Below are 144179 nucleotides of genomic sequence, written 5' to 3' on the forward strand. Positions count from 1 at the left end.
ATTCACTTCAGAAGCCTTAAGATCAACATGAACGCAGTAATAATTCTGGGGCCGATAGATGGCACGGAGCAGACGTTCAGCCATTTCTATATCTTCTGCAACCAAAATAGAATAAGCGATGGGGAATCCCCGTTCTCGGGGGGTAAGTGGGGATGTTACATAGCCTCGCTTCAAAAGAAATTCACTGCAATTCTCGCACAACCTTCTGTAACGAGCTGCGGTTAAATATGCCCCTTCCTGACGTAACTTCCGTGCTAACGCTTCAGCTTTTTTAATTTCCAGCATATCACCATTGATGATTGCCGAGCAGTCAACCCTGTGCTCCCGTCTGGACGGAATGTTTTTTTCTTGCCTCTCTGAACTGCTCAAGGCTGAATGGATGAGAGATGATTCCTTGAGACTCGGGTCATCATTCGGGACGAACATGTAGGAAATGACTTTAAATACGAGAGACGCCGTTAAAAACCCAAACACTATTTTCATTCGTCCTGAGAAGTGAAGCGAAAACCTGGCGAAATTCACGGGGATTAAATTCACGGAGATTAAATTCACGGGGATTAAATTCACGGGGATTAAATTCACGGAGATTAAATTCACGGGGATTAAATTCACGGGGATTAAATTCACCATCAAAATAAAATGTCAGCACACTTAATACTAACTCCGACATTATCTGGTCCCAAATCCAGAATTAGAAAGGAAGAGGGAAACGGCAACTAACTAAACACTACACTCATGTGTTTTCTATCATGACCCATCAGCATAAAACGGCAAAAAAAAATGAAGACAATGCAATATGACATTAAATTAGACTAAATTGGATGACTAATTAATTTTTTAATGAATTAATTAATATTTTCTAAAATTAGTAGGCAGTCTTGTTCTACTATTATACGCGCGTTATCATGTTCATTAGGTACGCAAAAGGTTTTAGTCACACAACTCTACTGTATGAAAAAATGCATAAAAAACGTTTTTAATAACAAGCTTCGGTGCAATAATCATTATTATAATGCACTTAAAAAGAGAAAAACAATGATTTTCTTTAAATATATAATAATACATTACTATTTAAATAACTGTAAAGAAGAGCACGGTCTCGCAATATTATCTATAGGTACCCGCTATATTATCTATAGATACCCGCAATATTATCTATAGGTACCCGCTATATTATCTATAGGTACCTTTACTGATATTTAGGAAGCTACCCACGCTTTTCTTTATAGTTATTAAAATAGTAATGTATATTTAGAAATCTATATAGATCTAGATCTATATATTATAATCATTTATTTTCCCCTTTTCAGTGCATCATTAAATAAAATCTATTTTTAGAAGAAAAAACACTGTTTTATCCGTCACGCTACATTTAGCTATAACCTTATAACTTTTTTCTTTCTAGTCAGCGACATGATTTGTCCAGTAATTAAATGATTTTGAAATCGAAGTTACACAACGCAAACTCCAACTAGATTAGTATTGGGAACAAAAAAGTAAACGTATCGGCGATTCCGGTTTCTGTAATTGTGTTGTATGGTGCAGAGAAGATCGAACTACTGACGGAGTTTTCCCACAAGGTGTGCTTACATACGTTTGTAAGGAACCAGAAATGTCCATAATTATTATATAATCAGAAGTGGTGGGAAGTGTTAGTATGCTCACAAATTAAACACAAATACAGGTACAATGATCTTCGTCAGCACACAACATTCAGATAGATTAATATGATTTCACAATCAGATGGATGAATTTAGTGTCACATTTTGACTGATGAATATAATACCACATAAGAAGAGATGTAAATGCATCTTGTTTTCAATAGTGTTTTTTGGTTTTTTTTTTACTTAGAGTATACAGGGAGCATTGTAATCATGCAAAAAAAAAAATACAAATAGATAATTTTTTAAATATATTGAGTTGGACCAGTTTTGTTTTGCAATTTTTTCTGTGTGTGTTTGCGTATGTAAACACGATAACTTTTGTACTATTTTAGTAGGTTGTCGAAATTTCATATATATCAAATCCAATTATTTCTTTTATCTTGATTTTTTAAGCTATTTCCGGTAACAGAAGGTTGCATTGACTCTCAAAAGACGAGAACTTGGGTACTGTAACTTTAATTACAAAAAAAAGTTAGGTGGCTGAAATTTCACATATAAATAGTACATTGTATTTTCAGACTCCTGAAACTTTTCAACTATTTCCGGTAATAGGAAAGGGTAATTTACTGTATTTCCTTGGGAATAAAATAACTTGTACTATTTCAATTAGGTAGAAAAAAACTACGTTATACATATTATATATTCTTTTAATTTCTGAGTGACCTCCAATATAAATATCAGAAGGTGGTACTTTTGCTCTTTTTCCTGTTTCTAAAATACTGTTAACTTGAGTACCGTATGAGGTTGACGAAATTTCTTATATTAACACTAGATTTCTAGCTCCTGTACGTAGATTTCCGGTATACGGAAGGGCAACTTATTTTCCGATTTTTCAAAAAACTGTCGGAAGAGATAATTTGTATCATATTCTCATAACTGATATTCTTATGACATTTCGCCTCCACGTGTTTTCTGTAAAAACAACCGTTTTATTTTTAAAAGGTTCTAGATCTAGATAGATCTATTTTATATAGATCTATAGCCCCATCGACCTAAAAGTGCCATCTCAAATTTTAATTTTCGTGCCTACGCCATACATAAGATAAAAAATTTACTAAGGGAGCTCACTCCCACGTTATTTTTCAGAAAATTAGATCTCGTCATTTAGTGCGACCATAGACTAGATTCTGGTATTTGATTTGAATAGTTAAATAAAATAAAAAAAGGACCATAAAAATGACAGTTACAATATTTCACAGTATTAATATAAACAAAAATAGAACCATGTTATTGTTAATGTCAATAAAATAGGCCTAATATTATTAATATTATTATTATTAGATCTCTAGAAAGCTAGAGGTCTCTTAGTCTTAGTAGTCTTAGTCTTTTAAACTTTTTCTTAAACTCTTAAATTTTAATCTCTAGCACTTTTAGCAGCTACCCTAAGTGACACTAGTCTAGTGAGTAGTGAGTGTAGCTAGATCTCTCTAGATCTTAGATTCTTAGTTAAGTACTACTACTGCTACTAGACTCGAGTACTCAAAGTACTGACAGTACTGTCTATTCTAGTAGTTAGTTAGGCCTAAAAAAAATTAACCAGACTAATGAGTTCAAAACAAGATCAAGATTACTTTGTGCCCTCTGAGGTTGCAAGACTAATATTAGGTAGGTATAACATAACAGTATAACATAACTAGTAGGTAGATCTAGATCTTTTTAAATCTAAGTAAGATCTGGACTAGTTTAGTATGTACGAGCCGGCCCGCGGCATAACATACGCCGCTATTTAGTTGTTTCTAATTTTCAATAATTCATAATTTGTGAATTCGACAGTACCAACGCTGACACTGAAAATATTTCTTTAAAACACTATAAGTAGCTCGTTAAGGACCATAACCCCCCCCCCCCTTCCTTCCCTCCCCCCTCCTCCCCCCCCCCCCCTACGTTTAAAATCGTTGGCTCTGCTTGTAAACATTTAGAGTGAACACAGCTCACTAAAACCATGTAGGGGTGGGGAGGTAGGGAGAGCGTTTGCAGCTTGTTTTCTAACGGCTCGAAGAAGAGAATTATATATATAGATAGTTAAGTAACTTGTAAACTTGTAAGCCATTTGATTAACTCAAAATTAACTTAGCCTGCCATTGGCATTAGGTAGCATAAGATGATTTTGGTTAAAATATGGATTCAACTATTCTGACTCGGGTCCCAATAGTCACAGCCGCTATTGGGACCCGGGTCCTTATAGTCATAGTGCCGGGGGCTATTCCGACCAGCCAATAAAAATAAAATTGTTAAGATTTAGTTAAACAATAATTCTTTTAAGATGCAGAATATATCTTTTCTTTTTGTTGCGATTTTTTTTCTTGTAATTCTAAATGATTTAGGCCTAGGCCTATTGAGATCTTGCTTTAATATTTCCCTTTTTTAAATTGTTAAATAGGGGTGCTCATAAGCTCCTTTACTTGTGTATTCCAGGCTACTTAAAAGAAAAGAATTTCTTTGATTACTTGTGTATTCCAGGCTACTAGCCTAATGTCCTAATAAAACTTATGTCTTTGATTACTTGTGTATTCCAGGCTACTAGCCTAATGTCCAACTAAAACTTATGTCTTTGATTACTTGTGTATTCCAGGCTGCTTAAAAGAAAAGAATTTCTTTGATTACTTGTGTATTCCAGGTTACTTAAAAGAAAAGAATTTCTTTGATTACTTGTGTATTCCAGGTTACTTAAAAGAAAAGAATTTCTTTGATTACTTGTGTATTCCAGGTTACTTAAAAGAAAAGAATTTCTTTGATTACTTGTGTATTGCAGGTTACTTAAAAGAAAAGAATTTCTTTGATTACTTGTGTATTGCAGGTTACTTAAAAGAAAAGAATTTCTTTGATTACTTGTTTATTGCAGGTTACTTAAAAGAAAAGAATTTCTTTGATTACTTGTGTATTCCAGGTTACTTAAAAGAAAAGAATTTCTTTGATTACTTGTGTATTCCAGGTTACTTAAAAGAAAAGAATTTGCACAAAACTCTCCAGACCTTCCTACTGGAGTGCCCAGATCTAGTGGAGTACTGGCAGCTGCTCAAGACGGGGAAAACTCCTGCCACCACTATCTTGGGATTTGGGCTCTCTCAAATTTTAAATGAATTTGCAAGACACAAGTTGGCTGCTATAAGTAAGTGCTATTTTTTAAAAATTGAGTCAAATATTTTCCTGCTGCAAATAGTCTGAGCAATCTTACTAAAGCAGAGGGGGGTGGGGTGAGGGCTACTCTTCTTGTCTGATTCTTGAACACCTTTATCAAGGTCATTTGACTTTTCAGCCTCAGGTTCCATAGACTGGCAGCCAAGCCGTGAAGAAGAGAGCTGGGTGAATAGAAGAACTCAACTTGATATAACTGACGTTCACCATTGCATTCAGGCTGAAAAACAACAGCTCAACAAAAAGGACAGACAAAAAAGTAACACTGATATAAATGTAGTAGATTCTGGTTCATTGCTTCATTACTGGCTCTATCATTTTGGTCTTAACAAAGACAATACTCTAGTTCATGGGTTCCCAAACTGGTCTTAACAAAGACAATACTCTAGTTCATGGGTTCTCAAACTGGTCTTAACAAAGACAATACTCTAGTTCATGGGTTCCCAAACTGGTCTTAACAAAGACAATACTCTAGTTCATGGGTTCTCAAACTGGTCTTAACTGTAACAAAGACAAAACTCTAGTTCATGGGTTCTCAAACTGGTCTTAACAAAGACAATACTCTAGTTCATGGGTTACCAAACTGGTCTTAACAAAGACAATACTCTAGTTCATGGGTTCCCAAACTGGTCTTAACAAAGACAATACTCTAGTTCATGGGTTACCAAACTGGTCTTAACAAAGACAATACTCTAGTTCATGGGTTCCCAAACTGGTCTTAACAAAGACAATACTCTAGTTCATGGGTTCCCAAACTGGCACTTTCTGGAGGGTCCCCAACTGGTATACTAAACAAAAGTAATGAAAAAACAACAAAAATATTTAGAAGAATATCTGAATTTGGGTTTTACTAACATTACTGGAAATTAAATAAAGAAGAAGCAAAGTGCAAAGTTGTTCTCAGTCATGAATCTATAAAACCTTCAAAACTAAAACGTCATTTTGAGACACGTCATTCAAAACACACGAAAAAGATTGGGAGTTCTTTCTTGGGCATGAAGTTAGTTGCTAAAGTCAGAGACTTGATCGAAAATGAAGTATTCACCAAGGAAACATAGCGTTAGTGCAAGCATCATAAGAAGTCGCATTAGAAATTGCCAAGCTAAGAAATAGGAAAATGTTGAAGATGCTGATATTAATGATTCAGAATTGCAGCACAGTAAAGATGCAAAAAATATCTAAGTCTAATCAGCGGCGTATAGCAGACATGTCCGTAGATGTTAAAGAACACATTTAGAGTGAAATCAAGCTTTCACCATTGTTTGCTTTTCAAATTGATGAATCAACGTACGTAAGTTGGTGTTGTCAGTTGCTTGTCTTTGTTAAAAATATTAATTCAGATGATAGAAAAAAAAGTTTCTATTTTGTGAAGATATCATGGAGAAAATAAATACGTTCTTTTGAAACCGAATGATCAAAATAGAAAAATAGCTGTGGGGTTTCTACGGATGTTATTTACCTGAGCTTAAAGTAGAAGAAACTGCATTGACACGTTACCCTTTCTCTGTTTTAAGCATTGCAGATGAATTACAAGATTTGCCTTTCGAGTTTTAGTTCCTTTTTGTCAACATATCTTTGCGAGAATAGTTTCAACACTTCTCCAATTGAAAACAAAAAGCAAAAAAATTAATTAAATGTTGAGAATAACATGAGGTAGGCGTTTACAAAAACTCAACTGCGAATGTTGAGGCTAGTTAATAACATGTAATTTCACTCATCGTATTAAAACAGTTATCAAGAATAATTAACATTGAAAGTCTACTAGTACATCTGTTTTAGTGCGTATTCATTTCCTTACTAATTTCGACTTTTTAATTATATAGGGGTCACGGGTCACTTACTTTTTATAAAAGGGGGTCGCCATCCGAATAAGTTTGGGAACCACTGCTCTAGTTGCTCTCAACACAATTCAGTCAATTTGTTTATTTCCTTCAGTCAATTTGTTTATTTACCTTCAGTCAATGTGTTTGTTTCCCTTCAGTCAATTTGTTTGTTTCCCTTCAGTCAATTTGTTTCCCTTCAGTCAATTTGTTTGTTTCCCTTCAGTCAATTTGTTTCCCTTCAGTCAATTTGTTTCCCTTCAGTCAATTTGTTTCCCTTCAGTCAATTTGTTTCCCTTCAGTCAATTTGTTTCCCTTCAGTCAATTTGTTTCCCTTCAGTCAATTTGTTTCCCTTCAGTCAATTTGTTTGTTTCCCTTCAGTCAATTTGTTTCCCTTCAGTCAGTTTGTTTCCCTTCAGTCAATTTGTTTGTTACCCTTCAGTCAATTTGTTTCCCTTCAGTCAATTTGTTTGTTACCCTTCAGTCAATTTGTTTGTTTCCCTTCAGTCAATTTGTTTGTTTGTTTCCCTTCAGTCAATTTGTTTTTTTTCCCTTCAGTCAATTTGTTTGTTTGTTACCCTTCAGTCAATTTGTTTGTTACCCTTCAGTCAATTTGTTTGTTTCCCTTCAGTCAATTTGTTTGTTTCCCTTCAGTCAATTTGTTTGTTTCCCTTCAGTCAATTTGTTTGTTTGTTTCCCTTCAGTCAATTTGTTTTTTACCCTTTAGTCAATTTGTTTGTTTGTTTCCCTTCAGTCAATGTGTTTGTTTCCCTTCAGTCAATTTGTTTGTTTCCCTTCAGTCAATTTGTTTGTTTGTTTCCCTTCAGTCAATTTGTTTGTTTCCCTTCAGTCAATTTGTTTGTTTGTTTCACTTCAGTCAATTTGTTTGTTTGTTTCACTTCAGTCAATTTGTTTGTTACCCTTCAGTCAATTTGCTTGTTTGTTTCCCTTCAGTCAATGTGTTTGTTTCCCTTCAGTCAATTTGTTTGTTACCCTTCAGTCAATTTGTTTGTTTGTTTCCCTTCAGTCAATTTGTTTCCCTTCAGTCAATTTGTTTGTTTGTTTCCCTTCAGTCAATTTGTTTGTTTCCCTTAGTTCAATTTGTTACCCTTTGGTCAATTTGTTTCCCTTCAGTCAATTTGTTTGTTTCCCTTCAGTCAATTTGTTTCCCTTCAGTCAATTTGTTTCCCTTCAGTCAATTTGTTTGTTTCCCTTCAGTCAATTTGTTTCCCTTCAGTCAATTTGTTTCCCTTCAGTCAATTTGTTTGTTTCCCTTCAGTCAATTTGTTTCCCTTCAGTCAATTTGTTTCCCTTCAGTCAATTTGTTTGTTACCCTTCAGTCAATTTGTTTTCCTTCAGTCAATTTGTTTGTTACCCTTCAGTCAATTTGTTTGTTTCCCTTCAGTCAATGTGTTTGTTTCCCTTCAGTCAATTTGTTTGTTTGTTTCCCTTCAGTCAATGTGTTTGTTTGTTTCCCTTCAGTCAATTTGTTTCCCTTCAGTCAATTTGTTTGTTTGTTTCCCTTCAGTCAATTTGTTTGTTTCCCTTCAGTCAATTTGTTTGTTTGTTTCACTTCAGTCAATTTGTTTGTTTGTTTCCCTTCAGTCAATTTGTTTCCCTTCAGTCAATTTGTTTGTTTGTTTCCCTTCAGTCAATTTGTTTCCCTTCAGTCAATTTGTTTCCTTTCAGTCAATTTGTTTCCCTTCAGTCAATTTGTTTCCCTTCAGTCAATTTGTTTGTTTGTTTCACTTCAGTCAATTTGTTTGTTTGTTTCCCTTCAGTCAATTTGTTTGTTTCCCTTTGATTGCAGCAGCTGACAAGAGGAGATACAGTAGCAAGAGAAGGTGAGTCCATTGAACTAGGCCACTGTGTCTTCTTGGCCATTGGCCACAGTGGGTAGATGACAGGCCAGAGTGTCTTCTTGGCCATTGGTGGATGGATGACAGGCCACAGTGGGTGGATGACAGGCCATGGATGACAGGCCACAGTGGGTGGATGACAGGCCACAGTGGGTGGATGACAGGCCACAGTGGGTGGATGACAGGCCACAGTGGGTGGATGACAGGCCATGGATGACAGGCCACAGTGGGTGGATGACAGGCCACAGTGGGTGGATGACAGGCCACAGTGGGTGGATGACAGGCCCCAGTGGGTGGATGACAGGCCATGGATGACAGGCCACAGTGGGTGGATGACAGGCCACAGTGGGTGGATGACAGGCTACAGTGGGTGGATGACAGGCTACAGTAGGTGGATGACAGGCCATGGATGACAGGCCACAGTGGGTGGATGACAGGCAACAGTGGGTGGATGTCAGGCCATGGATGACAGGCCACAGTGGGTGGATGACAGGCCATGGATGACAGGCCACAGTGGGTGGATGACAGGCCACAGTGGGTGGATGACAGGCCACAGTGGGTGGATGACAGGCCACAGTGGGTGGATGACAGGCCACAGTGGGTGGATGACAGGCCACAGTGGGTGGATGACAGGCCACAGTGGGTGGATGACAGGCCACAGTGGGTGGATGACAGGCCATGGATGACAGGCCACAGTGGGTGGATGACAGGCCACAGTGGGTGGATGACAGGCCACAGCGGGTGGATGACAGGCCACAGTGGGTGGATGACAGGCCATGGATGACAGGCCACAGTGGGTGGATGACAGGCCACAGTGGGTGGATGACAGGCCACAGTGGGTGGATGACAGGCCACAGTGGGTGGATGACAGGCCATGGATGACAGGCCACAGTGGGTGGATGACAGGCCATGGATGACAGGCCACAGTGGGTGGATGACAGGCCACAGTGGGTGGATGACAGGCCACAGTGGGTGGATGACAGGCCACAGTGGGTGGATGACAGGCCATGGATGACAGGCCACAGTGGGTGGATGACAGGCCACAGTGGGTGGATGACAGGCCACAGTGGGTGGATGACAGGCCACAGTGGGTGGATGACAGGCCACAGTGGGTGGATGACAGGCCACAGTGGGTGGATGACAGGCCACAGTGGGTGGATGACAGGCCACAGTGGGTGGATGACAGGCCACAGTGGGTGGATGACAGGCCACAGTGGGTGGATGACAGGCCACAGTGGGTGGATGACAGGCCTCAGTGGGTGGATGACAGGCCATGGATGACAGGCCACAGTGGGTGGATGACAGGCCACAGTGGGGAGATGACAGGCCACAGTGGGTGGATGACAGGCCACAGTAGGTGGATGACAGGCCACAGTGGGTTGATGACAGGCCACAGTGGGTGGATGACAGGCCATGGATGACAGGCCACAGTGGGTGGATGACAGGCCACAGTGGGTGGATGGCAGGCTACAGTGGGTGGATGACAGGCCACAGTGGGTGGATGACAGGCCACAGTGGGTGGATGACAGGCCATGGATCACAGGCCACAGTGGGTGGATGACAGGCCACAGTGGGTGGATGACAGGCCACAGTGGGTGGATGACAGGCCACAGTGGGTGGATGACAGGCCATGGATGACAGGCCACAGTGGGTGGATGACAGGCCACAGTGGGTGGATGACAGGCCACAGTGGGTGGATGACAGGCCACAGTGGGTGGATGACAGGCCATGGATGACAGGCCATGGATGACAGGCCACAGTGGGTGGATGACAGGCCACAGTGGGTGGATGACAGGCCATGGATGACAGGCCACAGTGGGTGGATGACAGGCCATGGATGACAGGCCACAGTGGGTGGATGACAGGCAACAGTGGGTGGATGTCAGGCCATGGATGACAGGCCACAGTGGGTGGATGACAGGCCACAGTGGGTGGATGACAGGCCACAGTGGGTGGATGACAGGCCATGGATGACAGGCCACAGTGGGTGGATGACAGGCCACAGTGGGTGGATGACAGGCCATGGATCACAGGCCACAGTGGGTGGATGACAGGCCACAGTGGGTGGATGACAGGCCACAGTGGGTGGATGACAGGCCACAGTGGGTGGATGACAGGCCATGGATGACAGGCCACAGTGGGTGGATGACAGGCCACAGTGGGTGGATGACAGGCCACAGTGGGTGGATGACAGGCCACAGTGGGTGGATGACAGGCCATGGATGACAGGCCACAGTGGGTGGATGACAGGCCATGGATGACAGGCCATGGATGACAGGCCACAGTGGGTGGATGACAGGCCACAGTGGGTGGATGACAGGCCATGGATGACAGGCCACAGTGGGTGGATGACAGGCCATGGATGACAGGCCACAGTGGGTGGATGACAGGCTACAGTGGGTGGATGACAGGCCACAGTGGGTGGATGACAGGCCATGGATGACAGGCCACAGTGGGTGGATGACAGGCCACAGTAGGTGGATGACAGGCCACAGTGGGTGGATGACAGGCTACAGTGGGTGGATGACAGGCCACAGTGGGTGGATGACAGGCCACAGTGGGTGGATGACAGGCCATGGATGACAGGCTACAGTGGGTGGATGACAGGCCACAGTGGGTGGATGACAGGCCACAGTGGGTGGATGACAGGCCATGGATGACAGGCTACAGTGGGTGGATGACAGGCCACAGTGGGTGGATGACAGGCCACAGTGGGTGGATGACAGGCCATGGATGACAGGCTACAGTGGGTGGATGACAGGCTACAGTGGGTGGATGACAGGCCACAGTGGGTGGATGACAGGCCATGGATGACAGGCCACAGTGGGTGGATGACAGGCCACAGTGGGTGGATGACAGGCCATGGATGACAGGCCACAGTGGGTGGATGACAGGCCACAGTAGGTGGATGACAGGCCATGGATGACAGGCCACAGTGGGTGGATGACAGGCCATGGATGACAGGCCACAGTGGGTGGATGACAGGCTACAGTGGGTGGATGACAGGCCACAGTGGGTGGATGACAGGCCACAGTGGGTGGATGACAAGCCACAGTGGCTGGATGACAGGCCACAGTGGGTGGATGACAGGCCACAGTGGCTGGATGACAGGCCATGGATGACAGGCCACAGTGGGTGGATGACAGGCCACAGTGGGTGGATGACAGGCCACAGTGGGTGGATGACAGGCCACAGTGGGTGGATGACAGGCCACAGTGGGTGGATGACAGGCCACAGTGGGTGGATGACAGGCCATGGATGACAGGCCACAGTGGGTGGATGACAGGCCACAGTGGGTGGATGACAGGCCACAGTGGGTGGATGACAGGCCACAGTGGGTGGATGACAGGCCACAGTGGGTGGATGACAGGCCACAGTGGGTGGATGACAGGCTACAGTGGGTGGATGACAGGCCACAGTGGGTGGATGACAGGCCACAGTGGGTGGATGACAGGCCACAGTGGGTGGATGACAGGCCACAGTGGGTGGATGACAGGCCACATTAAGTGGTGAGGATTGCATTTTGAAAGTTATTTTCTTCATTTTACATTCATTGTGAAATATCTAGTAACTTGATAGAGTGTGATTTAGAGTAGAATGCTCACTACCAAGTTTGATACTGCATTTCTTTCATTCTAGGAACCAGCCTGAAAAAGTTTCAATTGAAAACAGCAAAATATTTTCTTCAGTAAAACCATTAATTACTGACACATCAGCAATAGAACCACTAATTACTGACACATCAGCAGTAGAACCACTAATTACTGACACATCACCAATAGAACCACTAATTACTGACACATCCGCAACAGTCCCCTGTAATGATAAATGTGGTGTATCATGGAGAAATCTTGACCACTCCAAACCAATCTGCCAAAACAAAGGGACCAACAGTGTCCAGGATTCTGGTGAGGTCAGTCAATATATCATGTGTCTTTCAGTTTTTTCAAAGGGTCTGGTCATGTGTCTTTCAGTTTTTTCAAAGGGTCTGGTCATGTGTCTTCCAGTTTTTTCAAAGGGTCTGGTCATGTGTCTTTCAGTTTTTTCAAAGGGTCTGGTCATGTGTCTTTCAGTTTTTTCAAAGGGTCTGGTCATGTGTCTTTCAGTTTTTTCAAAGGGTCTGGTCATGTGTCTTCCAGTTTTTTCAAAGGGTCTGGTCATGTGTCTTTCAGTTTTTTCAAAGGGTCTGGTCATGTGTCTTCCAGTTTTTTCAAAGGGTCTGGTCATGTGTCTTCCAGTTTTTTCAAAGGGTCTGGTCATGTGTCTTTCAGTTTTTTCAAAGGGTCTGGTCATGTTGGAAAAAAATTCTTTCATTTCTTTCAATTAGTCTGTTTAGGCAAGTTTGGTGTTTGGTTTGAAAAGTTTGGTGTTTGGTTTGAAAAGTTTGGTGTTTTGTTTGAAAAGTTGGGTGTTTTGTTTGAAAAATTGGGTGTTTGGTTTGAAAAGTTGGGTGTTTTGTTTGAAAAGTTTGGTGTTTGGTTTGAAAAGTTGGGTGTTTCGTTTGAAAAGTTTGGTGTTTGGTTTGAAAAGTTTGGTGTTTCGTTTGAAAAGTTTGGTGTTTGGTTTGAAAAGTTTGGTGTTTGGTTTGAAAAGTTTGGTGTTTGGTTTAAAAACTTTGTTGTTATTCAGAATGGCCTTCTATTGTTTAAAACTTTTGATACAAATGTGTTTAAATTTATATCTAAAAAGACACTTAAAATTTAAAAAAAAATTCCAATGCCTAGTATATAACTGTAATTTGAAAATTGAATTGAAAAATAAACCGGGAGTGATCTCCCCTAAACTTTCTCGAAAATTCTTATATAAAATAACAGGGGATGGGAACTCGGGCTATAGACAAGATTTTTAATCCATTTTAAATACTTAAAGTTTTAAAAATAGAATAAAATCTCGTAGACAAATTAATTGCACACCAAGTGAACATCAAATTAAAAAAAGCGCATAATAGTGCGCAATATTATTAGTACTTTTAAAATTTACATTAGTTTTTTGAGAAATCGGAAGTAGCGTAAATTACTACTTCCGGTCAACGGAAATTACTCAAAATTTAACAGAAGGTAGAGAATTAGATCTTTTACTTACATGTGAAATTTCATTTATCTATCTGAAATAGTATTCAATTTATAGGCTTTTGAAAAATTCAAAGTAGGAAAAGTACCACTTCCGGTTATCGGAAATCGCTCAAAAGTTTATACGGATCTACGATTTTGATAAAATACTTATATATGAAATTTCATCAACCTAGCTGTAACGGTACTCAAGTAATCGTGTTTACACACGGACACACACACAGACAGACAGACCGACACACAGACATATGGACAAGATTGCAAAATTATGTTTTTCCGTATCAAGATTTTCCGATTACAAGACTTTCTCTATATTTCGTATATACGAGAAAGTAAAAATGAATGATGTAATAATTTTGAATGGGTTTTCTTTTTTTTTTTTTTGCAGTTTGAATTTTTAGAAAAACTTTTAGAGGAAACACACCTTCATGAAAAACTGGCAGAAAATATCAATCAAGTGTTGTTGAAGAAACCATTGACCATAGGAAATCAAGTGCTGCCTCCTTCACAAAAGGTATGGGATAGGGCAAGGGATAGGGCAAGGGCTCATTAATTCTTGTCTAAACCTAAATTTATAGATATACTGTATGGAATTCTCCTGAATTAAAAAAGTCTCATGAACTACGATAATTTGACCAAAATTTATTGTCTTTGTTTTTTTTTATCTGCAAGATATACTTAGAACTAGATCTACAGGATTTTCAAGGGGAAGCAATTTTATGTGTTTGAAGTACAATTTTATGTGTTTGAAGTACAATTTTATGTGCTTGAAGTACAATTTTTCTGACCCCATTAATTAACAAAGAATCATTTTTTTTCCAATCATACACACTTTCTACAAAAAGTTTAATATCTTTCCTTATATTGTATTTGGCATCATTGGAAAGCTAGATTTCTCTGGTATTTGTTGATAGTATTTTTCATCCTCTCAGAAACACCCAAAGCTTTCAACTGGCTTTACAAATGACACAGAAATGGTATTTTCATGACTTCCTTTATGCTGTCACTTTATGCTGTTTTTTCTCATTTTGCAGTTCTTTAACATTTAAAGGCTTACTCATTTTTTTTATTTATAATTCCCACCATATTTTATTAGTATAACAATTCCCACCATATTTTATTAATAAAACAATCCCACCATATTTTCAGTATTGTTCATCCTGTAATTGCCATCAAACATTGAGCACCTCTCCTAAAAGAAAAAGATTTCATTTTTTTTTTTTAAATTAAGTCACATCCCTGTTAGGTGCAGTCAGCAAGAATTTGGCCATCTAATATTTTGATAGTTTGGCCATCTAATTCTTTGATAGTCTGGCCATCTAATACTTTGATAGTCTGGCCATCTAATACTTTGATAGTCTGGCCATCTAATACTTTGATAGTCTGGCCATCTAATTCTTTGATAGTCTGGCCATCTAGTCCTTTGATAGTCTGGCCATCTAATACTTTGATAGTCTGGCCATTTAATACTTTGATAGTCTGGCCATCTAATACTTTGATAGTCTGGCCATTTAATACTTTGATAGTCTGGCCATCTAATTCTTTGATAGTCTGGCCATCTAGTCCTTTGATAGTCTGGCCATCTAATACTTTGATAGTCTGGCCATTTAATACTTTGATAGTCTGGCCATCTAATACTTTGATAGTCTGGCCATCTAATACTTTGATAGTCTGGCCATCTAATACTTTGATAGTCTGGCCATCTAATACTTTGATTGTCTGGCTGTCTTATTCTTTGTTAGTCTGAGGTCTTATTCTTTGATAGTCCTATTCAAATATAGCTCAACTCCTCAGGCTTGGTTGTTAGTTGGATTTTTTTCTGTCCAAATTTATTCAAGAGATCAGTTGGTCATTTTTTTAAATGAATAAAATGGGTTTCACCTCAGAAAATATGAGGTTTTGATCATTGGTTTGATTTTAAATGAATTAAAGAGGGTTACTGCATTTGTTACTGCCCAGTGTTTTCTGTGTTGAAAGTGCGGGGGGGGGGGGGGGGGTACACTAAATTTAAAACACAAAATAAGTGGCCTCCCACCCATTTAGTATGAAGCATAATCAAGTTTAAATTATTTTAAGGCCATGGGCATGTGATGAACCCCAAATTACCAAAATGCTTATTTATAAACTTTATGCTATCATATCTAGCATATAGTTATAACTCAAAGAGATAATTTCCCTTTGTTGCCATGGTGATGGCGCTGTCTTGAATTTATTTTACAATTTTTACATTGAAATAACTTTCTTATTATTATTAAAATTGATCAAAATGTTCTCTGGTTATTCTGTATACAAAACTGATAAAACACATTTTAAATAAACCGGGAGTGATCTCCCCTAAACTTTCTCGAATATTCTTATATAAAACAACAGGGGATGGGAACTCGGGATATAGTTATGATTTTTAATCCATTTTAAATACATAAACTTTTTAAAATAAAATAGAATCTCATAGAAAAAAGTATTGCACACCAAGCGAACGCCGAATAAAGATGTTCATAATGGTGCGCAATATTATTAGTACTTTATAAATTTAGATGCGTTTTTGAGAAATCGGAAATAGCGTAAATTAGTACTTCCCGTCAACGGAAATTACTCAAAATTTAACAGAAGGTAGAGAATTAGATCTTTTACTTACATGTGAAATTTCATTTATCTATCTGAAATAGTACTCAAGTTATAGACTTTTGAAAATTTCAAAGTAGAAAAAGTACCACTTCAGGTTATCGGAAATCGTTCAAAAGTTTATACGGATCTACGATTTTGATAAAATACTTATATATGAAATTTCATCAACTTAGCTGTAACCGTACTCAAGTTATCGTGTTTACACACAGACAGACAGACAGACAGACACACAGACAGACACACAGACATACGGACAAGATTGCAAAATTATGTTTTTCCGTATCAGTGAGATGTAAAACGTCGAGATTTGTAAAAATCTCGATTTTTTTTTTTTTTTTTTGCACTATTACAATACTTTCTCTATACTTCGTATATACGAGAAAGTAAAATGTGTATAGTTTTTCTGTTACAGTTAAAATGGTGTATCTGTTGCTCAAATTTTGATTCTTTTTAAAAAGTTATTTTCTGAAGAAAAAATTGTAAAAACAAAAGCATTTTAAAATTTGAAAATGTAATCTATCATGATTGTTAGCAATTTCTATAATTCTGCAAGTTTTTATCGAATTCCCATAAGCCATTTTTGAGTTATTTCAATGTTAACATGGTAAATAAAATCCTAGATGGCCATTTTTAAAATTTTTAGACTTAACTCTTAAGTCATAAGTATATGCTAAATATTATAGCATAAGGTTTAAAAATAAGCATTTTGGTTATTTTGGTTTTCATCACTCACCCATGCCCTTAATCGTGTCAATATCTGATAAAACTTATGATTTGCAGTCAAGTGTAAATATCTCTGGAAAATACGATTATGTATAATCAAAAGATATCTAAAAACTTATGAATATACAAAACATATTTTAATTATTTGTTTTGTAACCAAGTGTATCTCTAAAAAAACTTTCAGCCTGTAACTGCTACAGACATGGATTCTATAATTGAAAAGACAGAATCTGACCCTGCTTTTCAGAATTTTCTCAAACTTTTTCAACATGGTATGTAGCTAATAAACCATTTGAACATGTTATGTAGCTAATAAACCATTTGAACATGTTATGTAGCTAATAAACCACTTGAACATGTTATGTAGCTAATAAACCACTTGAACATGTTATGTAGCTAATAAACCACTTGAACATGTAATGTAGCTAATAAACCACTTGAACATGTTATGTAGCTAATAAACCACTTGAACATGTTATGTAGCTAATAAACCACTTGAACATGTTATGTAGCTAATAAACCACTTGAACATGTTATGTAGCTAATAAACCACTTGAACATGTTATGTAGCTAATAAACCACTTGAACATGTAATGTAGCTAATAAACCACTTGAACATGTTATGTAGCTAATAAACCACTTGAACATGTTATGTAGCTAATAAACCACTTGAACATGTTATGTAGCTAATAAACCACTTGAACATGTTATGTAGCTAATAAACCACTTGAACATGTTATGTAGCTAATAAACCACTTGAACATGTTATGTAGCTAATAAACCACGTGAACATGTTATGTAACTAGCAAACCACTTCAGTATGGTATTATAGATTTGGTACGCAGTCTGGAAAAAATCTGGAATTAAAAGTCTGTTGCCCTGTGGTTTGCCACAGGTCTTGATTGGAAATTTTGTCTGGCCATCATATCTTAAGGATAGAGTTGTCTGGCCATTATATCTTAAGGATAGTGTTGTCTGGCCATTATATCTTAAGGATAGAGTTGTCTGGCCACCATATCTTAAGGATAGAGTTGTCTGGCCATTATATCTTAAGGATAGTGTTGTCTGGCCATTATATCTTAAGGATAGAGTTGTCTGGCCACCATATCTTAAGGATAGAGTTGTCTGGCCACTATATCTTAAGGATAGTGTTGTCTGGCCATTATATCTTAAGGATAGAGTTGTCTGACCATCATATCTAGAGTTGTCTGGCTATTATATCTTAAGTATAGAGTTGTCTGGCCATTATATCTTAAGGATAGTGTTGTCTGGCCATTATATCTTAAGGATAGAGTTGTCTGGCCATTATATCTTAAGGATAGAGTTGTCTGGCCATCATATCTTAAGGATAGAGTTGTCTGGCCATTATATCTTAAGGATAGAGTTGTCTGGCCATCATATCTTAAGGATAGAGTTGTCTGGCCATTATATCTTAAGGATAGTGTTGTCTGGCCAACATATCTTAAGGATAGAGTTGTCTGGCCATTATATCTTAAGGATAGAGTTGTCTGGCCATTATATCTTAAGGATAGAGTTGTCTGGCCATTATATCTTAAGGATAGAGTTGTCTGGCCATTATATCTTAAGGATAGAGTTGTCTGGCCATTATATCTTAAGGATAGAGTTGTCTGGCCATTATATCTTAAGGATAGAGTTGTCTGGCCATTATATCTTAAGGATAGTGTTGTCTGGCCTATATATCTTAAGGATAGAGTTGTCTGGCCATCATATCTTAAGGATAGAGTTGTCTGGCCATTATATCTTAAGGATAGAGTTGTCTGGCCATCATATCTAGAGTTGTCTGGCCATTATATCTTAAGGATAGAGTTGTCTGGCCATTATATCTTAAGGATAGAGTTGTCTGGCCATTATATCTTAAGGATAGAGTTGTCTGGCCATTATATCTTAAGGATAGAGTTGTCTGGCCATTATATCTTAAGGATAGAGTTGTCTGGCCATTATATCTTAAGGATAGAGTTGTCTGGCCATTATATCTTAAGGATAGTGTTGTCTGGCCTATATATCTTAAGGATAGAGTTGTCTGGCCATCATATCTTAAGGATAGAGTTGTCTGGCCATTATATCTTAAGGATAGAGTTGTCTGGCCATCATATCTAGAGTTGTCTGGCCATTATATCTTAAGGATAGAGTTGTCTGGCCATTATATCTTAAGGATAGAGTTGTCTGGCCATTATATCTTAAGGATAGAGTTGTCTGGCCATTATATCTTAAGGATAGAGTTGTCTGGCCATTATATCTAGAGTTGTCTGGCCATTATATCTTAAGGATAGAGTTGTCTGGCCATTATATCTTAAGGATAGAGTTGTCTGGCCATCATATCTTAAGGATAGAGTTGTCTGACCATCATATCTTAAGGATAGTTGTCTGGCCACCATATCTAGAGTTGTCTGGCCATTATATCTTAAGGATAGAGTTGTCTGGCCATCATATCTTAAGGATAGAGTTGTCTGACCATCATATCTTAAGGATAGTTGTCTGGCCACCATATCTAGAGTTGTCTGGCCATTATATCTAGAGTTGTCTGGCCATTAGATCTTAAGGATATAGTTGTCTGGCCATCATATCTAGAGTTGTCTGGCCATCATATCTAGAGTTGTCTGGCCATTAGATCTTAAGGATATAGTTGTCTGGCCATCATATCTAGAGTTGTCTGGCCATCATATCTAGAGTTGTCTGGCCATTAGATCTTAAGGATATAGTTGTCTGGCCATCATATCTAGAGTTGTCTGGCCATTATATCTTAAGGATAGAGTTGTCTGGCCATTATATCTTAAGGATAGAGTTGTCTGGCCATTATATCTTAAGGATAGAGTTGTCTGGCCATTATATCTAGAATTGTCTGGCCATTATATCTTAAGGATAGAGTTGTCTGGCCATTATATCTTAAGGATAGAGTTGTCTGGCCATCATATCTAGAGTTGTCTGGCCATTATATCTTAAGGATAGAGTTGTCTGGCCACCATATCTAGAGTTGTCTGGCCATTATATCTTAAGGATAGAGTTGTCTGGCCATTATATCTTAAGGATAGAGTTGTCTGGCCATTATATCTTAAGGATAGAGTTGTCTGGCCATTATATCTTAAGGATAGAGTTGTCTGGCCATTATATCTAGAGTTGTCTGGCCATCATATCTTAAGGGTAGAGTTGTCTGGCCATTATATCTTAAGGATAGAGTTGTCTGGCCATCATATCTTAAGGATAGAGTTGTCTGGCCATTATATCTTAAGGATAGAGTTGTCTGGCCATTATATCTAGAGTTGTCTGGCCATTATATCTTAAGGATAGAGTTGTCTGGCCATTAGATCTTAAGGATAGAGTTGTCTGGCCATCATATCTTAAGGATAGAGTTGTCTGGCCACCATATCTAGAGTTGTCTGGCCATTATATCTTAAGGATAGAGTTGTCTGGCCATTATATCTTAAGGATAGAGTTGTCTGGCCATTATATCTAGAGTTGTCTGGCCATTATATCTTAAGGATAGAGTTGTCTGGCCATTATATCTAAGAGTTGTCTGGCCATTATATCTTAAGGATAGAGTTGTCTGGCCAACATATCTTAAGGATAGAGTTGTCTGGCCATTATATCTTAAGGATAGAGTTGTCTGGCCATTATATCTTAAGGATAGAGTTGTCTGGCCATCATATCTTAAGGATAGAGTTGTCTGGCCATTATATCTTAAGGATAGAGTTGTCTGGCCATTATATCTAGAGTTGTCTGGCCATTATATCTAGAGTTGTCTGGCCATTATATCTAGAGTTGTCTGGCCATCATATCTTAAGGATAGAGTTGTCTGGCCACCATATCTAGAGTTGTCTGGCCATTATATCTAGAGTTGTCTGGCCATTATATCTAGAGTTGTCTGGCCATCATATCTTAAGGATAGAGTTGTCTGGCCACCATATCTAGAGTTGTCTGGCCATTATATCTTAAGGATTGAGTTGTCTGGCCATTATATCTTAAGGATAGAGTTGTCTGGCCATTATATCTTAAGGATAGAGTTGTCTGGCCATCATATCTTAAGGATTGAGTTGTCTGGCCATTATATCTTAAGGATAGAGTTGTCTGGCCATTATATCTAGAGTTGTCTGGCCATTATATCTAGAGTTGTCTGGCCATTATATCTTAAGGATAGAGTTGTCTGGCCATTATATCTAGAGTTGTCTGGCCATCATATCTTAAGGATAGAGTTGTCTGGCCATTATATCTTAAGGATAGAGTTGTCTGGCCATCATATCTTAAGGATAGAGTTGTCTGGCCACCATATCTTAAGGATAGAGTTGTCTGGCCATTATATCTTAAGGATAGAGTTGTCTGGCCATTATATCTTAAGGATAGAGTTGTCTGGCCATTATATCTTAAGGATAGAGTTGTCTGACCATCATATCTTAAGGATAGTTGTCTGGCCACCATATCTAGAGTTGTCTGGCCATTATATCTTAAGGATAGAGTTGTCTGGCCATTATATCTTAAGGATAGAGTTGTCTGGCCACCATATCTAGAGTTGTCTGGCCATTATATCTAGAGTTGTCTGGCCATTATATCTTAAGGATAGAGTTGTCTGGCCATTATATCTTAAGGATAGAGTTGTCTGGCCATTATATCTAGAGTTGTCTGGCCATCATATCTTAAGGATAGAGTTGTCTGGCCATTATATCTTAAGGATAGAGTTGTCTGGCCATTATATCTTAAGGATAGAGTTGTCTGGCCATTATATCTTAAGGATAGAGTTGTCTGGCCATCATATCTTAAGGATAGAGTTGTCTGGCCATTATATCTTAAGGATAGAGTTGTCTGACCATCATATCTTAAGGATAGAGTTGTCTGGCCATTATATCTTAAGGATAGAGTTGTCTGGCCACCATATCTTAAGGATAGAGTTGTCTGGCCATTATATCTTAAGGATAGAGTTGTCTGGCCATTATATCTAGAGTTGTCTGGCCATTATATCTTAAGGATAGAGTTGTCTGGCCATTATATCTAGAGTTGTCTGGCCATTATATCTTAAGGATAGAGTTGTCTGGCCATTATATCTTAAGGATAGAGTTGTCTGGCCATTATATCTTAAGGATAGAGTTGTCTGGCCATTATATCTTAAGGATAGAGTTGTCTGGCCATTATATCTTAAGGATAGAGTTGTCTGGCCATTATATCTTAAGGATAGAGTTGTCTGGCCATTATATCTTAAGGATAGAGTTGTCTGGCCATTATATCTTAAGGATAGAGTTGTCTGGCCATTATATCTTAAGGATAGAGTTGTCTGGCCATCATATCTTAAGGATAGAGTTGTCTGGCCATTATATCTAGAGTTGTCTGGCCATTATATCTTAAGGATAGAGTTGTCTGGCCATTATATCTAGAGTTGTCTGGCCATTATATCTTAAGGATAGAGTTGTCTGGCCATTATATCTTAAGGATAGAGTTGTCTGGCCATTATATCTTAAGGATAGAGTTGTCTGGCCATTATATCTTAAGGATAGAGTTGTCTGGCCATTATATCTTAAGGATAGAGTTGTCTGGCCATTATATCTTAAGGATAGAGTTGTCTGGCCATTATATCTTAAGGATAGTGTTGTCTGGCCATTATATCTTAAGGATAGAGTTGTCTGGCCATTATATCTAGAGTTGTCTGGCCATTATATCTTAAGGATAGAGTTGTCTGGCCATTATATCTTAAGGATAGAGTTGCCTGGCCATCATATCTTAAGGATAGAGTTGTCTGGCCATTATATCTAGAGTTGTCTGGCCATTATATCTTAAGGATAGAGTTGTCTGGCCATTATATCTAGAGTTGTCTGGCCATTATATCTTAAGGATAGAGTTGTCTGGCCATTATATCTTAAGGATAGAGTTGTCTGGCCATTATATCTTAAGGATAGAGTTGTCTGGCCATTATATCTTAAGGATAGAGTTGTCTGGCCATTATATCTTAAGGATAGAGTTGTCTGGCCATTATATCTTAAGGATAGAGTTGTCTGGCCATTATATCTTAAGGATAGAGTTGTCTGGCCATTATATCTTAAGGATAGAGTTGTCTGGCCATTATATCTAGAGTTGTCTGGCCATCATATCTTAAGGATAGAGTTGTCTGTCCATTATATCTTAAGGATAGTGTTGTCTGGCCAACATATCTTAAGGATAGAGTTGTCTGGCCATTATATCTAGAGTTGTCTGGCCATCATATCTAGAGTTGTCTGGCCATTAGATCTTAAGGATATAGTTGTCTGGCCATCATATCTAGAGTTGTCTGGCCATTATATCTTAAGGATAGAGTTGTCTGGCCATTATATCTTAAGGATAGAGTTGTCTGGCCATTATATCTTAAGGATAGAGTTGTCCATAAACAGATTGTTGTTCAATACTGTATCAAATAGATCCAGTATGTCAAATTTAACTTTTTTATTTCCCTATATCGTTATCTCTATTAAATTTGGAGTTTGTCAAAAAAAAAAGTCTGGAATTTCAGAAATTGTAGGGACCCTGTATGCGGCTTATAAATCACTTGAATGCTCATTTTGCTACATGCAGACTGCTAAGACATAAGATCTTATATTTGTAACAATGTCTGCATTCACTGAGCTCCAATGTACTATATTTGTAACAATGTCTGCATTCACTGAGCTCCAATGTACTATATTTGTAACAATGTCTGCATTCATTGAGCTCCAATGTACTATATTTGTAATAATGTCTGCATTCACTGAGCTCCAATGTACTATATTTCAGCTTCTGCCATCCCTCTCTCCCATTTGGATGTCCCAGTTGTTGATCTCCCCTCTGACCAAATGGGCCACCCTCAGCTCAGTCTAACCAGTCTAACCAGGCTAGGAGAAGACAGTTGTCCAGTCAATAACCACCAGCACAAATGTCAAAGCTTTAATGCAACAGAAACCATAGCAACAGTTAACACTGGTCTATCTCAGACAAATGATTTGGCTCTAACTTTTGATGGTCCTCACTTTGATGGTCCTCACCTAACTCCTACAGGACCAGGTCCTACAGCTCTTACTTCTACAGGACCAGGTCCTACAGCCCTTACTTCTACAGGACCAGGTCCTACAGAACCAGGTCCTACAGGACCAGCACCTACAGGACCAGCAGCTACAGAACTATGTCCTACAGGACCAGCAGCTACAGGACCAGGTCCTACAGGACCAGCACCTACAGGACCAGCACCTACAGAACTATGTCCTACAGGACCAGCAGCTACAGGACCAGCACCTACAGAACTATGTCCTACAGGACCAGCAGCTACAGGACCAGGTCCTACAGGACCAGCACCTACAGGACCAGCACCTACAGAACTATGTCCTACAGGACCAGCAGCTACAGGACCAGGTCCTACAGCCCTTACTTCTACAGGACCAGGTCCTACAGGACCAGCACCTACAGGACCAGGTCCTACAGGACCAGCACCTACAGGACCAGCAGCTACAGGACCAGGTCCTACAGGACCAGCACCTACAGGACCAGCAGCTACAGGACCAGCACCTACAGGACCAGCAGCTACAGGACCAGCACCTACAGGACCAGGTCGTACAGGACCAGGTCCTACAGGACCAGCACCTACAGGACCAGCACCTACAGGACCAGCACCTACAGGACCAGCAGCTACAGGACCAGCACCTACAGGACCAGCACCTACAGGACCAGGTCCTACAGGACCAGGTCCTACAGGACCAGCAGCTACAGGACCAGGTCCTACAGGACCAGCACCTACAGGACCAGGTCCTACAGGACCAGCACCTACAGGACCAGCACCTACAGGACCAGGTCCTACAGGACCAGGTCCTACAGGACCAGCAGCTACAGGACCAGCACCTACAGGACCAGGTCCTACAGGACCAGCACCTACAGGACCAGGTCCTACAGCCCTTACTTCTACAGAACCAGCACCTACAGGACCAGCAGCTACAGGACCAGCACCTACAGGACCAGGTCGTACAGGACCAGGTCCTACGGGACCAGCACCTACAGGACCAGCACCTACAGGACCAGCAGCTACAGGACCAGGTCCTACAGGACCAGCACCTACAGGACCAGGTCCTACAGGACCAGGTCCTACAGGACCAGCAGCTACAGGACCAGGTCCTACAGGACCAGCACCTACAGGACCAGCACCTACAGGACCAGCACCTACAGGACCAGGTCCTACAGGACCAGGTCCTACAGGACCAGCAGCTACAGGACCAGCACCTACAGGACCAGCACCTACAGGACCAGCACCTACAGGACCAGCACCTACAGGACCAGGTCCTACAGGACCAGCACCTACAGGACCAGCACCTACAGGACCAGCACCTACAGGACCAGGTCCTACAGGACCAGGTCCTACAGGACCAGCAGCTACAGGACCAGCACCTACAGGACCAGGTCCTACAGGACCAGGTCCTACAGGACCAGGTCCTACAACCCACCCATCTTCAAACCTAGCCACATTGAGTCAACACAGACCAAATATAAAACAGGAGATTCTGGAAGCCTCACAAACATGTTCTCAGCTCTTGGAGACCCAAGTAGAAAATCTCCAGATCAGCTTGGTTGATGGGAGTGGAATTTCCCATCCAAATACAGTAAGCTTCTTAGAATCTCAAACTTGGAAAAATCTGGCCACCATAGACAAATGTTTAACAGACTGTTTATCAAAGTTAGGATCTCAGCAAACAAAGCCGCCATTTCAAATGTTTGAACCAAGAGAAAAGCAACATAATACTGGGAAAAATTTGGACCTAGCCAGTCCTGAATTAAAGGAGAGTCAGAAATTGAATAAGCAAAAAGAAAAAGATGATGATTGTTATCTTGTAGTGGATGAACTTTCTCAAGAGAGCTTTATTTCTGCTGCAGAAAGATTAGCTCAGTTCAATGGTCCAAATGTTGATGTCAGTAGTGTCAATGGTCCAAATGTTGATGTCAGTAGTGTCAATGGTCCAAATGTTGATGTCAGTAGTGTCAATGGTCCAAATGTTGATGTCAGTAGTGTCAATGGTCCAAATGTTGATGTCAGTAGTGTCAATGGTCCAAATGTTGATGTCAGTAGTGTCAATGGTCCAAATGTTGATGTCAGTAGTGTCAATGGTCCAAATGTTGATGTCAATAGTAAATCAGGTGTCAATCAGAAAAGACTGATGCCTTCCTCATGGAATCCCAACAGCACAAAATACAAGACAAGCAATTTTCCAGATGGCCCCACATCTCTGCTTGACACAGCTAGCAGTTTACCTGCACAAGTTTGCAATTTATCTGAAGAGACCAGCAATTTCCCTAAACAAGACAGCAATTTCCCTAAACAAGACAGCAATTTGCCTAAACAAGACAGCAATTTGCCTAAACAAGACAGCAATTTGCCTAAAGAAGCCAGGAATTTGCCTAAAAAAGCCAGGAATTTGCCTAAAGAAGACAACATTGTGCTTAAAAAAGCCAGCAATTACTCTGAAGAAGCTTTTCCAAGTGCACTAACTGAGTGTCTCTCATTATTGACACCAACAAGCATTGTGAGTCCTGATGAAAATTCCCCCAGGAAGTTGAGCAGATTTGTGCAGCCAAGCAGCCACAGTTTACCTGGCACTTTACCCAGCTCACAGTTTGAGGAGCTGAGCACATTTGGAAGGAATCAAGTTTATTGTAGCGCACAGTGTAGAATGAGTTTTAAAAGATTTGGAAAGAATGAAAACGATGGTACAACACAGTGTAAAAAGAAGGTCATTGCGGTAGATAGCTCTTTACCACCATTTCTACCTGCACATTGTAGGCAAACTGCAAGCAGAAGGATTGTTCCAGTGGTAGTGACACACTCTACACCTTCTCCGCTCCAAGATACCCCATCTAGTCCAATGAATCTCAGGCAGACGACAGCCTCTCTGTGGAGAAATGACTCCCCATCTGTTTGCACCACTGGCCGTGGGGAGGCTTGGAGCTCTCAGTTTGAAAATCTGGGCATTGCTCTTCCTCCAAGTCCATCCAAACGAAGACCTAAAAGAGTTCAGCCAATCCAGTTGTCCTCCCTGGGAACCAAAGGTAAATTCCATCCTATCCTCTAGTTACACTATGGTTTGCTTCAATCCAATGAAATAAAAACCTGACTATTTGATTCTGTTTTTAACACTTTGAGACAATGGCCAGTCATTTGGCCATGCATCTATGGGCATAAGTCTGAATAAGAAAAGCATCAGCAGATTTTGGGTGTTCAAGTCAGTAGACCGTCCCTGAGTCCACCCAACTCTGATGGGTACCTAACTCACGTTAGGGAAAGTAAATGCGGCTGGGCATAGTGCTGACCACACTATCTCTTCATATGCAGAGGTCACAGAAACAAGTGAACTCTACTTCACATTGTATCTAGTTGAAGTTGTTGTTCGTATCTTGAGTACAACACATTACAAATTTTAAAGTACTGAAAAAAATGCATAAAACCATTTTTAATAACAAGCTTTTATGTAATAATTCACTAAAAGGGAGAAAATAAATGATTTTCTTTAAATATATTATAAAACACCATTTAAATAACTATATAGAAAAGCGTGGATCTCTATAATATGTATTGAATACTTATACTAGAATTTAAGAAGCGACCAATGCTTTTCTTTCCAGATATTTAAATAGTGGTGTATTATTATATATTTTTTAAAAAAATCATTTAATTTCTCCTTTTTAGTGCACTATTACACAAAAGCTTGTTTTTAAAACATTTTTATACATATTTTGTCCAGTCCTTTAAATTTTTTTATACATTACAGTTGCATGACTAAAAACTATTTATAAAAGATTGTTATTGTAATGGTTGTTATGCTTTTTTTTCTTAACTTTTGACTCATTGTTTTCTTTCTTGAATAATATTTGGACTAGAAATAATCATGCTATTTATTCCATTCAAATTGTTTGTTGTGCTTTGTTTAGCAGGGCGAGGAAGTTGGATGAAATCTCCTTTAAGAGGTGAAAGAAATGCTCCAATTGCTGAGGAGGTTAGTTCTTCACAATCTGAAGTGGAAGCATTTAGAGAACTCTCTGCCCTAACATCTTCTTATACCAAACCACAGCCCAAACAGGACATGACACCTGTACACCAGACACCTGTACACCAGCCACCTGTACACCAGACACCTGTACACCAGACACCTGTACACCAGCCACCTGTACACCAGACACCTGTACACCAGCCACCTGTACATCAGACACCTGTACACCAGACACCTGTACACCAGACACCTGTACACCAGACACCTGTACATCAGACACCTGTACACCAGCTACCTGTACACCAGACACCTGTACATCAGACACCTGTACATCAGACACCCCAGACACCTGTACACCAGCCACCTGTACACCAGACACCCCAGACACCTGTACACCAGCCACCTGTACACCAGACACCTGTACACCAGACACCTGTACACCAGACACCTGTACACCAGTCACCTGTACACCAGACACCTGTACACCAGTCACCTGTACACCAGACACCCCAGCCACCTGTACACCAGACACCTGTACACCAGACACCTGTACACCAGTCACCTGTACACCAGACACCTGTACACCAGACACCCCAGCCACCTGTACACCAGACACCTGTACACCAGACACCTGTACACCAGACACCTGTACACCAGACACCTGTACACCAGCCACCTGTACACCAGACACCTGTACACCAGACACCTGTACACCAGACACCTGTACACCAGACACCTGTACACCAGACACCTGTACACCAGACACCTGTACACCAGACACCTGTACACCAGACACACCAGACACCTGTACACCAGACACCTGTACACCAGACACCTGTACACCAGACACCTGTACACATGACACCTGTACACCAGACACCTGTACACCAGACACCCCAGACACCTGTACACCAGACACCCCAGCCACCTGTACACCAGACACCCCAGACACCTGTACACCAGACACCTGTACACCAGACACCTGTACACCAGACACCTGTACACCAGACACCTGTACACCAGACACCTGTACACCAGACACCTGTACACCAGACACCTGTACACCAGACACCCCAGACACCTGTACACCAGACACCCCAGCCACCTGTACACCAGACACCCCAGACACCTGTACACCAGACACCTGTACACCAGACACCTGTTGGACTTGTTAAATTTGATTCTGTTCAAGAAGTCAGTTCAAAAACTGTCACTTGTGATGAAACTGGCCAGAACTGTCAAGGGCAACTTGGCCAAAAAGGTCATTACTGTGTAGACTTACAATTAACTTCCCAAAATGTGGAGGAAGGATTATGGGGGGAGAAAAATTCTGGGCAAAACTTACATAGAAAGAAAAATGCGAAGGATGGTTTACAAAGAAAGAAAAATAGAAATAAATTAGCTTTGGAATTGGATGGCAGAATTGTGGCATATAGAAGACAGAGCAGGATAGATACATCTCTTTCTAAAAGAGAAAAGGGCAAGAAGAAACTGGCTAGCCTTTTGCCCAACTTAAACCCATCAGTTTACAGTGCTAACATCTTCTCTAACACTCTCCCAGCACGTCAACTTCCTCAGATGCAGCCCAAACTTGCAGCTGTACAGCTGTATGAGACAGCTGTACAGCCGTATGAGACAGCTGTACAGCCGTATGCCATTCTCCAGACTGACAGCACCATCAGACAAATTATGCCAGCAGTCACTCTGCATGTCACAGATTCTCATCAAGTTATGGTCAATTATGACCATCGACATGTCACAGATACATGTCATTATGACCATTTGACATCAGATCATCCAGTTAGTCGCCAGCCTGTTTGGCATCAACCTATTGCTGTCTCTAAATGCAGAGAAGAAAATGCTTTGTCCACTTTACTTGAAGGAAAAAACTCCCTAATAAAACCAAGTAGTAAAAGAAAAAGAGAAACTGGAAAATGCAGTCGTAACAGAAATAATAAAAAATCTAAGCTTGTCACCCCAGCTTTGGCCAAACTTGACACCCCAGCTGTGGCCAAACTTGACACCCCAGCTGTGGCCAAACTTGACACCCCAGCTGTGGCCAAACTTGACACCCCAGCTGTGGCCAAACTTGACACCCCAGCTGTGGCCAAACTTGACACCCCAGCTGTGGCCAAACTTGACACCCCAGCTGTGGCAAAACTTGCCACCCCAGCTGTGGCCAAACTTGACACTCCAAATGTAGCCAAACTTGACACTCCAAATGTAGCCAAACTTGACACCCCAGCTGTGGCCAAACTTGACACCCCAGCTGTGGCCAAACTTGACACCCCAGCTGTGGCCAAACTTGACACCCCAGCTGTGGCCAAACTTGACACCCCAGCTTTGGCCAAACTTGACACTCCAAATGTGGCCAAACTTGACATCCCAGCTTTGGCCAAACTTGACACCCCAGCTGTGGCCAAACTTGACACCCCAGCTGTGGCCAAACTTGACACTCCAGATGTGGCCGAACTTGACACCCCAGCTGTGGCCAAACTTGACACTCCAGATGTGGCCAAACTTGACACCCCAGCTGTGGCCAAACTTGCCACTCCCAGTACTGAGACTGATGTATCTTTCATCAAAGTGCAGAGTTGTGCTAGATCTAGTCACTCCAATAATTTGACTCTTAGATCCTGGAGCAAAGTGGAGCTAGCAAAGAAACTGTCCAACAAAATCAAGAAGACAACCCAAACATTGGAATTATTTCAAACTCGGCCCCCCAATGCTGGCTTGTATTCCTCCAAGAGTTCTGAGAGTGAAAAATTGAATATCTGTGAAGATTTCCAAGCTGAAACCTGTGAGTCTGTTAGTGCTACACAACAAAAGGTTTGGAGTTCAACACATGTCTCATCTGTATCCTGTAAAAGACATTTACCCCCCAAAAAACGACTTTCGTTGGATGTAAATACAACACCAGGAAGCCAATCAGCAAATGGTTTACAGTTACATCCAGGAGCCATTACTCTCCCAATGAAAAGCTCCAAGACACACAAGAACAGTGGCAGTGATATGAAGGTAAGTTTAATCAAGAAATCATCTGTCAAACCATTCTAATGTAGCCTGATAGATAGCACTGACGTCCTAATGTAGCCTGATAGATTGTATCCCCCCCCCCCTGTCAATTACCCCCTCCCCCGGACATTGCCCCTCCCCCCGACATTACCCCCGGACTAATTACCCCCCCCCTGTCAATTACCCCCCTCCCCGTAGGACATTACCCCCCGGTTAGGGTTAGGGTTGTGTCTAGCGTTGGTTTTGGTTTTGTGTGAAGTTTTAGGCTAAGGTGGATGCTTAGGTTTTGGTCTTTTTCTTAAGGTTTGGATTAAAGTAGTATATAGGTATAGAATTCTAGTTAGAGTTAGGATTCTAACTTGAGAGGGGGGGGGTAATTGACAGGGGGGTAATTGCTCCTGGGGGTAAATACGGGGGGGGAATGTTCGGGGGGTAATGTCCTGTAGCCGATAGATTGCGCTGACGTCTAATGTAGTCTACCAACCACGTGTAACACATGTTTACTCTGGCTGGTGGTCAATTTAGTTACAATACAATTTTAAAATACAATTTTTATACAATTCTAAATACAATTTTAAAATACAATTTTTATACAATTCTAAATACAATTTTAAAATACAATTTTTATACAATTCTAAATACAATTTTTAAATACAATTTTTATACAATTCTAAATACAATTTTTAAATACAATTTTTATACAATTCTAAATACAATTTTTAAATACAATTTTTATACAATTCTAAATACAATTTTTAAATACAATTTTTATACAATTCTAAATACAATTTTAAAATACAATTTTTATACAATTCTAAATACAATTTTTAAATACAATTTTTATACAATTCTAAATACAATTTTTAAATACAATTTTTATACAATTCTAAATACAATTTTAAAATACAATTTTTATACAATTCTAAATACAATTTTTAAATACAATTTTTATACAATTCTAAATACTATTTTTAAATACAATTTTTATACAATTCTAAATACAATTTTTAAATACAATTTTTATACAATTCTAAATACAATTTTAAAATACAATTTTTATACAATTCTAAATACAATTTTTAAATACAATTTTTATACAATTCTAAATACAATTTTTAAATACAATTTTATACAATTCTAAATACAATTTTAAAATACAATTTTTATACAATTCTAAATACAATTTTTAAATACAATTTTTATACAATTCTAAATACAATTTTTAAATACAATTTTTATACAATTCTAAATACAATTTTAAAATACAATTTTTATACTATTCTAAAAACAATTTTTAAATACAATTTTTATACAATTCTAAATACAATTTTTAAATACAATTTTTATACAATTCTAAATACAATTTTAAAATACAATTTTTATACAATTCTAAATACAATTTTAAAATACAATTTTTATACAATTCTAAATACAATTTTTAAATACAATTTTTATACAATTCTAAATACAATTTTTAAATACAATTTTTATACAATTCTAAATACAATTTTAAAATACAATTTTTATACAATTCTAAATACAATTTTTAAATACAATTTTTATACAATTCTAAATACAATTTTTAAATACAATTTTTATACAATTCTAAATACAATTTTAAAATACAATTTTTATACAATTTTAAATACAATTTTTAAATACAATTTTTATACAATTCTAAATACAATTTTTAAATACAATTTTTATACAATTCTAAATACAATTTTAAAATACAATTTTTATACAATTCTAAATACAATTTTTAAATACAATTTTTATACAATTCTAAATACAATTTTAAAATACAATTTTTATACAATTCTAAATACAATTTTTAAATACAATTTTTATACAATTCTAAATACAATTTTTAAATACAATTTTTATACAATTCTAAATACAATTTTAAAATACAATTTTTATACAATTTTAAATACAATTTTTAAATACAATTTTTATACAATTCTAAATACAATTTTTAAATACAATTTTTATACAATTCTAAATACAATTTTAAAATACAATTTTTATACAATTCTAAATACAATTTTTAAATACAATTTTTATACAATTCTAAATACAATTTTAAAATACAATTTTTATACAATTCTAAATACTATTTTTAAATACAATTTTTATACAATTCTAAATACAATTTTTAAATACAATTTTTATACAATTCTAAATACAATTTTAAAATACAATTTTTATACAATTCTAAATACAATTTTTAAATACAATTTTTATACAATTCTAAATACAATTTTTAAATACAATTTTTATACAATTCTAAATACAATTTTTAAATACAATTTTTATACAATTCTAAATACAATTTTTAAATACAATTTTTATACAATTCTAAATACAATTTTAAAATACAATTTTTATACTATTCTAAATACAATTTTTAAATACAATTTTTATACAATTCTAAATACAATTTTTAAATACAATTTTTATACAATTCTAAATACAATTTTAAAATACAATTTTTATACAATTCTAAATACAATTTTTAAATACAATTTTTATACAATTCTAAATACAATTTTTAAATACAATTTTTATACAATTCTAAATACAATTTTAAAATACAATTTTTATACAATTCTAAATACAATTTTTAAATACAATTTTTATACAATTCTAAATACAATTTTTAAATACAATTTTTATACAATTCTAAATACAATTTTAAAATACAATTTTTATACAATTTTAAATACAATTTTTAAATACAATTTTTATACAATTCTAAATACAATTTTTAAATACAATTTTTATACAATTCTAAATACAATTTTAAAATACAATTTTTATACAATTCTAAATACAATTTTTAAATACAATTTTTATACAATTCTAAATACAATTTTAAAATACAATTTTTATACAATTCTAAATACAATTTTTAAATACAATTTTTATACAATTCTAAATACAATTTTTAAATACAATTTTTATACAATTCTAAATACAATTTTAAAATACAATTTTTATACAATTCTAAATACAATTTTTAAATACAATTTTTATACAATTCTAAATACAATTTTTAAATACAATTTTACTTTTTTTAAACCACATGCCATGTTTATGTACATTTTCAGTGACAAAAAGGAAATAACCAAATTTTTTTTTAATATTTAAAACTTCATTTAGTATAGTCTACTAAAAACATCAAATCGAGCCTAGTCTATAGGCCTATACAGTTTCTTTTAGTTAAGTTTGATAAAAACCAAACAGTCAAGTTTTATAACCATATTTATTCTAATAACGTCGCACATTATTTTCAAAACTATGTAATGGGTCTTTTGACGGCTTTTGAGAGTCTACTCGTTGCTGTTCGAAATTGTGTTTCACTGCTCACTTCTGGGAAAAAATGCGCAAACAAAAAGTGCACACACAGAGAAATGCGCCCACAGAAAAATGCGCAATTAAGAAAATTACACACACAGAAAATGACACGCAGATCTTTCATCAATTATGAGTGTGATTATGTGTGTATATGTGTGTATTTTTATGCTTGCATGTTCAAGTTGGTCTGTGTATATTCTCAATCATGTATATTTTAAACTTAAAAATTGAATGCCACCGCTTTTTCTAAAATTCATAGAATCATAAATTGCTGATATTTTCCGATCATACACACATAGATGCTGTTGACCGAAGGTGTTTCGACCATAGATGATTGGCCCACACGTTATTTGACAACAGCGAAGGGTTGTCCACTGGCAATTTGTCAACCAGGGTTGTGTAATCAAAGGGTTGTCCACTGGCAGTTTGTCAACCAGGGCTGTGTAATCAAAGGGTTGTCCACTGGCAGTTTGTCAACCAGGGCTGTGTAATCAAAGGGTTGTCCACTGGCAGTTTGTCAACCAGGGTTGTGTAATCAAAGGGTTGTCCACTGGCAGTTTGTAAACCCTGGCTGTGTAATCAAAGGGTTGTTCACTGGCAATTTGTAAACCAGGGTTGTGTAATCAAAGGGTTGTCCACTGGCAGTTTGTCAACCAGGGTTGTGTAATCAAAGGGTTGTCCACTGGCAGTTTGTCAACCAGGGTTGTGTAATCAAAGGGTTGTCCACTGGCAGTTTGTCAACCAGGGTTGTGTAATCAGATGATAGGACCAAACGTGGTTTGTGAGACAACGCCTCCCACCACCCACGTCAACCGACTGACCCACCCACGTCGACCGACTGACCCACCCACGTCGACCGACTGACCCACCCACGTCGACCGACTGACCCACCTACGTCGACCGACTGACCCACCTACGTCGACCGACTGACCCACCTACGTCGACCGATTGACCCACCCACGTCAACCGACTGACCCACCCACGTCGACCGACTGACCCACCTACGTCGACCGACTGACCCACCTACGTCGACCGACTGACCCACCTACGTCGACCGATTGACCCACCCACGTCAACCGACTGACCCACCCACGTCAACCGACTGACCCACCTACGTCAACCGACTGACCCACCTACGTCAACCGACTGACCCACCTACGTCAACCGACTGACCCACCCACGTCGACCGACTGACCCACCCACCTGTCTGTCAGTCCAACCATATCTCTCTCTCTCCAGTTGTAAAAATGTGGGGGGGGGGGGAGGCTAAGAAAAAAAGAACACTAAGAAATTGCATCATAGACTGGGGTCACTAGTACACTGAAGTCACCCATTAGTGACGTTCCCTGAAAGTTATTACATCAGCTAACCATCCTGCTTACTTTTAGACATTTTCAAATAGAGCTACTTATATTTTTGTGTGCACATCTCTCGTTTAGTTAACCGAAAAACTGTTTTTCAAAGACAATAGAAAGTGCATGATATTTATATATATGGACAGACAAGTGGGGGGGGGGGCTCATTCGTTCCGGTGGTAGGTGTTGGTGCACGTGTAAGTGTAGCTGTAAATGTATGTTTATATGGAAGTGTAGGTTTAGGTGTAGGTTTATTTGTAGGTGTAGGCTTATGTGTAGGTGTAGGCTTAGTTATGCAAATCAGCACTGGTCAACACCCGCGGTGAACAAACTGCCTGTGGTCAACCCTTGGCTGTGGACAACCCTTGGCTGTGGACAACCCTTGGCTGTAGTCAAACAAGATTAGGGCTTATCACCTTTGGTCAAAAAGTATCTGTAATCGGAACATCTTAGCAATTTATGATTCTATTTATTTTAGAAAATGTGGCATTTATTATTATTTTAAAATATACATTTTTCCTGTGCACGCAATTTTCTGTATGCGCACATGTAATCTGAATGTGACTAAACAACTGTAGGAAAAAAGTCACAAATGTTTATTTTCATGGAATTTGTCCATAGTTTTAATAGTTTTATTTATTACGTTCTCAGAAAATGCAAATCAACATATAGTACTAAAAAAAAACGAGAGTGATCTCCCCTAAACTTTTTCGAGTATTCTTAAATATCACTACGGTGGATGGCAATGCGGGATATAGACATGATTTTTAATCAAATTTTAATTACTTAACTTTTTAAAATAGAATAGAATCTCGTAGAAAAATTAATTGCGCACCAAGTGAATGATAAACAATATGGGTATAATAGTGCAGAATATTATTAGTACTTATTATTATAAATAATAAATTCATTTTCGTTTTTTGAGAAATCGGAAATAGCGTAAATTACTACTTCCGGTCAACGGAAATTACACAAAGTTTGACAGAAGGCAGAAAATTTGATCTTTTACTTATATGTGAAATTGTGGACCACACTATCCCTTCATATGCCGAGGTCACAGAAACAAGTGAACTCTACTTCACTTGCCCCATAGACCATCATGTTTGAAAGGGAACTTTACTACTACTACTTCCGATCAACAGAAATTACTCAAAATTTGACAGAATGTAAAGGATTAGATATTTTATTGATATGTGAAATATTGTCTATCTATCTGAAACAGTACTGAAATTACTGAAAAGCCAAAAGTAGGAACCGGAAATCTCTGAAAAGTTTATAAAGAACTAAGAATTTGATATAATACTAATAATACTTATAATTATAAATGAAATTTCATCAACCTAGCTGCAACGGTACTCAAGTTATCGTGTTCACACACACACACACACACACAGACATCCGGACGAAATTGCAAAACTTAATGTTTTTCCGGTTCATGGAGATATAAAATGTCAAGATTTGTGGAATTCTTGATTTCGATTTGTTGCTCGATTACCATACTTCCTCTAAAAAAACAGGGTAAAAAACACCATGCTTATTTAAAAACATCCAAAACTATACAACTTTCAACAAGTAAATCAAATTATTTCTTAATAAACATTTGAGACTTTTTTCTGTGATTTTATTTCTGTGACTTTCTCCAATCAAATGTTTGCGAAACTCTGGGATCGGCGCCGTCTTCTAAGAAAGACAATGTATGAAGAAAACAGCTAGTCTGGATTACATTCTTATTAGATCTCAACCTCATTTTTTATGTTCATTGTTTCGTGTTAAGTATATTTCACAGTGTATATTTTTTTTGTTCATTGTTTCGTGTTAAGTATATTTCACAGTGTATATTTTTTTTGTTCATTGTTTCGTGTTAAGTATATTTCACAGTGTATATTTTTTATGTTCATTGTTTCGTGTTAAGTATATTTCACAGTGTATATTTTTTTTGTTCATTGTTTCGTGTTAAGTATATTTCACAGTGTATATTTTTTTTGTTCATTGTTTCGTGTTAAGTATATTTCACAGTGTATATTTTTTTTGTTCATTGTTTCGTGTTAAGTATATTTCACAGTGTATATTTTTTTTTGTTCATTGTTTCGTGTTAAGTATATTTCACAGTGTATATTTTTTTTGTTCATTGTTTCGTGTTAATTATATTTCACAGTGTATATTTTTTTTTGTTCATTGTTTCGTGTTAATTATATTTCACAGTGTATATTTTTTTTTGTTCATTGTTTCGTGTTAAGTATATTTCACAGTGTATATTTTTTTTGTTCATTGTTTCGTGTTAATTATATTTCACAGTGTATATTTTTTTTTCTAGAATTCTCCCCAGGCCAGACGAATGGAAAAACTACTTGAAAAACTTCACCATACAAAGACATCCCTGCTTTAAATACAGCGGTCAGGGAGACGGCATGAGGCAGTTTCAGAGTCAGCAAGACACCTAAATATTGTTTATAATATTTATATTTTATTAAAACATAAAAAGGAAAAAAAAACTGCAGTTTTGTTTTCACATTTATTACTAATTTATGTGTTTTTCTTTGTTGTTTAATAGCACTATGACTATGAATGATTGAATCAATAGTCTGTGTTGTCATATGCGACATTCAAAGTTTGTAACCACAAGTGCTTTGAATGGACACCAGCGAGTTGACGAGAATCCTTTCATAATGTTGTTGACATGGAATAAAAACGTGCTTTTTTTAGACTTGGGACCGTAAAAATAATAAAAAAAATAAAAACTTAAGCCTAAAATTAATTCAGAAATTTAATATTTTTAGAATCAATGTTATAAATTTGCAGATCCAGAGACCTTGAAAATAATTTGTTGAGTTTAAGGCTACATTTCTATTTATTTTCATCAAGCCAGAGTTATAAACCGATGTTTCACTTTCGTAAGACAAACATTGATTGGCTGTACAGGAACTATGTGATCGATTTCTGACAGCCCCACTTTATAGTTTTTTGATTTGTTTACAAAACTTTGCAGATTAAGTTTTTAAATAACAATGCAAATTTAAACCCCTTGACCTAGTTTTTCTTTTTTTAGCTTACAATGTGTACAATAAAATTTATGTCGCCATTACACGTGAAAATCAAAAACATCAAATACATCCAATCTTTAGTAAAATCTGAAAAAAACCAGACAGACAGGATTTTATAACCATATTAATTGTAACTACGCCGTGCATGATTTTAAAATTAATTTATGGACCTCTCAAATACCTTAGAGACTTTTCTCGCTGGCGTCCATTAAAGTATAGACTAAAGACACGCTTTATGAAACTTTTTAGCAGAAAAGCTTTTAGGCCTAATCATCAAAAGAATTCCTACCATTGAGGTCCTGCTATATAGCCAAAGTTGGAGAAGTTTTGTAACCGTGAAAATTTTTTTTTTTAACAAATCTTAAACTAAGTTCCACATTTATATCTGTGTGTGCACAATAACTCGAATAACAGTAGTAACACTTCATTTCGATGGGGGAAATTGCATACATAAGCAATACTATTCGAAAGTTTCTATGAAAACAATTTTGGAGAAAAAAAAAAACCTCTGCAGTTTTAAAAACGTCAAGGCTTTATACTTTCTCGTATATAGTAAAGGCCTACTCAGTATAGAGAAAGTATTGTAATGGTGCAAAAAAAAATCGAGATTTTTGAAAATCTCGACGTTTTACACCTCCCTGAGTCAGAAAAACATAATTTTGCAATCTTGTCCGAATGTCTGTGTATGTGTGTCTGTAAACACGATAACTTGAGTACCGTTACAGCTAGGGTGATGAAATTTAATATAGTCATATATAAGTATATCAAATTTATTGATCCGTTTCAACTTTTCAGCGATTTCCGATAACAGGAAGTGGAACTTTTTCTACTTTCAATATTTCAAAATCCAATAACTTTAGTACTATTTCAGATAGATAAATGAAATTTCACATACAAGTAAAAGATATAATTCTCTGCCTTCTATCAAATTTTGAGTAATTTCCGTGACCGGAAGTAGTAATTTTCGCTATTTCATATTTCTCAAAAAAAAAAAAAAAACGCATGTGAATTTATCAAGTTTCTCTCCATTGCGCATACGTATCTTTTTTCCGGCTAGAATCGGCCGAAAGTAAAAATTCATTTTTAGACCTATCCACTCCATTAGGCAGATTTAGTTGTGTTCTTGTTTCTTGACCTCGGCATATGTAGGAATAATGTGGGCAGCACTATGCCCTGCCGCTTTTACAACAGTACACATCAGAGATGGAAGGACTCAGAGCAGTGTTTCTTCCAGACTTTTTTTCTCCGGGGGGGGGGGCACTTGAAATTTACGGGGGGGGGGGGGGGGGGGGGGGGCAGCAAACTTTCTTCGGGGGGGGGGGGGCGGACACTGTTAAAAGTATATATTTTCTATATAAATTATATAAATTTCATTTCGTTCGGGGGGGGGGGGGGGCGGTAAAAAAATTTCGATGCCTGGAAGAAACTCTGACTCAGAGACGTTCCACTGACTTAAAACCCGGATTCGAACTCGAGGGGAGTAATCATTAATGTCAAAAATCAAACATGTTTTAATTTTAACCACTCATAGTTACCTTAATATGGCATTTCTGAGAATCTGGTAGCTTTCCAGGTGCCAATGGCATTAGAGCGATCTCCTTAACAAAGTTCAAGTATGTGTCGCATCTGCAAGAGGTCGATCTAATTCAAGAACTTAATAAATGCTTAGTTTTAATAAGGCAGTCTGTCTTGGTCAGTTTTCTTGATTGAATTTTAGTTGCCCACTTTGTTAAGAAAATTTCCTCGGAAACGGGCCTGCCAATACCTGATCTAATTCCGCTGTGAAGAACAGACATTCCCTAATTTGCTTTTATATAATACAGATCTAGATCTGCGAAACAGTTTACAGTATCATTTTCAGAAAAACAACTGACAAAAGCAGGACTATTTTTAAGAAACTGCCAAGAAAATTGACAGGGACCGGCAAAAGTGGAAAAAGTTTTCTTTGGCCACCCCGTGTGTCTTCGGCACAAAAAGGAAAAGATGATGTCATCAACTTCAACGATGCGGAGTCGCGGTTTATTTTGCTAGAATTTTTTTTTTTTTTTTTTTTTTGTACTTCCTTTGTTATAAAATTTAATAACTGCTCCCTTGACAAAGTTGAAATGGTTTTGCGCATGCGCCAAATGCATTTTATTAAACTTGGCGAATCCAAGAAAGCGCCTATGGAGACCAACACTTCCTTTATTGATTAATGTTCGTCTCTATTAACTTTTGCCATTTGGTTTTTTTTTTTAAAAAAAGGATGTAGATCTAGATAAGATCTAGCCAAAGGATTAAAATAACCGACTGCTACATAGTACTACATATAAATAATATAATAATATAATACTTGTCTTGGTATGATTAGTTACTCAGTAGTAAAGTAGTAAAAGTAGTCACTGGACTTGCTAAGCAGCTAAGTATATAAATAAAGAAAGGCAACAAATTGAACAAGGGCTTAGGCAATTTTTTAGGCTTAGTTCTACTCTTAGCTTAGACCTTAGACTTAATAATTTTTAGTAGGCGTACCTCCTCTATTGTAACTGTAGTACTACCTAGTGATCCTAGTCATAATTTAATAAATTTAAAATTAGGCCTACCCTATAGTATTATTTATTTAAAATTTAATGAATGGACACCACCAAGTTGACCAGAATCCTTCCATCTATCTTATTGATTGTTGACTAGGATTAATAACGTGGTTTTTGTTTAGATTTTGCAATTAAAACAACTGTAAAAATAATTAAAAACTTAGGCCATTCAATAGAAAGCTTCAGGGTTTGTTTGTTTTGAAGACATCACACTGCCCATGTTCTAGAAGTGCATTACTAAAATGGTGACCATTTTTGCTTTCACTATGTGGTAGAGAAATAAAACTAATGATTATGAAGCCGTCGTCAATGTAAGAAATTGGAACTACCCGTTTCTATTTAAGTCTGTTATTTAAGAATTGTCAGGCCAGATGTACTTTTGACCTATGTATTCTTGTTTTTCAAATCAAATAACTCAAAAATACTGCAATACCGCTAATGCCATTTTATTAATATGATCTTTTTTGGTGCACAGGAAACAGTTTTCAGTGCAAGAATTCATTCATTTGGCTAGCTTTATGACTATTTTTTAATGTCATAACTTAAAATAAAATATTTACGCTTTCTTCATTGATGATCGTTTATATTATTTTTTAAATTCAAACTATATTAATTATTAGTTAGATTGCAGGTTTTGTAACTTGGTATACTTACCCTTTATCAATTTAAAAAGCATAAGATGCTGATTGTGTACAAATATAGTCTTAAAACACAGAAATATAAAGTTATAATTACAATGTGCCACACCCGGGCCACACCCCCTCAAGAAAACACGTGTTTACTAAGCTGTTTATCTCACTTTACAACAGTAAATAAAGTTAACTTTCAAATATCTATTACTTATTTGGGTAAGATTAAGCACATTTTTACTTACAGCCCAACATATCAGTTATTTGTTACACAACTTTGCCAATAAAGGTTTTAAATAAAATGATGTAATTTTAAACCACATGACTTAGTTTAGCCATTTTTGTTTACATTTTGTATGATAAAAAAAACATTCAGGATTTTATAACCATATTCATTATTAAAATATTAACTTTACTTAAACTTTTAATAAACTTTTTAAAATTTTACTTATTTTCAAAATATTTAATAGGCCCCTCAAGTAACTTCGAGGCTATCCTCTGTAAGGTCCATTAACCCACTTACTACTACAGTAATTGAGTAATTAATCAGTAAACAATGTAACATATAAATAATTATATAATAAATAATTAGGGCTTAAATAAGCCTATAATCAGAGGCATATCTAGGTTTTCAGTGTAGGGCGAGTGCAAAAGAGAGAAAAAGGCACACAAATTTTAACACATGATCTATATAAGTATTTATATATATATATATATATATATATATATATATATATATATATATATATATATATATATATATATATATATATATGTTACGATCAAAGCCTGAAGTCGGCCAAAGAGCTTATTGGCCGATATCGCCTCCCATTGACTGGTCAAAGTCCAAAAGTTTACTTGAATTTGGCCCTTTGGCAGGCCAATCCACCTACTGACCACGGTGGACCGGCCAAAGTCTGAAATGGCTCTTGATTTTGGCCTTTGGCCGGCCAATCCACAGACTGGCCATGTGGGCCAGCCAAGTCCAAATTAGAAGATCATCTGGCTAGGGACGACCAGCCAAAGTGTAAATTAGAAGATCATCTGGCTAGGGACGACCAGCCAAAGTGTAAATTAGAAGATCATCTGGCTAGGGACGACCAGCCAAAGTGTAAATTAGAAGATCATCTGGCTAGGGACGACCAGCCAAAGTGTAAATTAGAAGATCATCTGGCTAGGGACGACCAGCCAAAGTGTAAATTAGAAGATTATCTGGCTAGGGACGACCAGCCAAAGTGTAAATTAGAAGATTATCTGGCTAGGGACGACCAGCCAAAGTGTAAATTAGAAGATCATCTGGCTAGGGACGACCAGCCAAAGTGTAAATTAGGAGATTATGAGCAGACTTTGGTTTTTTCAGTGAACTAGTTAAATTTCAGGCCACATTTCCTTTAATTCAGAAATATTTTGGCAGCCATCTGGTATGTCTGTCTCTTGGTCTTACGGCTCTTTTGGTCCATGTCGCATTGCATATATCATATAGAACGCTATACAAACAAGAGCCAAACAATACGTTACTCACAATGAAACCGCACCCAGAATAATGAAAATGCGATCACAACTTAGTCTAGATAGGACATTGGCCAGGACATCCCAGCCAGTGCACGTATTGGCCGGCCAATGTACAAAATACGTTTTCAAGTTTAAGCGCTTCAGACTTCGGCCAGTACGTCCTGGCCAATGCGCACTTTTGCCGCACTCCGGGCTTTGACCGATATTGTTTTTGCTTACTCAGTTTTCCAAATGATCTTAATTTTAAATTAAATTGAAAAAAATCCATTAATTACTATGTCCTATTTAAACACATTTGATAACAATTTTGTTCTACATTATTAGCACTGTAGTGTGTAAAGAGTGTATGTTGAGCTATTTCCCTAAGTTGTTTTTGTAGGCCTGATGATTCACCAGACATGGTGTTTGCTCCATCGTAGGACTGACCACAGCACATGGTCATTGACAGCCCTAAATCTGTTAATGCTCTAAAAGCTGTTTGAAAAAAAAAAAAAACTCTGCGCTAGCTTCAGAAGGCTCACAAAATTGAATACATTTTTCGATGGTGTCTCCGTGTTCTGTAACATATGTGACAGTGAAAGAAAATTGATCTTTTCTGCTAATGTTGATAGTTGAATCTACAATCACAGCGAAATACCTAACTATTTTAATTTCACCTATGCTGCATTTCTGTCTCCAAAAATTATATGTTGTTTTAGCAAATCATCCTTCTTAGTTAGGAGCTTAATAAGTTCCAAAAAGTCGCCTTCATTTAATGTAGCTCCTCCTAAACCTTGCGATTCACAAGGGCCCCTAAATAGAGAACTGCATCGATAATACTTTCAAGTATTATCCTGTTTTTTTCTATTTCCTTCTTTTCTGCTGTTAAAATGCCACATACTACGTTTCTGTCTTGAAAAAATCGAAATTTCTTAAGAAAAAGTTCTTTCTCTGCAATCTTGTTTTTTTTTTAGTTTCCGTGTTTCTCAATTTTGCCTGGACCTTTTGCAAAGTTTCCACAACCCAGTTTTGGATCACCCCAGGTGTATGACTTGTGTTTAAAAGACAACTAGCAAAACAAATCATATTATTTGCCTTGGGCGAATATACCTGCGAGTGTCGTATTTTTTCCCGCCCACATATCATATTGGTTTTTTCCTTGTACCAACTGGCACTTAAAGTGCCAACAAGTTACATTTTTGGAAACATCTTGATAGATATCTTTGAGGCCTGGTTGACCAAATTCAAGTAATTCATGCACTAGATCCGGTATCAGAGGTTCATCACTAAACAAATAAGGATCTGTAGGATATTCCGGATTTGTATCAATTATAGCATTAAGTTTGACTTACATTGTTCTGTCAATATCGTCTTCTAAATCGGATGTCAGCTAAAATATCTTAGGACAATAACTTTTTGTCTTGAGTCTCAACGCCCTGATTCTGCTTATGAGATGATGTGGTTGCTTGCATATTTTGTACTTGGGTATCTTCAGACACATCAACCTCTGGTTGTATTGTTGTCGACGTTAAAGGCGTGCAGCTTGAAAAATATGTATCCGGTTTGACATATTTGGATGATGTTTGTTGGCAATCTGAAATGTGGTGGTTTGATACATTTGGATGATGTTTGTTGGCAATCTGAAATGTGGTGGTTTGATACATTTGGATGATGTTTGTTGGCAATCTGAAATGTGGTGGTTTGATACATTTGGATGATGTTTGTTGGCAATCTGAAATGTGGTGGTTTGACATATTTGGATGATGTTTGTTGGCAATCTGACATGTGGTGGTTTGACATATTTGGATGATGTTTGTTGGCAATCTGAAATGTGGTGGTTTGACACATTTGGATGATGTTTGTTGGCAATCTGAAATGTGGTGGTTTGATACATTTGGATGATGTTTGTTGGCAATCTGAAATGTGGTGGTTTGACACATTTGGATGATGTTTGTTGGCAATCTGAAATGTGGTGGTTTGACACATTTGGATGATGTTTGTTGGCAATCTGAAATGTCCTTCACAAAGTTTGTGACTGTGATATGTGCTACTATTTAAAACTGTTATTTATTGAAAGCGTGATCACACAGATAAAATTTTGAAGGACTATTTTATGTATGAAAAAACGTGCTGCTTTCCACAATTACTTGTACTCAATTCTATGGACACTTTTAGCCATGCTTGTCTCCATGTCATCTTCAACTTTTCCTTTTTGTGCCTGAGACGCACTCCCTCCACTTTTGTCGGTCACCGGCAATTTTCCTGGCAGTCCCCCATGACAGTCCTGCCTCTGTGTCAGTAGGTCACTTGGTGCCAAAGTTTAAAGATTGGCTGTCATACAGTAGGTCACTTGGTGCCAAAGTTTAAAGATTGGCTGTCATACAGTAGGTCACTTGGTGCCAAAGTTTAAAGATTGGCTGTCATACAGTAGGTCACTTGGTGCCAAAGTTTAAAGATTGGCTACCATACAGTAGGTCACTTGGTGCCAAAGTTAAAAGATTGGCTGCCATACAGTAGGTCACTTGGTGCCAAAGTTTAAAGATTGGCTGTCATACAGTAGGTCACTTGGTGCCAAAGTTTAAAGATTGGCTGCCATACAGTAGGTCACTTGGTGCCAAAGTTTAAAGATTGGCTGCCATACAGTAGGTCACTTGGTGCCAAAGTTTAAAGATTGGCTGTCATACAGTAGGTCACTTGGTGCCAAATGTAACACGAAGACTTGTCTATTTACCAGAAACAATGTGACAGCTTGTGTGGCCATGTCAGATAAGGAAGACAAATCTCTTGATGCCTCTCGACTGTTGGCTACAAGCCCTATGATGAACAGCAGTAGCAGTACTAGCAACAAGAGTTTGACACTTGCCACTGCCCAGCGAAACTCTCGCAAGAACAGTGCAGAGCGCACCATACTCCATACCCGCATGGAAGACGAAGATGTGCACAAAGAGTACGTGTTTGGAGAGATCTTGGGAGAAGGCTCCTTTGGTAAAGTGTATAGAGCTCATCACATCAAGACAGGAGAAACTGTGGCCATTAAGGAGATTGTCAAAGAAAAAGTAAGTTGTAGGGTTAGCAGCGAATGGAAATACATCAGAACTATATACAATTGCCTATTTATCTCTGACTCTCTCTCTCTCTTTCTCTTTCTCTCTTTATATATATATATATATATATATATATATATATATATATATATATATATATATATATATATATATATATATATATATATATATATATATATATATATATATATATATATGGTCTCTATGATCTCTAATCATATAAGCATATAGATGGTTCTCGGTTGCAAACCGTATAAATCCAAAAATGTAAATTTTACAGGAGAGACAAACAACTGATTATTTCTTTGTTGATCGCTCTAATACAATTTTTTTTTTTAATGATAAGTGCGAAGAAACTCTCTACCGACTATACTGTAGCATTTTAAAATGAGTTTTGTTAATATTTACAAAATTTTAGCAGGTTTAAAAGATAGTCGGTTTTGTTTGGTCTAAAACTCTCGCTGCCAAACCGTCTATCTCTGTGCGCGCAGACTTAGCTGTTTTGAACCGAGAATTTCGGTCTCAGCCGCGTTCGTTCGTTTTGTCCAATGAACGTGATTTAGTTATGTTTATGTTTTTAAGTTATAATTAACACTTCATAATATTTAGATTAGTTTTGGGCTCATATTTAAATTATTTGAGTTTATTCTACATTATGGGGTCAGTTTAATTTTTAGTAGAGATGTTTTAGTACGGCTTTATGGCTTTCGACTGTTTATTCATTATGTCTGTATTTAGCACTAGACATGTTAACTGTTGAAGGTTATGCTTTATTTATTACATCTTTCTATTCACACCATTTATTTTACTAAGTCTGGTGGGTGCTGGGTTTGTAGAATGATAATAGTAAAAATATAAACTTTATTGTCAGATATATTATGAATGAGACATCACACATTAATCACATTAATAATGACTTAATGTTTACTTATTTTACAAAATGTAACAAAAAATGTGTTTATTTTTAAAATTTATTCTTTAAATAAACGTCACATGAAGAAACATTAAAATGGCAACATATTTTTAAAATCAGGCAAATCATCATAAAAATGTGTATTTATGACTTGCTTTTAGGCTTTTATCTTTTTCTGCTCTTGTACTACTTGTCAGGGGCTACAGATGAGATCATAATCCTACGAGCCTAGTTTAGCAATTGCCAGCTATCTGCTAATTCACTTTGAAGTAGATAGAAGCATCATGGTTGTACTGTAGTGCATGAATATTTGTCACATTGAATTCTTGATAGGTCTGACTGGTCTTTTGAGAGTGGCTGGTCTCTTGTATGGTAAGGCTGGTCTTTTTGAGAGAGGTTGGTGTCTATTGTCTGTTATGTGAGGCTGGTCTATTGTATGGTGAGACTGGTGTGTTGAGAGAGGCTTCTCTATTGTATGATCAGACTAATCTTTTGAAAGAGCCTGGTTTCTTGTATGGTAAGACTGGTCTGTTGAGAGAGGCTGGTCTGTTGAGAGAGGCTGGAGAGAGGCTGGTCTGTTGAGAGAGGCTGGAGAGAGGCTGGTCTGTTGAGAGAGGCTGGTCTGTTGAGAGAGGCTGGTCTGTTGAGAGAGGCTGGTGTCTTGGAGGGTAAGATTGGTCTGTTGAGAATTGCTGGTGTCTTAGAGGGTTAGACTAGTTTGTTGAGATATTCTGGTGTCCTGTATGGTAAGATTGGTCATTTTAGACAGTTTGGTCTTTTGTATGTTATGACTGGTCTGTTGTGAAAGGCTGGTCTGTTGAGAGAAGCAGGTGTCTTGTATGGTAAGACTGGTCTGTTGAGAGAGGCTGGTTTGTTGTGAGAGGCTGGTGTGTTGAGTGAGGCTTGTCTGTTGAAAAATTAATCATAAAAGCATTTACTAAAGACAACTAACCATGTCGTTAAACATTTAATTTACGCCAAACATTTTGTAAAAACATAAAAAACATTTCTTAACACGTAGATAAAACCTCAATCTAAAGCTAGTAGTGAATAAAAAATAATTAAATTTATTGCACAATCTTGTGGAAATATAATTAGAATAATATTGTTTTGATTAATATTTAGATTCTAGAATAAAGATTTAGTTTCAAAGCATTGTGTTACCCTAAAAAATTGTAAACAAATCAGTTTGGTCATTGAAAATCTGAAAATAGGCTAGATCTATATTAAACAAATTTTATTTGTTTATTATTCTTTAAAATGATAAAATGTTATAGAATGGCTGAACATAATTAATCAAACATCCTTTCCTATAAGTACTGTAACTGCTGTGGTGTAAAACTGTGTGCTTGCAGCGTGCGACTGCGTTTCTGATCAAAAGTGTACTTACAAATATAGCTATATTCGTTTTGCGCCGAGATTTTTAGCGCTTTGAAATAATAGACGGTTTGTTTAAACATTTATATCTTGATAATCATTCTACAGATTTCTATAATATTTTCAGGCGTTATGGGGAATGATACTGGCTTTTGATTTATGTAAAAAAAAAAGAAAGTTGAATTTTTTTATATAGATGGTTTGCGACCGAGACCTCGATATATACTATTAGTTTAATTGTGATTCAACAATTCTATTTGATTACAGGCAGGGAGCTCTGGAATTCGACAACTTGAAAAGGAAGTTTCAATTTTTAAAAAAGTTGATCATAGAAACATTATTCATCTTAAGGAGGTTGTTGAGTCTCCTAAGGTAAGAAAGGTCCATAGTTCAATCATTCCATAGTAGAAAGGTCCATAGCTCAATCATCCGATCTTAGAAAGGTCCATAGTTCAATCATTCAATATTAGAAAGGTCCATAGTTCAATCATTCTATCTAAGAAAGGTCCATAGTTCAATCATTCAATCTTAGAAAGGTCCATAGTTCAATCATTCAATCTTAGAAAGGTCCATAGTTCAATCATTCAATCTTAGAAAGGTCCACAGTTCAATCATTCTATCTAAGAAAGGTCCATAGTTCAACCATTCTATCTAAGAAAGGTCCACAGTTCAACCATTCTATCTAAGAAAGGTCCATAGTTCAATCATTCTATCTAAGAAAGGTCCATAGTTCAATCATTCAATCTAGAAAGGTCCATAGTTCAATCATTCTATCTAAGAAAGGTCCATAGTTCAATCATTCAATCTCAGTAAGGTCCATAGTTCAATCATTCTATCTAAGAAAGGTCCATAGTTCAATCATTCTATCTAAGAAAGGTCCATAGTTCAATCATTCTATCTAAGAAAGGTCCACAGTTCAACCATTCTATCTAAGAAAGGTCCACAGTTCAACCATTCTATCTAAGAAAGGTCCACAGTTCAACCATTCTATCTAAGAAAGGTCCATAGTTCAACCATTCTATCTAAGAAAGGTCCATAGTTCAACCATTCTATCTAAGAAAGGTCCATAGTTCAACCATTCTATCTAAGAAAGGTCCATAGTTCAACCATTCTATCTAAGAAAGGTCCATAGTTCAACCATTCTATCTAAGAAATGTCCATAGTTCAACCATTCTATCTAAGAAAGGTCCACAGTTCAATCATTCTATCTAAGAAAGGTCCATAGTTCAATCATTCAATCTAGAAAGGTCCATAGTTCAATCATTCTATCTAAGAAAGGTCCATAGTTCAATCATTCAATCTAGAAAGGTCCATAGTTCAATCATTCTATCTAAGAAAGGTCCATAGTTCAATCATTCAATCTCAGTAAGGTCCATAGTTCAATCATTCTATCTAAGAAAGGTCCATAGTTCAATCATTCTATCTAAGAAAGGTCCATAGTTCAATCATTCTATCTAAGAAAGGTCCATAGTTCAATCATTCAATCTCAGTAAGGTCCATAGTTCAATCATTCTATCTAAGAAAGGTCCATAGTTCAACCATTCTATCTAAGAAAGGTCCACAGTTCAACCATTCTATCTAAGAAAGGTCCACAGTTCAACCATTCTATCTAAGAAAGGTCCATAGTTCAACCATTCTATCTAAGAAAGGTCCACAGTTCAACCATTCTATCTAAGAAAGGTCCATAGTTCAACCATTCTATCTAAGAAAGGTCCATAGTTCAACCATTCTATCTAAGAAAGGTCCACAGTTCAACCATTCTATCTAAGAAAGGTCCACAGTTCAACCATTCTATCTAAGAAAGGTCCATAGTTCAACCATTCTATCTAAGAAAGGTCCATAGTTCAATCATTCTATCTAAGAAAGGTCCATAGTTCAATCATTCTATCTAAGAAAGGTCCATAGTTCAACCATTCTATCTAAGAAAGGTCCATAGTTCAACCATTCTATCTAAGAAATGTCCATAGTTCAACCATTCTATCTAAGAAAGGTCCACAGTTCAATCATTCTATCTAAGAAAGGTCCATAGTTCAATCATTCAATCTAGAAAGGTCCATAGTTCAATCATTCAATCTTAGAAAGGTCCATAGTTCAATCATTCTATCTAAGAAAGGTCCATAGTTCAATCATTCTATCTAAGAAAGGTCCATAGTTCAACCATTCTATCTAAGAAAGGTCCATAGTTCAACCATTCTATCTAAGAAATGTCCATAGTTCAACCATTCTATCTAAGAAAGGTCCACAGTTCAATCATTCTATCTAAGAAAGGTCCATAGTTCAATCATTCAATCTAGAAAGGTCCATAGTTCAATCATTCAATCTTAGAAAGGTCCATAGTTCAATCATTCTATCTAAGAAAGGTCCATAGTTCAATCATTCTATCTAAGAAAGGTCCATAGTTCAATCATTCAATCTAGAAAGGTCCATAGTTCAATCATTCTATCTAAGAAAGGTCCATAGTTCAATCATTCAATCTCAGTAAGGTCCATAGTTCAATCATTCTATCTAAGAAAGGTCCATAGTTCAATCATTCTATCTAAGAAAGGTCCATAGTTCAATCATTCTATCTAAGAAAGGTCCATAGTTCAATCATTCAATCTCAGTAAGGTCCATAGTTCAATCATTCTATCTAAGAAAGGTCCATAGTTCAATCATTCTATCTAAGAAAGCTCCATAGTTCAATCATTCTAAGAAAGGTCCATAGTTCAATCATTCTATCTAAGAAAGGTCCATAGTTCAATCATTCAATCTCAGTAAGGTCCATAGTTCAATCATTCTATCTAAGAAAGGTCCACAGTTCAACCATTCTATCTAAGAAAGGTCCACAGTTCAACCATTCTATCTAAGAAAGGTCCATAGTTCAACCATTCTATCTAAGAAAGGTCCATAGTTCAACCATTCTATCTAAGAAAGGTCCATAGTTCAACCATTCTATCTAAGAAAGGTCCATAGTTCAACCATTCTATCTAAGAAAGGTCCACAGTTCAACCATTCTATCTAAGAAAGGTCCACAGTTCAACCATTCTATCTAAGAAAGGTCCATAGTTCAACCATTCTATCTAAGAAAGGTCCACAGTTCAACCATTCTATCTAAGAAAGGTCCATAGTTCAACCATTCTATCTAAGAAAGGTCCATAGTTCAATCATTCAATCTCAGTAAGGTCCATAGTTCAATCATTCTATCTAAGAAAGGTCCATAGTTCAATCATTCTATCTAAGAAAGGTCCACAGTTCAACCATTCTATCTAAGAAAGGTCCACAGTTCAACCATTCTATCTAAGAAAGGTCAGTTGTTGAATTGAATTCCCTATTTCTGGTCTCCATAAAGTTTTGACCTCTGCAGAAAATGTACCTATTTGACCTCTGCAGAAAATGTACCTATTTGACCTCTGCAGAAAATGTACCTATTTGACCTCTGCAGAAAATGTACATATTTGACCTCTGCAGAAAATGTACCTATTTGACCTCTGCAGAAAATGTACCTATTTGACCTCTGCAGAAAATGTACCTAATGATGGAGTTGTGTGAAGGGGGGGATCTGGCCAAACTCTTAAAAGGTCGAGGTCATTTGACAGAATCTGACACCAAAGTTGTGATGTCAAGTCTTGCTGAAGCAATCAAGTACTTACATCAACAAGGTAATGGACACATCTACTTAGTAGCATTCATCTGCTTAACCTAGTTAGCCTGAACTTAACCTAGTTAGCCTGAACTTAACCTAGTTAGCCTGAACTTAACCTAGTTAGCCTGAACTTAACCTAGTTAGCCTGAACTTAACCTAGTTAGCCTGAACTTAACCTAGTTAGCCTGAACTTAACCTAGTTAGCCTGAACTTACCCTAGTTAGCCTGAACTTAACCTAGTTAGCCTGAACTTAACCTAGTTAGCCTGAAATTAACCTAGTTAGCCTGAACTTAACCTAGTTAGCCTGAAATTAACCTAGTTAGCCTGAACTTAACCTAGTTAGCCTGACATTAACCTGCTTAGCCTGACATTCCACAAAAAAGTTTTCAAATTTACCAAGCTGTGATGATTTAATTAAAAACATTCACTTGGTTGACTCCCTTAGTCCCTTGTAGGTTATTATATTAAAAACTGCTAAATGGGCAGATATTTCCAGTTGTAAATGCCAGGAGCTAGATATTTCCAGTTGTAAATGCCAGGAACTAGATATTTCCAGTTGTAAATGCCAGGAACTAGATATTTCCAGTTGTAAATGCCAGGAACTAGATATGTCCAGTTGTAAATGCCAGGAACTAGATATTTCCAGTTGTAAATGCCAGGAACTAGATATTTCCAGTTGTAAATGCCAGGAACTAGATATTTCCAGTTGTAAATGCCAGGAACTAGATATGTCCAGTTGTAAATGCCAGGAGCTAGATATTTCCAGTTGTAAATGCCAGGAGCTAGATATTTCCAGTTGTAAATGCCAGGAACTAGATATTTCCAGTTGTAAATGCCAGGAGCTAGATATTTCCAGTTGTAAATGCCAGGAACTAGATATTTCCAGTTGTAAATGCCAGGAACTAGATATTTCCAGTTGTAAATGCCAGGAACTAGATATGTCCAGTTGTAAATGCCAGGAACTAGATATGTCCAGTTGTAAATGCCAGGAGCTAGATATTTCCAGTTGTAAATGCCAGGAGCTAGATATTTCCAGTTGTAAATGCCAGGAGCTAGATATTTCCAGTTGTAAATGCCAGGAACTAGATATGTCCAGTTGTAAATGCCAGGAGCTAGATATTTCCAGTTGTAAATGCCAGGAACTAGATATTTCCAGTTGTAAATGCCAGGAACTAGATATTTCCAGTTGTAAATGCCAGGAGCTAGATATTTCCAGTTGTAAATGCCAGGAACTAGATATTTCCAGTTGTAAATGCCAGGAACTAGATATGTCCAGTTGTAAATGCCAGGAGCTAGATATTTCCAGTTGTAAATGCCAGGAACTAGATATGTCCAGTTGTAAATGCCAGGAACTAGATATTTCCAGTTGTAAATGCCAGGAACTAGATATTTCCAGTTGTAAATGCCAGGAGCTAGATATTTCCAGTTGTAAATGCCAGGAACTAGATATTTCCAGTTGTAAATGCCAGGAGCTAGATATTTCCAGTTGTAAATGCCAGGAACTAGATATGTCCAGTTGTAAATTCCAGGAACTAGATATTTCCAGTTGTAAATGCCAGGAACTAGATATTTCCAGTTGTAAATGACAGGAGCTAGATATGTCCAGTTGTAAATGCCAGGAACTAGATATTTCCAGTTGTAAATGCCAGGAACTAGATATGTCCAGTTGTAAATGCCAGGAACTAGATATGTCCAGTTGTAAATGCCAGGAGCTAGATATTTCCAGTTGTAAATGCCAGGAACTAGATATTTCCAGTTGTAAATGCCAGGAACTAGATATTTCCAGTTGTAAATGCCAGGAGCTAGATATTTCCAGTTGTAAATGCCAGGAACTAGATATTTCCAGTTGTAAATGCCAGGAGCTAGATATTTCCAGTTGTAAATGCCAGGAACTAGATATGTCCAGTTGTAAATTCCAGGAACTAGATATTTCCAGTTGTAAATGCCAGGAACTAGATATTTCCAGTTGTAAATGCCAGGAACTAGATATGTCCAGTTGTAAATGCCAGGAACTAGATATGTCCAGTTGTAAATGCCAGGAGCTAGATATTTCCAGTTGTAAATGCCAGGAACTAGATATGTCCAGTTGTAAATGCCATGAACTAGATATTTCCAGTTGTAAATGCCAGGAGCTAGATATTTCCAGTTGTAAATGCCAGGAACTAGATATGTCCAGTTGTAAATTCCAGGAACTAGATATTTCCAGTTGTAAATGCCAGGAACTAGATATTTCCAGTTGTAAATGCCAGGAACTAGATATGTCCAGTTGTAAATGCCAGGAACTAGATATGTCCAGTTGTAAATGCCAGGAGCTAGATATTTCCAGTTGTAAATGCCAGGAACTAGATATGTCCAGTTGTAAATGCCAGGAACTAGATATGTCCAGTTTTAAATGCCAGGAGCTAGATATTTCCAGTTGTAAATGCCAGGAACTAGATATTTCCAGTTGTAAATGCCAGGAACTAGATATGTCCAGTTGTAAATGCCAGGAACTAGATATTTCCAGTTGTAAATGCCAGGAACTAGATATTTCCAGTTGTAAATGCCAGGAGCTAGATATATAGGGGTTGGGGGCCGTAGTGTGGGGTTGGGGGCCGTAGTGTGGGGTTGGGGGCCGTAGTGTGGGGTTGGGGGCCGTAGTGTGGGGTTGGGGGCCGTAGTGTAGGGTTGGGGGCCATAGTGTGGGGTTGGGGGCCGTAGTGTGGGGTTGGGGGCCGTAGTGTGGGGTTGGGGGCCGTAGTGTGGGGTTGGGGGCCGTAGTGTGGGGTTGGGGGCCGTAGTGTGGGGTTGGGGGCCGTAGTGTGGGGTTGGGGGCCGTAGTGTGGGGTTGGGGGCCGTAGTGTGGGGTTGGGGGCCGTAGTGTGGGGTTGGGGGCCGTAGTGTGGGGTTGGGGGCCGTAGTGTGGGGTTGGGGGCCGTAGTGTGGGGTTGGGGGCCGTAGTGTGGGGTTGGGGGCCGTAGTGTGGGGTTGGGGGCCGTAGTGTGGGGTTGGGCACCCTGAGTTCCCCTGCTGATTGGGTGTCCTGCGCAGGGGGTCAGTGGTACAGTTTGAATCAATGGTGCCCATATAGTCATGTCATCTGGATGTCATGTCATCTGGATGTCATGTCATCTGGATGTCATGTCATCTGGAGCACCCTGTTCTCTCCTTGAGCGCCTACATTGATAGGGCGCCCTCCTACACTAGGGCTACTATAGCCAGTGACTACATTGAAACAAGGCAGCAAGCGATGCCCCTGAGGAAACAAGGCAGCAAGCGATGCCCCTGAGGAAACAAGGCAGCAAGTAATGCCCCTGAGGAAACAAGGCAGCAAGCGATGCCCCTGAGGAAACAAGGCAGCAAGTAATGCCCCTGAGGAAACAAGGCAGCAAGCGATGCCCCTGAGGAAACAAGGCAGCAAGTGATGCCCCTGAGGAAACAAGGCAGCAAGTAATGCCCCTGAGGAAACAAGGCAGCAAGTAATGCCCCTGAGGAAACAAGGCAGCAAGTGATGCCCCTGAGGAAACAAGGCAGCAAGTGATGCCCCTGAGGAAACAAGGCAGCAAGTGATGCCCCTGAGGAAACAAGGCAGCAAGTGATGCCCCTGAGGAAACAAGGCAGCAAGCGATGCCCCTGAGGAAACAAGGCAGCAAGTGATGCCCCTGAGGAAACAAGGCAGCAAGTGATGCCCCTGAGGAAACAAGGCAGCAAGTAATGCCCCTGAGGAAACAAGGCAGCAAGTGATGCCCCTGAGGAAACAAGGCAGCAAGTGATGCCCCTGAGGAAACAAGGCAGCAAGTGATGCCCCTGAGGAAACAAGGCAGCAAGTGATGCCCCTGAGGAAACAAGGCAGCAAGCGATGCCCCTGAGGAAACAAGGCAGCAAGCGATGCCCCTGAGGAAACAAGGCAGCAAGTGATGCCCCTGAGGAAACAAGGCAGCAAGCGATGCCCCTGAGGAAACAAGGCAGCAAGTGATGCCCCTGAGGAAACAAGGCAGCAAGCGATGCCCCTGAGGAAACAAGGCAGCAAGTGATGCCCCTGAGGAAACAAGGCAGCAAGTAATGCCCCTGAGGAAACAAGGCAGCAAGTAATGCCCCTGAGGAAACAAGGCAGCAAGTGATGCCCCTGAGGAAACAAGGCAGCAAGTGATGCCCCTGAGGAAACAAGGCAGCAAGTGATGCCCCTGAGGAAACAAGGCAGCAAGTGATGCCCCTGAGGAAACAAGGCAGCAAGCGATGCCCCTGAGGAAACAAGGCAGCAAGTGATGCCCCTGAGGAAACAAGGCAGCAAGTGATGCCCCTGAGGAAACAAGGCAGCAAGTAATGCCCCTGAGGAAACAAGGCAGCAAGTGATGCCCCTGAGGAAACAAGGCAGCAAGTGATGCCCCTGAGGAAACAAGGCAGCAAGTGATGCCCCTGAGGAAACAAGGCAGCAAGTGATGCCCCTGAGGAAACAAGGCAGCAAGCGATGCCCCTGAGGAAACAAGGCAGCAAGCGATGCCCCTGAGGAAACAAGGCAGCAAGTGATGCCCCTGAGGAAACAAGGCAGCAAGCGATGCCCCTGAGGAAACAAGGCAGCAAGCGATGCCCCTGAGGAAGCCTAAATGGTGACTCCCTTGAGCTCTCTGTGATGCCACTGACACCTCTGGGTTAGGGTTAGGATGAGGCCACTGACACATCAACCTGAAGTGTTCTACCTCACCATTGCAGAGGTTGATCAACATGGACAAAAGCTGTTTTTATTTTCTCATGCAATGCACAGTTGCATCAGAATTAGAAGCATGGGACTAATCTATAAATGGACCATTCGTTTCACTTAATTGTTAGAACAATTTCATTCGTCTGGAATTACAGCAATAACCCACAGACAAGATATTATATAACGATTCTTTAATCAACTTCATTTTCTTCTTTTTTTAATTTGTGTCAATATATACCACTCCTTAGTTTTACTTTCTCGTATACAGAGTATAGAGAAAGTATTGTAATCGAGCAAAAAAATCACTTGAAATTTTGACAGTTTTCACCATTTTACACCTCAGTCCTTCATCACATCTGGAGTTTAGAGAACTTATTTTAATTGGGCAAAAATTATCAATCCAGATCTATCAAAATTTTGGCATTTTATGTGTAATCCAGTCTGAAAAACTGGACTTTGCAATTCTGTCCGTATGTCTGTGTGTGTATGTGTGTCTGTAAACACGATAACTTGAGTACTGTTACAGCTAAGTTGATGAAATTTCATATATAAGTAATAAGTATTATATCTAATTTGTAAATCTGTATCAACTTTTCAGCAATTTCCGATAACTGGAAGTGGAACTTTTTCTACTTTCAATTTTTCAAAAGCCTATAACTTGAGTACTGTTTAGGATAGATAAATGAAATTTCACATGTAGGTAAAAGATCTAATTCTCTACCTTCTTTCAATTTTGAGTAATTTCCGTTGACCAGAAGAAGTAATTTCTGATTTCTCAAAAAAAACGCATGTGAATTTATAAAGTACTAATAATACTCTGCACTATTGTACACATATTGTTTGGCGTTTACTTGGTGCGCAAGTCTTTTTTCTATGAGATTCTGAGCTATTTTTAAAAGTTTAATTTATTAAAAATGGATTGAAAATCATGTCTATATCCCGAGTTCAGTAGTGTAGCGAGGGGGGGGGGGGGGGGCGGGGGCGACATATGTCCCCGGGCACCGACCTCAGGGGGCGCCAAAACGGGTTGGAAAAATAAATTGAAAGGTTGAGGGGGGGTGCAAAAGCGAAAGTTTGAGGGGGGGTGTGCAAATCGAAATCTCGAGGGGGGGGGGTGCAAATCGAAAAGTTTGTCCCCAGGCGCCGGGAAGGGTCGCTACGCCTCTGCCCTAGTTGCCATCCCCCATAGTGTTATATAAGAATATTCAAGAACGTTTAGGGGAGATCACTCCCGGTTTATTTAATTTGTGTCAATATTTACAGCTTAATATTGGAAAGAGTTGAATGTATTTTCTTCTTGTCTTTTCAGGAATCCTTCACAGAGATTTAAAGTTAGAAAACATTTTATTAGCAGATGACCCATCAGAGAGCAACAGAATTCATATTAAGGTGAAGGGATCCTTATACTAATTAGAATAGGTCATTGCTAGTTCTTAAGACAGATATTGCTATTGACTTAAGACAGGTCATTGCTATTGACTTAAGACAGGTCATTGATGCACCTTATGTGACTTGTCAGATTTTTAGCAGAAATCCAATTTTTTCGTTTCAGCTGCAATTTTCTTCAGCTAATTTCACTTTCTCAGAATTTTTCCGCTGATTTTTTAATTTTTGCAGATTTTTTACAAAGTTTTAAAATCACAGGAGAAAAATGGAAATAAACCTCTTTGGAAACAGCCAGCATGTTCACATATTCCTATTTAAATCCAGCGCAAATTTAGTCCAAATTTCACACAGATATTTTTTTTTACATATATATAACAATTGATGCCTATTCACAAAATATATAACAATTGATGCCTATTCACAAAATATATAACAATTGATGCCTTCATACAAATATAAAACATTTGATGCCAACATACAAATATACAACAATTGATGCCTACATACACAAAATGTAAAACAAAAGTGAAGCAACAATAACAGTTGTCAATACACAAAAAGGCCAAAAGGCAATGATGAATGTTTGTGACTTTTCATTTTATTCATCCTTCAATTTTAATCCAACTCAAGTGAAATACTGGTAGTTTATTTACATTAAAATAAGGTCACTTTTTATACACTAAAGATTATCTCATGATGAATGAAAGAGATGACATCATAACATCATATCCCACACAGATTTGAATGTCCCACATCCTACACAGATTTGAATGTCCCACATCCTACACAGATTTGAATGTCCCTTACAGATTTGAATGTCCCACACAAATTTGAATGTCCCACATCCTACACAGATTTGAATGTCCCACATCCCACACAGATTTGAATGTCCCACACAGATTTGAATGTCCCACATCCCACACAGATTTGAATGTCCCACACAGATTTGAATGTCCCACACAGATTTGAATGTCCCACATCCCACACAGATTTGAATGTCCCTCACAGATTTGAATGTCCCACATCCCACACAGATTTGAATGTCCCACATCCTACACAGATTTGAATGTCCCACACAGATTTGAATGTCCCACACAGATTTGAATGTCCCACAAAGATTTGAATGTCCCACATCCCACACAGATTTGAATGTCCCACACAGATTTGAATGTCCCACACAGATTTGAATGTCCCACATCCCACACAGATTTGAATGTCCCACACAGATTTGAATGTCCCACACAGATTTGAATGTCCCACATCCCACACAGATTTGAATGTCCCACACAGATTTGAATGTCCCACATCCCACACAGATTTGAATGTCCCACACAGATTTGAATGTCCCACACAGATTTGTATGTCCCACACAGATTTGAATGTCCCACATCCCACACAGATTTGAATGTCCCACATCCCACACAGATTTGAATGTCCCACACAGATTTGAATGTCCCACACAGATTTGAATGTCCCACACAGATTTGAATGTCCCACACACATTTGAATGTCCCACATCCCACACAGATTTGAATGTCCCACATCCCACACAGATTTGAATGTCCCACACAGATTTGAATGTCCCACACAGATTTGTATGTCCCACACAGATTTGAATGTCCCACACAGATTTGAATGTCCCACACAGATTGGAATGTCCCACATCCCACACAGATTTGAATGTCCCACACAGATTTGAATGTCCCACACAGATTTGTATGTCCCACACAGATTTGAATGTCCCACATCCCACACAGATTTGAATGTCCCACACAGATTTGAATGTCCCACACAGATTTGAATGTCCCACACAGATTTGAATGTCCCACGTCCCACACAGATTTGAATGTCCCACACAGATTTGAATGTCCCACATCCCACACAGATTTGAATGTCCCACACAGATTTGAATGTCCCACACAGATTTGTATGTCCCACACAGATTTGAATGTCCCACATCCCACACAGATTTGAATGTCCCACACAGATTTGAATGTCCCACACAGATTTGAATGTCCCACATCCCACACAGATTTGAATGTCCCACATCCCACACAGATTTGAATGTCCCACACAGATTTGAATGTCCCACATCCCACACAGATTTGAATGTCCCACACAGATTTGAATGTCCCACACAGATTTGAATGTCCCACACAGATTTGAATGTCCCACACAGATTTGAATGTCCCACACAGATTTGAATGTCCCACGTCCCACACAGATTTGAATGTCCCACATCCCACACAGATTTGAATGTCCCAGATCCTACACAGATTTGAATGTCCCACATCCCACACAGATTTGAATGTCCCAGATCCTACACAGATTTGAATGTCCCACATCCCACACAGATTTGAATGTCCCAGATCCCACACAGATTTGAATGTCCCACACAGATTTGAATGTCCCACACAGATTTGAATGTCCCACACAGATTTGAATGTCCCACATCCCACACAGATTTGAATGTCCCACACAGATTTGAATGTCCCACATCCCACACAGATTTGAATGTCCCACATCCCACACAGATTTGAATGTCCCACACAGATTTGAATGTCCCACATCCCACACAGATTTGAATGTCCCACATCCCACACAGATTTGAATGTCCCACATCCCACACAGATTTGAATGTCCCACACAGATTTGAATGTCCCACATCCCACACAGATTTGAATGTCCCACACAGATTTGAATGTCCCACACAGATTTGAATGTCCCACATCCCACACAGATTTGAATGTCCCACATCCCACACAGATTTGAATGTCCCACACAGATTTGAATGTCCCACATCCCACACAGATTTGAATGTCCCACACAGATTTGAATGTCCCACACAGATTTGAATGTCCCACATCCCACACAGATTTGAATGTCCCACATCCCACACAGATTTGAATGTTCCACACAGATTTGAATGTCCCACATCCCACACAGATTTGAATGTCCCACACAGATTTGAATGTCCCACACAGATTTGAATGTCCCACATCCCACACAGATTTGAATGTCCCACACAGATTTGAATGTCCCACACAGATTTGAATGTCCCTCACAGATTTGAATGTCCCACACAGATTTGAATGTCCAACACAGATTTGAATGTCCCACACAGATTTGAATGTCCCACACAGATTTGAATGTCCAACACAGATTTGAATGTCCTACACAGATTTGAATGCCCCACACAGATTTGAATGTCCCACACAGATTTGAATGTCCTACACAGATTTGAATGTCCTACATCCCACACAGATTTGAATGTCCCACATCCCACACAGATTTGAATGTCCCACACAGATTTGAATGTCCCACAAAGATTTGAATGTCCCACATCCTACACAGATTTGAATGTCCCTCACAGATTTGAATGTCCCACACAGATTTGAATGTCCCACATCCTAAAAAGATTTGAATGTCCCACACAGATTTGAATGTCCCACACAGATTTGAATGTCCCACAAAGATTTGAATGTCCCACATCCTACACAGATTTGAATGTCCCTCACAGATTTGAATGTCCCACACAGATTTGAATGTCCCACATCCTAAAAAGATTTGAATGTCCTACACAGATTTGAATGTCCCACATCCCACACAGATTTGAATGTCCCACATCCCACACAGATTTGAATGTCCCTCACAGATTTGAATGTCCCACATCCTAAAAAGATTTGAATGTCCCACACAGATTTGAATGTCCCACATCCCACACAGATTTGAATGTCCCACATCCCACAAAGATTTGAATGTCCCACACAGATTTGAATGTCCCACATCCCACACAGATTTGAATGTCCCACACAGATTTGAATGTCCCACATCCCACACAGATTTGAATGTCCCACACAGATTTGAATGTCCCACACAGATTTGAACGTCCCACACAGTTTTGAATGTTCCACACAGATTTGAATGTCCCACACAGATTTGAATGTCCCTCACAAATTTGAATGTCCCACACAGATTTGAATGTCCTACACAGATTTGAATGTCCCACATCCCACACAGATTTGAATGTCCCACACAGATTTGAATGTCCCACACAGATTTGAATGTCCCACATCCTAAAAAGATTTGAATGTCCCTCACAGATTTGAATGTCCCACACAGATTTGAATGTCCCACATCCTAAAAAGATTTGAATGTCCCTCACAGATTTGAATGTCCCACACAGATTTGAATGTCCCACATCCTAAAAAGATTTGAATGTCCCTCACAGATTTGAATGTCCCACACAGATTTGAATGTCCCACATCCTAAAAAGATTTGAATGTCCCTCACAGATTTGAATGTCCCACACAGATTTGAATGTCCCACATCCTAAAAAGATTTGAATGTCCCTCACAGATTTGAATGTCCCTCACAGATTTGAATGTCCCACACAGATTTGAATGTCCCACACAGATTTGAATGTCCCTCACAGATTTGAATGTCCCACACAGATTTGAATGTCCCACACAAATTTGAATGTCCCACATCCTAAAAAGATTTGAATGTCCCTCACAGATTTGAATGTCCCACATCCTAAAAAGATTTGAATGTCCCACACAGATTTGAATGTCCAACACAGATTTGAATGTCCCACACAGATTTGAATGTCTAACACAGATTTGAACGTCCCACACAGATTTGAATGTCCCACATCCTAAAAAGATTTGAATGTCCCACACAGATTTGAATGTCCAACACAGATTTGAATGTCCCACACAGATTTGAATGTCCCACATCCTAAAAAGATTTGAATGTCCCTCACAGATTTGAATGTCCCACATCCTAAAAAGATTTGAATGTCCCACACAGATTTGAATGTCCAACACAGATTTGAATGTCCCACACAGATTTGAATGTCCCACATCCCACACAGATTTGAATGTCCCACACAGATTTGAATGTCCCACATCCCACACAGATTTGAATGTCCCACATCCCACACAGATTTGAATGTCCCACATTCCACACAGATTTGAATGTCCCACATCCCACACAGATTTGAATGTCCCACATCCCACACAGATTTGAATGTCCCACACAGATTTGAATGTCCCACACAGATTTGAATGTCCCACACAGATTTGAATGTCCCACATCCCACACAGATTTGAATGTCCCACACAGATTTGAATGTCCCACATCCCACACAGATTTGAATGTCCCACACAGATTTGAATGTCCCACACAGATTTGTATGTCCCACATCCCACACAGATTTGAATGTCCCACACAGATTTGAATGTCCAACACAGATTTGAATGTCCTACACAGATTTGAATGCCCCACACAGATTTGAATGTCCCACACAGATTTGAATGTCCTACACAGATTTGAATGTCCTACATCCCACACAGATTTGAATGTCCCACATCCCACACAGATTTGAATGTCCCACACAGATTTGAATGTCCCACAAAGATTTGAATGTCCCACATCCTACACAGATTTGAATGTCCCTCACAGATTTTAATGTCCCACACAGATTTGAATGTCCCACATCCTAAAAAGATTTGAATGTCCCACACAGATTTGAATGTCCCACACAGATTTGAATGTCCCACAAAGATTTGAATGTCCCACATCCTACACAGATTTGAATGTCCCTCACAGATTTGAATGTCCCACACAGATTTGAATGTCCCACATCCTAAAAAGATTTGAATGTCCTACACAGATTTGAATGTCCCACATCCCACACAGATTTGAATGTCCCACATCCCACACAGATTTGAATGTCCCTCACAGATTTGAATGTCCCACACAGATTTGAATGTCACACATCCTAAAAAGATTTGAATGTCCCACACAGATTTGAATGTCCCACATCCCACACAGATTTGAATGTCCCACATCCCACAAAGATTTGAATGTCCCACACAGATTTGAATGTCCCACATCCCACACAGATTTGAATGTCCCACACAGATTTGAATGTCCCACATCCCACAAAGATTTGAATGTCCCACACAGATTTGAATGTCCCACACAGATTTGAATGTCCCACACAGATTTGAATGTCCCACACAGATTTGAATGTCCCACACAGATTTGAATGTCCCACACAGATTTGAATGTCCCTCACAGATTTGAATGTCCCACACAGATTTGAATGTCCTACACAGATTTGAATGTCCCACATCCCACACAGATTTGAATGTCCCACACAGATTTGAATGTCCCACACAGATTTGAATGTCCCACATCCTAAAAAGATTTGAATGTCCCTCACAGATTTGAATGTCCCACACAGATTTGAATGTCCCACACAGATTTGAATGTCCCACATCCTAAAAAGATTTGAATGTCCCTCACAGATTTGAATGTCCCACACAGATTTGAATGTCCCACATCCTAAAAAGATTTGAATGTCCCTCACAGATTTGAATGTCCCACACAGATTTGAATGTCCCACATCCTAAAAAGATTTGAATGTCCCTCACAGATTTGAATGTCCCACACAGATTTGAATGTCCCACATCCTAAAAAGATTTGAATGTCCCTCACAGATTTGAATGTCCCACACAGATTTGAATGTCGCACATCCTAAAAAGATTTGAATGTCCCACACAGATTTGAATGTCCCACATCCTAAAAAGATTTGAATGTCCCTCACAGATTTGAATGTCCCACACAGATTTGAATGTCCCACATCCTAAAAAGATTTGAATGTCCCTCACAGATTTGAATGTCCCTCACAGATTTGAATGTCCCACACAGATTTGAATGTCCCACACAGATTTGAATGTCCCACATCCTAAAAAGATTTGAATGTCCCTCACAGATTTGAATGTCCCACATCCTAAAAAGATTTGAATGTCCCTCACAGATTTGAATGTCCCTCACAGATTTGAATGTCCCACACAGATTTGAATGTCCCACACAGATTTGAATGTCCCACATCCTAAAAAGATTTGAATGTCCCACACAGATTTGAATGTCCAACACAGATTTGAATGTCCCACACAGATTTGAATGTCTAACACAGATTTGAACGTCCCACACAGATTTGAATGTCCCACATCCTAAAAAGATTTGAATGTCCCACACAGATTTGAATGTCCCTCACAGATTTGAATGTCCCACACAGATTTGAATGTCCCACGTCCTAAAAGATTTGAATGTCCCTCACAGATTTGAATGTCCCACATCCTAAAAAGATTTGAATGTCCCACACAGATTTGAATGTCCAACACAGATTTGAATGTCCCACACAGATTTGAATGTCCCACACAGATTTGAATGTCCAACACAGATTTGAATGTCCTACACAGATTTGAATGCCCCACACAGATTTGAATGTCCCACACAGATTTGAATGTCCTACACAGATTTGAATGTCCTACATCCCACACAGATTTGAATGTCCCACATCCCACACAGATTTGAATGTCCCACACAGATTTGAATGTCCCACAAAGATTTGAATGTCCCACATCCTACACAGATTTGAATGTCCCTCAAAGATTTGAATGTCCCACACAGATTTGAATGTCCCACATCCTAAAAAGATTTGAATGTCCCACACAGATTTGAATGTCCCACACAGATTTGAATGTCCCACAAAGATTTGAATGTCCCACATCCTACACAGATTTGAATGTCCCTCACAGATTTGAATGTCCCACACAGATTTGAATGTCCCACATCCTAAAAAGATTTGAATGTCCTACACAGATTTGAATGTCCCACATCCCACACAGATTTGAATGTCCCACATCCCACACAGATTTGAATGTCCCTCACAGATTTGAATGTCCCACATCCTAAAAAGTTTTGAATGTCCCACACAGATTTGAATGTCCCACATCCCACACAGATTTGAATGTCCCACATCCCACAAAGATTTGAATGTCCCACACAGATTTGAATGTCCCACATCCCACACAGATTTGAATGTCCCACACAGATTTGAATGTCCCACATCCCACACAGATTTGAATGTCCCACACAGATTTGAATGTCCCACACAGATTTGAACGTCCCACACAGATTTGAATGTTCCACACAGATTTGAATGTCCCACACAGATTTGAATGTCCCACACAGATTTGAATGTCCCACACAGATTTGAATGTCCTACACAGATTTGAATGTCCCACATCCCACACAGATTTGAATGTCCCACACAGATTTGAATGTCCCACATCCTAAAAAGATTTGAATGTCCCACACAGATTTGAATGTCCAACACAGATTTGAATGTCCCACACAGATTTGAATGTCCCACATCCTAAAAAGATTTGAATGTCCCTCACAGATTTGAATGTCCCACATCCTAAAAAGATTTGAATGTCCCACACAGATTTGAATGTCCAACACAGATTTGAACGTCCCACACAGATTTGAATGTCCCACATCCTAAAAAGATTTGAATGTCCCACACAGATTTGAATGTCCAACACAGATTTGAATGTCCCACACAGATTTGAATGTCCCACATCCTAAAAAGATTTGAATGTCCCTCACAGATTTGAATGTCCCACATCCTAAAAAGATTTGAATGTCCCACACAGATTTGAATGTCCAACACAGATTTGAATGTCCCACACAGATTTGAATGTCCCACATCCCACACAGATTTGAATGTCCCACACAGATTTGAATGTCCCATATCCCACACAGATTTGAATGTCCCACATCCCACACAGATTTGAATGTCCCACATTCCACACAGATTTGAATGTCCCACATCCCACACAGATTTGAATGTCCCACATCCCACACAGATTTGAATGTCCCACACAGATTTGAATGTCCCACACAGATTTGAATGTCCCACACAGATTTGAATGTCCCACATCCCACACAGATTTGAATGTCCCACACAGATTTGAATGTCCCACATCCCACACAGATTTGAATGTCCCACACAGATTTGAATGTCCCACACAGATTTGTATGTCCCACATCCCACACAGATTTGAATGTCCCACACAGATTTGAATGTCCAACACAGATTTGAATGTCCCACACAGATTTGAATGTCCCACATCCCACACAGATTTGAATGTCCCACATCCCACACAGATTTGAATGTCCCACATCCCACACAGATTTGAATGTCCCACACAGATTTGAATGTCCCACATCCTACACAGATTTGAATGTCCCTCACAGATTTGAATGTCCCACACAGATTTGAATGTCCCACACAGATTTGAATGTCCCACACAGATTTGAATGTCCCACATCCCACACAGATTTGAATGTCCCACACAGATTTGAATGTCCCACACAGATTTGAATGTCCCTCACAGATTTGAATGTCCCACACAGATTTGAATGTCCAACACAGATTTGAATGTCCCTCACAGATTTGAATGTCCCACACAGATTTGAATGTCCAACACAGATTTGAATGTCCAACACAGATTTGAATGTCCTACACAAATTTGAATGCCCCACACAGATTTGAATGTCCCACACAGATTTGAATGTCCTACACAGATTTGAATGTCCTACATCCCACACAGATTTGAATGTCCCACATCCCACACAGATTTGAATGTCCCACACAGATTTGAATGTCCCACAAAGATTTGAATGTCCCACATCCTACACAGATTTGAATGTCCCTCACAGATTTGAATGTCCCACACAGATTTGAATGTCCCACATCCTAAAAAGATTTGAATGTCCCACACAGATTTGAATGTCCCACACAGATTTGAATGTCCCACAAAGATTTGAATGTCCCACATCCCACACAGATTTGAATGTCCCTCACAGATTTGAATGTCCCACACAGATTTGAATGTCCCACATCCTAAAAAGATTTGAATGTCCTACACAGATTTGAATGTCCCACATCCCACACAGATTTGAATGTCCCACATCCCACACAGATTTGAATGTCCCACATCCCACAAAGATTTGAATGTCCCACACAGATTTGAATGTCCCACATCCCACACAGATTTGAATGTCCCACACAGATTTGAATGTCCCACATCCCACACAGATTTGAATGTCCCACACAGATTTGAATGTCCCACACAGATTTGAATGTCCCACACAGATTTGAATGTCCCTCACAGATTTGAATGTCCCACACAGATTTGAATGTCCTACACAGATTTGAATGTCCCACATCCCACACAGATTTGAATGTCCCACACAGATTTGAATGTCCCACACAGATTTGAATGTCCCACATCCTAAAAAGATTTGAATGTCCCTCACAGATTTGAATGTCCCACACAGATTTGAATGTCCCACATCCTAAAAAGATTTGAATGTCCCTCACAGATTTGAATGTCCCACACAGATTTGAATGTCCCACATCCTAAAAAGATTTGAATGTCCCTCACAGATTTGAATGTCCCACACAGATTTGAATGTCCCACATCCTAAAAAGATTTGAATGTCCCTCACAGATTTGAATGTCCCACACAGATTTGAATGTCCCACATCCTAAAAAGATTTGAATGTCCCTCACAGATTTGAATGTCCCTCACAGATTTGAATGTCCCACACAGATTTGAATGTCCCACACAGATTTGAATGTCCCACATCCTAAAAAGATTTGAATGTCCCACACAGATTTGAATGTCCAACACAGATTTGAATGTCCCACACAGATTTGAATGTCTAACACAGATTTAAACGTCCCACACAGATTTGAATGTCCCACATCCTAAAAAGATTTGAATGTCCCACACAGATTTGAATGTCCAACACAGATTTGAATGTCCCACACAGATTTGAATGTCCCACATCCTAAAAAGATTTGAATGTCCCTCACAGATTTGAATGTCCCACATCCTAAAAAGATTTGAATGTCCCACACAGATTTGAATGTCCAACACAGATTTGAATGTCCCACACAGATTTGAATGTCCCACATCCCACACAGATTTGAATGTCCCACACAGATTTGAATGTCCCACATCCCACACAGATTTGAATGTCCCACATCCCACACAGATTTGAATGTCCCACATTCCACACAGATTTGAATGTCCCACATCCCACACAGATTTGAATGTCCCACATCCCACACAGATTTGAATGTCCCACACAGATTTGAATGTCCCACACAGATTTGAATGTCCCACACAGATTTGAATGTCCCACATCCCACACAGATTTGAATGTCCCACACAGATTTGAATGTCCCACATCCCACACAGATTTGAATGTCCCACACAGATTTGAATGGCCCACACAGATTTGTATGTCCCACATCCCACACAGATTTGAATGTCCCACACAGATTTGAATGTCCAACACAGATTTGAATGTCCCACACAGATTTGAATGTCCCACATCCCACACAGATTTGAATGTCCCACATCCCACACAGATTTGAATGTCCCACATCCCACACAGATTTGAATGTCCCACACAGATTTGAATGTCCCACATCCTACACAGATTTGAATGTCCCTCACAGATTTGAATGTCCCACACAGATTTGAATGTCCCACACAGATTTGAATGTCCCACACAGATTTGAATGTCCCACATCCCACACAGATTTGAATGTCCAACACAGATTTGAATGTCCAACACAGATTTGAATGTCCCACACAGATTTGAATGTCCCACATCCCACACAGATTTGAATGTCCCACATCCCACACAGATTTGAATGTCCCACATCCCACACAGATTTGAATGTCCCACACAGATTTGAATGTCCCACATCCTACACAGATTTGAATGTCCCTCACAGATTTGAATGTCCCACACAGATTTGAATGTCCCACACAGATTTGAATGTCCCACATCCCACACAGATTTGAATGTCCCACACAGATTTGAATGTCCCACACAGATTTGAATGTCCCACATCCCACACAGATTTGAATGTCCCACATCCCACACAGATTTGAATGTCCCACACAGATTTGAATGTCCCACACAGATTTGAATGTCCCACATCCCACACAGATTTGAATGTCCCAGATCCCACACAGATTTGAATGTCCCACACAGATTTGAATGTCCCACACAGATTTGAATGTCCCACACAGATTTGAATGTCCCACACAGATTTGAATGTCCCACATCCCACACAGATTTGAATGTCCAACACAGATTTGAATGTCCCACACAGATTTGAATGTCCCACATCCCACACAGATTTGAATGTCCCACATCCCACACAGATTTGAATGTCCCACATCCCACACAGATTTGAATGTCCCACACAGATTTGAATGTCCCACACAGATTTGAATGTCCCACACAGATTTGAATGTCCCACATCCCACACAGATTTGAATGTCCCACATTCCACACAGATTTGAATGTCCCACATCCCACACAGATTTGAATGTCCCACACAGATTTGAATGTCCAACACAGATTTGAATGTCCAACACAGATTTGAATGTCCCACATCCTACACAGATTTGAATGTCCCACATCCCACACAGATTTGAATGTCCCACACAGATTTGAATGTCCCACACAGATTTGAATGTCCCACACAGATTTGAATGTCCAACACAGATTTGAATGTCCCACACAGATTTGAATGGCCCACACAGATTTGTATGTCCCACATCCCACACAGATTTGAATGTCCCACACAGATTTGAATGTCCAACACAGATTTGAATGTCCCACACAGATTTGAATGTCCCACACAGATTTGAATGTCCCACATCCCACACAGATTTGAATGTCCCACATCCCACACAGATTTGAATGTCCCTCACAGATTTGAATGTCCCACACAGATTTGAATGTCCCACATCCCACACAGATTTGAATGTCCCACATCCCACACAGATTTGAATGTCCCACATCCCACACAGATTTGAATGTCCAACACAGATTTGAATGTCCCACATCCTACACAGATTTGAATGTCCCACACAGATTTGAATGTCCCACAAAGATTTGAATGTCCCACACAGATTTGAATGTCCCACATCCCACACAGATTTGAATGTCCCACACAGATTTGAATGTCCCACATCCCACACAGATTTGAATGTCCCACACAGATTTGAATGTCCCACACAGATTTGAATGTCCCTGTGCAAATTCCCCACACAAATGCAAATGAAAATTACACACACAAATGCAAATGTAAATTACCCACACAAATGCAAATGTAATTTCCCCACACAAATGCAAATGTAATTTCCCCACACAAACGCAAATGTCCCACATAAAGTTGGTGTCACTGACAATGTCAGTATTGTTTAATTGCAGGTCTCTGACTTTGGATTATCTACTCAACAAACATCCAGTACTTTTGAAAACATGCAAGAGCAATACTGTGGTACTCCATCTTACATGGGTAAGTGTGGTAGACCATCTTACATGGGTAAGTGTGGTAGACCATCTTACATGGGTAAGTAAAGGTAGACCATCTTACATGGGTAAGTAAAGGTAGACCATCTTACATGGGTAAGTGTAGTAGACCATCTTACATGGGTAAGTAAAGGTAGACCATCTTACATGGGTAAGTAAAGGTAGACCATCTTACATGGGTAAGTGTGGTAGACCATCTTACATGGGTAAGTGTGGTAGACCATCTTACATGGGTAAGTGTGGTAGACCGTCTTACATGGGTAAGTAAAGGTAGACCATCTTACATGGGTAAGTGTGGTAGACCATCTTACATGGGTAAGTAAAGGTAGACCATCTTACATGGGTAAGTGTGGTAGACCATCTTACATGGGTAAGTGTGGTAGACCATCTTACATGGGTAAGTGTGGTAGACCATCTTACATGGGTAAGTGTGGTAGACCATCTTACATGGGTAAGTGTGGTAGACCATCTTACATGGGTAAGTGGGGTAGACCATCTTACATGGGTAAGTGGGGTAGACCATCTTACATGGGTAAGTGTGGTAGACCATCTTACATGGGTAAGTAAAGGTAGACCATCTTACATGGGTAAGTGTGGTAGACCGTCTTACATGGGTAAGTAAAGGTAGACCATCTTACATGGGTAAGTGTGGTAGACCATCTTACATGGGTAAGTGTGGTAGACCATCTTACATGGGTAAGTGTGGTAGACCATCTTACATGGGTAAGTGTGGTAGACCATCTTACATGGGTAAGTGTGGTAGACCATCTTACATGGGTAAGTGTGGTAGACCATCTTACATGGGTAAGTGTGGTAGACCATCTTACATGGGTAAGTGGGGTAGACCATCTTACATGGGTAAGTGGGGTAGACCATCTTACATGGGTAAGTGTAGTAGACCATCTTACATGGGTAAGTAAAGGTAGACCATCTTACATGGGTAAGTGTGGTAGACCGTCTTACATGGGTAAGTAAAGGTAGACCATCTTACATGGGTAAGTGTGGTAGACCATCTTACATGGGTAAGTGTGGTAGACCATCTTACATGGGTAAGTGTGGTAGACCATCTTACATGGGTAAGTGTGGTAGACCATCTTACATGGGTAAGTGTGGTAGACCATCTTACATGGGTAAGTGTGGTAGACCATCTTACATGGGTAAGTAAAGGTAGACCATCTTACATGGGTAAGTGTGGTAGACCGTCTTACATGGGTAGGTGTGGTAGACCATCTTACATGGGTAAGTGTGGTAGACCATCTTACATGGGTAAGTAAAGGTAGACCATCTTACATGGGTAAGTGTGGTAGACCATCTTACATGGGTAAGTGTGGTAGACCATCTTACATGGGTAAGTGTGGTAGACCATCTTACATGGGTAAGTGTGGTAGACCGTCTTACATGGGTAAGTAAAGGTAGACCATCTTACATGGGTAAGTGTGGTAGACCATCTTACATGGGTAAGTGTGGTAGACCATCTTACATGGGTAAGTGTGGTAGACCATCTTACATGGGTAAGTAAAGGTAGACCATCTTACATGGGTAAGTGTGGTAGACCATCTTACATGGGTAAGTAAAGGTAGACCATCTTACATGGGTAGGTGTGGTAGACCGTCTTACATGGGTAGGTGTGGTAGACCATCTTACATGGGTAAGTGTGGTAGACCATCTTACATGGGTAAGTAAAGGTAGACCATCTTACATGGGTAAGTAAAGGTAGACCATCTTACATGGGTAGGTAAAGGTAGACCATCTTACATGGGTAGGTGTGGTAGACCGTCTTACATGGGTAGGTGTGGTAGACCATCTTACATGGGTAAGTGTGGTAGACCATCTTACATGGGTAAGTGTGGTAGACCATCTTACATGGGTAAGTAAAGGTAGACCATCTTACATGGGTAAGTAAAGGTAGACCATCTTACATGGGTAGGTGTGGTAGACCATCTTACATGGGTAAGTGTGGTAGACCATCTTACATGGGTAAGTGTGGTAGACCATCTTACATGGGTAAGTGTGGTAGACCATCTTACATGGGTAAGTGTGGTAGACCATCTTACATGGGTAAGTGTAGTAGACCATCTTACATGGGTAAGTGTGGTAGACCATCTTACATGGGTAAGTGTGGTAGACCATCTTACATGGGTAAGTGTGGTAGACCATCTTACATGGGTAAGTGTGGTAGACCATCTTACATGGGTAAGTGTGGTAGACCATCTTACATGGGTAAGTGTGGTAGACCATCTTACATGGGTAAGTGTGGTAGACCATCTTACATGGGTAAGTAAAGGTAGACCATCTTACATGGGTAATTAAAGGTAGACCGTCTTACATGGGTAAGTAAAGGTAGACCATCTTACATGGGTAAGTAAAGGTAGACCATCTTACATGGGTAAGTAAAGGTAGACCATCTTACATGGGTAAGTGTAGTAGACCATCTTACATGGGTAAGTAAAGGTAGACCATCTTACATGGGTAAGTGTGGCTTAGATGTTGCCTTATGATGATTTTGATGTTGTCTTATGATGATGTTGATGTTGCCTTATAATGATGTTGATTGTGTCTTATGATGTTGTTGATTGTGTCTTATGATGTTGTTGATTGTGTCTTATGATGTTGTTGATGTTGCCTTATAATGTTGTTGATTGTGTCCTATGATGTTGATTGTGTCTTATGATGTTGTTGATTGTGTCTTATGATGATGTTGATGTTGCCTTATGATGTTGATGATTGTGTCTTATGATGTTGATGATTGTGTCTTATGATGATGTTGATTGTGTCTTATGATGATGTTGATTGTGTCTTATGATGATGTTGATTGTGTCTTATGATAATGTTGATGATTGTATACAGCTCCTGAAATGAATTCAACTTATTCCTACCCGGTGGATGTCTGGGCTATGGGAATCATTATGTATTATTTGTAAGTTGAACTTTAGCTATTATTTGTAAGTTGAACTTTAGCTATTATTTGTAAGTTGAACTTTAGCTATTATTTGTAAGTTGAAATGTACTTATTATTTGTAAGTTGATCTTTAGCTATTATTTTTAAGAGCTAGCATATGTCGCATGGAAGAGCTAGCTGATTGGCCTTTTTTCTTTACTTTCTCATATTTAAAGTATGGAGGAAGAATTGTTATCGTGCAAAAAATCGAAATAATCGAGATTTTCACAAATTTCATATATAAGAAATATATCAAATTTGTAGTTCTGTATCAACTTTTCAGAGTTTCCTAACAGGCAATTGAACTGATTCTACTTTTGGTTTTTCAAAAGTGTATAACTTGAGTACTGTTTCAGATAGATAAACAAAATTTTACATTAAGTAAATGATCTAATTTTCTGCCTGCTTTCAAATTTTCAGTAATTTCCATTTACCAGAAGTAGTACTTTATGCTTTTTGTGATTTTGCAAAAGACACATATAAAGCACTCATATTCTGCACTATTACACACACATTTTTTGCTGTTCACTTTGTGTGCAATTCTTTTTTCTACCTTACAAAGTTGAAGTTAAAACAAAATAGATTACAAATCATGATTATATCCAGAGAAAGGTTAGGGGAGATCACTCCCGCTTTATTTCTTTCACCAGGCTAACAGAGTACCCTAAGGACAATGAACTGAATGAATTGATATCCAAAGAGGGGCCAACATTTGAAGAGCCTCAATGGTCTGGGGTCAGCCATCAAGGTAATCATTTGCTCTCTTTAGGGTTAGGGTCAGCCATCAAGGTAATCATTTGCTCTCTTTAGGGTTAGGGTTAGGGTCAGCCATCAAGGTAATCATTTGCTCTCTTTAGGGTTAGGGTTAGGGTCAGCCATCAAGGTAATCATTTGCTCTCTTTAGGGTTAGGGTTAGGGTCAGCCATCAAGGTAATCATTTGCTCTCTTTAGGGTTAGGGTCAGCCATCAAGGTAATCATTTGCTCTCTTTAGGGTCAGCCATCAAGGTAATCATTTGCTCTCTTTAGGGTCAGCCATCAAGGTAATCATTTGCTCTCTTTAGGGTCAGCCATCAAGGTAATCATTTGCTCTCTTTAGGGTTAGGGTCAGCCATCAAGGTAATCATTTGCTCTCTTTAGGGTTAGGGTCAGCCATCAAGGTAATCATTTGCTCTCTTTAGGGTTAGGGTCAGCCATCAAGGTAATCATTTGCTCTCTTTAGGGTTAGGGTCAGCCATCAAGGTAATCATTTGCTCTCTTTAGGGTTAGGGTTAGGGTCAGCCATCAAGGTAATCTTTTGCTCTCTTTAGGGTTAGGGTCAGCCATCAAGGTAATCATTTGCTCTCTTTAGGGTTAGGGTTAGGGTCAGCCATCAAGGTAATCTTTTGCTCTCTTTAGGGTTAGGGTCAGCCATCAAGGTAATCATTTGCTCTCTTTAGGGTTAGGGTTAGGGTCAGCCATCAAGGTAATCTTTTGCTCTCTTTAGGGTTAGGGTCAGCCATCAAGGTAATCATTTGCTCTCTTTAGGGTTAGGGTTAGGGTCAGCCATCAAGGTAATCATTTGCTCTCTTTAGGGTTAGGGTCAGCCATCAAGGTAATCATTTGCTCTCTTTAGGGTTAGGGTTAGGGTCAGCCATCAAGGTAATCTTTTGCTCTCTTTAGGGTTAGGGTCAGCCATCAAGGTAATCATTTGCTCTCTTTAGGGTTAGGGTTAGGGTCAGCCATCAAGGTAATCATTTGCTCTCTTTAGGGTTAGGGTTAGGGTCAGCCATCAAGGTAATCATTTGCTCTCTTTAGGGTTAGGGTTAGCCATCAAGGTAATCATTTGCTCTCTTTAGGGTTAGGGTTAGGGTTAGGGTCAGCCATCAAGGTAATCATTTGCTCTCTTTAGGGTTAGGGTTAGGGTTAGGGTCAGCCATCAAGGTAATCATTTGCTCTCTTTAGGGTTAGGGTCAGCCATCAAGGTAATCATTTGCTCTCTTTAGGGTTAGGGTCAGCCATCAAGGTAATCATTTACTCTCTTTAGGGTTAGGGTCAGCCATCAAGGTAATCATTTGCTCTCTTTAGGGTCAGCCATCAAGGTAATCATTTGCTCTCTTTAGCGTTAGGGTTAGGGTCAGCCATCAAGGTAATCATTTGCTCTCTTTAGGGTTAGGGTCAGCCATCAAGGTAATCATTTGCTCTCTTTAGGGTTAGGGTCAGCCATCAAGGTAATCATTTGCTCTCTTTAGGGTTAGGGTTAGCCATCAAGGTAATCATTTGCTCTCTTTAGGGTTAGGGTTAGGGTTAGGGTCAGCCATCAAGGTAATCATTTGCTCTCTTTAGGGTTAGGGTCAGCCATCAAGGTAATCATTTGCTCTCTTTAGGGTTAGGGTCAGTCATCAAGGTAATCATTTGCTCTCTTTAGGGTTAGGGTTAGGGTCAGCCATCAAGGTAATCATTTGCTCTCTTTAGGGTTAGGGTCAGCCATCAAGGTAATCATTTGCTCTCTTTTGGGTTAGGGTTAGGGTCAGCCATCAAGGTAATCATTTGCTCTCTTTAGGGTTAGGGTTAGGGTTAGCCATCAAGGTAATCATTTGCTCTCTTTAGGGTTAGGGTCAGCCATCAAGGTAATCATTTGCTCTCTTTAGGGTTAGGGTTAGGGTCAGCCATCAAGGTAATCATTTGCTCTCTTTAGGGTTAGGGTTAGCCATCAAGGTAATCATTTGCTCTCTTTAGGGTTAGGGTCAGCCATCAAGGTAATCATTTGCTCTCTTTAGGGTTAGGGTCAGCCATCAAGGTAATTATTTGCTCTCTTTAGGGTTAGGGTTAGGGTCAGCCATCAAGGTAATCATTTGCTCTCTTTAGGGTTAGGGTTAGGGTCAGCCATCAAGGTAATCATTTGCTCTCTTTAGGGTTAGGGTTCGGGTCAGCCATCAAGGTAATTATTTGCTCTCTTTAGGGTTAGGGTCAGCCATCAAGGTAATCATTTGCTCTCTTTAGGGTTAGGGTCAGCCATCAAGGTAATCATTTACTCTCTTTAGGGTTAGGGTCAGCCATCAAGGTAATCATTTGCTCTCTTTAGGGTTAGGGTCAGCCATCAAGGTAATCATTTGCTCTCTTTAGGGTAAGGGTTAGGGTCAGCCATCAAGGTAATTATTTGCTCTCTTTAGGGTTAGGGTTAGCCATCAAGGTAATCATTTGCTCTCTTTAGGGTTAGGGTCAGCCATTAAGGTAATCATTTGCTCTCTTTAGGGTTAGGGTTAGGGTCAGCCATCAAGGTAATTATTTGCTCTCTTTAGGGTTAGGGTCAGCCATCAAGGTAATCATTTGCTCTCGTTAGGGTTAGGGTCAGCCATCAAGGAAATTATTTGCTCTCTTTAGGGTTAGGGTCAGCCATCAAGGTAATCATTTGCTCTCTTTAGGGTTAGGGTCAGCCATCAAGGTAATCATTTGCTCTCTTTAGGGTTAGGGTTAGCCATCAAGGTAATCATTTGCTCTCTTTAGGGTTAGGGTCAGCCATCAAGGTAATCATTTGCTCTCTTTAGGGTTAGGGTTAGCCATCAAGGTAATCTTTTGCTCTCTTTAGGGTTAGGGTCAGCCATCAAGGTAATCATTTGCTCTCTTTAGGGTTAGGGTTAGGGTCAGCCATCAAGGTAATCATTTGCTCTCTTTAGGGTTAGGGTTAGCCATCAAGGTAATCATTTGCTCTCTTTAGGGTTAGGGTCAGCCATCAAGGTAATCATTTGCTCTCTTTAGGGTTAGGGTCAGCCATCAAGGTAATTATTTGCTCTCTTTAGGGTTAGGGTTAGGGTCAGCCATCAAGGTAATCATTTGCTCTCTTTAGGGTTAGGGTTAGCCATCAAGGTAATCATTTGCTCTCTTTAGGGTTAGGGTCAGCCATCAAGGTAATCATTTGCTCTCTTTAGGGTTAGGGTTAGGGTCAGCCATCAAGGTAATCATTTGCTCTCTTTAGGGTTAGGGTTAGCCATCAAGGTAATCATTTGCTCTCTTTAGGGTTAGGGTCAGCCATCAAGGTAATCATTTGCTCTCTTTAGGGTTAGGGTCAGCCATCAAGGTAATTATTTGCTCTCTTTAGGGTTAGGGTTAGGGTCAGCCATCAAGGTAATCATTTGCTCTCTTTAGGGTTAGGGTTAGGGTTAGCCATCAAGGTAATCATTTGCTCTCTTTAGGGTTAGGGTTAGCCATCAAGGTAATCATTTGCTCTCTTTAGGGTTAGGGTCAGCCATCAAGGTAATCATTTGCTCTCTTTAGGGTTAGGGTTAGGGTTAGCCATCAAGGTAATCATTTGCTCTCTTTAGGGTTAGGGTTAGGGTCAGCCATCAAGGTAATCATTTGCTCTCTTTAGGGTTAGGGTTAGGGTCAGCCATCAAGGTAATTATTTGCTCTCTTTAGGGTTAGGGTCAGCCATCAAGGTAATCATTTGCTCTCTTTAGGGTTAGGGTCAGCCATCAAGGTAATCATTTGCTCTCTTTAGGGTTAGGGTTAGCCATCAAGGTAATCATTTGCTCTCTTTAGGGTTAGGGTCAGCCATCAAGGTAATCATTTGCTCTCTTTAGGGTTAGGGTTAGCCATCAAGGTAATCTTTTGCTCTCTTTAGGGTTAGGGTCAGCCATCAAGGTAATCATTTGCTCTCTTTAGGGTTAGGGTTAGGGTCAGCCATCAAGGTAATCATTTGCTCTCTATAGGGTTAGGGTTAGCCATCAAGGTAATCATTTGCTCTCTTTAGGGTTAGGGTCAGCCATCAAGGTAATCATTTGCTCTCTTTAGGGTTAGGGTCAGCCATCAAGGTAATCATTTGCTCTCTTTAGGGTTAGGGTTAGCCATCAAGGTAATCATTTGCTCTCTTTAGGGTTAGGGTCAGCCATCAAGGTAATCATTTGCTCTCTTTAGGGTTAGGGTCAGCCATCAAGGTAATTATTTGCTCTCTTTAGGGTTAGGGTTAGGGTCAGCCATCAAGGTAATCATTTGCTCTATTTAGGGTTAGGGTTAGCCATCAAGGTAATCATTTGCTCTCTTTAGGGTTAGGGTTAGCCATCAAGGTAATCATTTGCTCTCTTTAGGGTTAGGGTCAGCCATCAAGGTAATCATTTGCTCTCTTTAGGGTTAGGGTTAGGGTTAGCCATCAAGGTAATCATTTGCTCTCTTTAGGGTTAGGGTTAGGGTCAGCCATCAAGGTAATCATTTGCTCTCTTTAGGGTTAGGGTTAGCCATCAAGGTAATCATTTGCTCTCTTTAGGGTTAGGGTTAGGGTCAGCCATCAAGGTAATCATTTGCTCTCTTTAGGGTTAGGGTTAGCCATCAAGGTAATCATTTGCTCTCTTTAGGGTTAGGGTTCGGGTCAGCCATCAAGATAATCATTTGCTCTCTTTAGGGTTAGGGTTAGCCATCAAGGTAATCATTTGCTCTCTTTAGGGTTAGGGTCAGCCATCAAGGTAATCATTTGCTCTCTTTAGGGTTAGAGTCAGCCATCAAGGTAATTATTTGCTCTCTTTAGGGTTAGGGTTAGGGTCAGCCATCAAGGTAATCATTTGCTCTCTTTAGGGTTAGGGTTAGGGTTAGCCATCAAGGTAATCATTTGCTCTCTTTAGGGTTAGGGTCAGCCATCAAGGTAATCATTTGCTCTCTTTAGGGTTAGGGTTAGGGTCAGCCATCAAGGTAATCATTTGCTCTCTTTAGGGTTAGGGTTAGCCATCAAGGTAATCATTTGCTCTCTTTAGGGTTAGGGTCAGCCATCAAGGTAATCATTTGCTCTCTTTAGGGTTAGGGTCAGCCATCAAGGTAATTATTTGCTCTCTTTAGGGTTAGGGTTAGGGTCAGCCATCAAGGTAATCATTTGCTCTCTTTAGGGTTAGGGTTAGGGTCAGCCATCAAGGTAATCATTTGCTCTCTTTAGGGTTAGGGTTCGGGTCAGCCATCAAGGTAATTATTTGCTCTCTTTAGGGTTAGGGTCAGCCATCAAGGTAATCATTTGCTCTCTTTAGGGTTAGGGTCAGCCATCAAGGTAATCATTTACTCTCTTTAGGGTTAGGGTCAGCCATCAAGGTAATCATTTGCTCTCTTTAGGGTTAGGGTCAGCCATCAAGGTAATCATTTGCTCTCTTTAGGGTAAGGGTTAGGGTCAGCCATCAAGGTAATTATTTGCTCTCTTTAGGGTTAGGGTTAGCCATCAAGGTAATCATTTGCTCTCTTTAGGGTTAGGGTCAGCCATCAAGGTAATCATTTGCTCTCTTTAGGGTTAGGATTAGGGTCAGCCATCAAGGTAATTATTTGCTCTCTTTAGGGTTAGGGTCAGCCATCAAGGTAATCATTTGCTCTCGTTAGGGTTAGGGTCAGCCATCAAGGAAATTATTTGCTCTCTTTAGGGTTAGGGTCAGCCATCAAGGTAATCATTTGCTCTCTTTAGGGTTAGGGTCAGCCATCAAGGTAATCATTTGCTCTCTTTAGGGTTAGGGTTAGCCATCAAGGTAATCATTTGCTCTCTTTAGGGTTAGGGTCAGCCATCAAGGTAATCATTTGCTCTCTTTAGGGTTAGGGTTAGCCATCAAGGTAATCTTTTGCTCTCTTTAGGGTTAGGGTCAGCCATCAAGGTAATCATTTGCTCTCTTTAGGGTTAGGGTTAGGGTCAGCCATCAAGGTAATCATTTGCTCTCTTTAGGGTTAGGGTTAGCCATCAAGGTAATCATTTGCTCTCTTTAGGGTTAGGGTCAGCCATCAAGGTAATCATTTGCTCTCTTTAGGGTTAGGGTCAGCCATCAAGGTAATTATTTGCTCTCTTTAGGGTTAGGGTTAGGGTCAGCCATCAAGGTAATCATTTGCTCTCTTTAGGGTTAGGGTTAGCCATCAAGGTAATCATTTGCTCTCTTTAGGGTTAGGGTCAGCCATCAAGGTAATCATTTGCTCTCTTTAGGGTTAGGGTTAGGGTCAGCCATCAAGGTAATCATTTGCTCTCTTTAGGGTTAGGGTTAGCCATCAAGGTAATCATTTGCTCTCTTTAGGGTTAGGGTCAGCCATCAAGGTAATCATTTGCTCTCTTTAGGGTTAGGGTCAGCCATCAAGGTAATTATTTGCTCTCTTTAGGATTAGGGTTAGGGTCAGCCATCAAGGTAATCATTTGCTCTCTTTAGGGTTAGGGTTAGCCATCAAGGTAATCATTTGCTCTCTTTAGGGTTAGGGTTAGCCATCAAGGTAATCATTTGCTCTCTTTAGGGTTAGGGTCAGCCATCAAGGTAATCATTTGCTCTCTTTAGGGTTAGGGTTAGGGTTAGCCATCAAGGTAATCATTTGCTCTCTTTAGGGTTAGGGTTAGGGTCAGCCATCAAGGTAATCATTTGCTCTCTTTAGGGTTAGGGTTAGGGTCAGCCATCAAGGTAATTATTTGCTCTCTTTAGGGTTAGGGTCAGCCATCAAGGTAATCATTTGCTCTCTTTAGGGTTAGGGTCAGCCATCAAGGTAATCATTTGCTCTCTTTAGGGTTAGGGTTAGCCATCAAGGTAATCATTTGCTCTCTTTAGGGTTAGGGTCAGCCATCAAGGTAATCATTTGCTCTCTTTAGGGTTAGGGTTAGCCATCAAGGTAATCTTTTGCTCTCTTTAGGGTTAGGGTCAGCCATCAAGGTAATCATTTGCTCTCTTTAGGGTTAGGGTTAGGGTCAGCCATCAAGGTAATCATTTGCTCTCTATAGGGTTAGGGTTAGCCATCAAGGTAATCATTTGCTCTCTTTAGGGTTAGGGTCAGCCATCAAGGTAATCATTTGCTCTCTTTAGGGTTAGGGTCAGCCATCAAGGTAATCATTTGCTCTCTTTAGGGTTAGGGTTAGCCATCAAGGTAATCATTTGCTCTCTTTAGGGTTAGGGTCAGCCATCAAGGTAATCATTTGCTCTCTTTAGGGTTAGGGTTAGCCATCAAGGTAATCTTTTGCTCTCTTTAGGGTTAGGGTCAGCCATCAAGGTAATCATTTGCTCTCTTTAGGGTTAGGGTTAGGGTCAGCCATCAAGGTAATCATTTGCTCTCTTTAGGGTTAGGGTTAGCCATCAAGGTAATCATTTGCTCTCTTTAGGGTTAGGGTCAGCCATCAAGGTAATCATTTGCTCTCTTTAGGGTTAGGGTCAGCCATCAAGGTAATTATTTGCTCTCTTTAGGGTTAGGGTTAGGGTCAGCCATCAAGGTAATCATTTGCTCTATTTAGGGTTAGGGTTAGCTATCAAGGTAATCATTTGCTCTCTTTAGGGTTAGGGTTAGCCATCAAGGTAATCATTTGCTCTCTTTAGGGTTAGGGTCAGCCATCAAGGTAATTATTTGCTCTCTTTAGGGTTAGGGTCAGCCATCAAGGTTATCATTTGCTCTCTTTAGGGTTAGGGTTAGGGTCAGCCATCAAGGTAATCATTTGCTCTCTTTAGGGTTAGGGTTAGGGTCAGCCATCAAGGTAATTATTTGCTCTCTTTAGGGTTAGGGTCAGCCATCAAGGTAATCATTTGCTCTCTTTAGGGTTAGGGTTAGCCATCAAGGTAATCATTTGCTCTCTTTAGGGTTAGGGTCAGCAATCAAGGTAATCATTTGCTCTCTTTAGGATTAGGGTTAGCCATCAAGGTAATCATTTGCTCTCTTTAGGGTTAGGGTTAGGGTTAGCCATCAAGGTAATCATTTGCTCTCTTTAGGGTTAGGGTTAGGGTCAGCCATTAAGGTAATCATTTGCTCTCTTTAGGGTTAGGGTTAGGGTTAGCCATCAAGGTAATCATTTGCTCTCTTTAGGGTTAGGGTTAGGGTCAGCCATCAAGGTAATCATTTGCTCTCTTTAGGGTTAGGGTTAGCCATCAAGGTAATCATTTGCTCTCTTTAGGGTTAGGGTTAGGGTCAGCCATCAAGGTAATCATTTGCTCTCTTTAGGGTTAGGGTTAGCCATCAAGGTAATCATTTGCTCTCTTTAGGGTTAGGGTCAGCCATCAAGGTAATCATTTGCTCTCTTTAGGGTTAGGGTCAGCCATCAATGTAATCATTTGCTCTCTTTAGAGTTAGGGTCAGCCATCAAGGTAATCATTTGCTCTCTTTAGGGTTAGGGTTAGCCATCAAGGTAATCATTTGCTCTCTTTAGGGTTAGGGTTAGGGTTAGCCATCAAGGTAATCATTTGCTCTCTTTAGGGTTAGGGTTAGCCATCAAGGCAATCATTTGCTCTCTTTAGGGTTAGGGTTAGCCATCAAGGTAATCATTTGCTCTCTTTAGGGTTAGGGTCAGCCATCAAGGTAATCATTTGCTCTCTTTAGGGTCAGCCATCAAGGTAATCATTTGCTCTCTTTAGGGTTAGGGTTAGCCATCAAGGTAATCATTTGCTCTCTTTAGGGTTAGGGTTAGCCATCAAGGTAATCATTTGCTCTCTTTAGGGTTAGGGTTAGGGTCAACCATCAAGGTAATCATTTGCTCTCTTTAGGGTTAGGGTCAGCCATCAAGGTAATCATTTGCTCTCTTTAGGGTTAGGGTTAGGGTCAGCCATCAAGGTAATCATTTGCTCTCTTTAGGGTTAGGGTCAGCCATCAAGGTAATCATTTGCTCTCTTTAGGGTTAGGGTTAGGGTCAGCCATCAAGGTAATTATTTGCTCTCTTTAGGGTTAGGGTCAGCCATCAAGGTTATCATTTGCTCTCTTTAGGGTTAGGGTTAGGGTCAGCCATCAAGGTAATCATTTGCTCTCTTTAGGGTTAGGGTTAGGGTCAGCCATCAAGGTAATTATTTGCTCTCTTTAGGGTTAGGGTCAGCCATCAAGGTAATCATTTGCTCTCTTTAGGGTTAGGGTTAGCCATCAAGGTAATCATTTGCTCTCTTTAGGGTTAGGGTCAGCCATCAAGGTAATCATTTGCTCTCTTTAGGATTAGGGTTAGCGATCAAGGTAATCATTTGCTCTCTTTAGGGTTAGGGTTAGGGTTAGCCATCAAGGTAATCATTTGCTCTCTTTAGGGTTAGGGTTAGGGTCAGCCATCAAGGTAATCATTTGCTCTCTTTAGGGTTAGGGTTAGGGTTAGCCATCAAGGTAATCATTTGCTCTCTTTAGGGTTAGGGTCAGCCATCAAGGTAATCATTTGCTCTCTTTAGGGTTAGGGTTAGCCATCAAGGTAATCATTTGCTCTCTTTAGGGTTAGGGTTAGGGTCAGCCATCAAGGTAATCATTTGCTCTCTTTAGGGTTAGGGTTAGCCATCAAGGTAATCATTTGCTCTCTTTAGGGTTAGGGTTAGCCATCAAGGTAATCATTTGCTCTCTTTAGGGTTAGGGTCAGCCATCAAGGTAATCATTTGCTCTCTTTAGGGTTAGGGTCAGCCATCAATGTAATCATTTGCTCTCTTTAGGGTTAGGGTTAGCCATCAAGGTAATCATTTGCTCTCTTTAGGGTTAGGGTTAGCCATCAAGGTAATCATTTGCTCTCTTTAGGGTTAGGGTTAGGGTTAGCCATCAAGGTAATCATTTGCTCTCTTTAGGGTTAGGGTTAGCCATCAAGGTAATCATTTGCTCTCTTTAGGGTTAGGGTTAGCCATCAAGGTAATCATTTGCTCTCTTTAGGGTTAGGGTCAGCCATCAAGGTAATCATTTGCTCTCTTTAGGGTCAGCCATCAAGGTAATCATTTGCTCTCTTTAGGGTTAGGGTCAGCCATCAAGGTAATCATTTGCTCTCTTTAGGGTTAGGGTTAGCCATCAAGGTAATCATTTGCTCTCTTTAGGGTTAGGGTTAGGGTCAGCCATCAAGGTAATCATTTGCTCTCTTTAGGGTTAGGGTCAGCCATCAAGGTAATCATTTGCTCTCTTTAGGGTTAGGGTTAGGGTCAGCCATCAAGGTAATCATTTGCTCTCTTTAGGGTTAGGGTCAGCCATCAAGGTAATCATTTGCTCTCTTTAGGGTTAGGGTTAGGGTCAGCCATCAAGGTAATCATTTGCTCTCTTTCGGGTTAGGGTTAGCCATCAAGGTAATCATTTGCTCTCCTAGGGTTAGGGTTAGCCATCAAGGTAATCATTTGCTCTCTTTAGGGTTAGGGTCAGCCATCAAGGTAATCATTAGCTCTCCTAGGGTTAGGGTCAGCCATCAAGGTAATCATTTGCTCTCTTTAGGGTTAGGGTCAGCCATCAAGGTAATCATTTGCTCTCTTTAGGGTTAGGGTTAGGGTCAGCCATCAAGGTAATCATTTGCTCTATTTAGGGTTAGGGTTAGGGTCAGCCATCAAGGTAATCATTTGCTCTCTATAGGGTTAGGGTCAGCCATCAAGGTAATCATTTTCTCTCTTTATATCAAGATGTCATTGTACATTCTGGTGTCAGTTGCCTTGTTATTAATAGTGGTATTTCTCAAATTCTAATCTGGTGGTATGTGGTCATTCCTGTCTAAATCATGTAGTTCATGGACCTAACTTAAACACATTCGATACTTGTCATTTTTTTTTGTGTAAGATTGTGACACTTGTCATTTCTTGGTGTAAGATTGTGACACTTGTCATTTCTTGGTGTAAGATTGTGACACTTGTCATTTCTTGGTGTAAGATTGTGACACTTGTCATTTCAGCCAAGGACCTTCTGCAGGCCATGCTAAAAAAAGATCCAGCCCACCGTCTGTCATCTGGTGAAGTCCTCAACCATGAGTGGTTCACAGTATGTGTGGGGCTATGTGTGGGGCTATGTGTGGGGCTATGTGTGGGGCTATGTGTGGGGCTATGTGTGGGACTATGTGTGGGGCTATGTGTGGGGCTATGTGTGGGGCTATGTGTGGGGCTATGTGTGGGACTAAGTGTGGGGCTATGTGTGGGACTATGTGTGGGGCTATGTGTGGGGCTATGTGTGGGGCTATGTGTGGGACTATGTGTGGGGCTATGTGTGAGGCTATGTGTGGGGCTATGTGTGGGGCTATGTGTGGGGCTATGTGTGGGGCTATGTGTGGGACTAAGTGTGGGGCTAAGTGAATGTGTGGGGCTATGTGTGGGACTATGTGTGGGACTATGTGTGGGACTATGTGTGGGGCTATGTGTGGGGCTATGTGTGGGACTATGTGTGGGACTATGTGTGGGGCTATGTGTGGGGCTATGTGTGGGGCTATGTGTGGGACTATGTGTGGGACTATGTGTGGGGCTATGTGTGGGGCTATGTGTGGGGCTATGTGTGGGACTATGTGTGGGGCTATGTGTAAGGCTATGTGTGGGGCTATGTGTGGGGCTATGTGTGGGGCTATGTGTGGGGCTATGTGTGGGACTAAGTGTGGGGCTAAGTGAATGTGTGGGGCTATGTGTGGGACTATGTGTGGGACTATGTGTGGGACTATGTGTGGGGCTATGTGTGGGGCTATGTGTGGGACTATGTGTGGGGCTATGTGTGGGGCTATGTGTGGGGCTAAGTGTGGGGCTATGTGTGGGACTATGTGTGGGGCTAAGTGAATGTGTGGGGCTATGTGTGGGACTATGTGTGGGACTATGTGTGGGACTATGTGTGGGGCTATGTGTGGGGCTATGTGTGGGACTATGTGTGGGACTATGTGTGGGACTATGTGTGGGGCTATGTGTGGGGCTATGTGTGGGGCTATGTGTGGGGCTTTGTGTGGGACCATGAGTGGTTCATAGTATGTTTGATTCAGTGTGTGGGACTAAGTGTGGGGCTAAGTGAATGTGTGGGGCTAAGTGAATGTGTGGGACTATGTGTGGGGCTATGTGTGGGGCTATGTGTGGGGCTATGTGTGGGGCTATGTGTGGGACTATGTGTGGGGCTATGTGTGGGACTATGTGTGGGGCTATGTGTGGGACTATGTGTGGGGCTATGTGTGGGGCTATGTGTGGGGCTATGTGTGGGGCTATGTGTGGGACTAAGTGTGGGGCTATGTGTGGGACTATGTGTGGGGCTATGTGTGGGACTATGTGTGGGGCTAAGTGAATGTGTGGGGCTATGTGTGGGGCTATGTGTGGGACTAAGTGAATGTGTGGGGCTATGTGTGGGGCTATGTGTGGGACTAAGTGAATGTGTGGGGCTATGTGTGGGACTAAGTGAATGTGTGGGGCTATGTGTGGGGCTATGTGTGGGACTAAGTGAATGTGTGGGGCTATGTGTGGGACTAAGTGAATGTGTGGGGCTATGTGTGGGGCTATGTGTGGGACTAAGTGAATGTGTGGGGCTATGTGTGGGGCTAAATGAATGTGTGGGACTATGTGTGCGAATATGTGTGGGGCTATGTGTGGGGCTAAATGAATGTGTGGGGCTATGTGTGGGGCTAAATGAATGTGTGGGACTATGTGTGGGGCTATGTGTGGGGCTAAATAAATGTGTGGGGCTAAATGAATGTGTGGGGCTATCTGTGGGACTAAGTGAATGTGTGGGACTATGTGTGGGGCTAAATGAATGTGTGGGGCTATGTGTGGGACTAAGTGTGGGGCTATGTGTGGGGCTAAATGAATGTGTGGGGCTAAATGAATGTGTGGGGCTATGTGTGGGACAAAGTGATTGTGTGAGGCTATGTGTGGGGCTATGTGTGGGACTATGTGTGGGGCTATGTGTGGGGCTATGTGTGAGGCTATGTGTGGGGCTATGTGTGGGGTTATGTGTGGGACTATGTGTGGGGCTATGTGTGGGGCTATGTGTGGGGCTATGTGTGGGGCTATGTGTGGGACTATGTGTGGGACTATGTGTGGGGCTATGTGTGGGGCTATGTGTGGGGCTATGTGTGGGGCTATGTGTGGGGCTATGTGTGGGACTATGTGTGGGGCTATGTGTGGGACTATGTGTGGGACTATGTGTGGGACTATGTGTGGGGCTATGTGTGGGACTAAGTGTGGGGCTATGTGTGGGACTATGTGTGGGGCTATGTGTGGGGCTAAGTGAATGTGTGGGGCTATGTGTGGGGCTAAGTGAATGTGTGGGACTATGTGTGGGGCTATGTGTGGGACTAAGTGAATGTGTGGGGCTATGTGTGGGGCTACGTGTGGGGCTATGTGTGGGGCTATGTGTGGGACTAAGTGAATGTGTGGGACTAAGTGTGGGGCTACGTGTGGGACTATGTGTGGGGCTAAATGAATGTGTGGGACTATGTGTGGGGCTATGTGTGGGACTAAGTGAATGTGTGGGACTATGTGTGGGGCTATGTGTGGGACTATGTGTGGGGCTATGTGTGGGGCTAAATGAATGTGTGGGACTATGTGTGGGGCTATGTGTGGGACTAAGTGAATGTGTGGGGCTATGTGTGGGGCTAAATGAATGTGTGGGGCTATGTGTGGGACTATGTGTGGGGCTAAGTGAATGTGTGGGGCTATGTGTGGGGCTATGTGTGGGACTAAGTGAATGTGTGGGACTAAGTGTGGGGCTACGTGTGGGGCTATGTGTGGGACTATGTGTGGGGCTAAATGAATGTGTGGGACTATGTGTGGGGCTATGTGTGGGACTAAGTGAATGTGTGGGGCTAAATGAATGTGTGGGGCTATGTGTGGGACTATGTGTGGGGCTAAGTGAATGTGTGGGGCTATGTGTGGGGCTATGTGTGGGACTATGTGTGGGGCTATGTGTGGGGCTATGTGTGGGACTATGTGTGGGACTAAGTGAATGTGTGGGACTATGTGTGGGGCTAAGTGAATGTGTGGGGCTATGTGTGGGACTATGTGTGGGACTAAGTGAATGTGTGGGGCTATGTGTGGGGCTATGTGTGGGGCTCTGTGTGGGGCTATGTGTGGGACTTAGTGAATGTGTGGGGCTATGTGTGGGACTATGTGTGGGGCTATGTGTGGGACTTAGTGAATGTGTGGGACTATGTGGGACTAAGTGAATGTGTGGGGCTATGTGTGGGGCTAAATGAATGTGTGGGACTATGTGTGGGGCTATGTGTGGGGCTAAATGAATGTGTGGGACTATGTGTGGGGCTATGTGTGGGGCTATGTGTGGGACTAAGTGAATGTGTGGGACTATGTGTGGGGCTATGTGTGGGGCTATGTGTGGGGCTATGTGTGGGGCTATGTGTGGGGCTATGTGTGGCACTAAGTGAATGCCAAGGCAAATGTTCCCAGGGCAAGAAAAAAGAACATGGCAATGTTCTAGAACTGATGAAAGAATACGGCAGGGAGCAGAAGGAGAGCAGCCAGGCTAGTGCAATCAACGGTACTGACAAGCCAACAGTCAGTGGATCTGTAAGTTTCAGTTGACCTGAAAGTGTCAGTAGATCTGTCAGTGACAGTGAGTAGACATGTCTGACAGTGGATCTGTCAGTCAGTGGAACTGTGAGGAAGAAAATTACTTCCTGATTCAAGATCTAAATCAGACTGTGCAAGCTCAGGGTAGACGGTTGTATGCACCACCACCAACCTGCACCACCACCACCAACCTTCACCACCACCAACCTAAACCACCACCAACCTGCACCACCACCAACCTTCACCACCACCAACCTGCACCAACCTGTACCACCAACCTGCACCACCACCAACCTTCACCACCACCAACCTGCACCAACCTTCACCACCACCAACCTTCACCAACCTTCACCACCACCAACCTGCACTACCACCAACCTTCACCACCACCAACCTGCACCAACCTGTACCACCAACCTTCACCACGACCAACCTGCACCACCACCACCAACCTGCACCACCACCACCAACCTTCACCACCACCAACCTGCACCAACCTGTACCACCAACCTGCACCACCACCATCCTGTACCACCACCAACCTGCACCACCACCACCAACCTGCACCAACCTGTACCACCAACCTGCACCACCACCACCAACCTGTACCACCACCAACCTGTACCACCACCAACCTGCACCACCACACACCACCACCAACCTGCACAACCACCACCAACCTGCACCACCACCAACCTGCACCACCACTACCAACCTGCACCACCACACACCACCACCAACCTGCACCACCACACACCACCACCAACCTGCACCACCACCACCAACCTGTACCACCACCACCAACCTGCACCACCACACACCACCACCAACCTGCACCACCACCACCAACCTGCACCACCACTTACCACAACCAACCTGCACCACCACCACCAACCTGCACCACCACCACCAACCTGTACCACCAACCAGCACCACCACCAACCTGCACCACCACCAACCTTCACCACCACCAACCTGCACCACCAACCTACACCACCACCAACCTGTACCACCAACCTGCACCACCACACACCACCACCAACCTGCACCACCACCACCAACCTGCACCACCACACACCACCACCAACCTGCACCACCACACACCACCACCAACCTGCACCACCACCACCAACCTGCACCACCACCACCAACCTGCACCACCAACCTTCACCACCACCAACCTGTACCACCACCAACCTGCACCACCACCAACCTACACCACCACACACCACCACCAACCTGCACCACCACCACCAACCTGCACCACCACCAACCTGAGACCACCACCACCAACCTGCACCACCACCAACCTGCACCACCACCACCAACCTTCACCACCACCACCAACCTGCACCACCACCAACCTGCACCACCACCACCAACCTGCACCACCACCAACCTGCACCACCAACCTGGACCAACCTGTACCACCACTAACCTGCACCACCACCAACCTACACCACCACACACCACCACCAACCTGCACCACCACCAACCTGCACCAACCTATACCACCAACCTGCACCACCACCAACCTGTACTACCAACCTGCACCACCACCAACCTGCACCACCACCACCAACCTGCACCACCACCACCAACCTGCACCACCATTAACCTGCACCACCACCTACCTGCACCACCACCAACCAGCACCACCACCAACCTGCACCACCACCAACCTGCACCACCACCACCTACCTGCACCACCACCACCAACCTGCACAACCACCACCAACCTGCACCACCACCACCAACCTGCACCACCACCAACCTGCACCACCACCACCTACCTGCACCACCACCACCAACCTGCACCACCACCACCAACCTGCACAACCACCACCAACCTGCACCACCACCACCAACCTGCACCACCACCAACCTGCACCACCACCACCTACCTGCACCACCACCACCAACCTGCACAACCACCACCAACCTGCACCACCACCACCAACCTGCACCACCATTAACCTGCACCACCACCTACCTGCACCACCACCAACCAGCACCACCACCAACCTTCACCACCACCAACCTGCACCACCACCACCTACCTGCACCACCAACACCAACCTGCACAACCACCACCAACCTGCACCACCACCACCAACCTGCACCACCACCACCAACCTGCACCACCACCAACCTGCACCACCACCAACAACCTGCACCACCACCAACCTGCACCACCACCACCAACCTGCACCACCACCAACCTGCACCACCACCACCAACCTGCACCACCACCAACCTGCACCACCACCACCAACCTGCACCACCACCAACCAGCACCACCACCAACCTGTACCACCACCACCAACCTGTACCACCACCACCAACCTGCACCACCACCAACCTGCACCACCACCAACCTGTACCACCACCACCAACCTGCACCACCAGCAACCTGCACCACCACCAACCTGTACCACCACCAACCTGCACCAACCTGTACCACCAACCTGCACCACCACCAACCTGCACCACCACCAACCTGTACCACCACCACCAACCTGTACCACCACCACCAACCTGCACCACCACCAACCAGCACCACCACCAACCTGTACCACCACCACCAACCTGTACCACCACCACCAACCTGCACCACCACCAACCTGCACCACCACCAACCTGTACCACCACCACCAACCTGCACCACCACCAACCAGCACCACCACCAACCTGTACCACCACCACCAACCTGTACCACCAACCTGCACCACCACCAACCTGCACCACCACCAACCTGCACCACCACCAACCTGCACCACCACCAACCTGTACCACCACCAACCTGCACCAACCTGTACCACCAACCTGCACCACCACCAACCTGCACCACCACCAACCTGTACCACCACCACCAACCTGCACCACCAGCAACCAGCACCACCACCAACCTGCACCACCACCAACCTGCACCAACCTGTACCACCAACCTGCACCACCACCAACCTATACCACCAACCTGCACCACCACCAACCTGCACCACCACCAACCTGCACCACCACCACCAATCTGTACCACCACCAACCTGTACCACCAACCTGCACCACCACCAACCTGCACCACCACCAACCTGCACCAACCTGTACCACCAACCTGCACCACCACCAACCTGTACCACCAACCTGCACCACCACCAACCTGCACCACCACCAACCTGCACCACCACCACCAACCTTCACCACCACCAACCTACACCACCACCAACCTGCACCACCACCAACCTGCACCACCACCAACCAGCACCACCACCAACCTGTACCACCACCAACCTGCACCACCACCAACCTGCACCACCACCAACCTGTACCACCACCACCAACCTGCACCACCACCAACCTGCACCACCACCAACCTGTACCACCACCAACCTTCGTCACCACCAACCTGCACCACCACCAACCTGTACCACCACCAACCTGCACCACCACCACCAACCTTCACCAACCTTCACCACCACCAACCTGCACCACCACCACCAACCTGTACCATCACCAACCTGCACCACCACCAACCTGTACCACCACCAACCTGCACCACCACCACCAACCTTCACCAACCTTCACCACCACCAACCTGCACCACCACCACCAACCTGCACCACCACCAACCTGCACCACCACCACCAACCTGAACCTGCACCAACCTGTAACACCAACCTGCACCACCACCAACCTGTACCACCAACCTTCACCACCACCAACCTGCACCACCACCAACCTGCACCACCACCAACCTGCACCACCACCAACCTGCACCAACCTGTACCACCAGCCTGCACCAACACCAACCTGCACCACCACCACCACCAACCTGCACCACCACCAACCTGCACCACCACCAACCTGCACCACCACCAACCTGTACCACCACCAACCTGCACCACCACCACCAACCTGTACCATGTATAACATAACAGTATCAGTGCCCTAAAAGTGCAATCAAAGCTGGATGAACTAAGGTTGTTCCTCCCCTCCCCACCCAATTTTACTTCTCTTCAATACAGAAAGGCTCAAAGCAAAGTTCAAACACAACAAAAGCTCCTTCAGAAAATGACAAAATCAGCTTGGCATCATCCAGTGTAAGTACCAAACCACATGTCATACAACTCTCAAACCACATGTCATACAACTCTCAAACCACATGTCATACAACTCTCAAACCACATGTCATACAACTCTCAAACCACATGTCATACAACTCTCAAACCACATGTCATACAACTCTCAAACCACATGTCATACAACTCTCAAACCACATGTCATACAACTCTCAAACCACATGTCATACAACTCTCAAACCACATGTCATGCAACTCTCAAACCACATGTCATACAACTCTCAAACCACATGTCATACAACTCTCAAACCACATGTCATACAACTCTCAAACCACATGTCATACAACTCTCAAACCACATGTCATACAACTCTCAAACCACATGTCATACAACTCTCAAACCACATGTCATACAACTCTCAAACCACATGTCATACAACTCTCAAACCACATGTCATACAACTCTCAAACCACATGTCATACAACTCTCAAACCACATGTCATACAACTATCAAACCACATGTCATACAACTCTCAAACCACATGTCATATAACTCTCAAACCACATGTCATACAACTCTCAAACCACATGTCATACAACTCTCAAACCACATGTCATACAACTCTCAAACCACATGTCATACAACTCTCAAACCACATGTCATACAACTCTCAAACCACATGTCATATAACTCTCAAACCACATGTCATACAACTCTCAAACCACATGTCATATAACTCTCAAACCACATGTCATACAACTCTCAAACCACATGTCATATAACTCTCAAACCACATGTCATACAACTCTCAAACCACATGTCATACAACTCTCAAACCACATGTCATACAACTCTCAAACCACATGTCATACAACTCTCAAACCACTTAGTCTAGTCTCCACTTTACACACAAACTGAGAGATATAATAATGCATGTGATTGTGCATTAAATATCTATGTAACTCTTTATTCATACAGTTGTGTGTATTATGGATGTATATTATAACATGGACATAGTTATATGCAGGAGCGGATTATTCTTGAGCTTATGTGTGACAGTCAGTAGATGTTGACACTCTGGTGACAGCAGATGTTTGACACTCTGGTGACAGTCAGTAGATGTTTGACACTCTGGTGACAGTCAGTAGATGTTTGACACTATGGTGACAGCAGATGTTTGACACTCTGGTGACAGCAGATGTTTGACACTCTGGTGACAGTCAGTAGATGTTTGACACTCTGGTGACAGCAGATGTTTGACACTCTGGTGACAGTCAGTAGATGTTAGACACTCTGGTGACAGTAGATGTTTGACACTCTGGTGACAGTCAGTTGATGTTTGACACTCTGGTGACAGTAGATGTTTGACACTCTGGTGACAGCAGACGTTTGACACTCTGGTGACAGTCAGTAGATGTTTGACACTCTGGTGACAGTCAGTTGATGTTTGACACTCTGGTGACAGTAGATGTTTGACACTATGGTGACAGCAGATGTTTGACACTCTGGTGACAGTAGATGTTTAACACTCTGGTGACAGTCAGTAGATGTTTGACACTCTGGTGACAGCAGATGTTTGACACTCTGGTGACAGTAGATGTTTGACACTCTGGTGACAGTAGATGTTTGAAAATCTGGTGACAGTCAGTAGATGTTTGACACTCTGGTGACAGTAGATGTTTGACACTCTGGTGACAGTCAGTAGATGTTTGACACTCTGGTGACAGTAGATGTTTGACACTCTGGTGACAGTCAGTAGATGTTTGACACTCTGGTGACAGCAGATGTTTGACACTCTGGTGATAGTCAGTAGATGTTTGACACTCTGGTGACAGTCAGTAGATGTTTGACACTCTGGTAACAGTCAGTTGATGTTTGACACTCTGGTGACAGCAGATGTTTGACACTCTGGTGACAGTAGATGTTTGACACTCTGGTGACAGCAGATGTTTGACACTCTGGTGACAGTAGATGTTTGACACTCTGGTGACAGTAGATGTTTGACACTCTGGTGACAGTCAGTAAATGTTTGACACTCTGGTGACAATAGATGTTTGACACTATGGTGACAGTCAGTAGATGTTTGACACTCTGGTGACAGTCAGTAGATGTTTGACACTCTGGTGACAGTCAGTTGATGTTTGACACTCTGGTGACAGCAGACGTTTGACACTCTGGTGACAGTCAGTAGATGTTTGACACTCTGGTGACAGTCAGTAGATGTTTGACACTCTGGTGACAGTAGATGTTTGACACTCTGGTGACAGCAGATGTTTGACACTCTGGTGACAGTAGATGTTTGACACTCTGGTGACAGTCAGTAGATGTTTGACACTCTGGTGACAGTCAGTAGATGTTTGACACTCTGGTGACAGTCAGTAGATGTTTGACACTCTGGTGACAGTCAGTAGATGTTTGACACTCTGGTGTCAGTAGATGTTTGACACTCTGGTGACAGTCAGTTGATGTTTGACACTCTGGTGACAGTCAGTTGATGTTTGACACTCTGGTGACAGCAGATGTTTGACACTCTGGTGATAGTCAGTAGATGTTTGACACTCTGGTGACAGTCAGTAGATGTTTGACACTCTGGTGACAGTCAGTAGATGTTTGACACTCTGGTGACAGTAGATGTTTGACACTCTGGTGACAGTCAGTAGATGTTTGACACTCTGGTGACAGCAGATGTTTGACACTCTGGTGACAGTCAGTTGATGTTTGACACTCTGGTGACAGTCAGTAGATGTTTGACACTCTGGTGACAGTAGATGTTTGACACTCTGGTGACAGTCAGTAGATGTTTGACACTCTGGTGACAGCAGATATTTGACACTATGGTGACAGTCAGTAGATGTTTGACACTCTGGTGACAGTCAGTAGATGTTTGACACTATGGTAACAGTCAGTAGATGTTTGACACTCTGGTGACAGTAGATGTTTGACACTGGTGACAGCAGATGTTTGACACTCTGAAGACAGTCAGTAGATGTTTGACACTATGGTGACAGTCAGTTGATGTTTGACACTCTGGTGACAGTCAGTAGATGTTTGACACTCTGGTGACAGTCAGTAGATGTTTGACACTCTGGTGACAGTAGATGTTTGACACTCTGGTGACAGCAGATGTTTGACACTCTGGTGACAGTCAGTAAATGTTTGACACTCTGGTGACAATAGATGTTTGACACTCTGGTGACAGTCAGTAGATGTTTGACACTCTGGTGACAGTAGATGTTTGACACTCTGGTGACAGTCAGTTGATGTTTGACACTCTGGTGACAGTAGATGTTTGACACTCTGGTGACAGCAGACGTTTGACACTCTGGTGACAGTCAGTAGATGTTTGACACTCTGGTGACAGTCAGTTGATGTTTGACACTCTGGTGACAGCAGATGTTTGACACTCTGGTGACAGTCAGTAGATGTTTGACACTCTGGTGACAGCAGATGTTTGACACTCTGGTGATAGTCAGTAGATGTTTGACACTCTGGTGACAGTCAGTAGATGTTTGACACTCTGGTGACAGTAGATGTTTGACACTCTGGTGACAGTAGATGTTTGACACTCTGGTGACAGTCAGTTGATGTTTGACACTCTGGTGACAGTAGATGTTTGACACTATGGTGACAGTCAGTAGATGTTTGACACTCTGGTGACAGTCAGTTGATGTTTGACACTCTGGTAACAGTCAGTAGATGTTTGACACTCTGGTGACAGTAGATGTTTGACACTCTGGTGACAGCAGATGTTTGACACTCTGGTGACAGTCAGTAGATGTTTGACACTCTGGTGACAGTCAATTGATGTTTGACACTCTGGTGACAGTCAGTAGATGTTTGACACTCTGGTGACAGTCAGTAGATGTTTGACATTCTGGTGACAGTAGATGTTTGACACTCTGGTGACAGTCAGTAAATGTTTGACACTCTGGTGACAATAGATGTTTGACACTCTGGTGACAGTCAGTAGATGTTTGACACTCTGGTGACAGTAGATGTTTGACACTCTGGTGACAGTCAGTAGATGTTTGACACTCTGGTGACAGTAGATGTTTGACACTCTGGTGACAGTCAGTAGATGTTTGACACTCTGGTGACAATAGATGTTTGACACTCTGGTGACAGTCAGTAGATGTTTGACACTCTGATGACAGCAGATGTTTGACACTCTGGTGATAGTCAGTAGATGTTTGACACTCTGGTGACAGTCAGTAGATGTTTGACACTCTGGTGACAGTAGATGTTTGACACTCTGGTGACAGTAGATGTTTGACACTCTGGTGACAGTAGATATTTGACACTCTGGTGACAGTCAGTAGATGTTTGACACTCTGGTGACAGTAGATGTTTGACACTCTGGTGACAGTCAGTAGATGTTTGACACTCTGATGACAGCAGATGTTTGACACTCTGGTGATAGTCAGTAGATGTTTGACACTCTGGTGACAGTCAGTAGATGTTTGACACTCTGGTGACAGTAGATGTTTGACACTCTGGTGACAGTAGATGTTTGACACTCTGGTGACAGTAGATGTTTGACACTCTGGTGACAGTCAGTAGATGTTTGACACTCTGGTGACAGTAGATGTTTGACACTCTGGTGACAGTCAGTAGATGTTTGACACTCTGGTGACAGTCAGTAGATGTTTGACACTCTGGTGACAGTAGATGTTTGACACTCTGGTGACAGTAGATGTTTGACACTCTGGTGACAGTCAGTAGATGTTTGACACTCTGGTGACAGCAGATGTTTGACACTATGGTGACAGTCAGTTGATGTTTGACACTCTGGTAACAGTCAGTAGATGTTTGACACTCTGGTGACAGTAGATGTTTGACACTCTGGTGACAGCAGATGTTTGACACTCTGGTGACAGTCAGTAGATGTTTGACACTATGGTGACAGTCAGTTGATGTTTGACACTCTGGTGACAGTCAGTAGATGTTTGACACTCTGGTGACAGCAGATGTTTGACACTCTGGTGACAGCAGATGTTTGACACTCTGGTGACAGCAGATATTTGACACTATGGTGACAGTCAGTAGATGTTTGACACTCTGGTGACAGTCAGTAGATGTTTGACACTATGGTAACAGTCAGTAGATGTTTGACACTCTGGTGACAGTAGATGTTTGACACTGGTGACAGCAGATGTTTGACACTCTGAAGACAGTCAGTAGATGTTTGACACTATGGTGACAGTCAGTTGATGTTTGACACTCTGGTGACAGTCAGTAGATGTTTGACACTCTGGTGACAGTCAGTAGATGTTTGACACTCTGGTGACAGTCAGTAGATGTTTGACACTCTGGTGACAGCAGATGTTTGACACTCTGGTGACAGTCAGTAAATGTTTGACACTCTGGTGACAATAGATGTTTGACACTCTGGTGACAGTCAGTAGATGTTTGACACTCTGGTGACAGTCAGTAGATGTTTGACACTCTGGTGACAGTCAGTTGATGTTTGACACTCTGGTGACAGTAGATGTTTGACACTCTGGTGACAGCAGACGTTTGACACTCTGGTGACAGTCAGTAGATGTTTGACACTCTGGTGACAGTCAGTTGATGTTTGACACTCTGGTGACAGCAGATGTTTGACACTCTGGTGACAGTCAGTAGATGTTTGACACTCTGGTGACAGCAGATGTTTGACACTCTGGTGATAGTCAGTAGATGTTTGACACTCTGGTGACAGTCAGTAGATGTTTGACACTCTGGTGACAGTAGATGTTTGACACTTTGGTGACAGCAGATGTTTGACACTCTGGTGACAGTCAGTAGATGTTTGACACTCTGGTGACAGTCAGTAGATGTTTGACACTCTGGTGACAGTCAGTAGATGTTTGACACTCTGGTGACAGTAGATGTTTGACACTCTGGTGACAGTCAGTAGATGTTTGACACTCTGGTGACAGCAGATGTTTGACACTCTGGTGACAGTAGATGTTTGACACTCTGGTGACAGTAGATGTTTGACACTCTGGTGACAGTCAGTAAATGTTTGACACTCTGGTGACAATAGATGTTTGACACTATGGTGACAGTCAGTAGATGTTTGACACTCTGGTGACAGTCAGTAGATGTTTGACACTCTGGTGACAGCAGATGTTTGACACTCTGGTGACAGTCAGTAGATGTTTGACACTCTGGTGACAGTCAGTAGATGTTTGACACTCTGGTGACAGTCAGTAGATGTTTGACACTTTGGTGACAGTCAGTAGATGTTTGACACTCTGGTGACAGTAGATGTTTGACACTCTGGTGACAGTCAGTTGATGTTTGACACTCTGGTGACAGTCAGTAGATGTTTGACACTCTGGTGACAGTAAATGTTTGACACTCTGGTGACAGCAGATGTTTGACACTCTGGTGACAGCAGATGTTTGACACTCTGGTGACAGTCAGTAGATGTTTGACACTCTGGTGACAGTCAGTAGATGTTTGACACTCTGGTGACAGCAGATGTTTGACACTCTGGTGACAGTCAGTAGATGTTTGACACTCTGGTGACAGTAGATGTTTGACACTCTGGTGACAGCAGATGTTTGACACTCTGGTGACAGCAGATGTTTGACACTCTGGTGACAGTCAGTTGATGTTTGACACTCTGGTGACAGTCAGTTGATGTTTGACACTCTGGTGACAGCAGATGTTTGACACTCTGGTAACAATCAGTAGATGTTTGACACTCTGGTGACAGTAGATGTTTGACACTCTGGTGACAGTCAGTAGATGTTTGACACTCTGGTAACAGCAGATGTTTGACACTCTGGTGACAGCAGATGTTTGACACTCTGGTGACAGTAGATGTTTGACACTCTGGTGACAGTCAGTAGATGTTTGACACTCTGGTGACAGTCAGTAGATGTTTGACACTCTGGTGACAGTCAGTAGATGTCTGACACTCTGGTGACAGTAGATGTTTGACACTCTGGTGACAGTCAGTAGATGTTTGACACTCTGGTGACAGTCAGTTGATGTTTGACACTCTGGTGACAGCAGATGTTTGACACTCTGGTGATAGTCAGTAGATGTTTGACACTCTGGTGACAGTCAGTAGATGTTTGACACTCTGGTGACAGTCAGTAGATGTTTGACACTCTGGTGACAGTAGATGTTTGACACTCTGGTGACAGTCAGTAGATGTTTGACACTCTGGTGACAGCAGATATTTGACACTATGGTGACAGTCAGTAGATGTTTGACACTCTGGTGACAGTCAGTAGATGTTTGACACTCTGGTGACAGCAGATGTTTGACACTCTGGTGACAGTCAGTTGATGTTTGACACTCTGGTGACAGTCAGTAGATGTTTGACACTCTGGTGACAGTAGATGTTTGACACTCTGGTGACAGTCAGTAGATGTTTGACACTCTGGTGACAGCAGATATTTGACACTATGGTGACAGTCAGTAGATGTTTGACACTCTGGTGACAGTCAGTAGATGTTTGACACTCTGGTAACAGTCAGTAGATGTTTGACACTCTGGTGACAGTAGATGTTTGACACTGGTGACAGCAGATGTTTGACACTCTGAAGACAGTCAGTAGATGTTTGACACTATGGTGACAGTCAGTTGATGTTTGACACTCTGGTGACAGTCAGTAGATGTTTGACACTCTGGTGACAGTCAGTAGATGTTTGACACTCTGGTGACAGTCAGTAGATGTTTGACACTCTGGTGACAGCAGATGTTTGACACTCTGGTGACAGTCAGTAAATGTTTGACACTCTGGTGACAATAGATGTTTGACACTCTGGTGACAGTCAGTAGATGTTTGACACTCTGGTGACAGCAGATGTTTGACACTCTGGTGATAGTCAGTAGATGTTTGACACTCTGGTGACAGTCAGTAGATGTTTGACACTCTGGTCACAGCAGATGTTTGACACTCTGGTGACAATAGATGTTTGACACTCTGGTGACAGTCAGTAGATGTTTGACACTCTGGTGACAGTCAGTAGATGTTTGACACTCTGGTGACAGTCAGTAGATGTTTGACACTCTGGTAACAGTCAGTAGATGTTTGACACTCTGGTGACAGTCAGTAGATGTTTGACACTCTGGTGACAGTCAGTAGATGTTTGACACTCTGGTGACAGCAGATGTTTGACACTCTGGTGACAATAGATGTTTGACACTCTGGTGACAGTCAGTAGATGTTTGACACTCTGGTGACAGTCAGTAGATGTTTGACACTCTGGTGACAGTCAGTAGATGTTTGACACTCTGGTAACAGTCAGTAGATGTTTGACACTCTGGTGACAGTCAGTAGATGTTTGACACTCTGGTGACAGTCAGTAGATGTTTGACACTCTGGTAACAGTCAGTAGATGTTTGACACTCTGGTGACAATAGATGTTTGACACTCTGGTGACAGTAAGTAGATGTTTGACACTCTGGTGACAATAGATGTTTGACACTCTGGTGACAGTAGATGTTTGACACTCTGGTGACAATAGATGTTTGACACTCTGGTGACAGTCAGTAGATGTTTGACACTCTGGTGACAGTCAGTTGATGTTTGACACTCTGGTGACAGCAGATGTTTGACACTCTGGTGACAGCAGATGTTTGACACTCTGGTGACAGTAGATGTTTGACACTCTGGTGACAGTCAGTAGATGTTTGACACTCTGGTGACAGTCAGTAGATGTTTGACACTCTGGTGACAATAGATGTTTGACACTCTGGTGACAGTTGCCTGATCAAATAGTTTTTATACCCAATCATTTTATTCCCAATCATTTTTTTTCCAATCATTTTATACCCAATCATTCAATGGTTGTATGTTCACAATTTAAGCTTTTTTTCCAAAAAAAACCAACAAGACGAAAGTGAAGTGAAATTTGATAGGGTACTTTAAACATTAAGATTAATCCTTAATCTTGTACTAGTTATTGTATAGCGAGGTAGCAACAACAACTGATGTTAACATGTGTGGATGTGACAGGTAGCAATGACAACTGATGTTAACATGTGTGGATGTGACAGGTAGCAATGACAACTGATGTTAACATGTGTGGATGTGACAGGTAGCAACAACTGATGTTAACATTTGTGGATGTGGCAGGTAGCAACAACAACTGATGTTAACATGTGTGGATGTGACAGGTAGCAACAACAACTGATGTTAACATGTGTGGATGTGACAGGTAGCAATGACAACTGATGTTAACATGTGTGGATGTGGCAGGTAGCAACAACAACTGATGTTAACATGTGTGGATGTGACAGGTAGCAATGACAACTGATGTTAACATGTGTGGATGTGACAGGTAGCAATGACAACTGATGTTAACATGTGTGGATGTGACAGGTAGCAATGACAACTGATGTTAACATGTGTGGATGTGGCAGGTAGCAATGACAACTGATGTTAACATGTGTGGATGTGACAGGTAGCAACAACAACTGATGTTAACATGTGTGGATGTGACAGGTAGCAATGACAACTGATGTTAACATGTGTGGATGTGGCAGGTAGCAATGACAACTGATGTTAACATGTGTCGATGTGACAGGTAGCAATGACAACTGATGTTAACATGTGTGGATGTGACAGGTAGCAATGACAACTGATGTTAACATGTGTGGATGTGGCAGGTAGCAACAACTGATGTTAACATGTGTGGATGTGGCAGGTAGCAATGACAACTGATGTTAACATGTGTGGATGTGACAGGTAGCAACAACAACTGATGTTAACATGTGTGGATGTGACAGGTAGCAATGACAACTGATGTTAACATGTGTGGATGTGACAGGTAGCAATGACAACTGATGTTAACATGAGTGGATGTGACAGGTAGCAACAACTGATGTTAACATGTGTGGATGTGGCAGGTAGCAATGACAACTGATGTTAACATGTGTGGATGTGACAGGTAGCAATGACAACTGATGTTAACATGTGTGGATGTGGCAGGTAGCAATGACAACTGATGTTAACATGTGTGGATGTGGCAGGTAGCAATGACAACTGATGTTAACATGTGTGGATGTGACAGGTAGCAATGACAACTGATGTTAACATATGTGGATGTGACAGGTAGCAACAACTGATGTTAACATATGTGGATGTGACAGGTAGCAACAACAACTGATGTTAACATGTGTGGATGTGACAGGTAGCAACAACTGATGTTAACATGTGTGGATGTGGCAGGTAGCAATGACAACTGATGTTAACATATGTCGATGTGACAGGTAGCAATGACAACTGATGTTAACATATGTGGATGTGACAGGTAGCAATGACAACTGATGTTAACATGTGTGGATGTGACAGGTAGCAACAACAACTGATGTTAACATGTGTGGATGTGACAGGTAGCAACAACAACTGATGTTAACATGTGTGGATGTGGCAGGTAGAAATGACAACTGATGTTAACATATGTGGATGTGACAGGTAGCAATGACAACTGATGTTAACATGTGTGGATGTGGCAGTTAGCAACAACTGATGTTAACATGTGTGGATGTGGCAGGTAGCAATGACAACTGATGTTAACATATGTGGATGTGACAGGTAGCAACAACAACTGATGTTAACATGTGTGGATGTGACAGGTAGCAACAACTGATGTTAACATGTGTGGATGTGGCAGGTAGCAATGACAACTGATGTTAACATATGTCGATGTGACAGGTAGCAATGACAACTGATGTTAACATGTGTGGATGTGACAGGTAGCAATGACAACTGATGTTAACATGTGTGGATGTGGCAGGTAGCAACAACAACTGATGTTAACATGTGTGGATGTGGCAGGTAGCAACAACAACTGATGTTAACATGTGTGGATGTGGCAGGTAGCAACAACAACTGATGTTAACATGTGTGGATGTGACAGGTAGCAACAACAACTGATGTTAACATGTGTGGATGTGGCAGGTAGCAATGACAACTGATGTTAACATGTGTGGATGTGACAGGTAGCAATGACAACTGATGTTAACATGTGTGGATGTGGCAGGTAGCAACAACAACTGATGTTAACATGTGTGGATGTGGCAGGTAGCAATGACAACTGATGTTAACATGTGTGGATGTGGCAGGTAGCAACAACAACTGATGTTAACATGTGTGGATGTGGCAGGTAGCAATGACAACTGATGTTAACATGTGTGGATGTGGCAGGTAGCAACAACAACTGATGTTAACATGTGTGGATGTGACAGGTAGCAACAACAACTGATGTTAACATGTGTGGATGTGACGGGTAGCAACAACAACTGATGTTAACATGTGTGGATGTGACAGGTAGCAATGACAACTGATGTTAACATGTGTGGATGTGACAGGTAGCAATGACAACTGATGTTAACATGTGTGGATGTGACAGGTAGCAATGACAACTGATGTTAACATGTGTGGATGTGGCAGGTAGCAACAACAACTGATGTTAACATGTGTGGATGTGACAGGTAGCAATGACAACTGATGTTAACATGTGTGGATGTGACAGGTAGCAACAACTGATGTTAACATGTGTGGATGTGGCAGGTAGCAACAACAACTGATGTTAACATGTGTGGATGTGGCAGGTAGCAACAACAACTGATGTTAACATGTGTGGATGTGACAGGTAGCAACAACAACTGATGTTAACATGTGTGGATGTGGCAGGTAGCAATGACAACTGATGTTAACATGTGTGGATGTGACAGGTAGCAATGACAACTGATGTTAACATGTGTGGATGTGGCAGGTAGCAACAACAACTGATGTTAACATGTGTGGATGTGGCAGGTAGCAATGACAACTGATGTTAACATGTGTGGATGTGGCAGGTAGCAACAACAACTGATGTTAACATGTGTGGATGTGGCAGGTAGCAATGACAACTGATGTTAACATGTGTGGATGTGGCAGGTAGCAACAACAACTGATGTTAACATGTGTGGATGTGACAGGTAGCAACAACAACTGATGTTAACATGTGTGGATGTGACGGGTAGCAACAACAACTGATGTTAACATGTGTGGATGTGACAGGTAGCAATGACAACTGATGTTAACATGTGTGGATGTGACAGGTAGCAATGACAACTGATGTTAACATGTGTGGATGTGACAGGTAGCAATGACAACTGATGTTAACATGTGTGGATGTGGCAGGTAGCAACAACAACTGATGTTAACATGTGTGGATGTGACAGGTAGCAATGACAACTGATGTTAACATGTGTGGATGTGACAGGTAGCAACAACTGATGTTAACATGTGTGGATGTGGCGGAGCTGTACCTTTAACTCCTGCACTAGAAACAACTCTAAATCAATTTTATGATATGCATTTAATGTTTTATTTTAAAAGACTAAGTCGTTTATTTTGCCAAAAACATTTTTAAAATCTTCATAGATTTAGATAAGAAATATTTTGAGGCCCCCTGGGTAATTGCCCTTTCAGCTCGTCCCTTAATCCGCCCCTGGATATACATTATGTATTATGTGTAAATCTATAGAATCTGAAATCATTTCTCTGATGCCATATTTTGCCTTGCTAGTCCAGCAACAGACCAACAAGAACTCTCTCTAAATCCACATCTGGCACCAAGCAGGCCTCAGGACCTTCTAAAAAACCAGAGTCTAAGACCAATTTTGCTGCAAAGACTAAAAAATAAAAGCTGCTCAAGGCATTTCTTCAAATGCTCTGTGTTTCTCTACAAGTCTGCTGGTGGTGGCTCCATGGGACTGGAGACTGTCAATGGAGGCCTGGCTGTGGTAGTGGACAAGCAAGTTTTAGACACTCTTCTCAGCACTACTTGACTCATGGCATACAACTCATTGAATGGCTTAGGGTTAAGGTTATAAAGCTCATTGAAATGCTTAGGGTTAAGGTTATAAAGCTCATTGAAATGCTTAGGGTTAAGGTTATAAAGCTCATTGAAATGCTTAGGGTTAGGGTTATAAAGCTCTTTGAAATGCTTAGTGTTAAGGTTATAAAGCTCATTGAAATGCTTAGGGTTAGGGTTATAAAGCTCATTGAATTGGTTAGGGTTATGAAGCGCATTGAAATGGTTAGGGTTATGAAGCGCATTGAATAGGTTAGGGTTATAAAACTCATTGAAATGCTTAAAGCGCAAGATAAAATATAAGATATTAGAAGTTGTTTTTAAAAACTCATATTAATACTGTATTTGATTCATTTTAAAATGGAATTTTATTGTTAACTGCACCAATGTGAACCCATTAGCCAAAACATGTCACACTGCCGAGAAGAGATTCTCCTGCATGTAAAATACTTTGTCAAATTTCCTGCCCAAGTAGGGATAAACATGTCATATTGTTCTCTTTGTCAAGTAGTTTAAACTTGCCAAATCTGGTTGTCAAGTAAATGAATTGTTTTAAATAGTCTGCTTTTAAGTTGATTAAGTATGTCAAGTATGTCAAATTTGCTTTCAAAATAGATTGACTTGTCCAATGTTCCGCTGACCAACTATTGAGTGTGAAGGCTAGTGTTTATGTCATATTTTTGTCAACAGTAACATACAGGGATGTAAAGCTCTTCAGTTTTTAATTCACACATTTGAAAATCTGTTCATTATTGCAATTCCTGTTTAACTTCCTTTATCATGATTATGCTTATTGTTTTATTAAAAGGAAAGTTAACTATAAATAAAGAGTTCACCCATGTTATTTATTTTTATTTTAGATTGTTGTCTATTCACAGTAATTAGTGTAATCACTTTATTTTTGCAATCTGTTTATCACTGCTTACACCAAAGTAAAAAAAAATAATTGATAAATTTTCCAAAATTGAATTTCTATCATAACGTTTTAAGAAATTGCAATAGAAATTGGGATTACGTCTTTTATAACATTTACTTCTTTTTAAATTAGAGCAACATTTTATAGGAATGTGGTATTTTTCTTTGAATTAGAGATAATAAAATAAATAAGCAAGATTTCTGCTACCACTTCTTACAGTCTTCAAAATAAAAGTTTCAATGTTTCAATCACCTCATGACTTGTCTTACAGTCTTCAACTATTCTTGATAAAAAAATAAAAGTTTCAATCCCCTCATGAGTTGTCAACTTGCTAAGTCACTTCAGATTGATTCACGGCAAAAAACAGATTGATTTTTTTATATTTGTGTTAACTTAAGCTTGTTCAATTGTTTGAACTGTTAAAAGATTAATTTTAAACTATGCTTTGCATTATTTTTTTTAAAGGCTATGAAACGTGAACTTTTTGAGCAAGTTAACTGCTACCAATTGCTGCTGTGACATAGCACCCTAGAGAGCTATCAATTCAAGTATTAGGCCCCAGAATTAGCTCCTAACTCAAGTTGATTTTTGACTTCTTCCACTTTCTCCTTATGGAGAGCCTCAACCATAATCTTCCACCTTATTTGTCATGTCTTGGGCTTTGTCCTTCTCCACCGGCTTATGTTTGTCTGAAACATGAGTCAACTCAAGGTCTGTATCTTGTCAGTGCAGGTCTTAAAGACTCTTGGTGTCCCTACTCCATAGAACACAAACATTTTCTTGTGTTTGAGATGACAGAATTTTTCCACATGGGTCGCAGCACTGTGAAAGCGCAGCAGGCTCTATTTTCACATGGGTCGCAGCACTGTGAAAGCGCAGCAGGCTCTATTTTCTATTTCCTCCTCTGTGTCTCCCAATTGACTGACCTTGCTGCCAGGGTAGGCAAATTTCTCCACATCATTTTCGTCTTCCTTCATCTTGGTTGATCTTAAGACCTACAGGCCTTGTGGTGGCTCCTAAAGCATCACCTTGTTCTTGCAGCAGGTGTAAGGCAAGATCATCTTACAGTGTCCACTGTATACCTTTTCCAGAACTGGCATATGCTGTGCACCTCACCTAATGGAAGAGAATGGGCGACAACAGACATCCTAGTCTAACACCTGTGTTGACCAGAAACTCTTCAGACAGTTTCCCAGCATGGCTAACTTGGCATAAAAATCCAGATCTGTTTTGTCACAAAAAGAAAATGTGCAAGCTAAAGTTTTTTCTTCTCATCGGTAGTCGACTCCCCGTCTTAGGGATCCTCTAGCAATGTCATTCCACTCCTAGCAATGTCATTCCACTCCTAGCAATGTCATTCCACTCCTAGAAATGTCATTCCACTCCTAGCAATGTCATTCCACTCCTAGAAATGTCATTCCACTCCTAGAAATGTCATTCCACTCTTAGAAATGTCATTCCACTCCTAGCAATGTCATTCCACTCCTAGCAATGTCATTCCACTCCTAGAAATGTCATTCCACTCCTAGCAATGGAGATGCGCTTTGTAATTTTGTGATGTGGCGGGGGGGGGGGGGTGTGTAACGTCACACTTTTGCATTTTTAAAAAAGTAATGTTAGACACAGAATTTGAGCAGCTATTCTAATATTTCAGATTGTAAACTGTTAGAAACAGAATTTGAGCTGATATTTCAGAACATTGTTATTGTAAACTATTAGAAATGGATATGTTGACCAAGCTAAGGAAGTGATGTTTTTTTTTTAAATTGCAATTTTGATAGGATTCATAAGTGGGAGGAGGGGGAGGGGGTAAAAAAATGTGGCCCTTAAGTTGTTTTAACTGTATCTTATATTACAAGAGTTTAATGGAATGGCTTTTTAAACCCTCTTTATGGTAAATACCATACCAAGTACATGGAATAATGTATACTCATATACCTTAATAAAGTTAAAAACTTATTCTAAATTAGAACTGTGCCTAAGATTTTAAACTTCGTTATTGTTCAAGATGATTCAACTAAAAACTACATTTATTTACCTCTAATTTAATACAAATTTTAAATATCAAAATTAATCGGTAGCCTAGAAAAGGATTTGAGAAAAAAAAATGTTTTTAAATTGCTACAATGCTTTGACTGATAGTACTGATATATGGGTTAGTTGTGAAGCAACCAACCATTCAGCAGAAATGTGTCGTCTGCTAGATTTCTTCCCATTCAAGTACATGGCGGGCTTAGTTGGCTGTTATCTTGATCAAGTTATTTTTCGAAGATTTCTTTTTTACCCTGCATGATTTTTTTTTAATTAAAGAAATTAGGACGAAACATAGAGTCCTTTCATATGACGTCACGTCCGTTCGTGATACCCACGCCCGCCGCCACAGTGGTGTACACCAGACGTAAACACAATCAGCTGTTCACCAGCGCTGGACGCGTTCACTGTATGTAAAGAACCGCACCCGCGGAAAAGGAAAAATACGTTAAAAAACTTGAACTCTTAGGAATTGAAGATCCTTATACTGTTATTGACAGTTTCGTAGATAATATAAATATGTGGCCAAAATTTCTAAATAAAAATACTGTTAGTAATACTGTTTGCGTTTAGAGTTTAAGTAGACGAATCTGATCTAATGCACTTCTCGATACTTTGTTTCAGGTAAGGACAGTGTAATAGATTGAGATAATTGTGAGGTCAAGGGAACTCACTCTTCTGTATTAGTATTATATTTATATTGTTATCTTGAGTGATGTCCCTTGTGCATTGTACTTCCTCTTCCTCTTTCCATCATGGCTGTAAATAAAGGCTGTTAACAACCAATGTGGCTCCTCGTCAGTGTTTACCAATCTAACACATTGGCGACGAAGGATAAATAATCTACTAGAAAGAGCACCTACTTACGCAAAAAAGAGGTTTGCTAGAGCTTATTAGCTAAGTATTTCTAGAATAATGGCGCTGTATGGCCAAATAAAACAATTTGATTCGAATGATGAAATCATTCAGGATTACCTAGAGAGGTTAAGCTTTTACCTAGAAGCTAACAACGTGACGATAGAAGCCAAAAAGAGAGCTGTTTTGTTAACAGTCATAGGGCCTCAACAATTTAGGCTACTAAAGGACTTATGCGCACCAGCTAGTCTAACTACCAAGAGCTTCAACGAGCTGAGCAAATTGCTAACAGACCACCATGCGCCTACCCCATCAAAGTTTCTATGTAGAGCTAGATTTGACAGTAGGACTCGTCAACCAAACGAGTCAATATCAGAATATGTTGCTGCTTTACGTCATTTAAGTGAATTTTGTGAATTCGGAGACACGCTGTCTGACAAATTATGTGAAAAGTTTGTGACAGGTGTAAACAGCCCTGATATTCAAAGAAAGTTGCTGCTCGAGTCAGATCTAAAATTGGAAAAAGCAATACAACTTGCAACTTCATTCCAGCAGTCATCTGATGCGGCGAGATCTTTAGCACCTTCAGAGATCCATGCAGTAAACAGCAGGTTAGTCAATAAACATCAACCCCATCAGAGCATTCCAACTTATGCTAAACAGCCTGCTCGTTCAAATCCTAGATCTAAATCTAGTAATAATTATCAAAAATGTCATCGATGCAAAGGTCCCCATGCATCTCATCGGTGCAAGTTCAAGTCTGCAACTTGTTATAAGTGCAGTAAGCAAGGTCACATTGCCAAGGCCTGCTTTGCAAAGTCTTCGTCTGTTGCTAAATCTAGCCAGTCAAGACAGTACCGCAGCCAAAGGCAGCACTATGTTAACTCTCACCAAGACTACCTAACCCAACCAATGAACCACTCTACCTGTGAAAATTCTCAAACTGATTCGCAGCCGGATTTCAGCCTATTCTCTGTGAAATCAATAAGTCATGCTCCCATCAGTGTACAAGTTTATATCAACGGTAAGAGCATCAGCTTCCAACTTGACACTGGAGCATCTCTAACAGTCATAACAAAGAAAGATTTTGACGCTGTCACAGGAGGATCAGTGCCTCTACAACCATGTCACAAGTGTCTAACAACATACACTGGTGACAATGTTCCGGTAATAGGAGAGTGTATGGTTCATGTAAGTTATAATGGTCAAAGTGTTAAACTTCCTCTTCTTGTGGTTGAAGGAAATGGACCACCATTACTAGGTAGGAACTGGTTAAGTGATCTTAAGTTAAATTGGGAGAGTATTTGTTCATTGAAGAATGTAAAAGAATCTAGTCTTACTTCACTAGATAGAGTTATATCTGAAAATAAATGTGTTTTTGGTAACTCTGGATTACTAAATGATAGAACAGTGAAGTTAAGCATTAAAGACACAAATCCAAGATACTGCAAAGCTAGAGTTCCACCTTATGCAATGAGGAATAAAATTGAAAATGAGCTAAGTAGATTGGAATCTAATGGCATCATAAAGAAGGTAGACTATTCCGATTGGGCGTCGCCCATTGTGCCAGTGTTAAAGAAGGATGGTTCTATAAGAATTTGTGGAGATTATAAAACTACACTGAATAAGCAAATAGAGCTAAATAGGTACCCTATACCTAACATTGAGGAAATTTCTTTGAATTTGGCAGGAGGAGACAAATTCACTGAATTAGACTTTAGTCATGCTTACACTCAACTAGAACTGCATCCAGATTCAAAAGTCTATACGACAATAAACACACATAAAGGACTCTACCAATATGAAAGACTATGTTTTGGCATATCATCTAGCCCTGGAATTTTCCAAGCTGTCATGGACAGTATTTTTAAGGACATTCCAAATGTTTGTGTGTACTTTGACAATGTGTACATAACTGGTAAGAATGACACTGAACATCTTAAAACACTTGATAAAGTATTGAAAATTGTTGGTGAAAAAGGTTTAAAGATAAACAAAGATAAATGTCAATTCATGTTGACAGAAATTAGTTTTCTTGGTTATATATTAAGCAAGCAAGGTATCAGACCTCAACCTGAGAAAACAAAAGCCATTAAAGAAGCACCCAAACCTGAAAATACCCAACAACTAAGAGCTTTTTTGGGCTTGATAAATTACTATGCAAAGTTCATAGGGAATCTGTCTGGTAAACTATCACCACTGTACAAGCTGCTACAGAAAAATGCAACTTGGCACTGGGGTAAACAACAAGATACTGCTTTTAATACAGCAAAAGAGGCTTTGTCTTCTGACACCTTACTAACTCACTATGACCCAGGGAAAAGACTTATATTAACATGTGATGCTTCACCAGATGGTGTAGGAGCAGTCTTGTCCCACATGGATGAGAAGGGTGACAGACCCATTGCTTTTGCCAGTAGATCTTTGAACCAGGCTGAGAAAAATTATTCTCAGTTAGATAGGGAAGGCTTAGGCATCATTTTTGGTGTTAAGAAATTTCATAAGTTTCTGTTTGGTAGGAAGTTCACCATCTTTACAGATCATAAACCATTGCTAGGTTTATTTGGAGAAAACAAAACCCTACCTGAGCATGCCTCACCAAGAATTCAAAGATGGGCTATCACACTAACTGCATACAATTATGAATCGAAATACAAACCTGGATCTGAGAATAGTGCAGATAGCCTTAGTAGATTACCTTTAAAAAACCAAAGCCTGAGCTATGTACCAGAAGATGTATTTGTTCTCTTCACTATCATGGATAACTCCAATATAAATGTGAATGATATTAAAAGAGAAACACAAAAAGATGAGTGCTTAATAAAAGTATATGAGCACTGTATGAATGGTTGGCCTGAAGAGTCTGTGAATGATGACTTAAGGCCATATAAAATAAGAAATAAAAACCTTTGTGAAGATAATATAAAAGATGGAGAAGATGCAGTCCATTATCAGTCAGAGTTGCCTAAACAAAGTACTTGTAACTTAATAAATGATTATGGTGATATGGCAATTTCAAATGTTTTAAAGAGAATACATTAGTAAGAAGGAATGTGATCATCAAACAACTTTGCTAACATCATTAGCACTTACAGAAACTAAAAGGGTAACATCAAACAGAAGAAGCTAAATGTGACAATGAAAGAGTAAACAGGTTATTAGCCAAATACCGCACAACTCCTCATATAACAACAGATGTTGCACCATGTGAATTGCTATGTGGTAGGAAAATTAAAACTCATCTTGACCTACTACATCCAACTGTTCAAAGGTCTGTTTCCCAACATCAACATACACAAAAAGTAAATCATGACAAATCATCCATTGAAAGAGAATTTGGTGTTAATGAGAATGTGTATCTAAGAAATTATGGGAGAAAGGAAAAATGGATACCAGGTCAAATTGTTCAATGTACAGGACCTGTGTCTTATAAAGTAAAAACAAATGATGGACTTATTGTCCGTAGACATGCAGACCAGTTAAAAATAACTTGTGCAGATAATAAGTGTGAATCTGTCAATCCCACCAAATCTGATCAGTTCACACCAACTCAGTTTGTTCCACAACCAAGTTCTGTTGATATGAGTGAACCAAGTTGTCTGGAGTCAGAAAATGTAAATTCTGGAGTTAATGATTTAAATCCTAGACCTCCTGAGATAGAGAATCCAGATGGTCAGAATATTGAGTCACCAAATCAAAAGCTACTGAGAAGGTCAAACAGGACAATCAAAGTCCCAAATAAGTTAGACCTATGATTTTAAAGGTCAAGAGGACTTTGACATTATTGTTTTGTATTTTAATTATGTTGTAACATATTGTGCATTGTTTGTAAGGATGTAATCTACCATAATGTTCATGTTACAATATAATTGGTGATTTTAGGATACTATCAATTTTTCTATTGAGAGATGTGTTATTGTGTTCTAAGGGTAAAGGGATGTAATAGATTGAGATAATTGTGAGGTCAAGGGAACTCACTCTTCTGTATTAGTATTATATTTATATTGTTATCTTGAGTGATGTCCCTTGTGCATTGTACTTCCTGTAACGTTAACCTATCTATCAGCCAAATAGAAGGAGAACGTCCCCGGATTCTTTTTTCGGGGTCATATGCAAATACCTTACGGCCTAAGTGGATGAACACTTAACACAACGACCACTAGGGCTCGAATTTAATGTCTAGGGAAGCTAGTGATACTATTGTAATTAACACTCATCCAATCTACATACGACCTTTTAATCAGCGAACTCAATTGAGGCAGAAAACAAAGATGAACTAGATAAAATATTTAATGTATAAAATATCAAAAACCCAACTTACACAATGTAGGAAAAATCACTATCACAGATTTCTACACTGTCTAAAGAACAGCTACAGGCCACACAACAATGCTGTAGCTTCAGGAATTACTTAGCGACAAGTAATATTAAACTAGAAGACTAAATCAACTGAAGAAAGCAAGGCACACACAGGTCTTAAGTACTCTCACGTTCAAATGGTCAGAGTCTATAGCCGGACAAAATGGACGGCTGCCTGACTAAGGTAAAACGGCCTCGTAGACTTTTAGGCCAAGAAAAACTGCCTCGTGTTGCGAGGGTGCAGTGCAATTAAAGACTTCTGTGACAGGGGAGGTTATCCTCAACTCATGTCGCCATTGGTTGGGATAATCATCTGATCAGAATCATTCAATCAGATTTTAATGGAAAATTTCTATGTCTCAAACACCTTAATAAGTCAGTGGAAAAACCCCAGGTGTTACACCATCATTCCATATAAGGAATTATACAATGTCAAAATAAAAATGACCCGACCTAAGTAGGTCACATCCCCTCCCTTTTTGGAAGTGACAGATAGGTTCCACAAAAACATACATAAGGAACCAATCTGGCAATGAAATAACAAAAATGTTTTACAAATGTAGGCAATCAAAATCATAATACCATATGAAAATATCCCTGAACATAAAAGGGAAGTAACTCCAACTTTTACAATTGGTGAAAGGGGAGTAACCCTTCAAAAAGTAATTGTACATCAAAATCCCTCAAAAAAGGGTATTACAATATTTCCATGTGGATATTAAAAGTGGTAAACCCGCCAGGGTAAGACCTTTATTTCAATGACTAGCTACAATATCAATTGAGTCATATGAGACATATTATTATAAAAAATTACATATAATCAAAAACCACCTTTAATTAAGGTTCACCTGAAAATAAACAAAATATTCAACAGGCATGGAATTTTGAAAAAAATTCAAAACTCACACCACTCATTTTCATATGAGTGACACTCAAACAAAACCTGTTTATGGTCCTAATGAACCACAAAGCATGTCACATGATCAATGTGTGTAACAAGATTTTACATCCTTGACAAACAATCAGCCACAACATTATCACTACCCTTAATGTGTGAAATTTCCAGATTAAAATTTTGGAAATATAAGCACCATCTCAATATTCTTTGATTTGTCTGTCCTAACTTAGAGGTAAATTTCAGGGGATCATGGTCAGAAAACACTCTGACTGGATTGGTTGAAGAAGAGACATAGACTTCAAAATGTTGTAATGATAAAACCAAAGCTAAAGCTTCTTTTTCAATAGTACAGTAAGAGGTTCAGCAATAGCTGAAAAGTCTTGACAGAACCGTCTATAGTAACCAGCCATCCCAAGGAACTTTTTGATATCTTTACAATTTTTGGGAGGTGGTAACCTTACAATAGCATCTACTTTAGCTTCAATGGGCCGAACTTGGTTCGTTCCCACTTGATAACCCAAATAGGTAATTGAAGCTTTACAGAAATCACTATTATGTAAGTTTACAGTAAAATTAACTTCAGACAATTTTCTAAAAAGGTTAGTCAATTGAATAATATGTTCTTCAAAAGTATTAGAAAATACAACTATATCATCAATGTAGGCCTCACATTGGTCTACGTCAGCAATGACAGAGTTAATGACCCTCTGGAAAGTTTGACCAGCATTTCGCATACCAAAAGGCATACGTTTGTATCTATAAAAACCATTAGGGGTTACAAAAGCAGATTTTTCTTTTGCACGGTCAGATAAGGGGATTTGCCAGTATCCTGAAAGTAAATCAATTTTGGAAATTATCTTAGCTTGACCAACTTTATCAATAACGTCCTCTATCCGAGGTAAGGGATAGGAATCAGCTTTGGTGAGCGCATTCACCTTCCTAAAATCGGTCACAAACCTGAAAGATCCACCGTCTTTCGGGACTAGGAGACATGGGGAACTCCAGTTGCTGAAACTGGGCTCAATGATATCATTCTTGAGCATATAATCAATTTCATCTTTTATCAAAGCAGCTTTTTCCGGGTTAACTCTATAGGGGTGTTGTTTAATGGGTTTTGCGTCACCAACGTCTACATCATGAGGTGGAACCTTCGCTTCTTTGGGGACATCCCCAAAAATAGAGGGAAATGTCTCAAATAACTGAGACAACCTATGGCTTTCCTCTGTGGACAAATGCATAAGGTGGACATTCAAATTATCTAAAAAGGAAGAATTTACCAATTTTGGGGGTTTCAATTTATCATGTATCACATCATCAGAAACATTTGAACATACAGGTAAAGTAGTTTTAGCTGTGGATTGAAAATTGTTACAATTATCATAATACTTTTTCAGTGAGTTGACATGATACACTGTCTGTTTCTTTCTTCTGTCGGGCGTATTGACAACATAGTTCAAATCACTTAATTTTGAATGCACAGTAAAGGGTCCACAATATCTCAAGGATAACGCATTGTTCAGATTAGGCACTAACACAAGAACTTTGTCGCCTGGATTGAATGTTCGTTTACAAGAACTCTTATCATACAGTCCTTTCATTCTCACTTGGGCCTTTCTTAAGTTCTTGTGAGCCATTTCGCACACGGCTTTCAGTCGAACGTGAAAATCGTCGAAGTTTTCCACTGGATGATCGCTGGTACCTGTCCAACGTTCGTGTATCAGCTTCAGGGGGCCACGGACAGAATGTCCAAACACAAGTTGAAAAGGCGAGTAGCCTAAAGAGTCCTGGATACAGTCCCTCGCGGCGAAAATAATCCAAGGAACAGACTCATCCCATTGGGTGTTACTATTAGCGAATGTCCTTAGCATGGTTTTGAGGGTTTGGTGGAACCTCTCAAGTACGCCTTGAGACTGAGGGTGGTAGGCTGAGCTGGTGATGTGGGTAACGCCTAGCTTGGCTAGCGCTTCCTGAAAATGGTGACTGGTGAAGTTGCTGCCTTGATCTGTTTGCACGATTCTAGGTAATCCAAAGGTAGTGAAGAACCGGGTCATGGCTCTGACTACAGTCTTTGCCTTAATGTTCCGTAAGGGAATCGCCTCGGGAAAACGGGTACTTGAACACATAAAGGTAAGTAGGTACTCGTTGCCCGCCTTGGTTTTAGGCAAGGGACCTACACAGTCCATGACGATTTTAGAAAAGGGTTCTTCTAATACAGGAATCGGACTCAAAGGGGCCTTAGGAATTGTCTGGTTTGGCTTTCCGGCCAACTGACAGTTCGTGCAACTTCTACAGTAACGCGACACATCTTTTCTCATTTTGGGCCAAAAGAACAGTTCTTTGATCTTCGCCGTCGTTTTAGTGACACCTGGGTGCGCTGACATTGGATGGTCATGTGCCAGCTTAAGTATTTCATGCCGATAAGGTGGAGGGATCCACAGCTGGTTTTTACCCAACCATGGTTCGGCTGGTGAGGCAATCACTGGTATAGCGCGACGAAAGAAGAGGCCGTTCTCGGAGAAATATTCTCCATCGTCAGATGATAGAGATTTTTCGACCGTTGCTTTGAGTTCCGCGTCGACTTGCTGAGCTTTAATGATGTCTTCCTGAGATATTCTCAGGGGTAAGCCCAGGCTTGTGTTTTCTGGAAGCATAGACTCCAGTTTGGGAGTCGAATTTCTTGACGATGATGGCGGGTGTGGTTCAGACGTTGTGTCAGCCAATTGTTTGGTCTGGCTTCTTGTCACCGCACATGCAGGATACAGTTCATAATCATTATCTGGAACTGTTGACAAAGGGTCTGAAACCGTACAGGGGTATACTTTGCTTCCCGCAAGGTCATTCCCTAGAAGTAGGTGTACTCCTGGGACAGGAATACTATCTATCACACCTAAAATGACCTCACCTGCGACGAGATGATGTTTCAGGGCAAACTTGTGTAGAGGGACGACAGTAGATTTTGTCCCCACTCCCTGGATAATGGAAATCTTTCCGGTGTTCGTCTCTGGTGTAATGTCCATTGAACTTTTCAAAAGGAGTGATTGTGACGCTCCTGTGTCTCTTAGGACGGTGATATTCCGCTGAGACAACGGATCACCTGGTTTGCTAATGATGGCTTCAGCAATAAAAGATGAAAAGTCAACTTTTCTCGATCCCTCGAGATCGGTAGACTCGGAAGCAACTGGATGGTGGCGAGAACAGTCAAAATGTGACTGCACATAATGTGTGGAGACTTGACTACCTTCTTGCGGACGCTTAGGGTTAGAGTCCTTTAGAATTCTAGAGTTCATAGTTGAACTGGCTGCTTGAGGGGATAGAGCATAGTGCGCGGAAGTACGCACCACCTCTCTGTTATATTGACGACGTTTGTAACAGTCCTTGACAAGATGACCAGGCCTTTTGCAGAACTGGCATACTGCTCGACGATTGAGAGTTGATCTTGGTTTCTCTCTGGACTGTGATGCCTTCAAATGTTGGCCAACAGGATGATTGCTGCCAAAAAGGGGGAGCACGGGGTTGAGGCGGTTTCCTGACACTGGTGGTTTCTTATGCACCAACATATATGTGTCAGCCGACTCAGCAGCCTTCTGGATGTCAGTTATCTTGTTATCCAGAATGTGTAGTCGTATCTCTTCAGGCAGGGACGATAGGAATTCTTCCCTTAGGATAAGTGACCTGAGTTTCTCAAACTCAGAAACTTCCTCAGAGTGTAGCCACCTTGAGAATATTTTCTCCTTTTCAAAGAGAAATTCCACATATGATTGTGTGGGTAACTTGCGGAGTGTTCGGAATTTTGTCCGATAGGCCTCGGGCGTCAGAGCGTAGGCCTTTAAAATGGCAGTCTTGACCAAACTATAGTTATTTTGAACGTCGTGAGAGAGTGCCTGGTATGTCTTTGCAGCTTTCCCAGTAAGGACAGAGCTCAATAAAGCAGTAATGGAAGTTTCGGGCCATTCACATGTCTTCGCTAAACTCTCAAACGAGTTAAAGAAAACGACCAAATCTGTTTCATCAAATTTCGGAACTAATTTCCCAAATTTGGCAATCACTTGCCCTACCGACAACTTTTTTGGATCTACCGGAGAAGTGACATCACTAACTTGACCAAACTCTAATTCCAACCTCCTCTTATCTAAAGCAATTTTGGCCTCTAACTCCTGTTTCTCTAGAGCACTTTTAGTTTCAAACTCCTTTTCTTTTAATAGAAGCTCCCTCTCTTCTATAGATTTCTCCTCGCGGAGCAACACACTAGCTAACAATCTTTCGTCAAATACTCCTTCATTAATGAAATGAACAACAATTTTATCTCTCAACACCTCTGACTTCTGCGTAACAGAATAATCCAATTTCAATTCCTTAACAAGACTAATCAACACTTTTCTACTCAACTTTTCTACACCTTCAAAAGTAGGATTAGCCAAAAAAGACTCCATAACACCAACTTTCAAATCACAACAAGCCTAGATCCTTTAACTTAGCACGGTGAGTTGGGCCGTGTACTTGACCTCTAAATGTAGGACGTGACACGTCTGCTTATTTGACCTAGATACTCTAGCCTGAGCGCGCGTTGTAAGACCACGGCGCTACACTGGATATAAAAACAACTAAATCCAACTAACCTTAGTATTCAACTGATATAACCAACAACTGGAACGACAGATTAAATCCCGGACGAGCCCCCACTTTGTAACGTTAACCTATCTATCAGCCAAATAGAAGGAGAACGTCCCCGGATTCTTTTTTCGGGGTCATATGCAAATACCTTACGGCCTAAGTGGATGAACACTTAACACAACGACCACTAGGGCTCGAATTTAATGTCTAGGGAAGCTAGTGATACTATTGTAATTAACACTCATCCAATCTACATACGACCTTTTAATCAGCGAACTCAATTGAGGCAGAAAACAAAGATGAACTAGATAAAATATTTAATGTATAAAATATCAAAAACCCAACTTACACAATGTAGGAAAAATCACTATCACAGATTTCTACACTGTCTAAAGAACAGCTACAGGCCACACAACAATGCTGTAGCTTCAGGAATTACTTAGCGACAAGTAATATTAAACTAGAAGACTAAATCAACTGAAGAAAGCAAGGCACACACAGGTCTTAAGTACTCTCACGTTCAAATGGTCAGAGTCTATAGCCGGACAAAATGGACGGCTGCCTGACTAAGGTAAAACGGCCTCGTAGACTTTTAGGCCAAGAAAAACTGCCTCGTGTTGCGAGGGTGCAGTGCAATTAAAGACTTCTGTGACAGGGGAGGTTATCCTCAACTCATGTCGCCATTGGTTGGGATAATCATCTGATCAGAATCATTCAATCAGATTTTAATGGAAAATTTCTATGTCTCAAACACCTTAATAAGTCAGTGGAAAAACCCCAGGTGTTACACCATCATTCCATATAAGGAATTATACAATGTCAAAATAAAAATGACCCGACCTAAGTAGGTCACATTCCTCTTCCTCTTTCCATCATGGCTGTAAATAAAGGCTGTTAACAACCAATGTGGCTCCTCGTCAGTGTTTACCAATCTAACACAGACAGTAAAATAATAAACTTCATTTTAATTATAAAAGATAACTATTAATAAAAGACAAAGACAAAAGTAATAAGAAGAAGAATAAGATCTAATAGTAAGCCTAATAATAGTGTTTTAATATTTAGATCTAGAATCTAGCTCTAAACATGGCGTAAACAAAATTCGGACCACAGATCTAGATTCTGGATTTAGGGTGACTGACTCCGCTGGGTAGACATAGAATCTAGAATCTACTTCTTTACTTAAATTTAATTACAAAATTTAGATCTACATTCGATTCAAAATACACCCATAATAAATCAAAAGTAGTCATAATAGGCCTGATAAAGCATTTAATTGTCTCTAAGATCTAAAATCTCGCTCTATAATCTAATCAATTTTTTTAGCAAACGAAATTTTCTGATATTGAAATAGATTGTATGACTAGACTTAGATCTAGAATCTGCTACTTAAATTAAATTGTAAAAACTTTATACAAGCATGTAGTTGATATTACTGTAGTAGAAGGCTTTAATAAATTACTAAGGCCTACCTACTTTGTTGTCTTTTAACAGCAATATGTATCCGATACTGGACTGAGTTTAATTAAATTCAAATTCATATATAGTATATAGTAATTGGTCTACTAAGCTTTTGTAGCCTAGTAGTACAATCTAGATCATACCAGCCAACAACAAATAACCACATTATTATTATTTGGTTAATGATTAGGCTAATTTTTTTTTTAAATCCACTGTTTATAAAAGAAACAAATCAAGCTAGAAACATTATAAGTGAGATGGTTTAGAATAATAACAATGGACCCAGTCTACAATTGATACAATTGCAGGTCTACATAGGGCCTACAGTCTAGTAGTTTACAGTAGGCACCTAGTGTGTAGCTAGTATACTAGTGTGTAGCTGTCCAGAGTTAAGATTCTTAATGCCTTAATGCTTTCCCCTGATAAGCCATGTGTGCTATGAATGACATAACATGACATCGAGGTGAGAAATGATGAGGGGAGAGCAGTGGGACTTTCCCCTTTGTTCTCCCTGCTGGGCCCTGAGGGTCAAAATTATATAAGAAATACTGTCTCTGTGGGGCTGGGTATCACGGAGGTGAGACATTTTCAGGGGAGGGCAGGGCAGACTCCTCTTTGGTTTTATTGTGGGCTAGATACAGGTGGGGGCAGCCATCATGAGGGTTGAACATCAGTATTTATCTGTCTGATCACTTCCCTGCTGGATTATAAGGGTCTTAAATTGTATAACATGCTACCCAGATTGGTTATTACCCATGGATTATATTAGTCGTTGAAGTGTGGGTTTTGTAGAAGTTAAGTGGTCTCACGTTTGCTACAGTAGATAACCTATAATATATTACTGCATTTGATCAGATTCGTCTACTTAAACTCTAAACGCAAACGGTATTACTAACAGTATTTTTATTTAGAAATTTCGGCCACATATTTATATTATTATTATCCACGAAACTGTCAATAACTGTATAAGGATCTTCAATTCCTAAGAGTTCAAGTTTTTTAACGTATTTTTCCTTTTCCGCGGGTGCGGTTCTTTACATACAGTGAACGCGTCCAGCGCTGGTGAACAGCTGATTGTGTTTACGTCTGGTGTACACCACTGTGGCGGCGGGCGTGGGTATCACGTGATTTAGGTCACGTGTTTGCAAGGACTATACTTTTCTATAAGTTAAAAAACGTATGAGTGTTTTTACAATAATATTAAAAATACAGTTATTAATGTTTTACTTACTCTCTACTCGATATTCTCAGCGATTAGACAAAAAAAAATGAATGGCAAGTTCGTGTCAAGCACTAATCTCCACTGTTAGAACTAAATCAGTAACCATTAAAAGTATACGTTTCTGAAATTACCACGAAACAATGTTAAAAAATTAAATCACTGTATCATCGTTTTGGCGGCCATCATTGCCATGACGATGGTAAAAAAAAAATAGTATGCCAAGCGACAGGTAGTTAGGGTTAGCAATTCTAACCCTAACTGTACTGCAAGTTAAATACATCAACAAAAAACATTTTTTTTAACTTTTAATTTTCTGGAGCTGAGTGTATGCTGGCTACAATGATTCTGGAGCTGAGTGTATGCTGGCTACAATGATTCTGGAGCTGAGTGTATGCTGGCTACAATGATTCAGATAGAGAGATTCAGTGTGTTAGGAACATTCTCTGATGAATTTCATTTTTTTTGTCACAGGTTCTGGAGAGTCAGAATTTCCTGCTTTTTCTTCAGATGGCCCCTCTTCTGTTGGCCCCTCTTCTGTTGGCCCCTCTTCAGTTGGCCCCTCTTCAGATGGCCCCTCTTCAGATGGCCCCTCTTCAGATGGCCCCTCTTCTGCCTCAACAGTTTGATCTGCACTAGGTCTGACAACAAGAGCGTCTGTTGCTGAATCATCTTTTGGTTGTACTGAGTCAGTATGATAGCCTAGCCCCAGATGTCCCCTTTTCCCTGCTACAAGTCTGTATTCTAGACTTTGTTCAAACTGCTCCGTCAGTTCTTCAGTCAGGTGCTGCTCTTCCTTTTCTGAAAAAAAAAAATTAGATATTACGGAGTAGGACGAGTAGAGTGGTACCTCACCACATTAGGGATGGATGTAACTAACACCACATTAGGGATGGATGTAACTAACACCACATTAGGGATGGATGTAACTAACACCACATTAGGGATGGATGTAACTAACACCACATTAGGGATGGATGTAACTAACACCACATTAGGGATGGATGTAACTAACACCACATTAGTGGTATACTTAGATGAAATCCTTATGAAAGTTGCGTCAGTTTGGTGTATAGCTCATGCATTGAAACAAGTAAAATTCCCTTTAGAACCTGATGGTCTATGAGTAGGGGTGTCAAACTGATTTTTTAAAACGGTCCCAGAGCTTTTTTTAAAGTTGCTATGTCAAGAACTCAAAATTCTAAGATAGTGGGCACTAAATTTGTTCATATATCTTAAGTAGTTAAAAAAGTTATGACGTTTTAAAAAACTATTTTTTGACTTTTTCCAACACCCTAAAATGTACCATGTTTGAGAGGTTATATCTGTAAAAGTATATGTCAAAAATAAAATCTTTTGAAAACCATGCATCACATTTGCTGATTTTTCTACTTTAAACTATACCCATATATTGTTGATACTGGCGACAAAGTGTACGATCACGTGACCTTTTACATTTAACAGAAAAAAATATTCAGCTATTCTAAAAAAAATTGAAAATTAATTGCAACATAGTTTTCGAAAGTACCCTTTGTCGGAAAAGACAAAAATATTTGAACTAAGCAATCAGAAAAAAATTAGACTCCGATACAAAGTGAAGTGGGGTTTAGCTCATCGTACAAAGCTGAAAAATTACGTGGAAGTCTAATCATTGAACGACGTTATAGCTTTAATATTTAAAATGGTGACCAGAAAGATGCGCAAACGGAAAAAAGCGCACACAGAAAAAAAGCGCAAACAGAAAAAAAAGCACAAACAGAAAAAAGCGCAACCAGAAAAAAGCACAACGAAAAATGCGCAAAGAGAAATTTTAGCACAAAGACCTCTATATGGACTAGATGACACATTTATACATGATTGTTAGGGCTGCTGTGAGAGTGTCGCGTTTGATCACGTGATCTACCACCATTTAAAGCATGCCACTACCATGTGCATTCACATCACCATCATACAGGCGATAATCGCTTTAAACAATGCCTATTATTTTCTAGGTCAACATTTAACTACTATTCTCGTATAAAGAAACATAAAACTATCCTTGATATCGACATTACACGAAGTATCTCTCACATTCTCCCTAGTCCGAACTACCTAGCTTGCATACCATAACAACCCCCTCCTATGGCAAAACTTCACTCTCTTTCATCCGAGTCATCAAACATGCATTCGTCATATCTCTCGCACCAACATTCATTCGCACCAAAATACCCTGCTAAAACACACATCATAAGAATGATGTATTTAATATTATTTCATCATGATGCACCTACCAACCTACCTACCTACCAACCTATCTACATACTTACCTACCTACCTATCTACATACTTACCAACCTACCTACCTACCTAGGGCTAGGACTAGGGTTAGCGTTAGGGCTAGGGCTAGGTTAATGTCCTGTAGCCGTTCAGTACATGCTTTGGTTGGTGTTAGGATTGTTACATATAAGTATTCGCATAGATTTAGAGTACGGAGCCTTTTCTTTACATGTTTTCATTACCCATCAAACTTTAGTCTATTTTAGTTATATTGAGATTAAAGAATGTAAATAAATAATACACATAATTCTGTAAAATAGGAACGATTGGGAGGGAAGTGACATATATCGCAGAAAATTTAGAGGTTAGGTAGGGTATAAATGGTGGGGTTGTGAAAGTTTGGCGGTCCATTCTCTAATAAGCAGTCTAGGTCTCGTTCGTACTTTCAAACAATAAATAAGTTAATTATATACAGACTTCGTGTTGGTTTATTGTCGACCCTGTCCTCACCTCACAACAGTTGGTTGGGTGACGCTTACCTTGTCATGTTAAAATAAATAGCATGTTATTGAGTTAGTTCGAAGTGAGTTTTCATCCAAGCCCAACGCACTAATTAAAACTGTCGCAAAAGATGTAACATATGTCAATGATGTCAATGAATTTTCATTAAAAGAAAAAGATGTCTAGTGCAGTTTACGAAACTAACGACCGTCACCAATACTTTTTCTGTGTGCGCATTTTTTCTGTTTGCGCTTTTTACTCTTTGCGCTTTTTTTGTTTGCGCTTTTTTCCGTTTGCGATTATACGATGTCAGAATCACATGGTAATTTTCAAATTTCTTAGTTTTTTAACATTTAATATATTTAGTCTGTTATGAATATTTTTTTTAGTATCCCCTTAAAGGCTATTCAATTCTGCACATTTTACAGGTATTTGTAAAGAAATACGTTGAACGATCAAAAAGGCCCGGGAGTTGAATGAGAGATGGGTCAAAATCCGTTACTCGACTGCCGTTGAAAAATCATGTTGGTGATAGTTTTCAATTGGTAAATGAGATATATTGTTTAATATCAACAACTATAAAAATTACACATAATTAGAGGGCTTTAAAATCTACTTTTTAATGGTACCACGCTTATTACTATACGAGCCCTTTTTATTATCGAAACTACGAAGTGAAAAGCTACTAGGCCTATATTTGGGCGACGTGGGCGAAAACAGCATTTTTTACGGCAGTTTGAAATACCTACTATGAGGGAAAGTGAAGTAGACTTCACCTGTTTTGGTGACCTCTGCATATATTGTGGTCAGCACTATGCCTGCTGCCTTTACTTTCCCTAACATAGGTTAGGAAGTCGCATGATTATTGTTTAATCCTATCATTATTGTTTAATCCTATCATTATTGTTTAATCCTGTCATTATTGTTTAATCCTATCATTATTGTTTAATCCTATCATTATTGTTTAATCCTATCATTATTGTTTAATCCTATCATTATTGTTTAATCCTATCATTATTGTTTAATCCTATCATTATTGTTTAACCCTATCATTATTGTTTAATCCTATCATTATTGTTTAACCCTATCATTATTGTTTAACCCTATCATTATTGTTTAACCCTATCATTATTGTTTAACCCTATCATTATAGAGTCCTTGCAAACACGTGACCTAAATCACGTGATACCTACGCCCGCCGCCACAGTGGTGTACATCAGACGTAAACACAATCAGCTGTTCGCCAGCGCTGGACGTGTTCACCAGCGCTGGACGTGTTCACCGTATGTAAAGAATCGCGCCCGCGGAAAAGGAAAAATATGTTAAAAAACTTGAACTCTTAGGAATTGAAGATCCTTATACAGTTATTGACAGTTTCGTGGATAATATAAATATGTGGCCGAAATTTCTAAATAAAAATACTGTTAGTAATACCGTTTGCGTTTAGAGTTTAAGTAGACGAAGCCGATCAAATGCAGTAATATATTATAGGTTATCTACTGTAGCAAACGTGAGACCACTTAACTCCTACAAAACCCACACTACAACGGCTAATATAATCCATGGGTAATAACCAATCTGGGTAGCATGTTATACAATTTAAGACCCTTATAATCCAGCAGGGAAGTAATCAGACACATTAATACTGACGTTCAACCCTCATGATGGCTGCCCCCACCTGTATCTAGCCCACAATAAAACCTAAGAGGAGTCTGCCCTGCCCTCCCCTGAAAATGTCTCACCTCCGTGATACCCAGCCCCACAGAGATAGTATTTCTTATATAATTTTGACCCTCAGGGCCCAGCAGGGAGAACAAAGGGGAAAGTCCCACTGCTCTCCCCTCAACACTTCTCACCTCGGTGTCATGTTATGTCATTTATAGCACACATGGCTTATCAGGGGAAAGCATTAAGGCATTAAGAATCTTAACTCTGGACAGCTACACACCAGTATACTAGCTACACACTAGGTGCCTACTGTAAACTACTAGACTGTAGGCCCTATGTAGACCTGCAATTGTATCAATTGTAGACTGGGTCCATTGTTATTATTCTAAACCATCTCACTTATAATGTTTCTAGCTTGATTTGTTTCTTTTATAAACAGTGGATTTTAAAAAAAAATTAGCCTAATCATTAACCAAATAATAATAATGTGGTTATTTGTTGTTGGCTGGTATGATCTAGATTGTACTACTAGGCTACAAAAACTTAGTAGACCAATTACTAGATATGAATTTGAATTTAATTAAACTCAGTCCAGTATCAGATACATATTGCTGTAAAAAGACAACAAAGTAGGTAGGCCTTAGTAATTTATTAAAGCCTTCTACTACAATAATATCAACTACATGCTTGTATAAAGTTTTTACAATTTAATTTAAGTAGCAGATTCTAGATCTAAGTCTAGTCATACAATCTATTTCAATTTCAGAAAATTTCGTTTGCTAAAAAAATGATTAGATAATAGAGCGATATTTTAGATCTTAGAGACAATTAAATGCTTTATTAGGCCTATTATGACTACTTTTGATTTATTATGGGTGTATTTTGAATCGAATGTAGATCTAAAGTAATTAAATTTAAGTAAAGAAGTAGATTCTAGATTCTATGTCTACCCAGCGGAGCCAGGTATTAGGCCTACTATTAGATCTTATTATTCTTATTATTACTTTTGACTTTGTCTTTTACTATTAGTATTTGTGAAGGTCGAGCATATTTGTTTTATTAATAGTTATCTTTTATAATTAAAATGAAGTTTATTATTTTACTGTCCTTACCTGAAACAAAGTATCGAGAACTGCATTTGATCAGATTCGGCTACTTTAACTCTAAACGCAAACAGTATTACTAACAGTATTTTTATTTAGAAATTTTGTCCACATATTTATTTATACGAAACTGTCAATAACAGTATAAGGATCTTCAATTCCTAAGAGTTCAAGTTTTTTAACGTATTTTTCCTTTTCCGCGGGTGCGGTTCTTTACATACAGTGAACGCGTCCAGCGCTGGTGAACACGTCCAGCGCTGGCGAACAGCTGATTGTGTTTACGTCTGGTGTACACCACTGTGGCGGCGGGCGTAGGTATCACGAACGGACGTGACGTCATATGAAAGGACTCTATTGTTTAACCCTATCATTATTGTTTAATCCTATCATTATTGTTTAACCCTATCATTATTGTTTAATCCTATCATTATAGTTTAATCCTATCATTATTGTTTAAGATGACTTAAAAATTTTTAACTGCATTTGTTTACCTTTTGTTCTGATATTAATTTTAATTATCAAAACAAATCAGTAGCCCAGAAAATGATTTTGAAATAAATGCATTTGTTCCACAGAAGCAAAGATGCTCTAACTATTAATGTGTATTGTTCTCATGCTATGGAGTGTGTTGTCTTCTAGACTTCAAGTAAACTGCTGATGAAATGGGTGGGCTTAGTTGGCTGTAGTCTCAATCAAGTTATTTGTTTGATTTTCTTCAGGATCGGCAACTTTTTTTATTATCAAAATTAGTTTAACACATGGCAGAGCATTTCATTTTCTATTTTTGATCAGTTTTAGGATATAAGGCAGAACATTTCATTTTCTATTTTTGATCAGTTTTAGGATATAAGGCAGAACATTTCATTTTCTATTTTTGATCAGTTTTAGGATATAAGGCAGAGCATTTCATTTTCTATTTTTGATCAGTTTTAGGATATAAGGCAGAGCATTTCATTTTCTATTTCTGACCAAAAGAAAATTAAACAATTTGTTGTGACGGCATGTTATATAATTTATTTTCTGCTCCCTTATATTACTTATACCCAGTGTAAAGAACAAATCTACTGCAGCTAAAAAGTGTTTGGTAAACAATTAACATTCATTTAGGCTGTGAACAGCTTGCCTGACCCATCTGCAGAGGGTGTTGTCAAGCTAGGTTCACAGTAAGTGTTGTCAAGCTAGGTTCACAGTGGGTGTTGTCAAGCTAGGTTCACAGTGGGTGTTGTCAAGCTAGGTTCACAGTGGGTGTTGTCAAGCTAGGTTCACAGTAAGTGTTGTCAAGCTAGGTTCACAGTGGGTGTTGTCAAGCTAGGTTCACAGTAGGTGTTGTCAAGCTAGGTTCACAGTGGGTGTTGTCAAGCTAGGTTCACAGTGGGTGTTTTGTTGTCAAGCTAGGTTCGCAGTAGGTGTTGTCAAGCTAGGTTCACAGTAGGTATTGTCAAGCTAGGTTCACAGTGGGTGTTGTCAAGCTAGGTTCACAGTGGGTGTTGTCAAGCTAGGTTCACAGTGGGTGTTGTCAAGCTAGGTTCACAGTGGGTGTTGTCAAGCTAGGTTCACGGTGGGTGTTGTCAAGCTAGGTTCACAGTGGGTGTTGTCAAGCTAGGTTCACAGTGGGTGTTGTCAAGCTAGGTTCACAGTGGGTGTTGTCAAGCTAGGTTCACAGTGGGTGTTGTCAAGCTAGGTTCACAGTGGGTGTTGTCAAGCTAGGTTCACGGTGGGTGTTGTCAAGCTAGGTTCACAGTGGGTGTTGTCAAGCTAGGTTCACAGTGGGTGTTGTCAAGCTAGGTTCACAGTGGGTGTTGTCAAGCTAGGTTCACGGTGGGTGTTGTCAAGCTAGGTTCACAGTGGGTGTTGTCAAGCTAGGTTCACAGTGGGTGTTGTCAAGCTAGGTTCACGGTGGGTGTTGTCAAGCTAGGTTCACAGTGGGTGTTGTCAAGCTAGGTTCACAGTGGGTGTTGTCAAGCTAGGTTCACAGTGGGTGTTGTCAAGCTAGGTTCACGGTGGGTGTTGTCAAGCTAGGTTCACAGTGGGTGTTGTCAAGCTAGGTTCACAGTGGGTGTTGTCAAGCTAGGTTCACAGTGGGTGTTGAGTAAAAAAAGTGAACTTGTTTTGTTTGTTCAACAGATGCAACAGTGGCACACAAAACTTACTTTCTCGTCTGTGAAGCGAGTGGCTATCCCCTATAACAATCTTCCCATGATGCTCTTTCTAGAAGTAAAATTAAAATTATTTAAAATTGCTATTGGTGAAGACAGTGCCTAAAAAACAGACTCACATCCCACAAAGACACATGTCTAGAGCCCACATAAGACATGTCTAAAAAGCCCACATACGACACATGTCTAAAGCTCACATAAGACACATCTAGAGCCCACATAAGACACATGTCTAGAGCCCACATAACACACATGTCTAGAGCCCACATAAGACACATGTCTAGAGCCCACTTAAGACACATGTCTAGAGCCTACTTAAGACACATGTCTAGAGCCCACATAAGACACATGTCTAGAGCCCACATAAGACACATGTCTAGAGCCCACATAAGACACATGTCTAGAGCCCACATAAGAGTTTAAGACCACATCCAAACAAACACTGTGATTCTAACCTTTAACCTTTAAACTGTTACATGATTTCAAACAAATGTCATATGTTCACTGTCCTCACCTTTGCAGCTCCCAGAAGTCGGAGAAACTTCTCATTGCGATCTTTGTCCCCCAGGTCGGCAGTTTCCCAGCTGTTGGCTGAATGAACCTAAAGAATACTCAATGCATCTTTATTCAATCATCACCTACTAACAATCATTCCAATCAACTGAATTTAAGAAGGACTTGTTACATTCATTTATTACAAGCTTGTTAACTTAGCAGTCATCTTTTAAAAAACTATTTTTTTCTTTATCGAATACAGAGTATTGAGGAAGTATTGTAAGAAAAAAAGAAAATCGAATTGAGATTTTCACAAATCTCGACGTTTTAGACCTCCCTAAGTCGGAAAAACTAAATTTTGTAATCTTGTCTGTGTGTGTCTGTGTGTGTCTGTGAACATGATAACTTGAGTACAGTTAAAGCTAGGTTGATGAAATTTCATATATAACTATTACATCAAATTTGTAGTTCTATATCAACTTTGCAGGAATTTCCGGTAAACGGGTGGAACTTTTTCTACTTTCAGTTGTTCAAAAGCCTATAACTTGAGTAAAAGGTCTAATTCTCTGTTTTCTGTCAAATTTTGAGTAATTTCCGGTGACCGGAAGTAGTACTTTACGCTATTTCTAATTTCTCATAAAACGCACATGAATTTATAAAGTACTAATGTTCCTCACTTTTATGCATGCATTGTTTGCAGTTCACTTGACGCGCATGTCTTTTTTCTATGAGATTCTCTTCTATTTTAACAAGTTAAAGTATGTAAAAATTGATTATAAGCATGTCCATATCCCGAGTTGCCATCCTGCGTAGTATTATATAAGAATATTCGAGAAAATTTGAGGAGATCACTCCCGCTTTATTTTGGGATTTCAGGGGAAACCGTGTTTGGTTTATTATTCAATCATCTATTAATCTACATTTGATACAAGTACATCACAAAAGGCCTGTCTTTAAATTTAAGCCATTTATTAAATTTTTATAATTAATTATTAATAAGCCATCTTTCTTTCACATTTCTATAGTTTCTGATTAAGTAATAAGTTGAAGTATGCCTATAACTATGATATATAGTGACTAATAATATCTATATATAGAATTCTCTTCATGGAGGGACCATGCAGGACACCATGTAAGCACGCTCTCTAGGCATATCGCTACCATCCCACCCCCATCAGTCTGATGAGCTGTGGTTCATGCAAAATGTTTACAATTGTAGAGCTTTGTCAAATTAGTGACGGCTATTAGGGGCAGATAATTTAGTTTTTTAAACTATATGAAACTAAGTTACTAAGGGGAGGTAATATAAAGTTCTGCTTGATCTTTTCATTTTCGTCTGTAAACTAAAATTGTCATCACAGATGGCTGCTTTTACGTTCCCGGAAGGGAGGCTGAGGATAATCATCACACAAGCTACTGTCTAACTGTCGTACTGATAGTGTTTTAAAGCAAAAAAAATATTTTCAGTCACAGCATTGGTAGTGAATTACACTAAGGTAGGCTTTTTGATGAGAATTACAGAATGATTTTTTTTATTAAAAATGTATCAATAATAGCTAGAACACTAGTAAACTAAGCTAATTTAACATATTTTAACTTTCTGTGCAAAGTCATTATTACTGAAAAAAATTCCAAAGTCAGGTCAGCCTGTAGCACTCTCCACTGAACGTGACAGAAGGAAAAAAAACTTCACCTGTGACCTTCATTAAAACAGAATTTGCTTTTTTTTTATTTTTTTATTTTTGGTAAACATGTGCTTAATCTTACCCAACAAGTGATAAAAATTTGAAAATTAATTTTAATTACTGTTGTAAAGTAAGATAAACAGCTTAATAAACACATGCTTTCTTGAGGGGGGGGTGGCCCGGGTGTGGCACATCGCAATTATAACTTTATATTTCTGTGTTTTATGACTATATTTGTTCACAATCAGCATGCTATGTTTTTAAAATTGATAAAGGGTAAGTATACCAAGTTATAAAATCTGCAATCTAACTAATAATATTTTTTAAATTGAAACTAATAATTCATACTTTCAATTTAAAAAATAATAAAAACGATCATCAACGAAGAAAGCGTAAACATTCTATTTTTAGGTGTGACATAAAAAACAGTCATAAATCTTGCCAAATGATTGGATTCTTGCGCGGCAAACATTTTCCCGCGCCTTGTTTTCACCAAACAAGAATATAATAAAATGGCATTATTACTTACACCCTCAAAAGCATTGTTGTCACCCTAATTATATTAAACAATTCTATTTTTATTTGATAGTAAAGATGTTATACAAATTGAATATTACAATAAAGTTATTGAAGAACGCACCTGCTTTAGTTTATTCGACTTGAACCGCAAGCTAAGTAAGCGTGACTTTCTCTCGACGGCCTTGTTAAATACAAATAAAGAAATTAGGTCAAGCTGCCATTATTAAAATGTTAATTATTCGCCCCCGTAAATACATGGGCAGTTTCGAGAAAAAATCTATCCAATTACGATATAATCCTTAGTTTTAACTATCATGTACTTCATAAGAAAGAAATGATTCGATATTTTATATGGCCGCCCAAAACACGGGTGCTTCAAAACCGCGAGAACGAGATTTCATGAATCGAAAAACCTACACTAAGTGTAATTCACAAATTTAAAATAATCATACTGAAAAGTAGAAAATAAAAAAATAAAAAAAATAAATAGCTGCTTAGCAGCATATGCTTATGGGTTACACTTTACAGCGTGTGTCAGCTCGTAAAATATAATCCAATATAATAAACTATCTGACTATCAAGATCCTACAACATTGAACATTGTTTTATATTTTATAACAAATCAAACCTGTTGTTGAAGTAGTTTGCTTTCGTCATGTCCACTTATACTACTTCTGTTACTGTGGTTACGTATGTCCTCAATGCTTTCATTGTCATTATTTGATGAACTCATACTTTTTAGTGCACGAATACTTATTACTTTAAATGTAACTTAAGTCTTAGATTATATTTTCTAGTGTCTAGTCTATGTTGTTTTTAAAATATTGTTACAAATTTTTGCACGATTTTAAAAGAATGATCTGCAATATTTGAATGGCCTCCCTTGGTAACGCTGTATTTTTTTTCGCAATTTATAATTGTTGGAAGACGTTTATTTTATTTTTTTTTTTAAACTAGGTTTAATGTATTTTTAATTAACTACAAATTGATAACTTCAGACACCATTACGTCAGTATGTTAAATTAAAAAAAAAAACAAAGATAAATTCAGTTGAATTGATTAAAAATGTTAGCATAGATTCACAATGGTGTGGGGAGGGGGGGGGGGGGCTTGTGGCGGAGATGGAGTGAACATTGAACAAGTTTTATTTTTAGAAAAATCAATGCCTCTTCTTGACGGATTAATATAGATCTAATGTCTGTACAAATCGTCGTCATTAGGCATAAATGTGGGTCCTAGAGCAAACCATGTATTATCTAACTTATCAGATGTAAGTGCACCGTCCACCTAACGGATATTGGAGTGACAACAAATCGGAAAATTTCAAATTAACATATTCGATGTTGAATCGTGATTGTTACGATGCTGATTAATTGAAAGACTTTCATTCAGCTTTTCATTGACACCAACAAAACTATAAACCAATGGTTCTTGACGTTGTTGTGATCGACCCCCGTGGGTTCGGTAAGTTTCAAGGGTTCGATGGAGGTGAAGATACACCCGACTCAAATGATTCGCGATCAAATTTTGTTAATGCCGACGATAGAGCTTTTAAGAAAGGTTCGGTGAACGCTCGTGTGAAACTGGTGGGGTTCAGTGAATGTGCTTATAAAACTGGTGGGGTTCGGTATCCCCAAAAAGGTTGAGAACCACTGCTATTACTATAAACTAAGAAAATTGGTGTGACCATATTTTTATTTTTTAAATGTGCACATAAATTATGTTTGTTGCCTTGGGGGTTTCCCCCATCTTTTGCTTACTGGTGAGAAATCAAAAGACCAAAAAAATGTTGGATTATCTGGATGAGAGTGTGATTTGCTAAAATTAGTTTTAGAGACTTGAGATTTTTAAATATTTAAAATAGAAGAAAATTTGAAGGCAAGGTTATAACATCTGGGTAGGTTGGGAGCGAAAAATCGTAATCGAGATGTTGATAAATCTGTAGGTTATCGTGCGGCGTCAAAACGGCCAGTGACAAAATGGCCCCGTCAAAACGACCCCGACAAATCGGCCCCCACAAATCGGCCCCGACAAATCGGCCCCGTCAAATTGACCCCGTCAAAAGGGCCAGCGACATATGGACCCCGTCATATAGGCTCCCGGCAAATAGGCTCCCGTCATTTAGGCTACCGAAAAATAGGCTCCCGTTATATAGGCTCCCGACAAAAGTGCTCCAGTCAATAAGGCTCCTGAAAAATAGGCTCCTGTCATTTTGGCTCCCGACATATAGGCTCCCGTCATTTAGTTTTTTTCCACAAAACGGCCCCCGTCATTACGACTCCCGACAAATAGGCTAGCGTCATTTTGGCTCACGACAAAAAGCGGTCTCATTGAATATGACACCTGCCAGTGGTACCCCTTCATCAATATAATTTAGAGTTAGCTTATCCAACACTCTTATGTAATACAACGTATGCATCTCTTGTTCGGCAGGCCTTATTTTTATATTAGTCTATCTATTATAAAATATAGTAAGTTTTAATTTAAGGGTAATCTATCTATGACATCCATAATTGAGTCGGTTATAGGCTGTTCCAACTCAGTGTGTGGGGAGAAGGGTCCACGCAGAGTCGGCGTTTGGGGGTGGCGAACGGGGCGGTCACCCCATGCCCCGCGCCTGAAGGGGCCCCGCGCTTCAGCACCTTCACTGTTATCTGGATTAGTTTGTAAACTTAAATAATTTTTGCTGAATTCACTTGGGAAAAACGAAAAAACGAAATTGTTATAACTGAGGCCCCTGTTGATGCTAATGAGTTATCACCCACATAAACTGGGACAGGCCGTAAATTATAGCGTCACACATCTCCCTGTATGATGGTTACGGTCGCCTCGCATTTGACCTGAGGTGACTGGAGATGGGTGGACTCAAATTACCTCCCGACCTGAGCAGGGAGGAAACCCCGCAATCAGATACCCTATTGTATGCGGCCCGATGAAAACGTTTACGTAGTGAACAGACTTGATGCTTGTAGTAGACAGTTAGTGAACGCTAGTCCTGACTTTCTTGTTGTAGTTGTCGTATATGTAGGCCTACTTGTCTTGGTATAAAAATAATTAACATTCAGTGGCGGGTATAAGGGGTGGGAGAAGGGCATAGGGGCAGGGTGGGGGATCCACATCAGGGGGGGGGGGGGGGATCCAACAGAGTGATTTATTATTTATTGTTTTGGAAGAGAGTAATAGTGTTGTTATGTTGTGTCATCTTAAGTATTCATCCGTTCCCAAACAGAATTATTTATTTACCGAATTCATTCAAATTGTTATATACAATCGTTTTCAATGGTGCTGACATATTATAGTCATCGAATTGTCCGCGTGGCACAACTTTTATGGAGGAATGGGCATCGTTGAAGGGCAGTAATATGGTAGTCATTAATAAACGCACATTTTTTAAAGACCATAGTGATTTTGGTTTAAAAATATTGTATAGATTCTAAAAACATTTTTACGTCTATACTGTTTTGATACATCGGGCCGAGTTCGCTTTATTATTGTAAAGGTGTCCTTATTTCTCACACGTCTAAAGTACCGGCATTCACGGCAGCCCGAACATGCCGTCGGGAAACTCATAAATAAGGTGTAGCTGGCTGTCACGTCGTTTTCTCCCTAATTATAGTAACGAACCCTCTCTTGTGAGACAGCGATCATGGCCTGTAATGTAATACGTGGACGCTCTATAAACACAAACCTTCTCCGGTCAGAGATCCAGTAACGTAGTACTCGAATTAGGAGATTTTTTTTCTTAGGGTTTGGCAACCCAAGGCATAGATTTAACTGCCACCCACCCCAAAGCTCCACCCTACATTTGAGAATCATTTCTTTTGGATATCCATAAACATAGAGTGGGTTTTCACGATTCGTAACCAGATTTAATTCATGATTCGAGCTAAGTCCAAAAGCTATCGTTTTTCTATTAGTTTTAACTTTAATTACTTTTGCTTTGTTGATATTGTAATTTGTCTCTTTTTTACAAGCTTTTATTTAACTCACTTGACTTTTATATTAACTATTGGTCATTAACAAACATTTTAAACAACTTTGTCCTAATGTTTTGGCATGTAATTGAATTTCCTTGAGTGTTTGGTATGGATTTCATAAATGTCAAAAGGGATTAAATATCTTAGCAAAAAAAAAAAATCATAAAAAACGTTTTAATAACAAGCTTTTCTGTAATGATGCACTAAAAAGTAGAAAATAAATTATAGACTACTATTTAAATAACTATAAAGAAAAGCGTGGGTCACTTTAGTATCTATTGGATACCTTTACTAATGTTAAGGAAGACACCCACGCTTTTCTTTACAGTTATTTAAATAGTAGTCTATAATTTATTTTCTACTTTTTAGTGCATTGTTACATAAAAGCTTGTTATTAAAACGTTTTTTATGAATTTTTTTCAGTACTTTACATGTTTTATTTACAATAGAGTTACATGACTAAACACCATTGCGCGCCTACTGAACATCACGTTCAGTAGGCGCGCAATTGTTTTTGAACGCAGCCATTACGTGATGGCGCAGCTATTGAAGGTGATGACGCGTGTGGTGTGGTTGGCTAGACATGCCTACTAATTCGGTCCAAATTTTAATTAATTCATAAAAAATCAATTAGGCATCCAATTAAGTCAAATTTAGATTCAGATTGCATTGTCTTCATGTCTTGACCCACGTGCCAACTGTGAATCGTATCGGTCAAGTAGAACTGTCCGAATTTTCACTCCTGCGTTTCCGTCTAGACTGACGACTGACGAGGAAGTGAGTTAAATAAAAGCTTGTAAAAACAAAACAAAAAAAATCATAAAAAACGTTTTAATAACAAGCTTTTATGTAATGATGCACTAAAAAGTAGAAAATAAATTATAGACTACTATTTAAATAACTATAAAGAAAAGCGTGTGTCACTTTAGTATCTATTGGATACCTTTACTAATGTTAAGGAAGACACCCACGCTTTTCTTTACAGTTATTTAAATAGTAGTCTATAATTTATTTTCTACTTTTTAGTGCATTGTTACATAAAAGCTTGTTATTAAAACGTTTTTTATGAATTTTTTTTTCAGTACTTTACATTTTTTATTTACAATAGAGTTACATGACTAAAAACCATTGCGCGCCTACTGAACATCGCATTCAGTAGGCGCGCAATGGTTTTTGAACGCAGCCATTACGTGATGGCGCAGCTATTGAAGGTGATGACACGTGTGGTGTGGTTGGCTAGATATGCCTACTAATTCGGTCCAAATTTTAATTAATTCATTAAAAATCAATTAGGCATCCAATTAAGTCAAATTTAGTTTCAGATTGCATTGTCTTCATGTCTTGACCCACGTGCCAACTGTGAATCGTATCGGTCAAGTAGAACTGTCCGAATTTTCACTCCTGCGTTTCCGTCTAGTCTGACGACTGACGAGGAAGTGAGTTAAATAAAAGCTTGTAAAAACAAAACAAAAAAAATCATAAAAAACGTTTTAATAACAAGCTTTTATGTAATGATGCACTAAAAAGTAGAAAATAAATTATAGACTACTATTTAAATAACTATAAAGAAAAGCGTGGGTCACTTTAGTATCTATTGGATACCTTTACTAATGTTAAGGAAGACACCCACGCTTTTCTTTATAGTTATTTAAATAGTAGTCTATAATTTATTTTCTACTTTTTAGTGCATCATTACATAAAAGCTTGTTATTAAAACGTTTTTTTATGAATTTTTTTTCAGTACTTTACATGTTTTATTTACAATAGAGTTACATGACTAAAAACCATTGCGCGCCTACTGAACATCACGTTCAGTAGGCGCGCAATGGTTTTTGAACGCAGCCATTACGTGATGGCGCAGCTATTGAAGGTGATGACGCGTGTGGTGTGGTTGGCTAGACATGCCTACTAATTCGGTCCAAATTTTTATTAATTCATAAAAAAATTAATTAGGCATCCAATTAAGTCAAATTTAGTTTCAGATTGCATTGTCTTCATGTCTTGACCCACGTGCCAACTGTGAATCGTATCGGTCAAGTAGAACTGTCCGAATTTTCACTCCTGCGTTTCCGTCTAGACAGACTGACGACAGAGGAAGTGAGTTAAATAAAAGCTTGTAAAAAAATTCATAAAAAACGTTTTAATAACAAGCTTTTATGTAACAATGCACTAAAAAGTAGAAAATAAATTATAGACTACTATTTAAATAACTATAAAGAAAAGCGTGTGTCACTTTAGTATCTATTGGATACCTTTACTAATGTTAAGGAAGACACCCACGCTTTTCTTTACAGTTATTTAAATAGTAGTCTATAATTTATTTTCTACTTTTTAGTGCATTGTTACATAAAAGCTTGTTATTAAAACGTTTTTTATGAATTTTTTTTTCAGTACTTTACATTTTTTATTTACAATAGAGTTACATGACTAAAAACCATTGCGCGCCTACTGAACATCGCATTCAGTAGGCGCGCAATGGTTTTTGAACGCAGCTATTACGTGATGGCGCAGCTATTGAAGGTGATGACACGTGTGGTGTGGTTGGCTAGACATGCCTACTAATTCGGTCCAAATTTTAATTAATTCATTAAAAATCAATTAAGCATCCAATTAAGTCAAATTTAGTTTCAGATTGCATTGTCTTCATGTCTTGACCCACGTGCCAAATGTGAATCGTATCGGTCAAGTAGAAGTTTCCGAATTTTCACTCCTGCGTTTCCATCTAGACTGACGACTTGCGACTGACGACTGGCGACAGACAGAGGAAGTGAGTTAAATAAAATCCTACACTGTTATTAAAGTGAGAAGTTTGGCATTAGCTTATAGACTCCAAAATATTTAGCTGTTATTATGTGTGCTAGTATAATATATATATATATATATATATATATATATATATATATATATATATATATATATATATATATATATATATATATATATATATATAGGCTATTTATATAATGGAAAAAAGCAGGCCCCGCGCGGATGGTTGTCACAAGGCCCCGCGTATTCCTAACGTCGGCTCTGGGTCCACGCTGTACCTTCCTACCTGCAGGATGCTTGTAGGTTATCAAAACAAAATGCTGTTATCATCTAAACATCATGTATATCATACATTTACACTTCTGTGCTCGCTTTTAAGCAACAGATATTTTCTGTTGTAAATTAAACATTATCAAAACTTTAGAATTGATGGAATTTAGCTGTTAACGGCTCGATTTGTTTGTGAATTAATGTTGGTTCATGAAAAACAATTTCATTCGGGCATTTAAAAGAGTTTATAGTGGTATTGGAGGTAGGACAAAATGGTTACTTTTATGCCAATAGTGGTCATGCCATTCATTGGTCTGGAGCCAATATGTCGGGAGTCATTTTGTCAAAAGCCAATATGTCGGGAGCCAAATTGCCGGGAGCCAATATGTCGGGAGCCCATTTGTCGGTAGCCAATATTTCGTGAGCCCATTTGTCTGGAGCCAATATGTCCTGAGCCTATTTGTCAGGGGTTAATTTGTCGGGAGCTTAAATATCGGGAGCCCATTTGTCGGGAGCCTATATGTCGCAAGTCAATATGATGGGAGCCTATTTGACTGGAGCCAATAAGTCGGGGCCCTTTTGACGGGGCTATTTTGACTGGGTCTAAAATCTTGTCTGAACTCTGTTAACATAACGAATGTTAATAAATTCCTGATAGAATGTATTAAAGCTGTTTTTTAAACGCGAAATAACGGCTAAAATTCGTTTTCTAACATTGCTTTTTTATAATGCAAAATAATGCACTAATTAAATTGCCCTTAAGATGCGTTATCCTTTTAAAAAAACCATTAGTATTGTCAAAAAGAAAAAAGCCTGATCTGAGTTTCGAGGGTAGTTTTTAAGAATGGTTTGGTTAATGCGCATGTGAAACTAGTGGTGTTCGATACCTCCAAAAAGATTAAGAACCACTGCTTTAGAGGGTGTAGTTTGTAGAAGGTGCAAGCTTATTTGATCCACTTTTGGTCGTGTATTTAGAACCATTTCGAAACTAGTATATTACAATTTTAAATTATCAGTTAGAATAAACATACAAAGCAGTAGCAGTCGTCGTGTTATACCAGTATTACTTCGTTTAGTATGTTTAGTGTGCTTAACTAGGCCTATATGAAAATTGCAGTATTAGGACTTGTTATAAAACAAGTAATAAAAAAATGATCTATGCGGTACATTATATTAATTTTCTAGTAAACATCTGTGTTAGGTCATTTTAAATATATAAAGCCTAGTTATATTCCTTTTAGTTCTTAAAATTCCTACCAACGAGCAGAGGCGTAGTGAGGGGGGGGGGGGGGGGGGGGGGGTCGCGGACCTCACCGGGTGACACCATTTAGGGGGGGGGTGACTCTAAGGCAAAAAATAGCAAAATATATAGAGAAAAATGATAATTCCACTTAATTAAGTGATTAATTCGAGTGTTAAATAGTGTTTTAAGAGGTGCAAATCGAAAATTTGAGGGGGGGGGGGGGGGGGGATGTGCAAATCACAAGTTTGGGGGGGGGGGGGGTGCAAATCGAAAATTGAAACTTTGTCCCCGGAAAGGGTCGTTACGCCTCTGGGGGTGACACCATTAAGTGCAGCACCGGGTGACACCCGACCTTGCTACGCAACTGCCAACGAGTATCACCTTCCACCCACCCGCTTCCGACTGTATGATATTCAATTTATTTATTTATTCAATTTATTCAATAACGGTAACAATAACTGATCATATAGCGATACAAAAATCCGTGATGATTATTTCTATTTAATACAGAGGATCCAGGCAAAATGTAACACAATCAAGTAAAAGTATCTGATCTTTCACGTTGAAGTTGAGAGAATTGCAAGAATCGTACTAAGAACTAGTCGCGTCATTTCTTAACAAAACTGGCAAGTGAAATCGTAAATTACTCGTTAATACTATATTTATACAATAGGCGTGGCTTCGCGGCCGAGTGTCACCGGTGCGGCACCTCATGGTGTCAGTCCCCTTTTTTTTTACTGTAAATTGTGCAGTTGTTTTCACCCCCCCCCCGTCAAAAATTTTACAATTCTCCATAATTAAATACAAATATTTCTTAAAATATTTGTGTGACTTTTTCCTGTGACTTTTTTTTCTGTGACTTTTTCTACAATAATTACGAAAACGAAATATGCGAATTTATTTTAAAAATAGATTTATGGTTGTCATGCGCATGAAAAGTTCAATCCATTTCCTTTTCCGTGTAAACTTCAAAATGGTAGGTTAAAGAAATAACTACGTAAAATTAAAATCCTTACAATCGTACATAGATATTCACCGCCAGGGTTTAAGTTCGTGAGAAAATGTATTTATGATGTGTAAATCTGCATTATGAATTCCATTATTAATAATTAAAGTGGTAAAAAAAAGAATCCCACATATCTTTTAGGGCCTAACAAGAATTGCGTTCGTCGCTAGCTCATTTGTTTACGTGCACAATGGTATTTTACTTAATACTATTTCCTCTAAAAAATAAGCATGTCATGCCTGCAATTATTCTGGAATCTAGATCTATAGTTTAGTCAGTATTGTGACTTTTCAATTATTGATAAAAATATAGAATAGGCTTAAGCCTAATAATTTATAATTAGATCTAGATTATGGATGTAGTGAAGTTCCACAACCTATCACACATAGCGGAAAATGCCGAGCTCCCGACTTTCATCGGGAGCTATTTTGTTTCAGACAGAAACAAACTGAAAGTACTATATTACTCCTCTGCCATTCTACTCTAATATTAGCCCGGCTAAAAAAAAATATTGTCATTCAAAAGCCATCTTTTATTTTAAAAAGTGGTTAGCAATATTTGATTTCGGGGTAATCTATCGTTTTGGGTACGTAAAATCGCACGCGACTTGGGTAAAAATTTAGAGAAAATCCTTGATATTTCATAGTATCCGCCGCCAACCAAACGAGTGCTTTCAACGCGTTTTGGTTGACGGCTTACGGCACGTGACCCGTAAACACAGCGTTTTTGGAGCTAAAAAGGGCCGAAAAAGCCATTTTTTCTATGTGTAGTTATTAGTAGTTATTTGACTATCCATAATTTCAATTTGTATTTCAAAGATTTATAATGAGTGGGATGCACTCGGTGTTTTAAATTCGGTAGCTGTTACTTTGTGCATAACATTGACAGCATCCCAATAGTTCACCGACGAGATTCCCATTGCCAAGCAATCGTATGATAGACCCAGCAAGCATCACTCGTTAAATTCGACATGACTATACCAGTCCTTGATTTTCAGTACAGCCTTGAAACGCCTAGTTCTTGGTTTAAAATAAAAGCGTCTCCCCACTCCCCGCTTGCGCCGACAACGTCATCATTGGCCAATACCACGGTGCATTTTTTTTTAACGAGTATAACACAAATCCCCCTCACAGCAAGCGCCAACGTCACCCAAGGCCAATAACACGCACCACGGTGGATTTTTTTTTTCAATGAGTATCTACCCACCCGCCGCCTTACAGCATACCGCTAATCTTTACAAACTGGGTTAAAAGTTTGAGTTCAAGAAGGGGAGAGGGTGGTATTAAAACTACGATGTTCTTTAATATGTTTAATAGTACAAATACATAGTAAAAAATTATACTAACCTACTTCTATAGCATCATACATAATTTTATAAATTAGCAAATTAGGCCTAATTAACTAATTAATTAAATCTAATGATAATGAAGGGAGATAGTTTATTTTGGTTAAGGCACGACACACAACACTATGCGTGTGTGGTATGTGGTCTGACTGACCGAGAAGAGATTGTTTATATTATTGTTTTGAGTTTATATTTAACTCAATGCAACGAGCCGGTTGGTTGAGGCCACGCCGGGGGGGGG

General features: G+C 39.9%; 6 protein-coding genes across 14 annotated transcripts in view; 4 read left to right on the top strand and 2 right to left on the bottom strand.

Moving 5' to 3' along the window:
* Positions 1-1494, bottom strand: part of LOC131954233 (beta-1,3-galactosyl-O-glycosyl-glycoprotein beta-1,6-N-acetylglucosaminyltransferase) — a 12848-nt gene extending 11354 nt beyond the window's left edge. Inside the window, exons 1-2 of one of the 5 annotated variants that reach the window (XM_059317796.1) lie at positions 1384-1494; positions 1-437 (exon numbers count right to left, since the gene is read on the bottom strand). The exon at positions 1-437 is cut by the window's left edge and continues 251 nt beyond it. In XM_059317796.1, the coding sequence (XP_059173779.1) occupies positions 1-426 (426 nt within the window). In that variant the 5' untranslated portion in view covers positions 427-437; positions 1384-1494. Of the gene's footprint in view, positions 509-1383 lie in introns of all 5 variants that reach the window. The other 4 variants (XM_059317798.1, XM_059317794.1, XM_059317795.1 and 1 more) reach the window with 4 other exon arrangements.
* A 1267-nt stretch (positions 1495-2761) lies between these two features.
* LOC131954234 (uncharacterized) lies at positions 2762-28250 on the top strand (the record flags this gene model as incomplete). The annotated part of the gene is made up of 10 exons (XM_059317799.1): positions 2762-2794; positions 3030-3269; positions 4597-4773; positions 4921-5058; positions 8431-8464; positions 12119-12392; positions 13937-14062; positions 17081-17168; positions 23641-26928; positions 27808-28250. Coding segments are annotated over exons 2-10 (4629 nt in total), but the record flags the coding sequence as incomplete, so codon positions are not given.
* Positions 28251-28772: 522 nt separating this feature from the next.
* LOC131954236 (neurofilament heavy polypeptide) lies at positions 28773-38072 on the top strand. The gene is made up of 2 exons (XM_059317801.1): positions 28773-30884; positions 37911-38072. Exons 1-2 carry the CDS (start codon positions 29445-29447, stop codon positions 37980-37982), a joined length of 1512 nt encoding a protein of 503 aa, XP_059173784.1. The 5' UTR covers positions 28773-29444; the 3' UTR covers positions 37983-38072.
* A 2709-nt stretch (positions 38073-40781) lies between these two features.
* Positions 40782-107502, top strand: LOC131954239 (serine/threonine-protein kinase 33). Of its 5 annotated transcripts, XM_059317805.1 has the most exons (13): positions 40799-40977; positions 41333-41521; positions 46065-46386; positions 48953-49057; positions 52185-52323; positions 58296-58375; positions 71546-71633; positions 74495-74564; positions 75236-75333; positions 86120-86205; positions 89586-89705; positions 93731-93805; positions 106311-107501. In XM_059317805.1, exons 2-13 carry the CDS (start codon positions 41499-41501, stop codon positions 106425-106427), a joined length of 1323 nt encoding a protein of 440 aa, XP_059173788.1. In that variant the 5' UTR covers positions 40799-40977; positions 41333-41498; the 3' UTR covers positions 106428-107501. The 5 variants fall into 5 exon arrangements, with proteins under 5 accessions (XP_059173791.1, XP_059173788.1, XP_059173792.1 ...); XM_059317808.1 differs by lacking the exon at positions 41333-41521 and having other exon boundaries at positions 40782-40833; positions 106311-107500; XM_059317809.1 differs by lacking the exon at positions 93731-93805 and having other exon boundaries at positions 106311-107502.
* A 15743-nt stretch (positions 107503-123245) lies between these two features.
* Positions 123246-134226, bottom strand: LOC131954237 (small acidic protein). Its single transcript, XM_059317804.1, has 4 exons — positions 133960-134226; positions 131147-131233; positions 130627-130684; positions 123246-123749 (listed from the first exon to the last, which is right to left on the bottom strand). Exons 1-4 carry the CDS (start codon positions 134062-134064, stop codon positions 123382-123384), a joined length of 618 nt encoding a protein of 205 aa, XP_059173787.1. The 5' UTR covers positions 134065-134226; the 3' UTR covers positions 123246-123381.
* An 8285-nt stretch (positions 134227-142511) lies between these two features.
* Positions 142512-144179, top strand: part of LOC131954235 (uncharacterized) — a 12330-nt gene continuing 10662 nt past the window's right edge. Inside the window, exon 1 of the mRNA XM_059317800.1 lies at positions 142512-142563. Within this exon, the coding sequence (XP_059173783.1) occupies positions 142513-142563 (51 nt within the window). The 5' untranslated portion in view covers position 142512. The remainder of the gene's footprint in view (positions 142564-144179) is intronic.

This window comes from Physella acuta, unplaced genomic scaffold, assembly GCF_028476545.2.
Source record: "Physella acuta isolate Inbredline_101_S28 unplaced genomic scaffold, ASM2847654v3 ptg000982l, whole genome shotgun sequence".
NCBI classification, from domain to species: domain Eukaryota; kingdom Metazoa; phylum Mollusca; class Gastropoda; family Physidae; genus Physella; species Physella acuta.

Bases quoted from the DNA above. Each gene is read 5' to 3' on its own strand.
- LOC131954239 (XM_059317805.1), top strand. From the start codon at position 41,499: ATGATTATGAAGCCGTCGTCAAT. The intron at 75,334-86,119 runs GTAATCATTTGC...TTGTCATTTCAG, and splicing joins GTCTGGGGTCAGCCATCAAG to CCAAGGACCTTCTGCAGGCC. The intron at 89,706-93,730 runs GTAAGTTTCAGT...TCTTCAATACAG, and splicing joins AGCCAACAGTCAGTGGATCT to AAAGGCTCAAAGCAAAGTTC.
- LOC131954237 (XM_059317804.1), bottom strand. From the start codon at position 134,064: ATGAGTTCATCAAATAATGACAATGAAAGCATTGAGGACATACGTAAC. The intron at 131,234-133,959 runs GTTTGATTTGTT...AGTATTCTTTAG, and splicing joins GCAAACTACTTCAACAACAG to GTTCATTCAGCCAACAGCTG. The intron at 123,750-130,626 runs GTAAGTTTTGTG...TTTTTTTTTCAG, and splicing joins CTCGCTTCACAGACGAGAAA to AAAAGGAAGAGCAGCACCTG.
- LOC131954236 (XM_059317801.1), top strand. From the start codon at position 29,445: ATGCAGCCCAAACTTGCAGCTGTACAGCTGTATGAGACAGCTGTACAG. The intron at 30,885-37,910 runs GTAAGTTTAATC...TTTTTTTTCTAG, and splicing joins ACAGTGGCAGTGATATGAAG to AATTCTCCCCAGGCCAGACG.